At 43.7% G+C, this 128,657-nt stretch overlaps 2 protein-coding genes across 14 annotated transcripts; one reads left to right on the top strand and one right to left on the bottom strand.

The window, feature by feature from the left end:
- Positions 1 to 8,468: 8,468 nt before the first annotated feature.
- On the bottom strand, positions 8,469 to 39,985 carry LOC308124668 (oxysterol-binding protein-related protein 7-like). Of its 12 annotated transcripts, none has more exons than XM_080487841.1 (24): positions 29,055 to 29,214; positions 28,327 to 28,634; positions 26,688 to 26,908; positions 25,945 to 26,085; positions 24,655 to 24,708; positions 24,466 to 24,579; positions 24,196 to 24,363; positions 22,351 to 22,492; positions 21,770 to 21,888; positions 21,593 to 21,682; positions 20,563 to 20,716; positions 18,517 to 18,650; positions 16,595 to 16,687; positions 14,661 to 14,838; positions 14,509 to 14,583; positions 13,464 to 13,678; positions 13,240 to 13,377; positions 13,095 to 13,158; positions 12,945 to 13,023; positions 11,368 to 11,512; positions 11,134 to 11,284; positions 10,039 to 10,165; positions 9,840 to 9,962; positions 8,469 to 9,586 (listed from the first exon to the last, which is right to left on the bottom strand). In XM_080487841.1, exons 3-24 carry the CDS (start codon positions 26,853 to 26,855, stop codon positions 9,478 to 9,480), a joined length of 2,781 nt encoding a protein of 926 aa, XP_080343967.1. In that variant the 5' UTR covers positions 26,856 to 26,908; positions 28,327 to 28,634; positions 29,055 to 29,214; the 3' UTR covers positions 8,469 to 9,477. The 12 variants fall into 12 exon arrangements, with proteins under 12 accessions (XP_080343967.1, XP_080343968.1, XP_080343966.1 ...); XM_080487842.1 differs by lacking the exon at positions 28,327 to 28,634 and having other exon boundaries at positions 8,469 to 9,411; positions 9,478 to 9,586; XM_080487840.1 differs by having other exon boundaries at positions 28,327 to 28,409; positions 29,055 to 29,211.
- Positions 39,986 to 43,533: 3,548 nt separating this feature from the next.
- Positions 43,534 to 77,899, top strand: nbr1b (NBR1 autophagy cargo receptor b). 2 transcript variants are annotated; one of them, XM_080488300.1, is made up of 23 exons: positions 43,534 to 43,772; positions 48,136 to 48,198; positions 52,366 to 52,384; positions 52,488 to 52,510; positions 52,954 to 53,142; positions 53,738 to 53,815; positions 54,638 to 54,882; positions 55,557 to 55,682; positions 56,212 to 56,418; positions 56,504 to 56,663; positions 59,037 to 59,120; positions 59,970 to 60,155; positions 62,766 to 62,882; positions 63,316 to 63,391; positions 64,310 to 64,420; positions 64,973 to 65,137; positions 65,220 to 65,534; positions 65,960 to 66,137; positions 67,882 to 68,121; positions 68,264 to 68,334; positions 68,413 to 68,485; positions 73,688 to 73,781; positions 74,821 to 77,899. In XM_080488300.1, the coding sequence occupies exons 1-23, from the start codon at positions 43,671 to 43,673 to the stop codon at positions 74,992 to 74,994; spliced, it is 3,096 nt and encodes a 1,031-aa protein (XP_080344426.1). In that variant the 5' UTR covers positions 43,534 to 43,670; the 3' UTR covers positions 74,995 to 77,899. The 2 variants fall into 2 exon arrangements, with proteins under 2 accessions (XP_080344426.1, XP_080344427.1); XM_080488301.1 differs by lacking the exon at positions 73,688 to 73,781.
- The last annotated feature ends 50,758 nt before the right edge of the window (positions 77,900 to 128,657 follow it).

Genomic DNA, 128,657 nt, shown 5'->3' with positions numbered 1-128,657 from the left:
GTCATGACTTTAATGAACACAACCACATTCACACTGTCACTGGGAAAAATGAACCCTGGTTTAAATAACAGCTTCAAACTCCTGCAGCAATAACCTGAACCAGGCTTGGTCGGTCAGTTGGTGGGTGGGTGACTTAGTTTGGGATTGGTTGCCTTTGTTGATTGTTCAGTTGGTTGGTTGGTTGGTTTGTTGGTTGGAAGCTGAAATACTGTAGGTGGGTCTACTTGGCTGTAACTTGATTGTAGGTTGGTTGGTTGGTTGGTTGGCTGTTTGGCTGTTTGGCTGGTTGGTTGGCTGGTTGGTTGGCTGTTTGGCTGGTTGGTTGGCTGGTTGGTTGGCTGGTTGGTTGGCTGTTTGGCTGGTTGGTTGGTTGGTTGGTTGGCTGGTTGGCTGGTTGGTTGGTTGGTTGGCTAGTTGGCTGGTTGGCTGGTTGGTTGGCGGGTTGGTTGGCTGGTTGGTTGGTTGGTTGGTTGGTTGGTTGGTGAGGGTAACCTTGAAAAGGGTTTGTAAAAAGTGTTCATTTGGTTTTTGGATGTTCTATGAAAGATTTCTTTGTTGATTTGCTGCTAGAAATTAGGAATGTAGAATTTACAGACATGATAAATTTTTGGTTTTCTAGACTCATAAACACTGTTTGGTAGATTCAAGTTAACCTGTGCCAATAGTTTTTCTGAGGAAGGTTTGTTCTACAATAGTTTGGTCGTTATCTAACATCTTTAAAATCAACTCTTGTTGATGGAAGCTGTTTACAACAGATACTTCTTATGAATGCCAAACTCTAAAAGTTTAGTTCTCTCTATGTCCCACCCGACTTCTTTTGATTTCACCAGTTTTAACTCAGGTTCTTTAACTCTTGACACCAGCGAACTGTTCAGGGAATCATTGGCCTGAAGGTTTATTTCCTGTGTCGTTGTGGATTATTAAATCCTGTGTTCAAAAACATCATGAAATGTAAGAATAGTTGGTGTGATATTAGCTGACTTCCTTTGTTTTGGTTTGTAAATGAGACTGAGATGCAGATCAGGTCACACTTTTGATTGATTCACAAAAATCTCAAATTGTCAAACACTCTTCTACCATCCTCTTGTGTGGTCATTAAAGTGCCTTCCTCAAACCACGTCATTAATTTTAAAAACATAGTTATCTATAGATTCCCATTTGTACTATTCAAAAGACACAGTATTTTATTGAGGATTAAATATTTAGCATCTCATAACTATAAGCACATTGTGAATAATTCAAGGAAATTTTGCTAATTCTAATAGTGTTTCCAATTATCCATCTTTCTTTGTTCTCTTTCTTTTCTAATATAGTAGGATCTTCTCTATTACATCATTGATGATTATTTGTGTGATAATATCTTATAAAGATTTTGTATTTTTCAGGCACTTTTTCTTCCAATTATCTCAATATTTAATTAGCTCTTGTACAATTTAGCATCTTTCTTTTATATCTTCAGGATATTTCATAGTTAACCCTCACTTGAAGCGTTCTACAGAAATATAAGTGATAAAAGCAACTCTCAATCAGTCAGAATTGATCTTTGCTCTTCTTAGAGAACAAAAAAGAAGCGTCTCACGATTTGAAGGTGAAATGTATGAATATGGGTCAGCATGCAGTAATGAGCGGAGCTCTGATATTTGTAGAATATCTGATGTGCCACAGCTTGTTATATATCATAATGAGATTGTCCGAGGATTTTAAATAATAGCTTTTAAAGGTTGAATGATTTTAATGTAAAAACATATTCTGACTCAGGCCGTTCTGCACTAACAGGTTAGTTTATTAAAAAAAAATTGAGGATTTTGAAATAAAAAGAAGTTTGTTTCATCATTTAAAACTAACATTGGTTTGATTTAGTTACAAAAACTACATTTAAATGTGTAATTTGGAGAGACACATGTTTTCTTTGAGCTAAGTCGGTTAGCTTCTAGTTAGCGAGTTGGCGAGTTAATTCTAATTGGTCATGAAATCAGATTTGATCAGTGGCTGTTGGTGAGTTTGAAAGCAGCAGAAAAACCTTTTATTATGGCTTTTGTAGATTCTTCTATGAAATCTTACATTTATGTTAGCTAGCTAGTTAGCAAGTCTGCGCAATTTTTTAATCTGGTGTTATTGGTGGCTACAAAAGAGAATAAAAAACTTAGCTAGCTAGCATTCAGGCCCTGTCCACTTGAGAACCCCATTTCATGTAACTATTGTTTGTGTCTGATCGTCCGCACGGCGTTTTAGGAGCCCGAAAACAAGTTTTCTTCAAAACGGGTTCCAGAGTGGAAACATTTTTAAAATGCCTCGACTTTCACGTGTGGACGAACGTTTACTGAAAATGATGATGTCATCACCCCCATGACCCTATCTGTGACGTCATTTAGCTTTCATAATGGTGCAGCAGATAACCGCAAAAAAAAACTTGGCGATGTAAGCATGAAATTTGGCACAAATGCCCTTTGAGGTCCACTTTTTCAAAAAAAAAAATAAGGTGCTGGCCACACAGATGGCGACCATTTTTCAAGATGGCCGTCATATGCGCAGAAAATTCCTCTTCCGCAGCTAAATATTTGAAATTAAGCTCAACATCAAAAATGTAAACCAAAGTCTTTTGTGTCTAAGACTTTAGCATGATTATTCTTTATAATAAAACACTTCACAGTATGGTTTGTACCAAAGCTGAAATCCAAGATGTCTACCACAAAACAAAACAAAAATGCTAATATTTCAATAAATAATAGACATAGACTCATCGTCTATACATCTATACCTAGATTTTTGGATTCAAATAATTTGATGCACATGGTTTTAGATTCCTAGCTCCAAGGATGGCTGCCACATTAGCGATGTAACATGAACTCTACTTTGGGGGCCGAGGGTAGGGTGCAGGCACTCATGCTACGACTGTGTTCTGGCAAAAGTACAAGAATTCTAAGTGTTCCTGGCAACCCGAGAACACACAGGCTCGGAAGAAGGGAACTTGACTGAGCAGAACAAGGGACAAGAGGGATCTGTGGTCTTTGTGGAGACTGCTAGGGTCTCTTTAGCATCCCAACTGGTGTCCAGCGCCAAAGGGACTTAAGCTGTTGTCATGTGCAGCTATCCACTGAAACAGGTGGAAAGCTGTTATACCTCACACCTGCAACTACATAGAGTTGTGCAGAGCCAGTCTGTAGCACTTGCACCTCTCATGACAGCCTGATTTACAGCCACATTTGGTCAGTTAATGGCAACTTTGAGCAATGGGAGAGTTGGTTGTCCAGAAGACCTGCCATTGCTCATCAAACCCCTGCCATCGACACTGGTTTGCCTGGGCCCACACACAACCAGCCTGGTAGGCAGCACGTCTGGCATGTCGAAGCAGAGCTGTTCTGGTTGGTGGAATGACCTCGTAAGGTCTCTGCTTTCTGGCAAACATGTCAAGCCTCGCCTTGTCCACAGTAGCAGCAGTGCTAGACCAGTCCAGCAGAATCTTCCCTGAAAAAGTCAAATTTGTTCTTCCTGATTGGCTCATAGAAAGAGGGGGGGGGTTCTTTTCCAAAGCCGGTGAAAACTCTGAAAATTTTGTTTGACCTCGCTCCAAATGTGACTACAGAAGTTCTGCTGAGTTGGGATGAGCAACGACTTTTATGTCAAGTGAGTACAGGTCTTGACTCTCTTCCTGGAAAGGATTGCCCAGGTCTTGTAGGGCTTGTGGCAGCTTATTCATCCTCTCAAGGAAAGTCTTCTGTGCTTGTGGTGTTTGCTCATGGTGAACTGTGCGCTCTCTTGCCTCATAGGTTTGTGCCATGATTTCATAGAAGGACACCAAATGGCTTATCTCTGGACCCGCTACCATTCGTCTTCGGAGAGCTGATGGGTCCTCAGCCCAATGGCTCCATTGTCAGCCTTGATAATGGCATTGGCCTGCTCATGGGCTTGGTCAAGGGCAAGAGCAGAAAAATCCTGATTGGTTTTGTGGACAAGAAAGTTGCCAACCTTGAACTCTTGTGCTCGCTCTGGGTGTGTACTCTCCAGAGTGAGCATGTCCCTGAGGTGGATTGGAAGCCATCTGGCATAGTTTGTGCTGTTGTTGGCAGAAAAGTAAGGTACCAGCTCACATAATGCCTGGCAATACTGAAATATTTGGATTTATAGATTTCATGGCAGCCATTCTGGACGCCATCTTTGCTATGGCCATTTGATTAAGTGCTAGAGCCCAAACAACATTCTCATTAGATTCTTTGACTCATAAAACCTAGGTATATGCTCAAAATATTGTCTTTAATTCAAATACTTTGAGAATTAGACTTTACAATTTGGATGGTGGCCATCTTGGAAAATGGTCACCATCTTGATATTTCTCATGGCCAGCGCCATTTATTAAGACAGCAGACCAAAGAGTACTTGTGCCAAATTTCATGTTTGTGTCACAAAACAAAGTATTCTTGGGGTCTTTTCCAATTATCTGCTGCACTATAAGGCCAGGTGCTGGATTTCTCGAATATGAGGACTTTTTCATGGTCTGTCTTTGGTGTGTTTTTTGTGGAGTTACAGCGCTACCTGTAGGTCTGGCATATATATACACTACATCGCTTTGAGTCATTTTTATGGTGCCTTGTGGACGTGGAAAAGAGGACGACAGGGTTAAAAAAGATTGTTTTGGGCTCAAGTGGACCGGGCCTCAGTTCGCTAGCTGGCTGGTTACTTGGCAAAATAGTTCTAATTTGTAATTAATTCTGATTGTATTGATGGATATTAGTGAGTAGATTCTTTGGCTGACCTCTTGGTACTAGCAAGACCAACGTTTGTTTCTATTTATTTGTTGTTATCTAGTGAAAACCTACCTATCGAAGTACAGTATAAGGTTAAAATTACTCCTGGGATTGAAGTGGTGGCAAAACAAAATGAACTAAAAAACTAAAACACTACAATTTTGTAAGGTTTTTTTTCATTTAATCCTTGTTGGTGCATCGCAGCCTCAGTGTTTTAAATTACAAGTTTTATTGAGAAACTTATACCAGCATGCAAAGCAGCAACTGTGTGTTTCATGTTTGAGATCAGCTTTTCAGTCAGACGTAAGAATTGATAGTTGGTACGCTTCCGCAAGCTCACATATTTTGCCCAAGAATGTTTTTCTTTTTTAATATGTGGAGAGTTTCACTCCTGTGGCCTCACCTGGAAACATATCCACGCACTTTGTGTCCATGGAAACACGTCAGCATGTCAACCTCCTACCAAACGTTTCCATTGTGTCGGAGCTTCAGCGCTGGAAAGACGGACTCCTGCTGAAGAGTCATTTCAGCTCGTAGCTGTTACACTGTTTTATGGATAAAAGCCAAACTTCTCAAGCAAAAAAAAAAAAAAAGGACAGTGGAGCAGCACTTGTCGGTTTGTTGCCTTGCTCAAGGATCAGATGGTGTTGCCTGCAGCTGGAGGCATGCTGACTGAAAGTGTGACGTTGATTGTGTCATTGCAGTGCTTCAGGAACACTGGAGAGCCAAGCTCACATCGGATCAGTCGCCTGTGTGCGTCTATAATGTCGTTTGTGTACTCACCTGTGGTTAGATAATAACTAGCTTAGCATTGTCTGAGAGACACACACACACACACACACACACACACACACACACACACACACACACACACACACACACACACACACACACACACACACACACACACACACACACACACACACACACACACACACACACACACACACACACACACACACACACACACACACACACACTTCAGGTTGTTCTGTGGCTCCACATCAGTTCTCTGGGTGTTTAAGTCAGTGGAATTCAGCCGAGTGATGAAGACTTTGTGACCACGGTCAAAACTGCAGATGAAGATAGTTTGCTTTAATTGAGACTATACTTTGAATTTTTGTAAACAAACGACAATCTCTGAGGTAAACCCTTATTTTGAAGATCAGCGTGTCCCTTCGTGACACAAAACAGTAAATTAATGTTCACATTTTGTTCTTTTCCTTTTCATCGAGTACGGTGGAGATATTTGGTGGAATTACTCGGAGGAAAACTTCATCGGGTTGTGATTTCAGCTTTTGAGCTTCAGAATAAAAGTCTGGGTGAGATATTGTCTTCTGTTAACTTTACCTTCAGTAAAGTGCCTGTTTACACTTAATGACTTCAAGAGAAAATGCTAAACATTTGGTACGATTTGGGAGTCCATTTAAACAACAGAGCTCGGAGCCACTGAAAACGTAACCGTTTGAAAATGCCGAGTAGACGGCAGAAACACAGCTGTAGTAATTAGTAGTTCTGCACATGCTCAGTAGATGGACAATCAGAACAATGTTTCCTCCAGACTGTCATGACCGGGGTTGCCAACATTCCTAAGAGCCAATAAGGGACAGAAGTTGTTGCCCGGTGGTCGGTGCCATCACAACGGTGAACTAGCGTTATCATGAAGGAGTGGAGTCGGCTTTCTTTATTGCCTCCAGCAACATGACAGTTCACCTGTCAAACATTTTCTCCCCTCCATCGCCGCACTTCCTCCTTTAACACTTCCCCGTCACCAAGAGCCCCCTACACGTCACCAACACACCCACTACATTCTGCTTGGGAGAACCTCCCTCCAGCTGCACACCACAACACTGACATTTCTTTCATTTACTGGTATACATGACCCAGCTGGTTTATCCATAGTGGAGCACCCCAGTACCACCAACCTGCATCACATCCATCAAAGTGTCTATTTACAGGAAATGCATCTAGTTTAGCAAATGGGAAATGGGTGCCATCTAGTGGTTGGAGTACACTAGCAGTCAATATACGGGACACAGTGCATCCCGTATGGGACTGACTTATTTAGGCCAGAAAACAGGATGTCCTGGCTATTATGGGACAGTTGGCAACCCTCATGACACCCAGTCCATATTCTCCTCGGACGTGGTACTTTTATTTTGACAGTCACCATAATAACAATCCAACTTGGTCGGCTGTCAACTAGATCGTTCGTGTACTCTTATTGTTAATGTTTTTAGCACATTGTTCTCTGCTGGATGTTTGTGGCTTCATTACAAAAAACCACCAACAGCACCAACTAGTGGCCCAACATGAAACTACATCACTTTTAGTGTTTCTACCATTTTCATGTAAACGGACATGGTTTTCAAAACGTTGCCATGTGAACACAAAACTTTTATGAAACAAAAATGTAAAAACCATTAGTTTTCTCTCGAAACGTCACGTAACCAGATCCTCAATTAATCTTTTAAAAGCACACAAAAACATTTAAGGTGGATCATCACTAATGCTGGCCATGTTAACATGGAGACAAACCAAGAGGAGGATTTCACAAAAAAAAGAAATTTTCCATTTACCGGCAATGTTAGTTCTGCCCACTAGTGGTTATAACAACAGCATGGAGAAAAACTAGTCCAGACCCTCCTGTCCATCAACGCCCCCCACAGGCCTTCCTGTGTGACGCTGAGTGTTTCAGTGGTGAATTTTGACTGGAATCACTTCATCATGTTGCCTCATTTACAAGAATAACGCGAAAGACCTGGCACTTATGGACCACATTGAGAAACTGACCACTTTAAAATCAATCAATACAGACTAAATCGATGACATGTGTCAGCAGCAGAAACTAAATTCATGGTTGTCAAACATGCAGCCCGTGGTCCAAAACCCGACCGCTGGACAATCCATGCCAGTCCACAGGATGACCAGTTAGTCTGGAAATTGCAGAAAAATCTCATTATTGGATGGTTGTAGTCAGTCACAGATAACTCAACACCCCATATCAGTGAAATCTACCAGACTGACTGCAAAGTTGCATCAAAGCTACATCGAAACCATTACGGCCATTTAGTTCTTACAAGGACAACACAATTTCGCAAGTTCTCACTTTTCACGAGCAAACTTAAGCATGAATTCAAGTTATTTGTTACATTTTATAAACAAATTGAGTTTTTCTTACACTGGAGACTTTGCTGGTGGTTGAATGTTAAATAATCTGGTGAACAGTGTCCACCTGGTGGAGGGATCAAGAACTGAAAACGGCTTCATGAAGGACTTGCACCATGATCTCTTCATTTTGGTCTCCAACACCTCCAGAAAGGTTTAACTACAATAAATCCTAAAACGAGACAATCCTCGGAGGAAAAACTTTCTTTCAGTATGGTGGAAATCGTTCAATTTTACTGCCAATGCTTCTGGTTTAACCATTTCATTCACCCGTTAAAGAGGCCGAAACAGTAAAAACAAAGTAATACTGCTAAAATGTTGGGAAAGGGAAACAGCTAATATGACTTGATTCCATAAAAATGGCAAAAAAAAAAAAAAGCTGGGAAAAAGACTATAGTGGTTAAAACAGCTTGAAATTAGTGGAAACAGCTAAAAACAGCTGAAGATAGTAAAACTGCTAAAGTGGTAAAAATGTCTCAAACAGCTGAAAACAGACACTTGATATAGGTAAAACTTCTTAAACAGAAAATTATTTTGGTAAAAAAAACGTTACAAAAATCTTGATTAGGGAACCTTTTATTTGAAACTAAACCACAAAGAAAAAAAACATCTCATAGGGATTCAACAGAAGTCTCTTTTCCACATAAAAAAATCTATCGTTGAAACATCAATTTAAAAAAGTATTTCATTGCATCAACTGGGGGTGTAATTGTCAGAGACGTGCTCTTTCTCCATCAGTTCATGTTTGACCAATCACACAGGCGAGGAAGGACGCCTAATCCTGCAGACACCCATGTACCCAAAGAGAGGTAATCAAACAAGCTGATACCAAAAGACCCACTGAAGAAGAGAGCAGGACAACACCCGTTCACCTGTAAAATATCAAAGTTCCCTCCATTTCTCATCTCATCCCCGCCGTCAGAAGATCGTCAACAGCAACACTGGTTGAAAATATTCCCACTGATGCTGAACTATCAAAAGAGTGGCATCACATGACATTCATCCCACAATTAAGACTTGAGACACTTTACATAACACAGGTCTCAGATATCAAACCTGATTTATACCCAGCATTTTCTAAAGGGCCACAGAAAAAAAAAATATGTTTTAAAAAGTAGAATTCAAGTGTCAACTTTCTGATTAAATACAGTTTTTACATGCAGAGGTAGGCGAGTGACAGGAGAGACACCAGGCTTCATCCAAATCAGTCTTCATGAGTTCCATAGAGGCACCTCACCTCTACACGGCACCCGAAAACACCAAGAAGAGGTTCATGTATGCTTTGAGAGTCCTCGCTGCTCCACGCCTCTGGGTCTTTGCTCTGCGGTTGCCACGGCATGCCAAAGTCCAATCCAACCATTCGCTGTGTTTGGTAAGAGAGGCGCTTGCGAGTCCTCAGGACCCGGCTGCTTTCAATTCAGCTGGTCAGTGCAGTCTACCGGTGGTCCGCCAACGGTCTACCGGTGGTCCGCCAACGGTCTACCGGTGGTCCGCCAACGGTCTACCGATGGTCCGCCAACGGTCTACCGGTGATCCGCCAACGGTCTACCGGTGGTCCGCCAACGGCCTACCACAGGTCTAGATTTTCAGTCTTGGAGAAGCCGGGGTCTTTGCGGAGCTTCCAGTAGGTCCCATTGTTCAGCCACACCTCTCTTCCAGCCTCGTCCACAGATTTTCTGTCAAACCATACAAACAGCACCCTCAGTGACCTGCAATCATCTTCGTAACACTTCCCTTCATCACATTTTACTAGACCTTCATCGTGCAAGGTGTTAAAGCATTGTGAAAACGTCATTTGGAATAAATAGAAATGCCTCTGCAGAGGACTATTTCCAGAACAATGATCTGGACACAGGCTGACTAAATGTTTTTCACTGCAAATTTTCCAGCTGTACAAAAGAAGCTTTTTTCCAAAGCAGAGAGTCTCACCTGAAGAACCTGGGTTTGTGCTCCTCCCCTCTCTTTGCCATCTCCTTCCTCCTCTCTCGCTGCTTCTCCTCCACCTCGTCCTTCTTCTTGTCTGCCTCCAGGACTTTGCCCTCCTCCAGGAGCCTGGCGGGGAGCAGAGGTGTGGTGAGCACAGAGCAGACGTTTGAACAATCAGGTGAAGACAGAAAGAAGTTTGCACCTCTGGTCTGGTCTGTAGCGCGTGTCTGTGGGAGGGAGGACGGCCTTCAGCTCTGTCGTCAGCTCGTTCAGTTCCCGGGCGTAACGGGAGAAACCGTAGAACTCGAAGTGGTCATCAGGCTGCACGTCTGGAAGGAGAGTTAAATATGTCTTATACATCTTCCAGATGAGCGGCAAGTGAAATGGCAGCGAAAGTCAAGGTTTCTGCTTCACCTGAAGGAAACCAAACACCTTAAATGATACTGGAGCAGACTTAAAGATAAACTAAACAAGGAATGAGAGACTGTTAATGTTTTGAGGTTATTGTTGGTCATGTTCTCAGTGTCCGTGAAAATGAGGAGGGAAACCTAAAGAAAGGACTCGATGCTTCATAACCAACTTAAAGTGTCTTTCAAAGTGAATTGGATGAATAATCCAATGAAAAGACGGACGGTCATGGCAAAATTAAAAAAGGAAAAGGGAGATTATTTACAAGAAAGAATTTATCAGATCAGGAGCATGAACATTTGAAAGAATTGGGACTTAGAAATGCATTCTATAGTTCATACATGGAGGGGAGTATTCACTTTGCTTCCAAATGCAACACAATTTGACACCGTAAATGAGATAAAAGACAAAGTGAGACGGTACATTATAGTCAAGGGGAACATTGAAAACCAACTTATTAATATTTAAGCACCTCAGGAAAGTGACAAGGGCTTTGTCAGAAAAGTATTGGAGATCATGTTACAAGAAACAGAAGGGATTTAACATGGCATTGAACCAGAAATTCAATACTACTACTAAAAATGACAACGACATGAAAATCTGAATGAGCCGTGCATACTTTAACAGATTGAAGAAGTGAAGACAAAAATAAAAAAAGATTCAAGTCAAAGAAAAATTAGAAACAGAAAACAAAATCATTATGAATCAGGCCCCAAAGCAAGACGAATAAGGAACAGCAACACATGAATACAAACCATAACCATAGTCAGAGATCTATTACCAATAGTCTAGAATTGAAGATTACAGGCCGACATCAATTCATTCAGGTTTCTTCAGCTCGGCTTCAGTTTTAGGTTCAGACTCTTGGGTTTGATGAAATGTGACTTACTGGGCTTCCAGATGCATTTCGGTGTGGGCAGAGTGTCACAGAAGATGCCTTCATGCCACAGGCCTCCGAAGCGATGGACCACCTGTCCGGCCCGGTCCAGGACGACGCCCTGCACCTCGTTCTTACTGTTGTCTGAGCTCCAGTAGCGAGACTGATGAGGGACGAGGACGGTGGTTAGACAGAGCCGACAGAGGGGCTGGTCTCACTGACGTTGAGCCACGAGCCTGTTCTGACCTTGACGAACGTGATCTTGCAGGTACAAGCGTCGCTCTTCTTGTTGGTGATGACCACCTCGCCGTAGTGCTCCAGCCAGCGCTGCTGACTCAGCACGTTGTGGATACACGTCACGACCTTGTTCCACTCATAGTGATCACCATATCTGCACAAAGAGACAGAATTACTCCGACGACGGCTCACTTCACTTCACGTCTATCAGTGTCGCTACACGACTGCAGTCATACCGAGATTGTTCAGAGCTTCAAAAGGCACTTTAATGGGAACACAAATACAGATTTGAAGTGATCAATCATAGCGTTAAGACCTATTATCTAATCTGCACTTATCAAATGAATCCTCCCCCCAAAAAAAACATTTTGCATAAACACAAAACATTTGAGGATAATTACAATTATAAAAGAAAACACTGTAAAAACACTGTAATCCTCAGACCAAAACAAAGAAACGGGTTACAGTGGATGACTCAGTCTAACAGACGGTTCTCTCCTCTTTCCTTTTGCGCTCGTAAGTAAAAGTCAGAATCTCAATTCCAGGAATCCAGTTTCTGAAGCTTTGAAGCAGCTTCATGGCGGGTGGGTCCCGCCACTGCAGCGTCTGGTTATTACTTTTTTTTACTTGGTACAAGGCACGAGTCTCTCTTGCACAGACTCGAAGTTTTCACAAGAACATTGACAAGAACGACAAACTCCAGCACTTTGTCGAAGGTTTCTGAAATCAACTCTTACACCTCCTTCCAGTCTTTTTCAAAATTTGAGCGAGACCAAAATATATGAAACCATCCCACACTCCATCCAGCAGGACACCTGGGAGCCATTTTGATTTCTAGTTTGGGGGAATGAAATACTTTTTTTTCAGCAAAACCCGCCATAGTAAGGAACTCCTTACCAGAGTTGTTGCCATATGTTTTCTGGAATTACTATATAGGCTTCTTTCTCCCAGAGTAGTCTAATATATACATATAAACATAAACCTTTTGTATAATTTCTCAATGATGACTTTTGAGTTTTTAGTCCACAAGTCTTAAATTCTGTTATAAAAAAAAATACAGATCTATAAATATTGATGTCTTCTTTACCTAAATCATTTGACACAAATCCTCGAAACAAACCGAAGCCCCATTTTGTGTGATCCTTCAGACGGACGGGACTCCTCGTTTGGTCCATTGCTAATATTAACGATCCATGAAAGCTGGGAGGAAGAGTGGACGGAACGCAGGACAGCTCAACAGTTGGATTTCACTCTGGAGCTGATATTTTCAAACCACATTGGAGATAAACTAACGCGAATCCGTTTTAATAATGACCAACGCAGGCTGGGAAAAACCCACAAAGCAGTAGTGTTGGAGACACTGAACTAGTTGTGCTGCCGTCACAATGTGATCCTTGTCAAACGAATTGATGTTTCCTTCAAACACCAAGTCTGCGGGGAAAAACTGCCCTTGAGTCCTAAAGTCCCACCGGCTCCTGGGCCCCATGAAGGAGTCAGAATGTTATGGCTGATCTGTGGCGGTGCGATCCAGATGTTTTCTCAGCCTTTCACCTGACAGGTTGTAATGAAGAGCAGCAGAGACTCACTTGGGGAGGGAAACGTTGACCTGTGCGCTGGAGATGATCTCCATCGACTTCCCCCAGAACTTGTTCTTCCATCGCTGATCTGAGGAGAGAGGAGAGAAGAGGTTTGACTCCACCCTCAGCCTGATTCAGCTCTCCTCACTGAACCCTTACCTTGCCAAAAGGTGAAGTTTTCTGATTGTGCATGGCAGGCGGAGACGGGCGGATGATGGCTGACCTGAATGTGCAGACCGCAGGTTTACAGTGTGTCGGGAGCTGGACGTCGAGGCCGAGTTAACAGTGCTTTTCAGACGGTTACCTGCTCACTGATGTAGTGGAAACCTCGGTCCTCTCGGTGACTCTCGTACGTCTCTCCCAGCACGGGGTTGAAGGGTTTGTAGCGATTCCTCCAGGAGGCCCAGGCGTAGCCGGAGATGGAGAACACAGCCACGTAAACCTGAAGACGGACGCGTCAGCTCAGAACTGTTGCACGTTGCCAAGACCTCAGTGTTAGCTTAGCGCAGCGGAGTAGACGTAACCCACCATCCTCTCGAAGGGGTTGTCGATCTGGTTGGCGGCGTCCAGCAGCGCCGAGTACTCCAGCTCCTCACTCAGTCTCTGCAGCAGAGACAGCGGCTCGTTGAGGGCGACCGGCATGGACACTCTGGACAGGTCTTTGCCGATGTTGTTGTACAGGATGGTCATGATGCCGATGTGGCTGTTGTCTGCTCCGGGAGCCGGCAGGACAGTGCGACGTCCTGAAACACGAGGAAATCAAACACTGAAGAGGCCTCGATGACGTCTAATGACCCACACAACATTCACTTCGTCACTGAGATTCTGGTGTTGGGGAAATTCCTGCTGCTGTTGAGTTCTGGCTCTCGTTTAGGGATGGGAATCCAAAACCGGTTCTTGTGGAGAACCCGTTCCCAGTGTTTCAATTCCTTGGAATCGTTTGCCAAGTTTGCAAACAAGTGGGCATTTCATCAAAGGGAGGAAATACGAGCAATGTGCAGAAACATTTGCCCACAGCAGCAGCAACTTTGAATGAATGTCGTGTTTTTGATCTGCTCTGGAGTGAATCTCAATCCAGGAGCAACGTTAGCATGTCTGCCGCTGTTCATACTGCAGGTTTCTAATGAGAATCAATAAAGAAACGAATCATTAAGCAGAATCAAAAATGGAATTGGAATAGTTAAAATCTCAACGATTACCATTGACAGTCTCATTTGCTTCTTCTACTCTCACTGAAATGAATTAGAAAAAGGAACTTCTTTCACTAAAACTTTAGCTCTGAATGCCATTTTTACACTTTGTTTAAGGTCATCCAGAGAGCCAGATTAGAGCCAGATTAGAGCCAGATTAGAGCCTCTGCTGGAGCGGTTTTATTAGTAACATCTCTTGATGCTATGCATCTTTAGTTTGCAGTTTTACCCATCAGCTGCTATTGCTTCTCTCAAATGAGTCACTTTTTCCAGGAGGACCATCGTTCTACACCTGCACAGGTTTAAAGCTTCAGCCTTAATTAGAGCTGCTGTCGGGACATGGAAGCCCGTCGTGCCGACCCCAGCCGGGGTGTTGCTGTTACCTGTGTCGGTGGGCGCCGGGCTGGGCTTCTCAGCCTCGTTATTCACGCTGGCTCGGTAGTTGAGGGTGGCAGTGGCTGAAGAGAAGACAGGAAACACTGTTAGTGTTCACTCATGTAGGCCAAGTGTTGCTGCGTTGGTGAGTTAAACTCACAGTGACCCTCCTCAGGCTCGGAGTTGCTGGTGGTGGTGATGTCACTCAGGCCCGACTCGTCCGACGCCTCGGCCTCTGAGGAAGTCTCGCACATGATCACCTCGCTGGCGTCAAAGTACTCCGCCATGGAGTCAGCCACCGAAGGCGCGCGGTGACTGCGGATCGAGGACGGCGTCCGCTGTGACGGACGCAAAATATTTAACAGCCTCTCTTAGCAATCGGGTGAATTGTTCCTCTACAGGGAATCAGAAGGCTCAGACCGTCGGCCAAACGGTGAATCGAATGAAACGCAAGCTGGAAGCTTGAAAGAAAAATGGCACCAGAAACCGCTCACACACACACACGATGATTCCAACATTCCTGTGAGCACACTCTCAGCCACAAATCCAACGGCATCGAAATAAATCATTCCTCTAAAACACCACTGATGGGACTATTTTTGACAAAGTTACATTGGTATAAAATCATGTCTGAAGCTTTTAAAATTTCAAAATTGTTCATATTGATTGGTTGTGAAAAGTTGCATTAGAGTAAAAAGAGACCAACATGATGTGCTCAGCTTGAAATGTTACAACTTTGGCCAAATCCAACAAACGCTGACAGTGCTGCTGGATAAAGGGGTTTAACTTTCAGACGACTGACATCTGGAGTTTGCGGAGCTGGAATAAATTCAGCCATGTTTAGAACTGCTCTGACTTATACAATAACTCGGACTTACTGAGTGAGCTTTACATCCTGAATCTACCAACTAAAAGAGCCCTAAAGAGTTTCCATCAATACAGTAGAATCTCATCAGCATAGAAAAGCTTCCAAAGTCATTCAAGTTACACAAATGGAGATGATTTAGTACTGTGGTCACATCTCATAGAGGTCAACCTGTTTCAATGGTTCTATCAAATATTGTTGTCATTATTGGACAAACAGGAGCCCATGGGGGAAGTTACCACCTTCAAAAAACTGCTTTTTTCCCCCCAAAGAGTAAAACTTTCAAAAATGAGAGATCGATAAAACAAAATCTACATTTATGACATTTTGGGAAGTAACTGCATTGCCCATCGTTTCTTTGGTAAAACATGATGGAAAGGGTGTCATGGTTTGGACCTTTCACCAACATGGAGGGGAGTGTGTCCTGCAGGGTGTTGACCATCTGAACCTCAGCAGAAGTGAACTAATAAAAATGAGTCTGAACATGAAAGTAAACCTACTCCAGGAAGCACGTGACTCAACTACAATTTCTTAAATATGGATCAACTTGTCCTGGATGATTCTGAATTATTCTTTACTACATGAAAATTGAAAATCAAGCAATTGCATCGTCATCACATCTGATGACAGCACGTTGTGGATTATTCACACATTCCTTGAAAATGGCAAAAATTAGGGATTTGACTCTAAACAAGTCTGAAAATATGAAGACTGAACAATGTTGCCATGTAAATTCAAGTATCTCTAAATGTTTGAGTTCTATCAAAATGCTGGTTTATTCTAAAGATTCACACTGAAAAACTACTTTAAAAGAAATCAAATCTAATTTTGAGTGACTCGGTCAGAATCCAGGCCGGAATCCAAAAGTTCTGATCAGCAGCTACTTGACAACTTAATGTTGTTATAGTTGTAAACAAGACTCAAACCATGAATAAATCCAGGTCCACTCCCCTTTTCCAGCACCACCGTGACTTCTCACCATCAGTGTTCAAACACATGAATTATTGGAATGGTTTGTGTGTTATTAGACCCAAGTCATCGTGTGTCTGCATTTGTGACTTTGAAGCAGATCAGACTCGAGAGGAAACTGCTTCAAATTCTTTACCACTGGAGTTCTAACCATCAGATTTCAGATTCATTTGGAAAGATTACCATGAATATACCCCACTTACCACAAGAAACACACACAAACTCCCGAAAACTCACAGGCTTGCAGAAGCAGTACACACCTGGTCCGGCCGGACGGTGCAGAAGGATTCTTCAGTAGAGTCAGAGGACAGGGAAAGCGAGTGGACTTTGGTCAGATGAGACTGTATGTCAAGCTACGCACACACAGCCAGGCAGGAGAGACGCAGAGGAAACACACAAGGTCAAACATAAGAAAGACATGCAGACGGCAAAACACACTTCTTAATGCAACCAACTGAGGCCACCACTGCATGGACAGCAGAGACAGAACCCACACCTTCAGCTTCAGGAGTTTGGAAAAAGTGGAAGAGACGATTCTCAGGCAAGAGCAACTCAAGATTTTACTTAAAGGCTTTTTTCCACCAGCTGATTTAACTTTTGGAAGACATTTCCCTACTTTCCTCAAATCATCACATAAAATAATCAAAGGTTACACTTGTCATCTGCAGGAAGCTGGAAATAAAGTGTCTGTTTTGAGCTCTCAGACATTAGAGATGAGCAGGAGTCAAACTCATCAGCGGAAACAAACATTCTAAATATAACACGACCTTTTGTTTCAGTGGGAATTTTTTAAAATGCATTAAGAAAAAGTCCAAATCCCTTTTAAATGTCTTGTACAAAACCTTAAAAGTTCAAATTGCTGTTTTTAAGTTCTACTTCCTGGTGCAGTCACATTGAACACTTGTGTTCTCCATGTGCAGTTGGTGGGGTTTTTTTAGAATTTCAAAATCAGATCTGCAAACAGGTTTTTAGTTTTCAGACCATTAAATCCTTTTGCTTCTCATGACACACGAGTCCTACAGATCTCAGCACCTTAACAAATTCACCATCAGTTTGTCTGCTGAAGTCACAAACTGAACTGGAGCTTTAAACTGCACAGCAGGTCCAGTTCACTGCTTCAAGTTCACTGCTTCAAGTTCACTGCTTCAAGTTCACTGCTTCAAGTTCACTGCTTCAAGTTCACTGCTTCAAGTAAGTGACACAAATCAGACTGGAGGAGGAATTTGAGCAGCGCTAATTTGCAATTGGCTTCATGCTGCATCTCAACCAATCAGAGCATTTGGGGGCGGGGCTAAGACTGCTGTACAACTCACAAACTGCCACGCTAAACAGGTCACTTATTCTGCTTTAACAGACGAGATTAATCATTACTGCTCTGGCAGAGATGCAACTTTGATTTCATTTCTAAGATTAGTAAGAAATATGAAATATTCAGTTAAAAACTTTTAAATTGTTGCTCAGGTTCCTCCATCCTCCTGGAAGCAACAAAGAAATCCAGGCTGCAACAAACAAATGGACAATTAGAATTCACTTATTTGTTACAATTGCTGCTGAAAAACCAAATGTTATTGCGTTTGATTATATTTTATAATAAAAATGCACAGTGGACTACTTTTGAACTTGAATTCTGCGTGTGACAACCAATATTGTCTGAACTATACTGTATTATACTGTAGTATACTTTACTGGCTGCCGAGCAACATTTCTTCTCTCCGACATAGTGAACGTACGGGGAGTTTCCTCTTGAGCCGGTAATTTGTGAGGAATTTAACAGCAGTCATCAGTGACTTGCATGTTTTGTCATTTTCGTACATCGTGAAGTTAGTGACAGTTTGTTGCCAAGCAACCATGGCGAAAACAAAAGACATGAAGTGACAGGCAGCAGACGGGATGGAAGCGAGCAGCTCCGAACAAAGCTCATGCAAGTGGGAAACCTTCAGAAGCCCGAGCCAACGGCTCAGATTGAGAGATTCTGTGTTTGAGAGCAGAGTGACGAGGCGTGTTCCTTCAGCGGTGACGTGTGATAACATGAACAGCCCAAACCTGCTCAACAGTTTCAACACAAGAGGCTCCAACAGGCTGCAGGGCGGGGCCGCTTTGTTCCCCGCAGGTCGATACTGAAGGTAGGTGTGTGTAGGTGTGTGTGTGTGTGTGTGTGTGTGTGTGTGGGTGTGGGTGTTACCTCGGTCAGCGTGCTGCAGAGCGTGGCGAGCTGCTGCGAGGTGTTCTGCCTCATGTCCGGCCCGGTCCAGGCCTGACGCAGTCGCTCTCTTTCCAGGGTCAGCACCTCGTGCACAGACTTCAGGGAGGCGTGCACTGCAACACACACACACACACACACACACTTACATTTGTGGATGATGTAAAGTGCAGAAAAACCTGATTTTGCTCGGTTAGTCAACAGGTGAAGTCGAAACCTTGAGGACTTTGATAACGAACAGATACGAGTAAGAAGTGATGAGATTTTTGAGGTCGGATCTTCTCAGATTCTTCTTTCAGCTGTGGTTGATTTTAAATTAAGTCACATAAGTGAGATTTAAGTGCTTTTTAGAATTTGTCTTGTAGCATGAAAGAACCAAGTCTAGTTAGTATAACTAAATAACAGTATAATACAGTATGGGATAACGTCAAGTATCATGAATACATAAACATTTATGTCGATGTTACATTTTGTCCTTCAAAATAAGTGCTCCTGGGCAGCCGTCCTTGTGATTAAACCGTTTATCTTTGTGACAAATAACAGTGCTGTTTCTCTTGCCTCCAAGTTACACCAGCAGTGACTGGACCCACATCACAACACTTTGGTGATTTTTCTATTTTTAAATAATTATTCCTCCAGTTTGATGCTTTGCACTGCTGCGAAGAGCTGCAGTAATGAAGTGAAATACAAATGTAGACTTTTAATTTGGATTTGTTGAGGTAACTTCCTATCTGACTACATCGACTTCCATCAAGCTCAACGCTTTTGGAAACAAAAACATTTTCGTGAATGACAGCAAAACATTCTCCGTGACTCATAACTGCACCCGATGCCACGTTGTTGAAGAAGTGCTGTTAAACTCTGGAATCCTTCACCGTTATCGTCGCCTGTCTACCCTACGCACCAGCAGAACAATCGTGACTTTAAAGGATGTCATGGTCAAGAAAGAGTTCGATTCTGAAGTATTGCATTCTGGGAATTGTTTTAGGCAGAAAATGATGTACAAGTGCCATTTTCAGGGGCGTCATTTTTCTGTAAATGAGCAACCAAACTGCAGGAAGGTTAAGTGTGAAGATGACTTTCGGGGACATGTCTTTGTCTCCGTCTCTTCTAGTATCACAATGCTCACTAAAGTCTCGTTCACACTCCAGGGAATTGAGACCCAGTCCTGATTTTCTGCTCACAAGTGACCCAAATCCCAGGCCTGGATTACATCTGGTACCAAATCAGACACGTCTCTGATGTCTTTCAATGTGACCGCTGTCTGAATGGTCAGATCACAGGTATATGACGTCCACGCCAGTGATGCGAGACGAGAATCTGCGCCGGAGGCAGCGGCTCTGCCAAAACATTAAAAGCTCTGCTCTTTTTTTCCCCTTTCCCTTGTCGTGGGCTTCTATTGTGCAACCACTTGAAAATGGATCTCCTGGCGCTAATCTGTGTTGCCAGATTGAGAAGGTCTCCTCCAATTGGGGAGCCAAAATCTCTTACCTTTTTTACTTGTTTATTTAGTGCAGTTGTGTGCTTATGACGCGTTTTAACATGATTTCTACAGAGGTTGAGATTTGGGATAGTTTCCATTGAGGTGGGAGGTTTTATGTTGTGTTTGGGCTGGAAATGGTGAGTCCAATCTGGCAACCCTGTCGCTGACGAGGGTGACATTCATATTTACTTCTGTAAACCGTGCGCTCAACGTGACGCACGCCTCCGTCTGCCGATGCGCTCGATCTGGGGTCGAATAACGTTCACACGGTCTGATGTGAACGATCACCAGAACAAATCGGAGCGTCAAGACCTGCAGTGTGAAGGAAGCCTCTTCCAAGCATTTAGTGCAGCAGAACTCCATCCGATTGGCCACAGTGCATGGGAACTAGAAGTATCAGTCAGTCTTTTGCGATGTGTATATTGAGGCTGTTGATACCGAGAGGACGATAAATGACGTTTCACAGCCCTGGAGTCTGGTTTGGAAACGAGCAGCTCTCATGGACTCAGACATGATGGATTCTGGAAGGTGCTGGGTGTTCGTACCCCTCTGAGACACGGTGCAGATGTCCTGGTGGAGCTTCTTGGCTTCCGGTGACGTGACCTGAGGGTTGGACAGCTGAGAGTAGACGAAGTCCGGGATGGACTGGACTGACGAACCCACTCCGGAGCTGCTGGTGCTCAGATGGCTGGAAGTGAACTGGAGAGACAATCAGACGTCAGACCCAGGAGATTAAAGACCGCTCAGCAACGAGGCCTGGAAGCGTTCACCTTTCTGTCACTCAAGATTTAAATTCCCCAAACATCAAATATCAGAAATTCTGTGTGAAAATGTTGATGAATTATGTCAAACATTAAGTTTGTGGTTTATTTTGCCGCCTCACTTTGAGAAAACCTGTTTTTGGTCACTTTTCACCGCATTTCTTCCAAACTAACAGTATTTTGTTAAACAACTGAAGACATGATGCATGAAACAGCTTTTCATTGAGTCAAGAGGGTAGAGGCAGAGGCTTGAGAGTTTAGGACAAATTGTACTTTAAACTTCTCATGAAACATATACTACTGCGTTTGCTTTAAAATATGGAATTATTCAACGGAACTATTATAATGGTGATAATTCATAATCATTTGTCTTTAGTAGCCTCATGCTCTGAAATATAAAATAAGTCTTTGTGGTTCGGTTTGACCCTTTAACACAGATTTTCTTTATAATAATGTCATGAAATACTTTATTTTCTAATAAAAAAACAAACTATTATGCTCCATAAAATTGCCCTAACAGGAGTTAACATGAAGATAGTTAATCATGGAAAATAGTGCACGAGAACAAACAATGGTGCACAAAAAAAAAGCCCACAGATTTAAGGAAGTTATATTTACTGCAGGTCATTCGTCAAAGGTTAGAAAAGCAGAGCTAGAAAGCAGGCAGCTGATCTTTTTCTGATAATCTGATATGAACACTGTTTTTTAACTGGTGGAATTATCAGTTTCTCCTCCTTGTCTTCAGTCATAATACATATATATGTTTTAAATGAATATAGAGAAATCGGGGCTTGGATGACACGGCGGTTCTCACCATTCCTCCCATAGCTTCAACACGGGACATCGTCCTGGCATGACCCAACGTTCTGCCCGTCTTCCTCTTGGGTTTTTCCAAAGACAGATTCTAGGAAACAGTTTTCAACCGTGAGGAGAAATCAAAACTGAAACTATCGAGAGAATAAAAGCCTTTAAGTCACGACGGAGGACTCACTTGCATGCTGATGCGCATTTCCAGGTCGGTGTTGGTGATGGGCAGGCCGCCCTCCAGCCAGTGGAGCCGCTGGATGAGCTGAGCCAGTTCAGTCAGCTCCGCCTGGCAGCGAGTCAGGTCTGACACACAGGGGTCAAAGGTCAGCCAGGAGTGTACTGGGTGGGTTTACTGTGTGTGTGTGTGTGTGTGTGTGTGTGTGTGTGTGTGTGTGTGTGTGTGTGTGTGTGTGTGTGTACACAGACAACTCGTCCACAAAACTGCAACCGTGGACAACTTGTCTGTGTGACTCTGGACAACTCGTCCACGACTATTCTTTTCAGCATTATTGATTTGAAGGATTGGATTTCAAAGTATATTTGACTCATTTGGAAAGATTATTAAGTGTATTTGACACAAAAACATAAGATATTAAGTATATTTGACACAAACACAAAAACACTGGCAGCTGCCCAGAGCGCACACTCAACAGGGGCCTCGTGCGCCGGCTCAGAAATACGGTCTTCAGAAATGTATTTCTGAAAGCAAATAAGCCATAAATGGTACAATACTATCTATCTATCTATATCTATATAGGTTCTCACCGTTGGAGGTGGAGTCGATGTCGTGGGTCTGCTGCAGCCAGGCAGAAACCTTGTTGGTCACCGCCGGGTTGGAGGCCACGGCCGGGGCGGGGCTCGCCACCTCCGGGACGTACACCGACGCCGAGCTGGCGTAGTGAGGGGGCTGCAGGAGCAAACACAGATCGGGTCGTCATCCACCAGTTTCAAACAAATAAAAATAAAAAAAATCACATACAGATGCAATTTTCAAAAAGTAAATTTCATGAAGTTGGTTTCGCATTGGAGGTCGCACTACCTCCACTTTACGACCCTCAAACACATGCTCACTCTATCCTCACGCCACAGAACAGTTGGATGTTAAAGTCACACTGGTGTGGCTTGTAAAGAACTTGTTGACTAAAATGAAAGATAAAGTCGTGTGCTTTTGTTTAAGGGAACAGAGCCCCTGAAATATTATCAAATATAAATATATAACTTTGCTGAAATTCTGCTTAAGTAAATGTCCCCATCTGAAAATCTACTTGAGTAAAAGCAAAAAAAACTAGTTGATTCAAAATGTACTTTGAGTAAAAGTTACTTGAGTAAAACTTGCACCTTGATGGAGGCCAGTCCTCCTTATTGTCTCACACTATAGTTAATTTAATCAACTTTTAGTTCCCATAATATTTCGGAGCTTTCAGGAGGTAGAAGGTGCAAACAGGTTTCAGACCAGCTCATAAAATGTTTTAGTACACAAGTTGTGAATTCTATGATTTATCTTTTTCCTTCACTGAGTAAAAGCCACGTAACTTAAATCAACCAACTTAAAGTGTCGGGATTCTCACAATGTTCTAGAAACAATTGAGCTCCTCAGCGACACTCTGCTCTAACTTCCTTTTATAGAAAATATACTGAACTGCATCACGCACAAGCTTATGGGAGGGTTAAACTGCAAACTTTGTTCAGTCAATAAAAGATTTTCACAATAAGAGGCACAAATTCTAAACTCAATTGTTTTTCTTCACCTGAAACACACTGCGGCTCAACTGGGAAGAAAAGAAATGAAGGAAAAAAACAAAGAAACCACGAATCCACAACACGCAAAACGCTCAGCAAAATGACAAACTCATCTTTTTCCTTTCTATAGAAACTTAAAACATGTAAACGATCTTAATTGAAGAATGAGCACATTGTCTGCTGATATAATAAGAGATAAAATGTCCTGCTCCACCAAATACCATATTAAACTGTAAATCTAATTCAACTTGAGCAGACGTTGATCTTCTGAGTTCGTAGCGTCACTAACTAACCAAACTTTATCCGTACATACTTCAGTTCGTACTCACTTTACTGTGAACAACAAACCGGGCGAGCTGAACAGACAACAAAATACTTGGGGTCAAAATGTACGAGTAAAAGTGAAATTACCCATTTCGAAAACTACTTAAAAAAAACTTAAATGATTAAAAAAAAATGGGGGTTACATTCCTCCTCTGCTGGTTTTTATTACCAAACTACCTCCGTCTCTGTCCTTGACCGAGAGACATGGACGTCGCCTCAGACGGACGGTGGAGTCTTTACGTGGCCTCCGCCACCGTCAGCGAGTAACAGAGTTATCTTATTACAAAGAGCGTTCCGTACTCTGAGGACTGCTGAGAAAGCGCAACATAAGTGTATTTAACAAGAATTGTTATCCAACAAAACAAGCAATGAAATGAGTGTTAACTGGAAGAGAACCTGCTTGTTAAAAGAGACTCATTCATATTGAGCAGAACGAAATTTAGAAGGACACAAAAGACGTTTGGAGTTTCACTGAATAAACAAAGATGGCGTCAGCGCCGTCCTGGGGAGAAAGACAAAACGATAGCTGGACGAACGCGGACTGACCGTGGCTCTGCTCGGCTGGGCGAGAGACGACATGGCGGGTAGGTTGCCCTGGCCCAAGGAGAGAGCGTGAAGGACGCCGCGATGGACGCTCATGGCCTCGTTCTTCCTGTACACGCGGTGGGCGCACAGTTTGGTGAGCCAGATGTAGAAGATGTCGTGGCTCTTCGCCTGGCGTGTCGGAGGGAAACACCAAGAGGAAAAGAGAAAGAAGTTTGGTTTAAAGGTCATGCGACGGCGTTGGGGACACGTGGTCTGGTCTCAGTGCGCCACCTTCAGGTGGTAGAGGTTGTCCCCAGTGTCCAGATCGATGCCTTTGGTCTTCTTGTTCACGGACATGACGGCCAGGCTGACGTCCAGAGAGCCGTGAAGCTTCCCTCTCTGAATCTACAACACAAAGGCAGAGCCGGGTTAACGTCTTTCTTCAGAGTCCCAGAACAGCTTCCCAGTGAAGGTACGTACGTCTTGCTGCATCTTGGAGTACTTCAGGATCCCTTTCTCCAGCAGGAAGTATCTCTGGAAGGACGTACGACACAGTCAGGACACATCTTATCTCCATCTTACAAGAAGAGTCAAATCCTCCGTTTTTAAAAGGTTTGAGGCTTAAAAATGTAAAGAGCTTTTAAAAGCAGGTACAGTGGTGTAGTGGTTAGTGCTGTGGTCTCACAATGAAGGGACCCTGGTTAAAGTGTTGGGATTCAACAATGTCTCAAGTGAAATGGCCTTGATTTACCGGCAACATTTTGAAAACAATACAATTTTCCACGGCAACGGTAGGAAAACTTAAAACGTGTGAACTAGATAGGAAAAGTTAGATTTCTGAGGGATTCTTGGGAAATTTGACCAAAAAAGCAAAAACTTCTTATAATGTTGATACAGTAAAGTCAACCACAAAACCAAACATCCTAAGAGGACTTTTAGGCAAAGTAGATAATACTTTAACTCATATTCTCATTTATGCATTAAATCCTCTTAGTGAACAGGTCCAGGTAGATTAAAGCTGAACCGCATGTTGTCATCCACATCATAAAATTATAAAACTACATTTACAAACAAACCTCATGAATGATCCTATTAGTTTCATACCTTATTCTATTAGATTCAAGAACTGTGATGTACTTATTCTGTGTAGCTGCTGTACTATTATACTTTATAATTGTTAACTGAAGGTCAGAGTTTGACCTTTCAGGAGACATTATTGTCCTCCTACTTACTTATTTGCGTCTTTAGCGGCACGTTTGAAATTAACCACTAAATCCCGCCAAACTTTGATAGTAATACTGTTCACACCAAACGTTTGAAATTATGTATTAATCCCTCTGGATTGTGAAAGTATCCATCAATCTATCTATAATGAACATTTTATTAGACTTTTAATCATTAAAATGAACATTATACCACTAATAATGACACTGGTAGAAAAAGAAAAGTGAACAGACTCATTCAAATCAGAGACGTACAGAAGAGACCAAGCAAACTACTAACATTTGGTAGGTCAGTAAAAATAGGCTAATGTGTCACTAAACAGGAATAAATTACACTTATTTTAACAAATGAAAAAATATAAGACACTTCACATTTTATTTTATAAAAACTACAGTGGGCCACAAACTCCTCAGGCAACCTGGAGCTGTGAGGAGAGCTAAAGAGTCTGAGGAGGTTTAAGAGGTCTGAGGAGGACTGAGGAGGACTGAGGAGGACTGAGGAGGTCTGAGGAGGTCTGAGGAGGTGTGTGGCTGGAGCTCTGCCCACCTTGTGCCAGCCTTTGAGTGGGTACTTCCTCTTCTTCATCAGGTAGCCTTCACAGATTCCAGGGATGCTGAGGTCCAGAGATGATCCAGGAACCAACATCTCAGCGGTCTGCAGGTCGTCCATCACCTCCCAGTGCCCGGACTGACAGAAAGAAACAGGAACATCTGAACAGTCACTCATTTTCATTTCATATATGTTTGACTCATTTGGTTTGCAGTGGAGGAATTCACCTCTTCTGACAGTTAAAACCCCTCAAGGTTTTCACTGAGGTCACAAAGGTCAACTTTCACCACCGTGAACATTTTCCCAGTAGAAGAAAGGAATGTGGACGATTTTTTAAAAATTCTGTCTATTTGAAGCATTCCTGGGAGCCTCACCAGGAATCTGCTGCAAATACGTTTGGAACAAGTCTGCTTTGGAAATGTGCTCCAGTGGTTCATCAGAAGTGGATAAACAAACAAGTTCTTCATGTCTCAACCAGCCCTATATAACCACATTAACCCTTTATCAAGCAAGTCAACATTTTCAGCAGAGCATGCATTTTGGTTTTCTTCTCATCCAACAGTGAGACCCACAGAGAGTTCTTGAAATAGATAAAAAAATTATCCTTCAAAACAAAGTTATTTTTGCCCTAATTTAAAACAGATTTCAGTGATTTCCCTATGAAGATGTAAACAATGTTAGTTATTTGAACAAAAATAGACCCTGCGATGCGTGTGGACGTCCTGCTGCTGCTGCTTCACCTGTTTCAGGTGTTTGGTCGAGCCCGAGCTGCTGTTCCGCGAGTGGCCCGGTTTGAAGCTGCTGACCGGGGACTTGTCCAGGAAGCTGCTCAGCGATTGGCTGCTGTTCAGAGGGGGCGGGCACACCTGAGGGTCCATGGGGGCGATGAAGTGCTGATGGCGTTGCATGGACAGACGGGGGGCTTCACAGGGGGGCGTGTCTCATGGCAAAGCACACAACACTGCGGAGGGAAACAAAGCAACTGTGAAGCAAAAATACAAACGAAACTCACTAATTTTAACAATCGTAAGCAAGAAAACTCCATTTTTACTACAGAAACAATACTTACCACGGACCTTTATAACCTTAAATCTCATACATAATGTTCCTATATGTCAGTTTACTGCCTAATCCCACCATATAAAGTGTGTGGTGAAGAGTTTGAACAGTTAATAGTGGTTTATGATTCCTGAAAGAGAGATCATAATATTCCTCAGTGCATTTCAATAATGGAAAAAATTCTACTATAAAAGTCAATTTTTCTTGAAAATATTTAAACAAAATATATTGATAAGACTGAAAGGAATCACGTTTCAATGCTGTGCAAATTCAAAATGATTTTGACGAATGAAAACAAAGTGAAAATAAATACCATTAATTCACAAAAAACACTATCTAAAAAAATGTACTTGCTGCAACCTAAAACTGGTATTTGTAACAAATGAGTATGTCCACTCATTCAGGCTGATTTCTTTTTAAATAACCATCATACTGTGAATCTTTAATAATGCTCAGACTAACAACACTAAAGAAATCCTGTAACAGAGAGATATACACCATTAAATAAACATTTTCATCTCTAAATGGTGATATTTGTATGATTTTGGTCTATTTAGCTATATACTAACTATAAAGACCAAATTCTTCATACAGAGTCCTTTTCATCAGACCGACTCATGTGCACACCAACATATCTGAACTTCTAATTCTTTCCTTAATAAGAAAGATTGTTATATTCTAATGAGACCATTTTTCAGCCTTAAATTCATTAAGATTTATAACTTTAAGTCTTTTTATATCCTGTTCAACACAATCCCCTAATGCTAATATAAATGATCTGGAAATTAAGACTGAGGTGAAACGTAGGCAGAAATCCTGACACTTTTTCCACTCAAACAGCTGAATAAACATGAAACTTATTTTATGTTTCAAGCTTATGTTATCAATGAGAGAGTATCTGCCAAAAATATCTCAACTGTAAATAAAATAAAGCCAATAATGAAACAACTTGCCAGTAAAATGCTTCAGTGGTACATAATGTATATCCTCAATGTAATAATGTCACAACATGAAGTATTTTGTTCAGAAAACTGCATAAAAAGAGCAACAAAACAAAAAAAATTCAAGAACTGCAGTTTTATTTCAGTTTCATCCCGTCCTTGGCTGCAATTATCACATTTTGTTTAAAACATACAACTTCATCTGTCTATGTGAATAAAACCTACAATTAACTGATTCCAACCACTGGAAAAGTCTTGTTTTCCAGTGGAGCATCAAGGTTTCGTAGTTCAAAGTCATAATGGCGTCAGATTAACATTGTTTATTGTTGAAAAAGTAGCCGGTATTTCAACCCGTTGGGCGGAGACTAAACCGTCTCACCTGCCATTTATCTTCCATTTTCAAGGCTCCTGAAAGACGTTCACACTGAATGTCACAACAAGTTTTTCTCTGCTTGATCTTATCTACGGGACAGAAACAAAGTGCACGTCGAAGAAAACTAAGTGGTAAACATCAGCAGCTGGTTTGTCCAGCAGACGACCAGAAGCATGAAGTCAGATCGTCCATCACTCGCTGGCTCTTCCTGCTCGTCCCCCTCCTCAGCGCAGGAGGAAGACTTCATTGCTGAGATTTCAGCTCCGAGTCACAAGAAGCTCGACCAGATTCCCCGAGACGCTCATTGCTGCGGGCTGGCAGCCATTATCGCGTCAGCATGTTTTCACAAAACCAAGATAATAGCGATGACTTCCTGTTTGTGTTGCAGCTCGAAGTCCTGCACATCACCTGAAGACCCTCAGCAGTGAAACGCTGCTTAGAAAACGAGTGGAAAACTCTTCAGATCCATCAAATATTAACGTCTCAAAGACATGATCATTTAAAAAGACAGATCAATGAGATGTAAGGTTGTGTTTCATGCTACCTGAGGAAAACAACATATTCCATATTTTTAACTCGCTTCAAAAGGGGAATTGCAGGAAATATAAAAGATTAGATTCTCTCTGCGGTACGAGAATAGAAAACAGTGCACCACTTTCACCCACATAACATGGATTACAGCTGCAAGTCTATGAAACAGACCATAAATAGCAACGATAATAAAGGTCGTTCACCTGTGTGGCGTGACGTCCGAGACGCTGTTTCCAACACAGACCTGCAGACGTCAATGTTCCCTGAGCAGTGAGCGTAGAGACTAACTTTCAAAGATGATAAAGATAGAGCAGAGCCGTCGACTCTCTGCACCAGTTTTCTGCTGCTCCACAGCTGAGTGATGGCGTGCTCGGCAGGCCAGTGCATATCAAACCAGCAGGTATCTGGGTGGGGCGAAAGTCAAAAGCCTCCCGTCGCAGCTCACCAAACAGGCCGGCCCACTCTGTCATCGCACGGCGGGCTCACAAACGCCGAGCATTCACAAACACCGAGTCCTCGTCCTTAATCAGCTCTGTCCGAGGACAGCAGGCAATTATCACAATGACTGCGAGGTGTGGAACTTGGAGATCGAAGGGCAAAGTGAAGGTTGAATCACTTTCCTCATCTGTGAGGAATTTGGTTTTGCAACCGAGCCATTTTAAGAAACTTTACAGAGCAGGAGCATCACAGAACATTTCAATCACATAGCGCTAACGCAGGAGCTCTTCATTCAGCCGTCACACTGCATCCAACCAGAACAACAGTTATTGACAGGATCAGATTGCAGGTAACAGTGAATCCCAGACAGAACGGAATGTATGAAGAGTCAAAGCAGCACCAGCAGCCGGTAGACGAGGTTTGATCTGTAAACGAGTGAATTTCTGCTGGACGGCTCGGTTCTACCAATCATGGACCAATGGGACGAGAACGCAGAATAAATCAAGGACCCCGTTTACACAACAACGTTTCAAGTCACACCACCATTTTAAAAAAGGGTTGCTTTCACACGACAGCCACGACAGCCATGCTAGGCCACGAGGAGGCGCTGTTTCTTGCTTTTGTAATGAAACCATGCATGGTAATGAAACCATGCATACATGTGTGCAGAGAACAATACTCTAGACCAGGGGTCAGCAACCTGCTGCTCTTTCGTCCCTCTGCTGCGGCTCCTTGAGTTGTGAGCCCCCTGCAGGACATCCCTGAGCAGGGCGGGCCGGGACGGTATGGTAAGGCAAAGCGAACCCAGACCCAACTGTGTTGAACGGTCCCACCACAGAGAGTGCAGTAAAATGTAGGTCGCGAACGACGCTGGGATGTAACGTCATTACGTAACAATAGTGGCATGAAAACATGGAAGTTGCAGCAGCTCCGCGGCCGTCCGAAGCCGTGAGCTTCCTTTATCTGTGACACCGCAAAAAACATTCTCAATCCGAACTGCAGCATCCAGATCCCGGATCTCCTCCTCTCCTGTTACTGAGAGGAGCGTCTGAACCTCGTCGAAAGACGGCGGGGCTGTGGAACGCCGACATTTCAATAAACCCTGTCAACAAAACAACCAGAGTGCGCAAAGCGGCGTATGTGAACATTAACAGGAGGGTTTACACCAGATGAGACAGTCTAATATATAGGATATATTAATATTGCAGACTTGTTGAGAGTGACGATCGTCACTATGTGTGGAGGAACGATGCTTCATGCTCACTGCCACAGAGACAGCTGCTCAATAATGCAGAAATACACAACGACTGAATGACATTGAAATCTACAGCAGTCCCTCATGGTTCAAAGCTCATGTCCTGCATATATAGAGGCGATTTAATAATACAGTAGAACCTCTAATGAATTGACCCGGCAAGAGCGACACCCTGTACTGGGCGGACACGTCACTGTGCACGGACACATATTTAACTGTTAACACACCTTAATGAGGACAACCTGCCAAAAGTGGACAACAGACAGGTTCTGCTGGCGAATTTCAAACTGAGCGACACTAAAACGGCCAAAACACTTGGGCTGGACCCGATTATTAGAATATTCAGACGTTGTGGTGTCAGGAGATTTTGAGATGTGAATAATCGCAGCTTCCCTTCAGCAGCCCTCCATGAGTTCCGCATTACGTGTCCTCAGACTGCCGGGCCGCGGGTGCTACAAGATTGCATCCATACCACATTCTGGGTTCACTTCCATAACAGAACGATCCTGAAACTATCTCCACTTCTGCTGCCCGGCGTTCTCCACCTTTCCTAAAGTAGTTTATGCTTCACTTCAAGAGTTCTGAGCCTCTGGATCTTTATTTGCTTTTAAATTGTGATTGTTCAGACGAGGAGACGGAGGATCTCCTCACACAAGCGTCCAGTCTGACTTTGTTGAGATCGTATGCATTTTCAGTTACAACTGTTTGATCTTCTAAAAATAACAATTTCATCACGTACACTGACCACAACAAAGAAAACTTATTGGTGTAAATTTAAAAGTTATTATAGTAATATTTTACCAGTCTGGCCCACTCAGGATGAAACTGGACTGTATGTGGTCCTGTGTTGCGGCTCCCAGTGTGTTCTGTACCGTGGGAAACGAGTCCAAATGGCTCTGAGTGTTTAAGGTTGCCGAGCCCTGGTGTAGGTTAACACGATGGAGAGAACCCGACATCCGTATGGACTGATGAGGGATCTGATGCTATTAGAGGAGAATCTCAACTATAAAGCTACCAACATGGATGACAAAACTAGAATCTGGACTGGGAGTCATGCCACTATGGAGGCCGCCATGTTTGTTACTCACACATGAGCAGAAGAACTATTTACCACAGCGGAGTTGCACATGTGCAGTAACGTCACTCTGTCGCCCCCAGCTGTCTCTGCAGCGCGGAGTTGCGAGCATGAAAGAAAAGTTCCACGTTGGGAGCCGTTATGAAAAAGTGACGGTTGCAGGGATTCCGAGCACCACTGTCGTGTAAACGGACACCTCGAATGTGACAATTTTGTGGTGACACTCGTTTTCGTTGTTGTGTAAGTGGGGCCTTAGTGATACTGGGTGACTGAGGGATGGAGGGGGCTGGCAAGCGGACCACTGGACGAGGGTGGGTGGGTGACAATTGCTGGGTTACTGGATGAGTGTGGGTCGGTAAGTGGGCAGATTGAACAGGATGGGAGGGGTCAGTATTGTGACAGTGTGTAAATGTTTTAACATTTATAAGTCAAGTCCATATAGATGCACCAATGTATTTGCAGTGAACCATTCCTCGATGTGAATCACCAAATTTCATTTATGAAAAAGCATAAAATCTTCACTAAAATCACTCAATAAATAAAACACTGTTGCCTCTCGGTACACAATGTAACCCAGTCCACGAAGCTCACACTTGCTTCCTTTTTCCTCGAAGTAAAACATCCTTTCCTCGCATATTGGTTAGTTATTTAAGGTGAATTAGTCTTGTGAAGAACAGCTCACAGCTCTCACTTTCTACTGTTATAAAGTGTGAGAATATGTGCAGGAACCGTTCAGCACGTCGGGACAGGCAGCGCCGCACCACCAGGCTGACAAGTAGCTACTGGTTCTAGTCCTCCCAGAACAGATTCCCCAGAATGCTGAGAAACAGGCTGAAACGCCCCGAACCGGAGTGCAGAGCTGCATAGATCAGCAAAGCAAAGCCAACGACTAAACTCTGATCAAACTTCCTTCAGCTCAACCAGGACAAAACAGAGGTTTTAGTTTTAGATCCTGAATGCCAGAGAGAGAAACTTCAACCAAAACTGTTAGATTTTAACCCATCTTCATCCATAACAAATTTTATCTCACAAAGACTGGATTTCATCACCTGAAGAACAAAGCTAGAGTCCGCCCACTTCTCTCTCAGGCGCTAATGCTTTTACCTCCTGTAGGCTGGACTATTGTAACACCCTGCTCTCTGGTCGCCCCAAAAACACTTTATCAACACTCCAACTACTACAGAACTCTGCTGCACGAGTGCACGAGGACCAGAGGGCGGGCCCACATGACGCCTGTTTTAAAATGGCTGCATTGGCTCCCCGTTCGCTTCAGAATCGATTTTAAGGTTCTTTTATGAGTTTTTAAGTGTCTTAACGGTTTTGCACCCTCCTATTTATCTGGCCTACTTTTACCATATCGACTCTCATGGGCTCTGAGGTCCTTCAGCGACGGCCTTTTAATTGTGCCTCAAACCAGGACCAAGACCCCCGGGGGGCTGCATTCAGCTCCTACGGCCCCCGTCTGTGGACCAGCCTGCCGGGGAGCCTTGGGGCTACAGAGACCGTTGAGGTTTTTTTAAAAAAAAGTTAAAAACTCACCTTTCTAATCAGGCTTTTTAACAGATTTTTGTATATGTATATATGCAGATATGTGTATTACCTATTTATTTATCTATTTATCTACTTTTATTAGGTTTTTAACTGAATGATGATTCAGAAAGGTGATTCCTCCCAGGGGTCGCTACACTGGTGGCGGCCACGTTCCTCACTGGTGGGGTGGTCCCTTGGGTTCCCCCGTCCCGGGCACCTGGTTGGTCCCCTACCTATGTTATGGGACTCGCCGGTCTGCCTGGGCTGGGGGGATCTGTGGGGCAGCGCCCCCTGTGGTTAGAGGCTGTGCCACTCCCAGTGTGGACGGCCCCCAAATGCAGCCCTTTTGTCACCTTAAGTCCTAGTGCCCTGCCATGTCTCCATACCACTGTGAGTGTGTGTGTGTTCACTTGTTTCTTAAATTTCTATTGTATCGTTGCACTGTTTTTAAATCATGTTAAGCACTTTGTATTACATTAATTGTATAAAAAAGTGCTATACAAATCAAGATGATTGATCTGCACCTGTGGCGCATTTACGACAGCTTCCTGTACTGAAACAGTCGATCAAACGTATTGGACAGTCTTTCTGGAGAAGGAGCTTCAATATTGTTATGGATAATCAATATAATCCAAAGTTTAAGACAGATCACGTCACATCAGTTGTTACAATGCAAATCTTTCTTCAGCAGGAGGCCCTTCAGTCAGTTAGCTGAATGATGCATTTAAGTTGACCATTAAGCTGCTGTAAGTTTCCATTTAGATTATTAGTACTTAACAGGATGCAGCCAATCTGTTTCAGAAAACCAGCAACATTTTTATCCCATTTAGGTTCTTTTTAAAGCTCAGAATGGTCATCCATCCTCACATATGTATCATGTATGACCAAAAGGCAGATTAGAGTGTTTAATCACACACTTGTGAATATGAAACAGCTCTACAGTGAGGTAATTTATTATAGTTCCTATATAGTCCAAAGGGAAGTGTTAAACCAGGAGTCACATGACCCATTAGTGTGGCGGTCCTCCAGCTGACATGAATTCCATTGGACCTCTGAAGGTGTGCAGTGGTATCTGGCAACAAGATGTCAGCAGGTCCTTAAGGTCATGCAGATCAGTGCGGCTGGGGGGATTTCTACTATCCAAACATTGAGACTGTGGGTACGTCCGAATTGTCCTTAACTCCTTAACTATCGACTTCTCCTTCACCCCGGAAGTGTTGTGTGGCGGCCATGATGAGGACTGTCTGAATTCTCAACAAGCAAAGGAAAGGAGGCTCATGGCTTCCTTTAGAACCTCCTTTAGCCTAGGAACCACTGATGCTTCCTTTAGAACCTCCTTTAGCCTAGGAACCACTGATGCTTCCTTTAGAACCTGCTTTAGCTTAGGAACCACTGATGCTTCCTTTAGAACCTCCTTTAGCCAAGGAACCACTGATGCTTCCTTTAGAACCTCCTTTAGCCTAGGAACCACTGATGCTTCCTTTAGAACCTCCTTTAGCCTAGGAACCACTGATGCTTCTTTTAGAACCTCCTTCAGCCTAGGAACCACTGATGCTTCCTTTAGAACCTCCTTTAGCCTAGGAACCACTGAGCTCGCCTCCTTTGCGAAAGGAGGCGAGCTCATGCTGTCCCACAATTCCTTGCAGCGACAACATTTAACTCCTTTCCTTAACCCTGTGATGTCCTCCAGGGGGTTAAGGTACAGTCGATAGATAAGGAGTGAGGAGGGACAATTCGGACGTACCCAATCTCTTTACATGATTTTAAATCACAAACATTCATTCATGATTAAAGCCATATTCATTAGGAAATATTAACTGAAAAAAAAAAAAAGCTATCTACCTCCTTGTCATCAAACAGCCTCAAAGCCATGCTGTCAGAGTGAGTTTGTACAAACACCCATAATGCAACAGCTACAGGAGCAGTTTATTGTACACGTCACTGTATTCTGCAACAGAAGGTTTCATTAAAATTGGCTTCAAGTTGAGAGTGTCGTCATTTTATGTAGAAGTTCTTTTTGTGAAAAAACATTTTCATCAGGTACACTGCATCACAACAAAGAAAAACTTTAATCTTAAAGGTTATTATGACAATATTTTACTGGTCCAGCCCGCTCAAGATGAAGCTGAACTGTATGTGGCCCCTGAACGTCCGTTCTTGAAGGAACGTGGCCTAAAATTATACAAGTGTGTGATAAGAGGCCCTTTGTATTAATTCAGGGCCTTGCTCTAACTCTCAAAAAAGTTGCTTTGTTGAAGTCTTTGTGGCACGTATTACTGCACACTTATATCAGACAAAATATAAAACATCATGATATCAGAGAGTTGGATTGTGGCGGGTTGATGACTTTACTCAAGCTGAACCTCAAAGAACAACTGCTCCACTCAGTAGTACCAGTCGCTGAAAAGCTGGACCACCAGTTTCTTTCCCACTGCAATACGTCTCCTGAATGCACTAAAATAGCCACTACACCTCACATACACCATCTTTAAACTACTCACAATCACTGGAAATCTGCTCAAAATCAAGAATTCAAGTCAAACAGATTAAAAGTAGAGGAGTAGACAAAGAATAATTGCGTTCTCATACATCATGACACAGTGATCTACTTTTTGAAACCAGGGATCAGAGGACACAAGTGAAGCCCTTAGCAGTTATTAAGTCATATCATTAGAATGAGCAAGGTAAGAATATTAACATATTCTGACATGGGGTATGATCGCTGGACTGTGCCGAGCTGAGAGAGGTATTCTTTTGAAAAATGTAATAATGTATTTGTCCTCCAGCTTTCCCCAGACGACGTCTGCATCGCACACAAAGAATTCCTGTGTGCTGAAGTCATAAAACCTGGAACGACATTCTTCTGCTCAGAAAGCAGGACAGAGGAAGTTGCTCTAGAGCAGCCATCACAGGTATGTGGTTGAACCAGTAACCCGGAGAGGAGGCAGAGGGAGATAAAGCTCAGAGCTCCAAGCAAAACTACAGAAATACACGAGAAAACTCAACGACTGCGACCGAGTCTGGAGCCAAGACCGAGTGTTTCAACGAGGTCAACGCTGACAGCAACATGTTTACTGGAACCAGCTTCACACGTGCTCACAGACACGCACTCGGCCTCAGATTGATCCGTCTGACCGGGACATTCCTGTCCCAGACAACTGGTTACCATGGTTACTGATCGCTAATCACATCTACAAGATGAAGGCTCACCTGAAGACATTGGCTGATTTAGTGTTTGAACAGATGAGAAGCCAGTGACACACTACCAAGGTTCTCTCTTTTTTTTGTTTTGCCTCCACCACAATAGTCAAATACATTTGTTCTAGAAACCATCACTCGTGTAAACAGAACCAAGGTGGAACCACAACAAAAGACACCAAGCCCTTCACTAGTCCAGGATACTCCCTTAATTCACTCCTTCCTGCCAATGATAGGAGTCATCAAAGATGCAGACCGAGTGGAGAGCAGCGGTGAACCGTTCATTTAGTGCTGTACAATACCACCTTGGCTGCGTTCGACCAGTCAAACTAAACCATATCAACGTCTAAGAGACCAAAACTGCAAAGAAGTACAGGTCTACATTTCATCTGTGCAAGTTGATTCTGGAAATAAGTTGTCAATATTGTGCAATTTAACAAACCACAATGTAGGGTTGTTCGGTATACCGGTACTGGATTGGTATCGCGGTACTGACGCCTTTAAAAAGATACTATACTGGGACCGGCCGGTACCTTTGTTGTTTTTTTTTTTTTTTGTTTGTTTTTTAAAAACGTCGTCGCGGAGCATCACTGTGTTGTCATTTTCACCGAGGAGAGTCAGTCTCTCTGTGGGGGAAGCGTCGGCCGGCTGCTCGGCTTTGTAGACGTGGGAGCGTGGCGAGTGACCGGGGATCCCTCGAGGAGAGTCATCGTTGACAGAGGGTGTGTGCGAGATATTGACAGCTCGTTACGCGATCGTGTGTGTGTGTGTGTGTGTGTGTGTGTGTGTGTGTGTGTGTGTGTGTGTGTGTGTGTGTGTCGGGGGGGGGGGGGTTACGGGATGTTTTGGACAATGGAAAGGCTACCCAACAGACCTAAATTACAATATCCAATAATGCTTAAAGTGATTCAAGGACCTGGTGGCCTCCAACAGTTTTTAATCACTTTTTAGCCAATCTGCTGTATATAACAAATCATTTTCTTCAATTAGCAAGTAAAGCCAATGATTCTTAATAAATGCACCATAATTATAGTAACAACCTAGAAACTTTACAGAAAACTCATTAAAATAAGAGCCAGAATTGAAATACAGCCTTAGAGTTCAGGTTTTCGTTCACAATGTGGCGCTCCAATGATGAGCATGAAACTGTAGTGGCCCTCACAATGAACCAGGTAGCACACCGCTGGAGTAGATTACTGCTTTCAAGCTTTCTCTATATTGTTTTTCAATGTTATAACATATTGTCTTTATTATTCCTATTATATTCATTAGTCTATGAAAATATGAAGGAAAATGGCCTATATTTGATTTGTTTTTACAGTTTTTCTCCACCAAGGTCTCAATGGAGGAGTTTTTGCATGTTCAGTCCACCAGGAGGCAAACAAACCAGACAGGTCTTCAGTTAATCACTTTTTCAGGCATAATAATAATATGAAACATCTCAAATGCCAAGTTTAATGAATATAGTATTTAACTTTATTCAAACAGGAGATTCAGGACGACAAACCAAAGTCGCTGATCAGACTCATTGTAATTGTCAAGATGTGAAGAATAATTGTTCCACTTGATTAGTTTCTATTTTTCTTAATATTCAAAATTATAATTGAATTGGTTCCCAAATCACTGGAGCTGACTGTAGAGTTCAAGGTTTAATAATATTTCTATTCTATAGTGAAAGTGAACAACAGGTTGTCGGAGTTCAGTTAAAGAAAGAACATCAGGTACAGAACTAAACTATCACACCTTCACATCCATCTGATTACATTCAAGAGGCACTGATTGGAACCAGGAGGAACCAGTCTGAAACTTCTGAAACTTTTTCTTCATGAACAATCTGATACAGCTTTTCTGGGCAAACGAATCCAAGTAGAAAAGAACAGAAGGAAGATTTCTCAGAAATGGCTCGGATTCAGACACGTTTGGGGAAAAGAATCTTGGGCTGAAAGCCTGAAAATAATTGATATGGGAAGATTTGGTTCAAGGTTTTCTCCGAGAAGACGATTGTCCTGTAAGATGGTGATTTGTCTCCAGCACCAATAAACTACCGAGACATGGACGAATCCTCCCATCTTATTGTGTTAAACTGAAGTTTATTTCAGTTACATTTTCAAACCCTGAGTTGAAGTACCTTAAAAGAAGGAAAAAAAAAAAAAACACACCTCAGGAATCATAGAACATTTGTGTCCATTTTGGATTCATGTTTCTCATCATTTATCAAGAATGTTTGTACTTTTAGTACATATGATAACAGTTTATGGGGGGGGGGGGGGGGGGGGGGGGGGGGGGGGGATGATTTACCTTGACTTCCACAAAATTCCATTTAAAAAGTACAAATGTGTATTTGTCACTTTTTCTGCACATCGCAATAAAAACTAAATCTGAATTATTCGTGGTTCTTTTGTTGAATTTTTAACTTTTCATACAAGTAGGATTACTACATGTCACTGTTAAATTATGACTTGAGAGGGAAATAACTTAAATCCTATAATGAAAAATTTAATATAGAATTTAAAATCATCAATCATTTAAGCTTCCAATTTTTACAATTTCATCGCCACTTTGCTGTATAGAACCCTCGAGTAGAGTCCAGTTGACAGAGACAGAAAAAAGAAGTTCATTGTCAGGGAGATCTGGTTATGAGAGGATAGAAATTAAATGTGGAAGGTGGGTTCAGAGGAAATCTTTACATTTTGAGAGCAAGCCAGAGAACTTCCTGGATTATAGACGCAAAAGAAAGTTGATGTGATCAAATATCCAAGTGCACAAATTGAGAAAAACAAATATCCAGTGAGATCTCTTGTCATTTTATTGCTTTTTTTCTCAATAGAAAGAAAAGGTAGAGGATCAGTCATAACGTTGATTGCTCTTAAGGTTATGAAATCAAAAAGAAAGATTGACATGTATAAGTTTTATATTTGACAGAAACAAAGATGACTGATATGCAAAAATCATTGAAGCTTAGAAATGAAGAAATGAGTTTAGAAAGTTAAATGCAAAACAAAGAAGTAACTTTTATCTCTAATCAACTCAGTTTAATTAATACTTGTATAATTAATATTATCTACAGTGGCTACTGCCAACTCTTTCACTTTGACTGTTATACTGTGTTTATTTCTTGAAGATCTTCAAGAAATAAAATGTCTACGGTTGATGCTTCTAGGAAACTTCCCACTTTCCAAGTGAATAACTGGGAATTCACTCCTTAAGGCAGCTTCGGCAGCTTGAGCAGCAGGGTTCCATCGGCTGATTTCAAAGTTATTTTGATGGAAGAAAACAGTATTGAAAATGTATAATCTGACATAGAAGGAAGAAAGCAAACTGATAAGTAAAGGAAGAATAAAAACCATTAACCCAATAAAGGTTGTGAACTGGCTTTGTCTGAAGCTCGTGCAGACTTTAATTAGGACGATCAGCGGCGCACGAGACACTAAAGCAGGACTCCCCCTCCATTTCCTCACCAGATGTACTGATCCACACGATCCAAGTGTTTCCACGAATTCAAATGGGGAAAAAGGTGAAGACAAACACGGTTTTAAAACTCACCTGGGGACGTTTGTCATATAAAGCTTGTTTCGTCTGGCTGCAGAGCGCCGCTCCTGTGTGAGTGTGTGTGTGATCACACACCTCCAGCTGCAGCTGCACGAGGCTCAGGTGGTTCAGCACCTGCAGGACAGATGCATCATGGGAATCACAGGACGCGGCTTTATTATTCCTTTCCTATCATTTAGGGCTGAACTCTATTAAATGAAAATAACATGTTGATTGAATTGAATCCATTAAAATATTGTGAATCTTTACAAATGTTTTGTTTGTTAAATTTTATAGAAAAACTGATAAAAGATTTTTTTGCAAATTCTCATTGTAGTCAAAATTTGTTTGAATAATCTTTCAACACTTATTGTTCTTTGTGCCGTGGTGCTGGATTCTCCATGCAGATCCATAAAGTTGAATCTGATGTTAAAATGAATCCTCTCATCCACTTCAACAGTCAAACATAAGGTCAAACATAAGGTCAAACATAAGGTCAAACATAAGGTCAAACATAAGGTCAAACATAAGGTCAAACATAAGGTCAAACATAAGGTCAAACATAAGGTCTGTGGGCCAAACCAGTTCACTGCAGGGTCAGAACCAGAGGGTTTTTCAATCTAGATTAATTGTGTTTCATTTTGCATGTGCAAATAGACTCAAGAAAGAAGAGAATATGCAGTAAAACCTCTGATGTAGGGACACAATAAAATCCAAGAGCCAGTGTCCGCTGAAGACAGACGTCCACTCTTCAGAGGTCAAGAGGACAAATTGTAGGACCAGTGCATATTGAATGAACCAAACACCAAATGTTGTTATGAAAGAAGCAATACAAAGAAATATATACTAAAATATACAAAATTGAATATGTACATAATAAAGGTAAAATAATGATTAAAAAAGTAAATATTTAGAGAATATCTACAAAATCATGCAACAGTGAATCTGGAACAGAAAAGATTCATTCAAACAGTCTAGTTGATTGACAGCATTGATCAGACATAGAAAGATGGTTTCCTACTGTAAGTTAATGGCCAGTGATCTTGAATGTAAACACCCCGTCACCCCGTTTACGATTCATTTGCACATAAACAAAGTTATCAGGGTATGAAGTCATACTAGCCCCAGTATGCAGGATTTAATAAGAGTCGTTGGTCAGTTAGTTTGGGAGAATCTGCAGTCGTCTCCTCAATATTGTATTTTGCTGCCAAAATGAAAATTGTTAACAACAATGTTCTGTAATGGGATTCAGCGCTTTTCATATGGGTCCAGAAAAAGAAAAAAAGTCCCATGACTGCCTGCATGCACCAGGCAGAGAAAACCAAGATGGCGGAAATCAGGAAGAAAGAGATTGAACCTTTTAGTATTTTGGCCGTTTTAGTATCTGCTCTGCGTGAAATCAGCCTGGAATACCTGTCCACGTTCGGCAGGTTGCCCGCTCACTGAGGTGTGTTAACGGTTAAAACCCAGTCTGTCCACGACGATTCATCTTATGGGTCTTATGGGTTCCCCTCGCCAGAGGCTCGACTGTTTCTGCACTTAACCTGTTTATCAGATTAATCATAACAGTAGATTAATGCATTCATTTTGACAGCCCTAATATAATCTAATTCAATGTCAATGGCTGCCCAAAAAACCTAAAATAGTAAACATATGGTCGACTGGCTCCAAACTATTGAAATGGTTATTTTTTTGGTTTATTTCCCTTGTGGTGACGAGCAGAAAGCTGTCGGAGAGGCTCAGATGTAACATGATCTGCAAAGACCTCCGGTACAGCAAACATAACTTTTGACAATGGAAGGTGGGGTAAAGGTTATGTTTTTATCCACATGTATTTATATTTGACCATTTTTTCGCAAAGACTATTAATCCAAATCCCATGAAGGGTTCAGGGATGATTTGTCATCATCTGAGGAACGATCCATTAGATTTTGGGATCTGACAGGTCCTGAGGAGGTAAGATATTATTTAGTAGACACACTTCAGCTCGGCGCCGTTCGTCATTGCTGACGCTGCCGTTAGCCATCTGCTCGCACGCCGCCTACTCCTGTCCCCGCCCCCTTCTCCACTCTCAGCCAATCACATGCCAACTCACTCTAACGGTGAGTTTAAGTCACACAAAATAATGGGAACCAACAGAACATGATTTAAACTTAACATTGCAACAACCTGATGAAATTCAAACGACCAAGACAAATGATGGAGTGACGTGGTGGATCAAGTAACCTTGAATTCTGCTGGTCTCCATGGTGACAAACCCGGCGTTGGCTGTGGTATGCACTCTACCGGGTGCCTGTTCTGGTTAACAAAGGAATCAGCAACAAAAAAAGACTTTAAGACTGAACCAAGCCAATGTGGAGTGTAGATCGAACACTGAACCAAACAGTAAGCTTCTCTTTGTTGTGCTGCAGAGTTTTTGCGATAGAAACAAACAATTAGTACAGGAAATGAGTTTAATCTCAACATCAAGCCAATTTTAATTAAATTTGCTGAGGCAAAATACAATGGAAGGCCAGAAAACTTCTCCCTCTCGCTGATGCATTATGACAGCGTGGCTTTGAGGCCAGTTTGATAACAACGAGGGCGTTATCTGCCATGGCAGCACCACTTACATCTCAGCTCAGGTCTCAGTTTTGTTGGGTCACTAATCTTAGGAGATTTGGGATTTTAAAAAAATGTGTGTTTTCTTAAATTTTTTTACAATTGTCTTGGTGGTTTGGTGACGTGGATTGAAAGCTCTTGTGAGCCAGTTTTAGCTCACAGGCCTGATGATGGACACCCTGGATTTAGAATGAGGTCCAAGCGGACAGAAGCCCTGAAAGGAAGCGACAGAGATTCACTGCTGTCTTTCTGGGATCATTTTCTGTGAACACATATGTATTCGTTTGTTTAAAACGGTGAACAAAACCCAGAAAGAAAAGTCCAGCCTTAATACTGTAAAGCATGTTGGAGGAACCATCATGCTTTTGGGCTGCTTTGCTGCTTCTGGTGCTGGAGATTTTAAATGCATCAATGGCATCAAGAATTGTGAATATTACTCCATCTTTTCAGCACACTTTAACAGATGGACGAGGGAAGATTGAGCCTACCACCTGAGCAACATCACAGAGACTGACTGTCACGCTGACGTTTATTTCATACATGTGGTAAACATGGACACAGTTAGAGAGAACATGCAAACTGCCATTTGAAATCCAAATTTAACACAGACGTTATGACAACCTGCTCTTCATGTCTGCGTGGCTGTCATGAATACATGAATGTGGTTGTAGTGATATTGAGGAAGCTTGAAACATCATTTCTTGCTTTTTTGTATTTTATGTATAATTTCCAATCTTCATGAAATATAAAGGAAAAATACACAAGACACAAACGTTCCACATAAACATATTGAAGTTACATGTGATGTGACACAGAGAAAGAAAAATGTAGAAATCTACAAAGGAAAGAGGAGAGAGACGATTTTGACCAGGGTTGTGTTGCAGGTAGTTTAAGAGGTCGTTCCATCAGAGGAAGATTTTAAATGGCGTTAATATTAAATTATTTCCAAATGAGATGGAATTCAATATTATACAGTACAGGTTGCTGTACCGCTGGCGGCCGCTGGATGGCAGTGCCTGACTCAATGGGCTGAATGCGGAAACACGTGGTCTAAAGTGGGCGTGTCCTCAGCGCTGATGTAAACACAGAATCCGCCTCATCCTGTCGGATTAAAGTCACGGAATCGGTCAGATTAACCCGAATATCCGTCGTGTTTAATATGCACTGAAGCGCCGGGGAGACAAGGGCGACGCCATGGACTTCTACATCAACCTGAAGGTGAATTTCAGGGGAAATTCCAAGAATTTCCTCCTGTCGGGATCCGAGACGAAGAGCTGGGAGTCGATGGAGGCCATGGTAAGACCGAGGAGCGCCGGGCCCGACCGCACCGGGGACCGGGGACTGGGGACCGGGGACCGGGGGGACAGGCGACCGGGCAGCGGTGGGGACAGGCGACCGGGCAGCGGTGGGGACAAGCACCGGGGGGGACCGGGGACAGAGGAGTGGGGTGACACCGGAGACGTGGTTCCATGTTAGCCGCTGGAGGATGACTGTGTGAGGGAGAAACACTCGGTTCCGATCCGGTCCATCCAGTCATCCGCTCACGCGCTGTGAACGTGAGAGAGACCCAATCTCAGGATGTGAGCATCGTCTCCTCCAGCTCCTCTCATGTCGCCTCAGCTGCTTCAGAAACACATTTCTCACCTTCTGACTAATATTGTCATCATCTGTATAAGAAACGTCAGGTTGTAGTTTGAACCTGTTAATTAAAACCTGAAATGTTTCCAGGACACCAGAACAGAACAATAATCACACAGATGTTCTCACGTTTTTTCATCCAGACATCAAACAAAAGGAAGTGAAGCTGTAAGAAAACGACTCCTAAAGAACCTCGTTTCAGATTTGGTAAACCTGAACTCAATGTATTTATTAGAGCAATCTTAACTTTAAGGACTCACACTTACTGTGTTTCTCAACACTCACTGTTGATATGAATCGTTCCTCGACCTAAACGTCTCTCAGACTGTACAGGGACATCTCAAAATGTTTTAATATCATTTGTCACTCATTTCAGAAAGTCAAACCCATATATGATCATGGCTCATGACACAGAGTGAAAACATTTTTATGATATTCAAATGTTATAAGACGTATCTGTACGGGATTTCATGACACATTAATCTCACAGATCCAGACCAGTATCATACTGGGACTGCTCTACATAATAGGACGTCCAAAAACTGACTCTAAAGTTCCCTCAGTGAGATAATAAAGGATGGTAAGTAGGGCTGCAACTAACAATTATTTTGATAATTGATTAATCTGTCGATTATTTTTTTCGATGAACAAACATCAAATGTGTTGTGGTTATTTAAAAGCACATAACTGAACCAATACAAAGATGTATGCCATATATATATACACACACGCACCCAGATGTATTTAAGATGTATACAAAATAACTTCAGGGACCACATACAGTCCAGTTTCATCCTGAGTGGACCAGACTGGTAAAATATTACTATAATAACCTTTAAATTTACACTTGAGAGTTTTTCTTTGTTGTAGTTACAGTGTACATAATGAAATTGTCTATATTTTTGTATGATCAAACAGTTTGTACTGAAAATTATTACAATCTCAACATAAAGTCAATTTAATGAAACATTCTGGTGCAAAATACAAAGAAATGTCAAAAAAAAAACCTTGTATAAATCCTCTATAACCTCCTTGCTTGGTGGGACCAGACTGGAGCCTCTTGGTGGGTTTTGGCCCACGGGCCTTATGTTCTCTGCTGTTAAGGAAAAGTCCAACTAACGGAGAGGAGCTTCACTGCAGCTCTGTGCTGCGGGGAAGCAGCATGATTCAGATCTCAAACTAACCTCCTGACACCACGACGTCTGAATATTCTAATGATCGGGTCAGTTTCAGCGTCGCTCAGCTTGAAATTTGCCAGGAGAACCAGTCCGTTGTCCTCGTCAGCAGGTCGTCCTCATTTAGGTGTGTTAACAGTTAAATATGTGTTTGGTGCACAGTGACGTGTCCAGTACAGGGTGTCGCTGTTACCAGGTCCGCTCCTCACAGGTTCTACTGTACCGCCTCCGCCTCGCTCCGTTCAACTGGCTCTGCAGGTTGAGGTTCTGTTTTTAAACTTAATTTCAGTCGGCCAGCGTTGATGAAGCTCCGAAGGTGAAGGAAACGGCTCTGCAACATGGCGAGTGGCGCATAAATTGCGTGACACAGCGAATCGATAATGAAATCCGTTGCCAACACTTTTGATAATCGAATTTTATGGATTTTATCGATTCGTTGTTGCTGCCCTAATGGTAAAGGTTAAAAATGTGTTCAAGACTCTAATGAAGCTTCAGTCCTGCAGCTGGCTCCTCCCACCAGGTTCAGGCCCTTTAAAAGTCTCATCTCTGGGTTGTCTTTACCCTCAGTTGGAGCTGATGGCTCACTTTTGTCGGTCCAGTTCCTGTGTGAGACGAGGGCTGGTTGTGGATGAGGTCATACCCAAACAGTGGTCTTGTGACGGCCCCGTTGTGCCTCCAACCGAGGGAGCAGCGCTGCTCAAAATACCAAAAAGCTTCTTGTTCGACGAACTGACGAATGAAAACCCAGATTGAACCACTGTTCACATCACAGTGCATCATCTTTACCTTTTCATCTCTGAAAAGTTTTGTGTTTCCATGGCAACGTTCCTAAACCGTGGTCCGACCACACTGCGTGAGCATGCAGGGCCATAAGGTGGCGCTGCTGTTTGCTTTGAGGCTTCGTGTGCCGAACAGGAACAGACGAGCCTAAAGAGAAAATGATCTCACACTGACATAGAAAAACCAGAAAAGAAATGAAAGACAGAAGGATTAATAGTTTTAGTTGGTTAAACCAGTGTCTTTATAAGGCCGCTGCTTTATTTTACTTTAGGGGGAAAAAAACTCTCTGGTATTTGAAGCTTTCATAATTTTCTCCATATTTACGAGTCAAAGATCCAGAAGCTGAAGCCATAATGTTGACTCAGCCTTTCTTTTCTGTGGGAGACGTTTAGAGGTCAAAATGTTTGCTCTTGTTTTGTTTTTATCAGAATTTTCTTTCTTTGTGCTTCAGTTAGAATCAGTTCATGGAAATGTGAAGGATCAGGACGGAGTCGGGTTTCATTCTTGGTCTTTCTCCTGTGAAGCAGCCTGGAAATCTCGTCTTCTTTTAGGTGCAAATTGAATTAAAAACACAATTTCATTGTCAGTTTTGTCCTTAAACTTATAAAGATCTTCAATTCCCCCCAAAGATCACTGTTCAGTCGGTGGTCATTTTGTCCTTTAACTCTATTGTCGAATGTTTTGCTCATTGGTCACATTTGTGTACTGGACTTCTTGTTCTTAAGAAATATTTAGTTATTAGTTTGGTTTTGCTGGCTTTTTCTATGGAAGATTTACATGAGAATAAATTACAACGCTGCCCTCTATTGACTGAAGGTGGAAGCATTTATATTTTTCTTTGCTAAAACCAGCCGGTGATTTTAGTCAACTGAAGGGAACGGAAGTTGTTATTGGTTCGATATTATAATATTATGTTTTTGGTTTTCATTTCTGGGGTTTTCCTGAAAGTACCATGAAAGAAATGTGGTGAGATGACTTTATAAATGCACGTCTCTCCACAACACACAAGAATATTGGTGTTGTTCAGTAAATGTCCCAGGAGGGGGAATGTTAATTCGCTCTGTATGTCCACATGAAGTCTGACCTGTTACCATGTGATCCTAACGCTTCACGTGTCCTTATTTTCAGCATAAATGGAAACGAGACGCTCCATCATGTTGAGTTCTGGTTCCCAAACATTTTCAGATTTAGGAAAAATGTGAACGAGAAAAAGGTCCCAAACATTCACTGCATTCGCAACAATCCATGAATCTGACATTAGTTGGAGTAGGTTCAATTCAATTAAAATTCGTTTATATCCGGCTGAAAACAACACCGTCATCTCAAGGTGCTTTGACAGAGAAGAAACGACAAATCCCATGATATGGTTTTATTAAACATCTTCTAAATATCTAGAAACAAACCTGTTAACTGCCTAACCCGTGAGACAGTAGGTGGCAGAGATGTATGCAGCCCAAAAACTCAATGAGTTTTACAGTTTGGTGCCATGGAGGTGAAACTGAACTGAAAGTTGACTCTGTTTTTCTACTGAGACTGAATGTGAGAGCTTCAAGAGCCGTCTGAAGGAGAAATCAACTGTCATCTGTAAGTCAGGCCTTTCTGTCAGCGAAGACCAAAGGAAGATGCTCTAAGTAACAGATATACGACGGCAGACTGTCGGCGCTCTGTATTTCAAAGAAACAGATTTTCCACACGCTGATGGGAAATAATGTCAGTCTGGCAGAGGTCGTACTTCGTAAACATAAGATTTGTAGTCTGGGACTCTGGGGCCGTTGGATTTATAGTTCACCTCTTCGTCCGCAGGATCCTGGAGGAGTTCATTTGCCTGAGTGCTGCTGATTCACAGTTTTACCACAGATGAGTTTGGTGTTGGAGCTTGAGTGCAGTCTGTTTCCATCTGATTGGCCGGCTGAATAATACAGAGAAGGGAGGAAGAACAACAGACACTTTAAGCCTGCTTTGTCTCTGTGAGGCGGGTTTAATCACAGGTCACCTTCCTCGCTGCCTCAGGACTCCGCCCATTGATCCTTGATAACTAACCCATCTCCTATGGCTTCTCTTCACAGGTGAAGCGTGCCTTCGGCCTCTGCAGCCTTCAGCTGACATATTTTGACGAGGAGAACGAGGAGGTGAGAGAATTCCCCCTTTCTGTTTGTCTTCCGCAGACATTCACAGACGGGTCTGATCAGAATCACCGGGACTGTTTTCATCAGAACCCAAAGGTCCAAAGTTCCTCTTGCTTCCCTCTGAGGCTTGGCAGACATAGTGTGAGTCAGTTAGACTTTGGTTCAGGTTGAAAAGAGATGAGAAACCCAAGAGGCAGCAGATACATGGAGAACAAGAAAGGTCCAAGACCAGAACCCTGAGGAACGCCACCAGATAGGATTTACCAGCAGTGACATTATCAGGGAGCTGGATCCTGATTGGTTCTGTGAAATCTTGCAATAGAAGACTCGTGTTTGAGTTAGTCAGTTATGACTGAAGTAGGTAACGGCTTCGAGAAGGGGGATACCATTTCAACACCCATGCAGAACTTCTCATAACACCCTGCAAGTTCTTTTCCCCAAATATGTTTATTAGTTTTTTAATATATTTTCCTTTTGTAATATATGTTAGTCTTTCTAGTCCGATGCATTCTGAAAGTTTTTTGATCCATTGTTATTTTGAAGGAGCTTTCATCTTCTTCCAGTTTAGTGCAATAGCTGTCCTGGCATGTAATCGCCCAAAGTCCAGTCATTTCTTTTGAATTCTATTTATATTTCCTATAGTTTCCAATATATCTTTTGTTGTTAGTGGGTTATCAGGAGTCTCTTTATCTTCCTCAGATGATGTTTGGGACGGTAGTTTATCAAGAAATTAATTTTGAACCTCTTCATTTACATGACACTCCGATTCATATAGTTTTTTATAGAATTATCTAAAATGTTTATTTATCTCTAACGGATCGGTAGTCAGTTTATCAACATCTGATTTGATACTAATGATAGTACTATCTGCTTGCATCTTTATAATTCTCCAGGCTAACAATTTGCCGGCCTTCTCTCCTTGATCATAAAATGTTTGTTTAGTCCACAACAAGCCTTTTGCCACTTTGTCGGTATCAGTTCTCATAATAATTAGATTGTTAATTTATTTCTGAATTGTTACTTCTGTAAATGTCATTTTCCAATGTCTTAATTTGTTGTTCCATGAATAGACTTTCTTGGTTCTATTTTTTATTTTGGGTACTCGTGTAGCTGGTAATTTCTCATCTTAAATAAGCTTTAAAAGCTTCCCATCCGATACTAGCAGAAGCTTAATCTTTATTAAGTTCACAATAATTGTCTATGCATTTTTCACCAAATTTGATAAAAACATTGTCTTTTAACAAAAGGTCTGTAGTCTCCATCTGTTGGGACTCTACTCAACTTTATCCAATTGAACTTTAACGGAGACTGGAGCATGGTCACTCATTACGATGCTCCTGGAACAACATTCTTTCACTTGTAATTCTATGGATGTTAGAAAGTAATCTATTGGTGAGGGGCTTTCATGGCTACTTGAGAGGCATGAATACTGTTTGTTAGTTGGATTTTTAACCTGCCATATGTCTTGCAGCCTAAGATGTTTTATACAATTATGCAGTATTTTCCTAGTTTTTATATGTGTATTGTCAGTTTGAGAAGACCTATCAAGTGTTGGATCAAGGGTGCAATTGAAGTCGCCTCCCATAATATATACTGTATGCCATCTAGGGCAGATAGAGTTAAAAAGAGTTTTTAAAAAAAAGAAGAAGAATCATCATTGGGGCCATATAGATTAATAGATTTTTTGTGACATAATAATACCTTGTATGATAATATATCTCCCGCCTGGGTCCAAGATGAGTTTGTTTTTTTCAAATGGTAAAGATTAGTGAATCAAAGTTACAACCCCTCTGGCATGACCAGTGAAAGGAGCATGAAATATCTGACCTGACCACCTTTTAGTTAGGATTTCAATATCTGGTGTAGTCATGTGTGATTCTTGTATAAAAACTACCTTTGACTTTAGATATTTAATTCTATTCAATACTTTTTTTACTTTTAACAATTTTCTCATTCCCCTGACATAATGTTAAAATGACTTCCCTGTTTTGTCCTTTCTATGTCTTCTGATTATGAACTTAAGAAGCATTGGGACCAATGAAAATAAAAATAGTTAGCCATTAATAGATAAAGTGCAATCTTACACAGGCACACAAACACGTTCATACCAACACACATATAAACAATCCTGAACTGTTGAACCTTCCCTTGAACCCCTGTACTTCACCCAGTGAAATGCACTGCCCACCTTCCCAGAACACAGTAGGGTTAGTAGGGACGCTGATCCACAAATCTGAGGAGCAGCCAGACAACATGACCCCAACTCTTCTCAAATCATGTTGATTTCACAGTTGTATTTACTTTTTATTAAATAGAACAAAATATTTCAAAATGTAACTGCCAACATTAGAATCTTAGAACAAATGATCATTAAGTTAGATCAATATAAGAAAGCTGTTTTCACGTGAGAAAGTTCTTTAAAGTGCTTTTACCACCGGTCTTGTATTACAGCACACAAGACAGCATGCTCATCATGAGGAGCGAGTGTCCCCCCGCTGTGGACGGGAGCTGCTTGTAGAAATCCTCAGCTTCTTTCGGTGTGGAAAACAGGTGCATCTTGCCTCCATGCAGGATCCTGAGCTTACATAGATTGTACTGCAATCCATGGAAAGCGTTAATGTCAATGAAGCCCTGTAGGACAGGATGAAATCCTCTCCTCACGCCAACGGTTTCAGCTGAAAGGTCCTGCGCCAACGTGATTCTTTGCCCATCGTGAAGAATCTGTTGTTTTTTTTCTTCCCGGAAAACCAACTCTTTGTCCTGAAATTTCAGGAACCGGGCCAGAACTGCTCTATTTTGTCCGGGTCTTCCTGTTGCCAGCAGACGATGGACACGCTCGCAGATAAACACTTTTTGTGGTGGAAGACCTCGTCATGTTGGTAGCATCTCGGTAACGTAGTCAATGAGCGGCCGTCTCCCCTCTATTCCCTCGCGTATCCCAACGATGCTCAGATTCTTTCTCCTGCCCCGGTTCTGGAGATCCTCTGTTTTTGCCTCTAGGAAAGCGATTCGCTTTAAAGCCGATTGTGGGTCTTCATCTGCCTCCTGCTGTGTCGCCTCGGTTGCAGCAATGCGGGCCTCAGCCTGCTGGATTCGGTCAGTGTCAGCCGTAACCTCCTGGTTTGTGGCAGTTCATTTAACCTCTCGGGTTGTGAGAGTAGTTAGGGGTGTAACCATACATCGATCCACATCGATTCATTTATTATTGATACAATTACATCGACGCACAATGACAATATCGCTTTAACTCGTCATCTTTAAGATCCGCCTTTATTTTGAAGTTCACGTAGCACGTCTGTACGTCGGTGTCACCATTTCCTGCGCACTCTTGCCGCCTTCACACAACGTGCACGGTGGCGTCATGGCTAGCACAAGCGGCCCAGAAAAAGACGATACACGCTCACCTCTTGGAAGTAAATCGGCGGTATGGAAATATTTTCGGATTCCGACGGAAAGACGGCTCAATAGATAAAACTCACTCCATAAGCAAGCAGTGTCAGTGCGAGTTAAAATACTCTGGAAACACAACATACTTGGCCGGGCACCTAAAGAAGACGCACGGGCTCGACCCGCATGCTAGCTCCATCGTAACCGATGTCACGGCAGCTTTGACCAGGTTCTTTACAAAAACACTGAGCGACGACTCTAAAAGAGCCATGAGGATCCCAGGAGCCATTTCATATTTCATTTGTAAAGATATGAGACCGTACAGTGTTTTATTGTTACACCCCTACTGCTTACACTGTTTATTTAATGCCTGATACCTGAAAGACCTGAGAAATAAAATAGTCAAATCATATTTGATGGCGTCTCTGTGAATGTAAAATCGTATGATTGAAGAAGAGCTATCATACATACCCCCCCCCCATCTCCCCGGTGAGGGCCGAGGGGACTCGCAGTGTATGTTTTGTATGGAGCAAATCAATGCACACATGGGGAGAACATGCAGACTCCACACAGAAAGGCCCCAGGCAGCATTTTGAACCACGACCTTCTCACGGCGAGGCGAGAGCGCTGAGCGCTAACCACTGCACCTCGCAGTGGTTAGCGCGAGATGCTAACCACTGCTTTTTATACAAGAATCACACATGACTAACCCTACTAACTATCAGTAGTTCAGTCCTAAAAGAAAACTCCACATAGTAACATCTTGTCATTTATTTTCCGCAGGTCTCGATAAACAGTCAAGGTAATGAAACAACAACTAGTTTAAGATGCAATGTTAAAATCCAGCATTTATTTTTTGATTATCAACATGCTGAAACTAATTGCTGTTCCTGCTTTTCTTCCAGTGGAATACGAGGAGGCGTTAAAGGTGAGCGCCGTCAAACCTCACCTGGATGAATTTAGCTCCGTTTTTACTTCCTTTACTTTTTGAACGTGTGACTGCGACTCATGCACAATGGAAATTCTGCTCTTTTCAGATGTTATTGTGCAGAACTATATTGGATTGAAAAAAATTGATTGATGTCTGACTCATTTTGCAATCCCCCTCAAAAAAGTTGGGACATAAATGAAAACACGAAGCACTGATTTGTTCACACTGAGACATCTGACCAAATTCTTTGGAAGTTAGCAGCTTATTTTGACGTTTGTGGCTCAAACTTCTCCAAATTGTTTGGGACAAGATGATCTTCTCCTCTGTAAATATGGGTATATTTTGGGAATCTATTTGCCCTATACGTCTTGAGTCCACACTGAGGAGCAGATGCTCATTTACCAATATGATATCAAGGTGTGATTGGACTTGTTTCCCAGAGTGCCACTCGGCAGGGCAACCGACTGCACATGAACGTGTATGAGACCCGAGGACAGCCGGCGAGGGTCAACACCACCAAGGCCAGCGGCGCCGAGCCCAAGAGGGGCTTCAGACCACCGCAGCACTGCCCCGCTCTGGCCCAGGTGGTCAGCCGCAAGGTGCAGGCGGCGGTGCCGGAGCAGGGCATGGTGAGAACGCCCACGCTACACTTTGGCTGTCTGCTGACACGTTGGGGTGGGAGGCAGATTGCAATAGGAGAAGCATAAAAGATTCAATGGAGAGGTTCAGAGGTTCCCTGCTTACAGTCAATTTAAAAGCAAAAAGCAGTTTACTGTAGAAAGGAGTCCATGTTCCTGCAGAAAACTGGTGCAGGCTCAAGGAGAACATGCTGAGTCGGCATTGACGAAAATAATTAGTTTTTTGATTTTCTGCAAGACATTAGCACCATGTGATGATGATGATGATGAGCTTTGTAAAGACATGCGAGAATTTCGAGACTTTCCTAACTCTTAACTATGTTCTTAAAGTGATGCATTTTGATCAGTTTTATTTTTCCAATCGATTTTTATTACATATAAATAACATTTAGTTGTGTTTCCTAAGAATCAGAATAATAATATCCTTTGTTCCCATTGAGAGTTGGTTTGGTTTTCCACAGACTAAACACTGAAAACACAGAATAAAGGTGTCATTTAAAAGCCACACAGCCTGATGGCTCCTGGATGAAAAGGCTGTGATCCAGGTTTCACTTGTGAATTGATGTTGTGGTCTTTTGTTGATCAGGTGATAATGAAGGAAGTGAAAGGGACCAAAGAAGAAGACAAGACTCCTCCAGCCTGGTTCACGTCCTACATGGAGAAGGTGAGAGGAACCACTCCTCTCAGCTGCTCTCATCTTCTCTCAGCTTCTCTCAGCTTCTCTCAGCTGCTCTCACCTTCTCTCACCTTCTCTCAGCTGCTCTCAGCTGCTCTCAGCTGCTCTCATCTTCTCTCAGCTGCTCTCACCTTCTCTCACCTTCTCTCAGTTTCTCTCACCTTCTCTCAGCTGCTCTCAGCTGCTCTCATCTTCTCTCAGCTTCTCTCACCTTCTCTCAGCTTCTCTCAGCTGCTCTCATCCACTCTCAGCTTCTCTCACCTTCTCTCACCTTCTCTCACCTTCTCTCATCTTCTCTCAGCTGCTCTCATCTTCTCTCATCTTCTCTCACCTTCTCCCATCTTCTCTCAGCTCCTCTCAGCTCCTCTCATCTTCTCTCATCTTCTCTCAGCTCCTCTCATCTTCTCCCAGCTGCTCTCAGCTGCTCTCATCTTCTCTCAGCTTCTCTCACCTTCTCTCAGTTTCTCTCACCTTCTCTCAGCTTCTCTCAGCTGCTCTCATCTTCTCTCAGCTTCTCTCACCTTCTCTCAGCTTCTCTCAGCTGCTCTCATCCACTCTCAGCTTCTCTCACCTTCTCTCAGTTTCTCTCAGCTGCTCTCACCTTCTCTCACCTTCTCTCACCTTCTCTCATCTTCTCTCAGCTGCTCTCATCTTCTCTCATCTTCTCTCACCTTCTCCCATCTTCTCTCAGCTCCTCTCAGCTCCTCTCATCTTCTCTCATCTTCTCTCAGCTCCTCTCATCTTCTCCCAGCTGCTCTCAGCTGCTCTGGGAGAAGTTCCTGACGTGTCCGTTTGCTCGCTGTGTCTCAGTTTAAGGACCAGGTGGTCCGCGAGGCCGTGGAGAAGATCTGCAGGGAGTTCTCGGGACAGTGCTGCATCCACAAGCCGGTGGGGGCGGGGGGGGCGGGGGCAGGTAGAGGGGAGGCGGTGGGAGGAGCCGAGACCCAGCAGGTGCCCGAGGTGTCCTCCTCCACACTGCCTGGAGCTCCATCCTCCTCCACCCCGCCCTGCTCCTCCTGCAGGGGCCAGACCACCGGGGGGGGCTACCAGTGCAGGTGAGCACAGTCCCACAGTCAGGGGCCAAAGGTCAAAGATCTAAAGGTCACAGGTCCAAAGGTGGTTTGGGTACAGGAGACTCACATTTATTCTTGTGAAACTTTCATTTACACAACCATTTATTCTCGAGTGAGAAGTAAAAATCAACAATTGAAATTTCTCCCCGAATAATCCAACGATCATAAATTTAAATTACTTCAATAAATTACTACTTTACACTGCTTTTTCTAATTCACTTTATTTTTGTAATTATATAATACATACCATCATTATAATCATATCAGAATGTATTATTTGATGAATTGTATTGTATATTTAATTGTTATTTATTTAAACATATTGATATCAACGACTAATTATTTAAATATCTTTGATATATATATATATATATCTTTTAGTTTTATTTTATATTTATTAACACGGTCATAATTTGAATAGCTAATTATTACATGGGATAATTCATACACATTTTTAATTATCAAAACATATTTAATAGTAATAACTAATTGTTATATTCTATACTAATTTCTTCATTTCTAAATTAAATTATATTTAATTATATATTCAGAGACTCTCCCTCATAGCTGAATCTGCTTCATGTAACTCATTAAAACCTGTATCTCTCTCTCTCTCTCCCTCTCTCTCTCTCTCCCTCTCTCCCTCTCTCTCTCAGTGTGTGTACATCCTGCACGCTGTGTGAGCCCTGCAGCTTCTCTCATGACCCCAGTCACAACCTGGTGAGAGCCAGAACCCCTTTATCCATCCCGGAGCACGGATCACCTGCTCCAGACCACAGCAGGTACGAACGCCATGGACACATATCCAGAAAATTCTCCAAACATCTGCCTTTTACATGTTAACTGCCGCAGGGCTGTGTAAAGTATTGTCCTCAGAGTTTCTATCTGCACTGGAACACTTTACTTCATATCATTATCGTTAAATTGTACATTTTATTAACTACTTCATGTTTTTAAGTGGAATAAATCAGAAGTCAGCGATTTTGATGATCAATGACGTTCTTGAAAGATTTGTCACTAAATATTAAAGCATCTCCCAACATAAAACCCCGAAGAAAACGGCTCATATTAGTTGTGTATGGAAGGTTTTGAGACACATAAATGTTAAACTGTTAATAAACAAAATCCTGGTTATTTTACCAAGAGTTTCCATGTAGCTGCTGGTTGCAGAGTTGAATTTGATATTGATGTTGACCATTTTAATTTGATTGAATCATAATATTTAATGACGTGTTCACATTCTTCAACTCAAAACTGTAGAACAAGACTTTAAACTACGTGAGGTTTGTGTGAACCGCCGTGTCCCGTCAGGTTCTACCGGCGGGGCGACAGAAGCTTCCGGAAGGCGGAAAAGCAGCGTCTGAAAGCGGAGAAGCGCCTCCTGAAAGCCGAGGTCAAAGAGATCCGCAAGCAGCTGAGGATGGAGAGGCGTGGCATCCAGTGGAGCTCCTCCCACCGAGACGGAAGCTCCTCCCCCGTCCTGCTGCAGCCCCGCGCCACGCAGCACAGCAGCCCCGAGTACGGTACACACCACAGCACTCGCCACCAGGTAGGGGGCGCTCATATGACCAGTCTGAGGGAACATTGGCTTTCCTCCGTCCAGGCGTCCCAAGCGTCCCTGTCCGCTGGTCGTCCCGGCCATGACAGCCGTGTTTCTGGACGAGAACCTTCCCGACGGCACCCGACTGCGACCCGGGACCAAGTTCATCAAGTACTGGAAGATGAGGAACACTGGAACCATCAGCTGGAGCGCAGAAACCAAGGTGAAGGGAAAATGATCATCATCACTTTCCACCGCATAGAAAGTGCAGGGAAGGAACGGAGCGGTTCGGAGCGGTACAGCAAAGCAGACCCCGACCGAAATTTGGGTCTCGTTTCCACCGCCGCTGGTTAGAATGAGGGCGGGGTTTAGAGCCCTGCAGATAAGTGACTTTGCTACAGTAATCTCAGCTGTGGCGACAGATCTGGACCTTATGAATCCTCTGTTGTTGTTTACATCCTCCGCTTTGCACTAGTTGTTTAGTTATTATATTTTTATTTGTTGCAGCCACAGAGCTGCAGCTGCAACTTCCATGTTTGTTCAGAGATAGCGAACGTCGCCCCGGCTGTGTGACCCCGGAGCCACTCCAGGGTCACACAGCCGGTGTCGCGCCGCTGGTTGTGACGGCTGCCACTTCCGCGTGGAGGCAGAGATTGTGGACGCGATGCCAGGACAGACACCGGGGCTCGGGCCAGCTCCGGCATCCCGGCGCACCGGCAGATTCCAGCGTCAGGGAACCAGAGCTCCGGGGCGGCACGCGGCAGTTCATGCAATGGAACACCGGCCAGTGACGCGACGTGACGAGCGGACTCGGTAGAGCATCGATTACAGCTGTAGCGTCTGCTCCAGAGTCCCGGTCTCCGTCCTGCCTCACGTCTGCTCTTTAGGGACCAACATGAAAGTTGAGCAGCAAAAAACGAAACAAAAAAACCACCAGTGCAAAGCTTATGTGAACAACAGAGGATTCATACAGCCGACATATTAAAATATTGAGGGCGTGTAGTAACTCACTGACCAATCAGCTCCTCAAAACTGGACCTGTTCCATGGTCCTGGGTACCCCGATGGAGGGGTAGAGGAACAGCCTCCACCTTTGGAGAGGTAATTTTCGGAAAATCCCAAATTCTTGCAGTGGAAACCCGAACCGTCCCGGACCATACCGGTCCATTCCCACACTTTTTGTGTGGTGGAAACACGCCTAAAGAGTAGAGCGGATTGTCTTTCATTATTCCAGCGTCATTAAAGTTCATAGAACAGTTCAGTATTCATCCACACTATGCTTCAGATTCATTGCTAAAATCTAGTACAGCGAGAAAAGTAGAATTTATCTTCTAATACAGTGCAGGATAGCACAACATCATGTATTGTAATATCTTCTAGTTATGGCATTTAAAATGTATTCTAGCAGAAAGGTCTGAAATCCACGGCTCTTCGGCCACTCTGTAGTTCCTCCCTGACATTTAAATTACTGTTCAAAAGATGGTGGCTTCGTCCCGAGCCCCCCACGATGTCGGAGTGGATAGACATAGTGAATGAGATTTATGTAATGGAATCTGTAACATTTTCAATCCGCCTTAAAAAGTCTACTTTTGTTAAATTAGGGACCAAATGGGTCAGTTACATCCAGTCCTTACGACCAGATTTTATTGAGGTTACTTGTATTTAGAAAGTAACATTTGTCACTCCCTTTGGTTTTGGTGTTGGATTGGCATCTGTTTTTTATTTTTATTCTTTCTACGATCAACTGTGCACACTGTTTCTCTCCCTACTTGTTCTGAGTTTGTTGTTGTTGTTTTTTTTTGTTTGTTTTTTTTGTTTTTGTTTCTGTTTTTTTTTTTTTTGTTTTGTTTTGTTTTCTCTTTCTTATGTAAAAAAAAAAAAAAGGAAAAAAAAAAGACTGTTCAGTAGTTTGTCAGCTAAAATTTTCTTCACGAGAAATGCCTTAGAAGAATTAACTTATTTTTATTGCTGGGTTAATGCGAGTTTACCTTTAGTTGACATGTGGAGAGAAAGCGAGCAGTCTTTATAGTAGCTTTTTTGTTTTTAAAGAGTAAAAGCAGCTAAAACAACTAGCTGATAGAGCTTGTAAAATGTCTAATAAATTAGATTCTCAACAAAGCTTTACAGTGTAGAAAAGTTAGAATTGTGCAAATTGTTCATAGCTTAAATGAGGCAAAGCAGCTCAGAATGCTAAAAATGACTCAAACAACACAAACAAACATCTGATACTGGTAAAACTGTTTTAACAAACATTTAAAACTGTGAAGAGTTCAAACAAACAGTTACAACAGGCAATTAAAATGGCTAAAACAGTTCAAATCAACATTTAAAACTGAAAAATGACATTTAACGCTGCTAAAACAGTTCACAAAAGACCCCAAACTACGAAAATAGTTTGAAGGAACTTTTCAAAGAGGTAAAATGATACATGTGAAGGAGTTCAAATGAACATTTAAAACTGGTTATTTTATAGAATCTGAGATGGTCTGCGCATGGCCGCGCCATATTTTGGTGTAGTTTCTTGCAATAGTTTGGATTATAGTACGTTACTATAGTCGTGGCTACGCAGGAATGTGACGTTTGGTTCCGTCCCGCAGCTGAAGTTCATGTGGGGGAACCTCGCCGTGGGCTCCGGGGATCGCTGGAGAGAAGTGTCTGTTCCCTTCCTGCAGCCCGGCCAGGTGAGCGGTGGGAAGCTGTTGATCTCTCATGATGGTACCGTCTTTATCTTTAACCTGGCGTTCCAACAACATGATCGCTCCTTCACCTCATTTGATGCAGCCTGACGTCAAGCTGCATAACATTCTTCTCACCATGCAAGTTTCTATCAGCTGTTTTTATCACAGGTAGATCTGTGATATGTTGCCATTTATTGTATCTTTATTTCTGTGTCTGAATACAGGGATGGGGATACAGATGTGAATATGTGAATATATCAGGACATGCATCATCGTCTTTGTGTCACATTAACAATACAGGAAGCGCCAAACAATGTAACGGGACGTGTTTCACGGTCTGTGTATTGGGATATATATCCTAATCCTTTGTCAGAATAAGTATCATGTCCAGGTACGTATCCTGACGATACATAACCCAATATAGGACCGACAACTCAATACATTGAGTTGTCTCTGGACATGTCTCGCCTTCCCTGTATAGGAATCAGTATCGTTTCCAAATGCGGATCCTAAAATAAGTATGACCATATTACCGGTATATCCTGTGATATCTACGGACATGTGACACAATTTGTACTGTGATATATCTTGCGTCATGATACATGTATATCCCCATACAACAATAACAATGCAACATATTGCAGCATCATCTCTGTATGGAGATATATTTTGTATCCTGATACAGTGTGGACAATCGACTACATTGTGACATGAGGCATAATCTGCATTAGGATCTGTATCGTATCCTGATGCAGACTTGATGATCTAGTTTGTTTTGCACATCGTGCTCATGCACACCACTGCCCGAGCCCCATGATCAAACTGCCTGCTGTGTCCCTGTGTGCCCTCTAGGTGGGGATAGTGAGCGTGGCCCTGTGCGCTCCCTCAGTGGAGGGCTCGTACACCTCCCACTGGCGCCTGGCCCACGCCGGCGAGCAGTTCGGACCCAGAGTGTGGTGCAGCATCGTGGTGGACCCCCTGGCTCCAGCCCCCATGATGGCCGACGGGATCCTGGTGTCGCCCTGCGTCACGCCGCAGGTACCACACACCACGGCACACCAGAAAACAGAAAACTGAAGTGGTTCAACCTTTCAGATAGTTTTTCATTGTTTACATCATACACACAACAATGAACTTTCCTGGAGATTATTTTCATTCTGGATGTGTTTGATCGATTGGTAAACAAGACATTTCAGAACATGTCAGAACCTTTTGTCACTGGATGGAGCATCAACAGTCCTCCGGCTAGCTCAGTTGGTAGAGCATGAGACTCACAATCTCAGGGTAGTGGGTTTGTGTCCCACGCCGGGCGCCACCTTCCCGTGGGCTCACCACCTGCAGGAAGGTTCTTAAATGGTGCATTGTGATCTGGGTGACAGTGCTCAGACTGTCACCCCCGCGACCCGGAAACGGATTAGCGGAAGAAAATGAATGAATGAATGGAGCATCAACCCCTCATTAACTTCCAATAACATGTAGTACATGGCAATAGGGAATATTTCAATGAATATGAATTGTCTAGGGTACACAGTGTCTCTCACATCTACAGTTACAGTGAAGTACTAGGAAAATCTTCACTCTCCAGACTATTAAAACACTAATAACCACTTAAGTGTGAACCGGCACCATTAAATAATACGCAGACACAGCATCAGGCACATTTTGAATCTGTATTAAGAACATATAACTGAACAGCACAAGAAAAAAAAAGGGCGTGTGTAAAAGTACGTTTTATAGTCTTTATTTGGGTTAGAACAGTGCACAGTTTTTCTAAGTTATTTTAAGCAAGCTTGCTTTCACTATACAGTGGCTTGCAAAAGTATTCATCCCCCTTGAACTTTTCCACATTTTGTCACATTACACGCCACAAACATAAATATATTTTATTGGAATTTTATGTGAAAGACCAACACAAAGTGTCACACAATGGTGAAGTACAAAGAAAATTATATATGAGTTAAAAGATTTTTCACAAATAAAAATGGCAACCTTCAACACTCACAAAGCCATTTGCACCTGTTTCCCACTGAACAGTGTAGCAGCCCCTCGGATGTAGTTACTGGAAGACGCAAACAATTTCAAAACGGATGTTGTGTCGATTTATTTTTCAATCAATCATCGAAACACTGTGAAAACTACAGAAGCAAAACAAAACGCCTTTCTGGAGTTCCACAAACAATACACTAGTAATTGATACACATATAACATGTAAAGTTCCACTTATAAATAACTAAAGAATGATATTCTTCAATCAAATGAATAAATCATTTGACAACAATACATTTCATAGCATCCTAGCCACATTTTCATACCTCGATCTGCTTTCCAAAGGGCGCTAGTTCACGGTTTCAGCCATTGGGGCCGTCAATATACATGTCTTTGGTTTGGAGCTCGTAAATTGAAAAGAATTAAAAGTAATGAAGTAAATAACAATATAAACTTTCCTGACAGAGTCCCGCAGATAAACAAACGGATAATTAAGTTTTGTAAATTGAATTTATTGGTCCGCTTGCTGATGGAGACGGAGCAGTACGTAGGACGTTCAACACACACAAAAAAAACATTGGAGGAAGTGACTGCTGCTCCATAAAACGATGACATAGCTGACCACAAGGTGGCACTGTTGGACCACAATATCCTAATGATACGTGAATTTCCAATGCAGAGCAGAGCTTCTCTGAAATTCTATCAGGCATTTACACTTCCACCAAATCCTAGTACATAGTACAATGAATGAACAAATATACGGAAGTAATTAATTGTACAGGATTTTTGACTCGAAATTAATTATGACAAGTTAAGCGATCAGCGGTGTAACTGTAGCATCATACAATAAATCAACAAATGTAGTGTTATCAATCTCGTTCTTCTAATCACTTCTTAAGAAGGAGTACCAATTTCTGGATTGGTCTCAATATCTCAGGGTTTGGAGGGAGGGTCTAGTTTTTCATGAGGTCTTCGCTCCCCAACTTGCACTTTAACTCGACGAACTCGGCAATCACTACTTTGAAAAGTCTCTATCACTCGTCCATGTTGACACTGATTTCTTGGGAGGTTGTCGTTGGTCTGGATGTGAACTGGTTGCCACTCACGGTCTTGGACATTACTGGGGCCGCTGGTTTGCAGTTCCATCTCCTTCTCGCTCCGTCTGTGTGTGGAAGAGTTCTGAACCTCCTCTTTGTGTGTGGGATTCAAACGTGTGAACGTGACGGATCATTGAAAGCAGAGCTTCCCACCCACCGAACCACGGAACGCTACTGGTCTGAAGATCATCAGGTGCGATGCCGCAAAGAGAGAATAAAAGTTTTTATTTTGAAAATGTCCATTTAAATGTCCGTTAGTCTGCATTGAGTTTTATTTTGGAAAATGCTTAAACGATAGATAAAATACAGGGAAGATTTTTTTTTTACCTGGCTGACATGACAGAGCATCATCTGACATGTGATGACATGTCGGTCTTTATCACGCCCACCGCCGGAATCGAACCTGCAACATTGCTATTGAGAGACGACTGTTCTACCGACCGAGCTATGCCCCCCCAACCATTTGAGTTTGTTTTCTTCCGATGTGATGACCCTTCCCTCATTCCAGTTCAACATGATGTGATTGTGTTGTGCTCCGTCTGAAACGATCTGTGATTATCTGCAGGGTAAGAATCCCGTAGGAAAGGATAGAAAAGCCTGCACGGATTCTCACGAACAGCCTTCAATGTCAGTGGACCAAGAAGAGTACTACATTCCCTCAGTGGACCTGCTCACGGCACAGGTAACCACACCTGTAACTGTACCTGTTGTCGCAACTGTACCTGCACCTGTAGCTGCACCTGTACCTGTTGTCGCAACTGTACCTGCACCTGTAGCTGCACCTGTACCTGCACCTGTAACCACACCTGTAACTGCACCTGTAGCTGCACCTGAACTGCACCTGGAACCACACCTGTAGCCACACCTGTAACTGCACCTGTAGCCACACCTGTAACTGCACCTGTAGCCACACCTGTAACTGCACCTGTACCTGCACCTATAACTGCGCCTGCAGCCACACCTGTAACTGCACCTGTCGCCGCAACTGCATCTGTAACCACACCTGCAGCCACATCTGTAACCCCACCTGTAACTGCACCTGCAGCCGAGCCTGCAACAGCATCTGTAACTACACCTGTAGAGTCCGGCTATAACTGTGTTTGTTGTCTCTTCAGGATCTTCTGTCCTTCGAGCTGCTGGACATCAACATCGTCCAGGAGTTGGAGAGCGTCCCGAACAACACTCCTGCTGGTAAGAAGAGTTTCACTGCAGCTTTCTGCTGAATCAACAACACATTTCACTCTCACCCTGCAGGTCAAATCTTTAAGAAGTGCTACAGCCAGAACACAGATCCAGAATGTTCATCCATTTTAATAATCTGTCAGAATATCAATTCAGTTCAATTCAACTTTATTTATATAGCACCACATACAACAAAGTCATTTCTTGGTGCTTTTAACAGGGAGAAACCCAACAAATATCAGAGGAAAATCAGTTGAATTCAAACCATTTATCACACACTTGGAGCCATTTTCCACATTTTGTTAATTTCAAAGATCCTCTACCTAATGTTATCTTTTCATTTACTTTTTTTTACAATAATATCTTTCTTTCTTATTTGTGTCTGTGTGTTTCAGTCATATATTGTGAAATCTTAATTTTACAAACCTATGTTCTGTTTTGCTTCCATTTACATTTTTATCTTTTGAAGTTTTATTTCTTTCTTCTCTCACTTTGAAAAAGAATTCATAGTTGAAATGCCTTTTTTCTTGCTTTGTCATTACAATATTGAATTGAACATAAAATGTTTCACCATGACCTTGGTTGTCCTTAGAGACCCATGGAATTAATATTAATTCGGGTTATTATTACTATTAATGTTGTTGTCATTGATAATATTATGCTAATTATCTGAATCTAGATCCACCATTTTGGTAAAAATAAGGTTTTGTTAGATTTGATTGATTTTCTGTTCATTTGCATTGAACTGAAAGGTTTAAACTGCAGAAATAAGAAGCTACTGAAACATTATGTGACGTATTTCAATATTTCAAGGTTGTGATGATGAATAAAATAATAAAAAGCACAATTGTTTACATGAAATGAGTGTGTAAAACACACAGCTTCACTTGAGATGTGTTGACGTCAGTCAGCGTCCTTCCTCCTCAGACATGACTCCCTGCATGTCTCCTCTGCCTCAAGACGGCCACGTGCAGGACAAGAGCAGCCCGTCGCTCGGTCTGATCCAGGAAGAGACGGAAGTCATCAACAGCATCATGAGTAACCAGCTTTTACCTTTTAACAATCTTTAACCAACTCGTTTTTAAATTTCAGAATGAATCTTGTATTGTATTCAATTATGCTTTATGAACCAAAACTTTAGCTTATGTTATCTTTATCAAATAAAAACTACAGTTAAAGAATGTTTACGTTATTATATTCAACGGTCGAAACCGTTTTACCTATTTTGTTTTGGCCACTTTATTGTGTCGTTTAGCTGTTGACCCATTTAAGCTGTTTAAGGTGTTTTAGCTATTTTATCTCTTTTAGCCATTCAAGCTCTATCACCTTAACCTCATGCATATTTTAGTTGACAAACTCCTGATCCTTTGTTTTATTCAGATGTGACATTTGTCCCATCAATGTACAAAAATGAGAAAAAACCTGAAATATCTGATTTAGTAAAAGCTCCAGCAGCGGGGCTGTGGACCGCTGACTGGACCATGCGTCCAGATCTCTCATGCTTCACGTCACATCCAGCAGTAAAGAAATAAGTAAACTATTGCTGGTTTCTCAGAAGCATCCTGCTGAAGTCTTCTTTCTGGTCCTCAGATGTCCCCCAAGGGGCGAGGCCTGCTGCTGAAGGGGGCGGAGTCCCGGCTCAGGAAGAAGGCGAGGATGACATTAACGGCTCTCAGTTTGTGTGTGAGACGGTGATCCGCTCGATGACCCTGGAGGAAGCACCAGACCACGCCACCCTGAGGGGGTCCTGCCCAGGTAAACCGGAACCAACTGTGAACTGGAGTTCAGATCGTGTGGCTAAACTTCTCTGTAAAATCCTTCTTGTCAATGTTTTCAGTGGTGCGTCCGGCTGCACGGGGCGGCTCCACCTCCTCGTCCTCTTCGTCGTCCTCCTCCTCCTCATGTGTGAAGAGCAAAGCGGTAAAAGCAGACGAGAGCGCCGCCAGCTCGCTGAAGCCCCCGGCCGCTCTCAAAGCGTCGCTCCCGACCCCCTTGAAGGCCTCCCTGACTGCCCCCCTCTCCGTGGCCCTGACCCTGGGGCCCGGCCCCAGCTCTGCCCCCACCCTGCTGCCCTCCAGGCCCGCCACGCTGCAGGAGCATGGCGCCACGCTGCAGGAGCATGGCGCCACGCTGCAGGAGAACGGCGCTACAGGTAACTACAACCAAGATTTATAGATGTCGAGCTCAGAGCCGAGAAAGACTAGTGGAAGACTCCATACGAAATGATTTCATCTCCCACCTGCATGAGAGTTTCTCCCATGTACCAGAGGACGTTGGGGACATGGAGTCAGAGTGGGCTCTGTTCAAGACTTCCACTGAGGAAGTGGCTCTGTCCAGCTGTGGCCAGGAGCTCATTGTCATGGCGGCAACCCAAGGACATGCTGGAGGACCCCAGCGGTCTGAGAGGCTGTCAAGCTGGAGGCCTTTAGGGGGACTTTCTAAGTTCACACCCTCCAATTCTAATTCCATTTAAAATGCAGCGTACTTTTCATTTAGTGGCAGAGTGCAGCAGTGAGCGGGATCTATCGAGGGTCGATTTGCAGGTTTAAACCTGCAATGTTTGCCATCTCCTCACAGGTGAAGTGGAGAAAGCCCACATGAAGAGCATCTGTGTGGAGTCCAGGCTGAAGGAGCCGGGTGAGAGGAAGAGAGAGGGCGTGAGGAGTCGCTCCTCCTCCACCTCCTCGGAGGACTACATCATCATCCTCCCCGACTGCTTCGACACCAGCCGCCCGCTGGGAGACTCCATGTACAGGTGAGAGCGTCGACTGTCTCAGATTAGCAGCTCCTGCTCCATATCCTCATTTAACTAGCTTCAGTAAATGTGTCAGTCACAATAAGGAAGTGCGTTTTTATAGGACTCTATTGTAAAATCTAAATGTTTTCAGTGAGTTCAGGCTCCTCTGACATGACATTTCAAGTGAAAACGCATCGTTTTTGCCTCTTCGATTTGGAAAAGTTTAGCATATACACAGCAACATTCTGAAAACAATGTCTGTCTACATGGCAATGGAAAAAGCTGAAAACAATGTAGTTAGCCTGTTGGGCCCCTAGTGGGCACTGTTGTTTGTTTTTTAGTAATGAATCCACTCACACATGCAGCAGAGAACAATGGGCTCTAAACATTACCAATGGGAGAACACGGACATTCTAGTGGACAGACCACCAAGTTGGATTGTTATTACAGTGACTGTCAAAATAAAAGTACAAAGCCCCAGGAGAATATGGACTGAGAGTCATGACACTCTGGAGGAAACTTTGTTCTTATTGTCCATCTACCGAGCATGTGCAGAACAAGTATTTACTACGACCGTGGTCCGCATGCAGCGCGGCAGTGTTTCCCTTGTTTCCATGGAGATTTGGTGAAAGATACATCTACTAGATGCACTGGGACACATCATCACTGATGTAACCTGGGGTCATCGGGTGTTCTGGGTCTTTCAACTTCAGACACCTTCGCCCAGGCGACCTGTCCGAGGTTGATCACACCCCAGCCTGTGTCTCAGGAGCGTTTGTCCACAGCTCTGCCCTCTTGCTCCAAGCCACCTTGTTTCTTTCTCTGCGGCGGATTTGATGGCTTTTTGCTTTGCCTCTCCAGTGAGGCCCAGCACCATGAGCACTTTACTGAGTCACCGCCCCGCAAATCCAAGGCATCCCACCTCCAGGGGTTCACACCAGGTTCTCCAGCTTTGCCTCCTACTCTCATCCACCAGCTCCTGGTACTTGGCACGTTTCCTCTCATTGGCCTCATCCATGCGCTCCTCTCAAGGCTCTGTGAGCTCCAGAATGATCAGCTGCTTGATGAACGCTGACAGAATGATCATATTTGGTTGCAGCCGTGAGGACGTTATGCTGGCAGGGAACCTCAGCTGTTGTCCAAGGTCCACTTCCAGTTGCCAGCCGGTGGCGGAAGTGAGGAGGCCCATTTTCCCTCTGGCCTTATCCTCTCTGGGAAATAGCCAACGCCTGCCCGCCCGCCCGGTGGCTATGGACCCCACCAGTGCCTTCTGTCACAGTCTTGACTCAGCCACCTCCAGAGCTTTGTCCACCCTCCATTTCCTGCCCATTCACAGCTGAATGCCAGCTGATGCCACCTTTGGATCCCTTGACTCCCTGTACTGCAACAGCTCCCTGGTTCTGGACACCATGAACTCCTTGGCAATGCTGTTGAAGGGAAGCTGCAGGATGTTGCTGGTGCCACACAAGGCGGCACTGCTCAGACTGCGCGGTAGTCCAAGCCATCTACGCAAGAAGCTGCTGATCTCCTTCTCCACTTCCCCCGTTTCGATGGAGAGTTTGACGTTTTTCAGAAAGTTAAACCTGGTAGTTGTTTTCGTAAAGTTATGTTGTGGCTCCGAGCAACGCTGTTGTGTGAACATATCCCAAAATGCAACACAGATTTTCTGTTTTCACACAAAATAGTCGTCATGTAAACGTGGTCAAAGACTCATGGGGACAAAAAGAGTGTTTTCAAATTCTACTTTTAAACTCTGTTGCAGCTCTGCTCTGTCCCAGCCCGGAGACATTGTAGCCAAGGCCCCCACAGACTCCGAGCCCCCCTCTTCGGCCCCTCCAGGGTCGGCCTTCACTGCAGAGGGCGAGCCGGTCGAGGCGGGGCCGGCCCCTGAGCTGTCAGAAACCAGCAGCGCCAACGACATGCTGTGCACGTCTCAGACGCTGGACGACGAGCCGCTGACCCCTGAAGTGGTGGCTCCGCCCCAAACTGTCCTCACCAACAGGTCAGAAAGTGGTTCTGTTGACCAGATTTATTCCTGAGCTAAGGACCTGCTGTTTACATTTCAAGGGTTTCAGTGCTGTGAAACTAAGGGGAATTATGGGAGTGGTCTTTATTTGTAGTGTCACATTATGTTGTTGTTCCAGTCCAGAAAGCAGCACAGTAACAGCCGAAGCTGAAGGAGCAGAGAGCTCTGAACTCTACCAGACCCAGGAGGGTAAGAGTGTGTGTGCGTGCGTGTGCATGTGTGTGTGGGCACATGTGTGTGTTTCTAATTTAATGTTGTGTCTTGTAGAATCTGGATCTGAACAGACTGACGAGGCCGAAGCAACCAAGGATACAGAGGAGGAGAACCCCGACGACCCCAGGTCTCTCACACACACACACACACACACACACACACACACACACACACACACACACACACACACACACACACACACACACACACACACACACAGTACACAGGAGAGCCAGGGAAAGAGAGAATGAGGAGAAATTAATATTTTACCAGTATTTCCTCCAGTTTTAGCAGTTTGGTGGCTCATGGTCAGCCAACATGGCAACCTGCTGTTTGGCTGCAAAATTACTTCTGTGGTCGTTAAATTCAGCTTTTCAAAGTAAAGCTAATGACTCTCACTTTCTCAATCAGCCGTCAGGAAACTTTTTAAAATGAAACTTTCTGCCTTAATATGATTCCACTCGGTGTTGTGCTGCTCTGTTGTCACGGTGCTGCAAGGGAGTTAAAAAAACAAAAACAGAAGTAAACAAAACTGTGTTAATTACATACAATTTTTTTAACAAATTAAACATTTCAAATCAATTTACTAAATGAATACATTATTTTTGACAGCACTAATATATATATATATATTTATATATATATATATATATAGTGGAAGCCGTGGAACAGACAGAGTTGTCGAGTCGTTTTTTTTTTTTTATTCTTCACACAGAATGACAGCAGACCTGTCAAACATTTCACCGCCATGACATCACCGCACATCCTCCCTTAACACCTCCCGCATCACCAACACACCCTACATGTCACCGACACACCCCTTCCACTCTGAATGAGAGAACCTCCCTCAAGGTGAACCCCCCCCCCCCGCCGCCGCCCGAACATTTGGAATGGTACTACCAAGTCATTAAAAGAAGTTTCTTAAGTCCTGTTCAGAGCTCGACCATAACGGCAGTGTTGCACCACCACTGGAGTAGGTGCAGGTACCGGTCCCGGGGTTAAGGCAGGTGCAGGGGACATTGCGGCCGTTTATGACTTGGGGCGGCGCCCACGTCTCGGGGGTTGTGCCACCTCCACTGGCTCCTCTGTCAAGACATGGGCAGCTTTCAGCCGGTCCACTGAAACCCGGACCTGTTTACCCCCCTTGTCCACGACTAAGTTCTTCGGCCCCGCCTCCAGGATGTGAAACGGGCCATCATACGGCAGCTGAAGTGGGGAACGGCGAGCATCATGGCGAATGAACGCATATTCAGCTGCCATCAGGTTCTTCGGGACATGGGACCGGGGCAGCCAGTGATGAGCTGGAACCAGGTAGAACATGCGGGCCGGCTCCTTGAAGACTGGCTTCCTGGCTGTAACCAACCAGGGTTCTGATGGTTCTGGCAGGAACTCTCCGGAGCTCTGCAGACGACGACTGCAGATCTTCATTTGGGGCCGAATGCAGGCCCAACATGACCCACGCCAGCCAATCGATCCAGTTGTTGATGGAAACACTCGCACAGTCCATTCGCTTGTGGGTTGAAAGCTGTGGTTCGGTGTAGCTGCACTCCCAGGCCTTTAGCCACCTCTGTCCAAAGCTCGAAGGTGAACTGGGAGCCTCTATCCAATGTGATGTCCAATGGCGTGCCGAATCGGGCCACCCAGATGGAAATAAAGACGTGTGCAATCTCAGCTGACCACCTAGTTGTCCTGTCCACCATGGTGAGGAGGTGAGTAAAGCCTTGGGAGGAAGGGAGCAGACCCACCAAGTCCAGATGCACAAAGTCAAACCTTCTCTCGTGAATCAAAAATGGCGTGGTGTGGCAATGTACTTGGCCTGCTGACGTGCCACACAGGAGGCTGCCCAGCTCCTGACATCCTTTCTAAGCCCTGGCCAGACGAACATTGCCCCCACCAGCTTCACTGATGCCCTCACACCTGGATGTGAAAGAGTGTGTATTGCATCAAAAACCTGGTGTTGCCAGCCGGCAGGCACCATGGGGCGGGGCTGTCCAGTAGGGACGTCACAGAGGAGCGTAATCCTGCTGTCATAGAAGACCACATCCTCTAGCCAAAACCCCGTAGCGGCTGTCCTGAATGACTGGATTTTGGGATCTGCCTGCTGATCAGTGGCCATTGCGGGGTATTCCACACCCAGCTGCACAGAGTTTACTCGTGCCCAGGAGAGGCAATCATCCACTGCGTTGTTTTTCCCAGCCACATGCCGAATGTCTGTGGTAAACTCTGAAATGGCAGAGAGGTGGCGCTGCCGCCTCGCAGACCAGGGCTCCGAGGCCTTGGACATAGTGAAGGTGAGGGGTTTGTGGTCTACGAAAACTTTGAACTCCCGGCCCTCCAGCAAAAACCTAAAGTGACGTGTGGCGAGGAAAAGAGCCAAGAGTTCTCTGTCAGATGTGTTGTACTTCCTTTCACTGTCACGCACAGTATGCCAGAGGCTGCCAGGCTCCACCCACTGTTCGCATACTACCCCAACTGTGTAGTCCGAGTCATCGGTGGTGAGCGCGACCGGTGCCGTTGATGGGTGCGCGAGCATGGCGGTGTCAGAGAGTGCTACCTTGGCCTTCTCGAATGCCAGGATTCTTTCTGCTGATCCGTCCACATCCTGCTTGGCCTTTCTGCCCCTCAGCCCTTCATACATGGGACGCATCAGGTGAGCTGTGTGCACGATAAAGCGATTGTAAAAGTTCACCATGCCGAGAAATTGCAGCGACTTGATGGTTTGAGGATGTGGAAAGACAGCAATTGCTTCCAACTTAACCAGTCCACTTGAAGAGACATGGTGGCCCAGGAAGTCAATCTCTGACAGCCCAAACCGACATTTACCCGGGTTCACGATCAACACATTCTCATTAAGTCTCTCGAAAAGCTGTTGCAGATGTAGCAGGTGGTCCTGTGGTGAGGCGCTGGCCACCCGGATGTCATCCAGATAGACAAACAGGAAAGACAGTCACCTTAAGACAGAGTCCATCAACCGCTGGAACGTTTGTGCTGCACCTTTAAGTTCAAATGGTGCCCTGAGGACCTCAAAGTCCAAATTGTGTGATGACAGCAGTCTTGGGCACGTGCTGAGGATGGACAGGTACCTGGTGATAGCCTCTCACCAAATCCACCTTTGAAAAAAATTACTTTCCCTGCCAGGTGGATTGAAAAGTCTTGGATGTGTGGGATTGGAAACCGGTCATGCGTTCTAATATTATTGAGGCGCTGAAACTCCCCCACAAGGCCTCCAACTACTCCAAGGGCTGTCAGAGCGCCGCACAATCCCAAGCCGTTCCATAGTGGCAAATTCCTCCTTAGCAATCACCGGCTTAGCAGCATCCAGCCGGCGAGGACGCGCAAGATAGTCGTGGAGATATAATGTTCCACTCCATGTTTAACGATAGAGGCTGAGAAGGTAGGGACTGTCAGTTCAGAGAATTCAGCCAGAAGCCGCTGGTACCCATCCCCCGTGGCCAAGATATTGGTGAGGAATAACACCCTCCCCCCTTCCCCAACGTGCAGGAGTAAGAGGAAAAAGAGACGGCGTCTTTTTGTCGGTGGTTTGCAATGTACACTAATAGACAGAGCGCACAGGAAATCATCTCCTAGGATGAGCGGGGACACAGCAGCCATTACAAAATCTCATCCAAATTGACGGCCATCAAAACACACAGACACAAACCTGGTGCCAAAGGTGCGGATGGGAGTCCCGTTAGCTGCATTTAGCCCCTTTCTGCCACTCGCGATGTTGGTAGAGGAGACGGAAATGATGCTCCTCTGTGTGCCGGTATCCACGAGGAAACGCCTCCTGAATATAGTGTCTTTAATAAACAGCAGCTTATCCGTGTTGCCAGCGCCCACAGCTGCTATGGCACACCGGGTGTTGCATTTCCCGGCACAATGTAAGAGCAGGGCGGCGTGCAGCGCTTGGCTCTGTTCCCGAAACGCCGGTTGAAGAAACACAGCTGGCTGTCATCTTTGTGCTGGTCCCTCGCAGTCACGATGGCCTCCGGTGTGTCCTCCTGTGGCTGGTGTTGAGGCTCCGCTGGCCACACGGCATGTACTCCGTACGGGCTTGCTGCGAGCAGAATCCGATCAGCTTCCTCCGCCAAACCACGATAGTCCTTAGCCTGCACCAGAGGCGAAGTGGCCAGAGCTGTGCGCACCTGTGGCGGGGGCTGATGCAGAAACAGCTGGGTGAAGAGGACCGAGGAGTCACCTGATCCCAGCAGCGCCAATATATTTTCCATCCGCTCCGTGGGTTTACTGTCCCCTGAACCGTTGAGTGACAGCAGGCGCTCCGCTCGTTCCGCGTTGGACAGCTGGAACAGACGGAGGAGCTGATTCTTGAGAGCGGTGAATCTGCTTTGCGCCGGCGGGTCTCGCAGCAGCCCCATCACTCGCCGGGTGGTGGATGAATCCAATTCTGCCACGGCGTGGTTGTATTTCGTGTCGTCCTCCGTGATGCGTCGGAGCTGGAACTGGGCTTCAACATGCTGAAACCACGGCTCCGGGTCATGTTGCCAAAACTCAGGTAACTTGACGGTAGCGGCAAACATCGCGACCTCGCCGGCTTTTGCCTTCTCGATTGACATGTTCAAATGTCAGGGTCACCAATGTGAAAGCCGTGAAAGAGGAGATGGACAGAGTTGTCGAGTCGGTTTTCTTTATTCCTTCCCACAGAATGATAGTCGTCCAGTCAAACATTTCACCCGTGACATCACCGCACTTCTTCCTTTAACATCTACCGCATCACCAACACACCCCCTCACATGTCACCGACACACCCACTCCACTCTGAATGAGAGAACCTCCCTCAAGGTGCATAATAATATATATATATGTGTATAAAAACATGATGTGTTCAAATGAAGCAGGGTTTGGTTTAGATCTGTTTGACTGACTGTAAATTATGTTCTGACAAAATGTCAAGACGAGGAGGAGAAAGAGTTCGTACAACACCAGCCACTTCATCACCAGAGATGTTTGTAGCAGCAGAATTAGCTCGACGTCGCTCAGTAATTTAACTAACTTTTCGTATCGAGCATCTCTACTAATTATGTTCCAATAACTAACTTCAGCATTAGTTTCGGGAAATGTTGATATGTAAAGTATATTATATAGATGAATTAATTCCATTTTCATCACTAAAGACCATGATACTCTTAATAAACAAGGTGACCCTCCAAACGTTGACCTGTCGTTGGTGTTCATGAGGATTTCACTCACGAAAGAAGCAGATGACAGTTGATCACTGACTGGAGTGGCGGTTTCAGACTCTCACCTATTCTATCCTGAAAGGACTGAAAATGTCAGCGATGCTGAGTGTGCTGGTGTTTGCTCTCCTCAGGCACCCGGGGATCACCAGCGGTCTGGTGAAAGGAGCTCTGTCTGTGGCCGCCTCCGCCTACAAAGCTCTGTTCACGGGACAAGGCCCCACACAGGTCAGCCGCTCCCCGAGGTCTGAACGCTTCAGGCTCAGGAGGGAGAGCAGCTCCTCCCTGGGGCTGTTTACACCTCTGTACACATGTGATCGCCCCCTGCTGGGCGTTTTCCTCTCTGAATAGTCCTCAGTAATGTAATGATGGCTTATATATAATGTTTAGTTTTTCTGCCCTAGTTGGATTAATTATCTTGTAAATCTGTTGATGTTGCAGTGAAATATCAAGTTAGGATGGGGGATGTCACATCAGACTGAGAAACAGGATGAGAACATTTTCTTGTTGTTTAACAGCGAAAAATACAGAATCCCAGACATGATATCTGAAATAAAACTTTACATTGTGGCTACAAATTCATATTTTGTGGCTCTAACTTAGTATTTTGTGGCCATGAAATACAAATTTCAAGCATAAAATACCAATTTGGGGCCAAGAAATACTAATTTAGGACATGAAAAAGAGACCAGGAAATATAAAATGTGGCCAGGAAATGTTCATGTGTGGCTACAATTTAAAGTTTTATTCCCGATGTCATGTCTGGGGCTGCGTAGAAAAGGCATCTCTGGAAAGATTCCTGTTCGATATTGTTTCTTCATCCTCTTTAAGTCTGAAGTTCCTCACTGTGGATCAAGATAATCCCATCCCATGTGTCTTTATGATCAGATTCTTTGTTTGAGGGATTATTGTTTAAATCCAGTGAATTACTTTGGACGAGTTCATTGATCTCATGTGTTTTCAGTGTCGTTGTAACAGGAGACCCTGGTGCTCCTGGGTTCTCCAGGCATAGACACTCAGAGCCGGGTCACCATTTTATTAAAGAAATCAAAACATCAAAAGGCCCACCTCTGCCGCTGGGTGCTGCCGGAAGCTTAAAGACGTACAGAGGAAACAGGCTTTTAATAAAACGAATTAATTTGACATTAAAAACATTGTACTTTGCAGAAGGACAAAGAAAAGGCTCTTCTCAGTGTTGCATCTTTCTTTCACTGTCAGTCCGAGCTGAGTTGACGTTCTTGACGAGCTGTCCCCCCCCATCCCGCAGCCTCCGGTGGACGCCTCCACCCAGGACACAATGATGGCCGTGCTGGTGGAGATGGGCTTCGGGGACCGGCCGCTGAACCAGCGTCTCCTGAAGAAACACAACTACAACCTGCTGGACGTGGTCAACGAGCTGGTCCAGATGACCGACAACGACTGGTACTCCACACGCTACTGAGCGGCACCGGAGAACCACCACCCCCACCCCCACCCCACCCCCCACGCCATCTTCCATCGTCCTCCCACCGCTACATCTGAATAGAGGACGGCGGCTCCTCGCCGCTGAGCGGGCGCTCTCGATGTGGCAGAGTTCTTCACACACCAGCCTGAACGAGACGCAGCGACTTTTACACCCTGAACAGGAAGAACTATCATATTGAGTTAGCTTTCTAATTCTGTGCACATAGATTGAAGTAAATCAGATGAGAGCTCGTCTGCTAATAGCTCAAGTTTTCTAACCGGACGGCCACAGTATCTCCACCAAGGTATTCATCTACACCTGTAAGTTACTGAGTTCAGGTGGAGGAAATCAAGTGTGTGGAAACGGTTCTAGATCATCTGTTTGCTGATGTCTTGTTGAAAGCAGTCCAGCGATACCTGGAGATGTGGGTCCTGAATGATCTGCATCTCGCCGCTAAAGCTCACATCAAGAGATTATCCACCATTTATTTTCTCAGAACTCGAGGTCATTTGTGAACAACACCAATGTTAGGTCGTTTTGTTTCCAGTCAGAAAGTTATAGCAGCTCCCAAATGGTCCAGAAGACTGACTCCATGGACATGAAATAGATATTTTGAGAAACCATTCTACAAAATCAGACGATCCTAAGCTTTGCAGCCTGCCAGCCAAAAGTGATGAAATGATTGTTTTCACAGATAATGTCATTTTAAACACATCGGAACAAGGAGATTGTTTCTTTGTTGAACGTCACATCAGATGACGCTCTGAGGGAAACGACAGACGCAGAGGAAACGACAAAATGAACCTAATTAAAATTACAATGGAACAAGATGTCAAGATAGATAGATAGATAGATTATTCAGTTTTAGCAGCTTCAGCACACAATAATGAATCAAATGCTTTCATTTCTTAAAAGTAGACATCAGACTAGTTTTAATAAATCTTTTTGTTTTTAAGTTTATGAATTCTGATTTCCCGGAGTGAAAGTTCCTCCACGACCAGCGGAGCTCGTCAGGCTGGTTTGTGAAATCTGCTGCTCTTCTGCTTCTTCACGTTGCTGCTGCTGCAGAGCCGAGAGCGTGGAGCTCGCTGCAACGCCACCATCTCTACTTGTGTTTCATTCTTCTTTCTCTGTCCCAGTTTGAGTCGACCGCAGACACACTGGAGGAACATTCCCGTCTGCAGCTTTATTTGAGTATTGTTGGACTTTGGGACCATTTATTGGACGTGAATTCTTCCTGCTGCTGATTGTCTTGTTAGCCTGTTAGCTCGTTAGCTCCTCCTTAGAGTTTGAAATTGTTATTGTTCTCTCCACGATAAGCTCCTCATCACATTTAATCCACATCGTCCGCTACGTTACGTTGGAAACAGTCAGTTGGGCTGAAGCCATCAACGATTTGGGTCCTAATTTAAGAGTTTTGCTGTTGTGGCAGATAACCTGGCGTCTGATTCCCTTTAAGAACTTCCTCTGCTTCGGCCGTGGTGCATGTTCACGCAGCAGCACGACAGCGGGGGGCTTGGAGCCGAGTCCGGGTGAACTTTAGGATTCCAGACGGGCGAGGTGTGGCAGTAAAACCTGGAAAACAAAGATCAAAACTCATAGAGGACGCACAACGATCAACCAGTTTACAACTATTGAGTTGAAACAGAAGAGTTGTGATGTGTGACCATACAAAGTTAAACTATGAAGAAAGAGAATGACGGAGGAGAGATTGAATAAAACATCTCCTGAACGTCTAGTCAGCATTAAAACTCCTCAGTTGCCAATAAACCCACGTTTGCTCGTTGGCTTTTATACATATATCATCATCATCATCATCATCATCATCATGGCGCTCCGAGCAGTTGATTCTGTAACAAACCTCCCATGTGACGGCTCAGGACGCTATGCTAACACGGTCACACGCTGAACCTGAGGTCGTATTCCTGCGTACAAGAGTTTTGAGTGAAGTGCAATACGTTAGCCCGACAACTGATTTTAGCTCGTTAGCGTTTCGCCGCTTCAAACTGAAATATTTTCCTCAAACGACATCAGGAGACCAAAATGCACGGATGTGCTCCAACACATTTACGACTCAAACGAGGTCGGGGTGAAACTACCAAAGACGCCGTGGCACGATTAGCGATTTGACACGACAAAAAACAATGTTTGGAAGCATATGACCACACTTGGGTTTCACTTGCACTTTGCACCAGAGATGAAGATGTTCGGGTTCAATCAGAAGGAGCAAGAGGTGGATGGGTGGGGGATGGGGTGGGTGGGGTGGGGGCGGGGTTAAAACTAGTTGTTCATAATCATGTGTAAAATTAGTGACGACACGATGAGAGAATGTGATGTGAAGCCGCTGCGTTTCTTTTTGTTTATGTTGATATTTATTGTGAAGAGTTTATCGACCGTACCGACGGCGCCTGGAAAAAGAACCTTGATTACAAGGTGATTAAATGATGGGAATCATCTCGATGGACCAAACACACGTGTGAGAAGACGTTAGACGAACCAACTGCTGTTGTAATTGTACAGAAGACTTCAGAGCTGTACAATGAATGAAAACTCTTCATCCAAGACCACCAGTTGTTTTTATTTCTTCCTCTTCCTCCTCTTCCTCCCGCATCAGAGCACATTAGAAGTGTGAACAGTGTGAAATGTGTCTTTTCCCTTCACACGCGTATGAATAGACGTCGTCGTCTGTTGAGCACTCGGATCGTTTGAAGGATGTTCAGAAATGTAAAAAAAACTCTGTGGATGTTCTTGTATTCTTTGGCTTCTCGTGTGGTGCTTTAACTCGCTCTGCTCTGTTCGTGTCGGTGTTTTCCTTCAACAGAAACGCTCCGGGTTGATCTGTGATCGGACTTTTGGTTTGAACTCTGAAGTGAAGAAATGATTTAATAAAACAGCACTTGTTGTTGGTTTGTCATTTAATTCTGAAATATTGTATCTGATCTTCGTAGCTCTTCAGCATGAGTCAGAGAAGTACCGCCCAGCACCGCTCTCATCTTCTCTCAGCTTCTCTCATCTTCTCTCAGCTGCTCCCAGCTTCTCTCATCTTCTCTCATCTTCTCTCATCTTCTCTCAGCTGCTCTCAGCTTCTCTCATCTTCTCTCAGCTTCTCTCATCTTCTCTCAGCTTCTCTCATCTTCTCTCAGCTTCTCTCATCTTCTCTCAGCTGCTCTCATCTTCTCTCATCTTCTCTCAGCTGCTCTCAGCTTCTCTCAGCTGCTCTCAGCTTCTCTCATCTTCTCTCAGCTCCTCTCATCTTCTCTCATCTTCTCCCAGCTGCTCTCAGCTTCTCTCAGCTTCTCTCAGCTCCTCTCATCTTCTCTCAGCTGCTCTCATCTTCTCTCAGCTTCTCTCAGCTCCTCTCATCTTCTCTCAGCTTCTCTCATCTTCTCTCACCTTCTCTCAGCTCCTCTCATCTTCTCTCATCTTCTCTCAGCTCCTCTCATCTTCTCCCAGCTGCTCCCAGCTGCTCTGGGAGAAGTTCCTGACGTGTCCGTTTGCTCGCTGTGTCTCAGTTTAAGGACCAGGTGGTCCGCGAGGCCGTGGAGAAGATCTGCAGGGAGTTCTCGGGACAGTGCTGCATCCACAAGCCGGTGGGGGCGGGGGGGGCGGGGGCAGGTAGAGGGGAGGCGGTGGGAGGAGCCGAGACCCAGCAGGTGCCCGAGGTGTCCTCCTCCACACTGCCTGGAGCTCCATCCTCCTCCACCCCGCCCTGCTCCTCCTGCAGGGGCCAGACCACCGGGGGGGGCTACCAGTGCAGGTGAGCACAGTCCCACAGTCAGGGGCCAAAGGTCAAAGATCTAAAGGTCACAGGTCCAAAGGTGGTTTGGGTACAGGAGACTCACATTTATTCTTGTGAAACTTTCATTTACATAACCATTTATTCTCGAGTGAGAAGTAAAAATCAACAATTGAAATTTCTCCCCGAATAATCCAACGATCATAAATTTAAATTACTTCAATAAATTACTACTTTACACTGCTTTTTCTAATTCACTTTATTTTTGTAATTATATAATACATACCATCATTATAATCATATCAGAATGTATTATTTGATCAAATGTATTATTCATTTAAACATTGATATGAATGACTAATTATTTAAATATCTTATGTAGGGGAGACCGGGGATGGTTGTAACATGGGGAGAGTTGTAACACCACCACTTCCACCAATCAGGGATGAGATAAGAGTCTTATGATGATATCAGTGTTTACTCACTTCCTCCCTGATCCCACATGCTGATTATCAAGGCTGGGAACGGGTTTATGCAGATTCTACAGAGAAAAAAAGAATTTTGAGGTATGAAAGTAATTTCTTTGACCAAGACTATATTTTGTTTAGTACTTATATTATCGTATATGAATCTCTATGACTTACATTAGATTAAATTATAGTTTCTCAGGCCAAATGTGATGCATGTTTCCCCTGCTAATTTCAAACCACTATGCTGATGGTTTTAAAAAAGCATCTGATGAGGTCACAGCGAAGGGCAAGTCGGGCAGATCAGTGGTGAAGGCACATGAGATCTGCCATGGAACACTGAGCAGGTACTGCAAAACACTGCAGAACCTGAGAGACCAGGGCTCCAGTGGTCTTCCACTGTAGGTTACTGGAGCAGCAATAAAGTTTTCTGAGGAGCAGGAGGAAATGTTGGCTGACTATTTGACTCAGGCAGCAGACCTTTATCATGGACTTATGGATTGTGGACTAAGCATATGCCAGGCTTGTCAGTAATATGACAGGTTAGACCAGAGAAGAATTGAATACTAGGGTAGGAGCAAGATCAATTGAAAAACAGTTTGTGTCTTTGTACTCAGGTTTTCTATTCCACTTTATTTTAGGTCAGAAGGTTTGCATTTTGATATATAACATAAAAGAGCCACAAACATGAGATGAGAAGCAGATGGCCGGGCCTGACTGGTTCAGTACGGTTCTAGATTGTTCTTGTATTTCAAAAAACCTCTTTTTGAAGCATATTACATGGCCTGACTTCTGTTTTTTGTTTCTTTTGTCTAATTGTTACAACTTACCCCAGCATGTGTTACAACTTACCCCAGCATGTGTTACAACCTACCCCGGTAGTGGGGTAGGTTGTAACAAAGGAACACCATGCATTTGACATCAACTCACGCTGTCTGTGACATTCTTGAAGAGGTTTGAATTGATGCCATTTGTAGTAAACAAATGTGAGTACTTTGTATGAAAGTTTGAGAACTCTAGCTCAACAATTCAGTGAGTTACAAGTGCTGAAGCAAAAAGTGTTACAACCATCCCGATCTCCCCTACATGACGTTTTAGTGTGAAAACGCAAGACTTTCACTGCGTTTTGGGCGTCCGTTTGAAACAGTCGGACTTTGTCTCCGTGGTAAATATTTCTTCTGCACATGCTCAGTAGATGGACAATAACAACGTTTCCCTCCAGATTGTCACCCAGTCCATGTTCTCCTGGGACTCGGTAGGTTTATAGTTGACAGTCACCGTAATGACAATCAAACTTTGTCGTCTGTCCAATAAGACTGTCTGCACTCGCTACTGTCAAGGTTTAAAGCACCCCTGTAGTTTCATTACATAAATGAGTGGCCCCCATATACCCATATATAATATTGTCCTGCCAAATCAAACCATATAATTGCAGATACAAAGGTGATACAATAGATGCCAAAGGGACAAGCGACACACAAACCTATCCAATGTGTTCATGAATACAATTTGTAGAATGTTCTTCAGGCAATCAGGCTCTCAGGAAAACCAAGAGAATTTGTTTCTTTCAGATATTTTTATTTATATTTTTGGAATACAAATACAAACGTCATACGACAGAACATAAAGCATTTCCCCAAAAGACGTCTCTCATTTCAGAAAGTCAAACCCATATATGATACAGGCTCATGACACATAGACTGAAACATTTCAAGCCTTTATTTCTTGAAATGTTGTATGATTATGGCTTACAGATGATGAAAACTCAAAAGTCTCAGAAAATGAGAATCTTGTGGAAAAGTTCAGTTTTTGAAAGTCCTGGTGTCTCACCCTAATCAGCTCATTAACTCAAAACCCCTGCAAAGGTTCCCTGAGCCTTTAAATGGTCTCAGTCTGGGTCAGTAGGCGACACAATCATGGGGAAGACTGCTGACTGGACAGATGTCCAGAAGACAGTCATTGACACCCTCCTCTAAAGGTCCTTGCTGAAGAAGCTGGTTGTTCACAGAATGCTGGGTCCAAGCATGTCCAGAGAAGGTGGAGTGGAAGGAAAAAGTGTGGGAGGAAAAGGAGCAGCAGCAAAAGGGAGGAGTGCAGCCTGGAGAGGATTGTCAAACAAAATGCATTCAAAAATTTGGGGAAGCTTCACAAGGAAGGACTGAGGCTGGAGTCAGCGCATCAAGAGCCACTAGGCACTGACCAATCCTAGACATGGGATCCTAATGGGGCTTCCTGGTGTCAAGACACTCCTGAACAAGAGACCAGGTCAGAAGCGTCTCACCTGGACTGTGGAGGAAAAGAACTGGACTGTTGCTCAGTGGTCCAAAGTCCTTTTTTTCAGATGAAAGTAAATTTTGCATCTCATTTGGAAATCAAGGTCCCAGAGTGTGGAGGAAGAGTGGAGAGGCTCAGAATCCACCTTGCTTGAGGTCCCGTGTGAAGTTTCTGCAGATGATGGCCGCTACGCTGCAGGAGGAGAGAAATAAACCTCAGGAATAAACCAGGTCTCCTAACTACGGTTTGGAGTTATAAACCGGCGGAGGTAACACTGTGCAAAGTTGACAAACGAATAACAATACCATCAACAATACTTAAACACAGGAGTACCTCCCAACTAAATAGAAATAAAGCTGGATTAAACTTGAGAGCTGGGGCATGCATGTTTCCTACAACGGTCTAGCAGAGCTTCTGCTTGGAATAACACACCACTGTCCCATTAATGCAGAACAACAGAGACAATTTTTTATTGTTTCAGAAAACATTATCTCATAATTTCAGAAAAACAGAGCCAATTTTTTATAATGTATTTTATCTCATCATTCTGAGATAATTATCTGAGAATTATGAGATAATTATGTCATTAACTCAGAAAAACAGAGTCGATTTTTATTTTTTCAAGTGAATGCAATACGCTTCCGTAAATATATATTATCGGCTAATCCTGTAAAAAAAGAAATCCACATTAAAGTAAAGGTCAAATAACTAGTTTATATGACCACATCTCGCCACACTGTCAATGTGTCGCTAAAGTCCAAAGACATCCTTTGACATTCCACAGAACTGACTTCACCATGTGGCGTATTCATCTTGGACAAATTCACTTCAAATGCATTTTTTGACTTTTGAGTGTTTTTTGTTTCACTTCATATCAACTTTTCCCCAGAATACTAGTCACTCAACGTTTTAAAAGATTCTGAAAGTAAACAAAAAAAAATCAGCTGTTCTACGGCTGTTCTACGGCTGGCGGTACCCGAGGACCGTTGGTCCGTAGCGCCGAGGCCAATTACGTTCACAGAATCATCTTATCAAAGCTAATCACGACGCCCGCTCTTGTCTTTCGACTTCGAATCAAATGTCCTCCATCATGTTTCACGAGCCAATCACGCCACCACGTCAAAGATTGTCCCCGCGAGCAAATCGCCGGTCCCGGATCATCTTTCGTTCAACCAATCAGGGGACGGCGTCTTCAACGACTTATCGTGGACCGGAGCGGCGGGACGTCATCGGAACCAATCGCAGTGTCGGCTCTATCTCTGCGGGTCTAATCAAAAGCCTCAGATCATGTTTGTCAATCCAACCGGGCTGCAGCAGGATGGTCTCTTCCAGCGAATCACAGGTCTCGGATCATCATTGCCTTCAACCAATCAAGGGACGAGCTGACAACGAGCAACCAATTATGGCGCGGAGCGTCTTTTGCCGCTCCCTCCCACCTGCCGTTAGTTTTTCTGTGGATATCAACAGAGAAGTTAACAGTTTTACAGTTCTTACTGTAAATCAAATGAAATGGCTCCAGCAACTTGTTGTTAACTAGTTAACCAGTGGGGGGCGGTGCAGCTCGTTAGAACCCAGATCGTTTGTCCCGGTGTCTGAAGAACCCTGAAACTTTAGGATTAGGTCCCAAATATGTAGATCATGCATAGGACTGTGTAGGGATGTGACCAAGTTTTACTGAAGTACATTTACTCATTTCTGGTACAGTGTGCAAAACCTTTTTCATTTTTGTGAGTCCACCATAACCCAACATTACTATTCTTTAATATCAGTATTTAATGTGTAAATGTGTGTTTCCAGAGCTCAGCTGTGAAAAGTGTCACGTTTTACATGTAAATGTGTGACAGTGTTTTACTGAACATCCAATGTGTGAATCTGATTCCTCTGCAGTCTGTGATCTCTATTTATATCTGAATATTCAGCAGGACATGACCATTGTCAACTACAGGAGGAGGCCAGGAACTGATATGATGCTCATGATACCTCTGAACAAACAACCTTTTAAATATCAACTCCTGATCCCATTGAAAGTCCAACACAAAATCACGGTAGCTTGAATTGTCCGTGCTCGCAGGTGTGTGATGGATTGTCCAATCAGAGAGCAGCACTGTGCAAATATATAAACATGTAATAATATATTCAATACACTTTGTGATATATTTGGATGAATATATTGACATATATATTGAAATACTGTATATATTATGATATACTTAATACACTTCAGAATAGAGATATTCACATATGAGCATATACAAATAAATATATCCAACATTTTGATTGTAACATAAATATGTACGCAGATAGGAAATCAAAAAGAACAATGGGTATTCAATAAAACATCTTTACTTCTGATTTGAAAATATAATATGATGTCCATCAATGTTAAACATTAGTACACATGAATACTTAAATTTTGCAACATGAAAAATCTTTCCTGTCATCCCATTCATCAACATGGGCCTTTCTTCATTTTGCTTCAACTTTCAGCAAACTCTACTCATGTATACGTCCAAGAGCCAGTGTGGACGACTGAAATGAAAAGAGCAAAAGTTACTCTGATTTATCAATGTCACATTCAAGTTCCTTCCATGTACAGATAAACTGTAAAATGTTTTTTGTTTTGGTCAAAATGTTTGCAAATTAAAATACAGATTTCAATCTACATGTACGTCTTCACTTGCCTCAATGTGTCATCTATCTATCTATCTATCTATCTATCTATCTATCTATCTATCTATCTATCTATCTATCTATCTATCCATCTATCTATCTATCTATCTATCTATCTATCGCTCTACTTTTTCATAAGAATTCTATCTTTGTCGCTATCTCCAATATATTGTGTATGTATTTGGTAATATAATGAAAACAGTGACACCTCTCCACATAATATCTGTACATTCCTTCTCATTCATGTGGCCATAATATTTATCTTCAGTCTTGGAAAACACTCAATTTATTGTTTCACCTGCTTGAGATATGAGAAACAGACTAAATGTCACTGTCACCCATCACAGATCTTTACAGTATTAAAGCGGCGATACTTCATAAAATCAGACGAAGCTCCACCAGACAAGATCAGCCTCTAAACTCTCCTGAAGTTAAACCAGACTGATCACTGCTGCTTCGGGACATTCAGAGACATAAAACCACTCGTAGCGTCCTGTTCACCTCACACAGCCTTGTTAGCTTTTCACAGAGCTACGAAGCTAACTGTGAAAGCTAACGTTAGCTTCATACTGTGGCGGAAGAAACTTGCAGCCAGTCAAAATGCGAAACGACAAAACAGTCTCACAAGAGGATCTCATTTTTCTGGACAAACTCAAGGAAGGAATAAAGAAAAATGAACAAGGACACTGAGATGCCTCTCCCATTCAAAGAAAGGTGCCACTTACCAGACAATAAAAGGCTTGCAGAAATCAGACTCGAACACTTAAAGCAGAAGTTCAACAAGGATGAAAATTACAAAGGGACTATGTTGCATACATGAATGACATCATTGAAAGAGGAGACATTGAAGAAATACACAATGAAGGAATACAAGGGGAACAGTGGTACATACCCCACCATGGGATTTATCACCCCAAAAAGCAAATAAAACTGCGTGTCGTATTCGACTGTTCAGCCAAACACAACGGAACAAGTCTCAATGATCATCTCCTCCAAGGTCCGGAGTTAATAAACAATTTGTCAGGCATTCTCTTAAGGTTCAGGCAACATCCTATTGACCCAATGTATGACATAGAAAAGATGTTCCATCAGTTTCATGTCAATGAAAGGGACAGGAACTATCTGAGGTTCCTCTGGTGGAAAAATGGCAATACAAGCACACAACCTCACAACAACCTGGAGAAAGACTTTTATGTTGATGACGGTGTTACAAGCACAAACACAGTGAGGTGGCTCTGGGCTACATAAACAATGATGCACGCCGTTTCCACACTCATGTATCCAACAGGGTCCAAAGGATCAGACAGAGTACAAGCCCTCAGCATTGGTTCTATGTGCCATCAGAAGTGAACCCGGCTGACAGTGGGTCAGCAGGTGAAACGTCAATGAGCTAATCAAGTGGAGCTGGTTCACTGGCCCTGCCTTTTTGTGGAAAAATGAACTGCACACATTTCAAACTGTCGAGTCATTGGACACCCAGAAGTCAGAAAAGCACAGACAATGTTAACCAAAGTCACAAACACTGTGAGTCTTGCTGAACGTCTCAGTAAGTTCTCGTCATGGTCCAAAGCAATCAAAGCTGTAGCACAGGGGTCCTCAATTATTTCCCCCCGAGGGCCAAAATCCGACCAGCATGCCAAACCAAGGGCCGGAACCGTCGTGGGTTTCTTGCACCATGTCAGTAAAAGTTGTTTTAATTGCAAATGTTAGCTACTGTTACCATTATTTCTATTATTATTGTTGTTATCATCATTATTATTATAAGTAGTAGTAGTCAAGGTGGTTGTAGTAATAATTTAAGCCTGGGATTTTCAAAGTTTGTGTTGAGGGTCACATAAAAAAGCACTCTTGAAAAAAGTGAGTGTAAAACCAGAAAAGGACTCGTAAAACCAACAATCTAATTATTTACACACTGAGAGACAGAGACAGAAATACAGGGAGAGATTTACAGTTTGTTTCTTTTTAAATTCCATAATTGTTGTTTCAGTGCTGCATTCGTTTCGGTTCTCATTTCATCTATTTATTCTTTTTAATTGTGGTCTGTTGCATTTGAAGTATAAAAACTGCTATATGAATGAACTTGTTATTACTATTGTTGTAATGTTGTTATAATACACCAGTTAGATGTAAAATAAACAAAACGAATGAATTCACTCGGGATGAGGAAATTCCTCTGATGTATGTTGCATCAGAAAGTCTGTTTCTGGATTCTGTTTCTTTAAGTCACTGATCAGAGGTGAAGAACACTCCTCCGTTAAATCCTCCACTCTTCTTGTCGCAGTATTATCAGACAGTATTCAGTATCATTTTCCATCATTCCTGCCACATTCCTGACATTCTTAATGTGACCTAATGGATCTGAAGATGGTTCTGAAATGGGCCTGACGTTCCTGATATTCCTGGAACATCTTTTTGGCTCTAATAAATCTTCAAGAATATCAAGAACCACCTGTATTGGTGAAGTTAGTAACTGAGCGTGTGGATTAGTGGTGATGTGTGTTGATGTGTTCTACAGAGTGACAGCATTCGTTCCCTGCAGCATCCTCCTCTCTGATCAACTCCATGGAGTTTCTCTGAATGCTGAGCGATCTGGAGTGTGTGAACTGTTCAGTAGCTGTTGGTAGAATAACTGGGGGAGTGGAGTCATATGTTTTTAAACTCAGTTGCTGATCTGACCTGTTCTACACCCTGGGTGAACACCCGCCTCCACCAGACGCCCCTGAGACGGTGATTCTCATGTCCTCTGGTTCACGGTGCGTCCTGGCAGCTGGACACGTCTCTCATAGCAAAATCCACAACTGAATATAACAAATTCTCCTGATTCGCCACATTCCTGACAGATTAATGATAGAAACGTACATTATGACACGGCGCCCAGCAGCCCGCTGCAGCGCACAGCTCCGGTCTGCTGCAGATCAAACATGAGCCGGTAATATTAACTAGCCTGTTCAGTCCAGTCAGAGTTCAACTGAAGCTTTTCCTGATCGACTTTGCACTTTTTCATGCTGCAGCTCGTGTTGTTTCTTTGTTTAATCTTGACTTACTTCGCGGGTCATGAAATTGAAATCCGTGGACGTCCGAGGAGAGCGTGCATTGACGTAATTACGTCAGACACGCACAGACTCCGGCTCCGACTGCGGTGTGGGATGAGGTCCAAACAAGTTAGAGCTGCGCATTTTCCCCCACAAATCTCACTTTATTTCACGTTGATGTGCAGCTTATGGGCCGGCACAGGCCAGACAGTTGGCTCCCGCGGGCATGCGGCCTATTGAGGACCCCGAGCACATCTCATAAGAAGGGCTAAGCAGATCAAGTCAAGTGCTCCAGCTACACTAAGTGAACAAGAAAACGCTGAGCGTGTGATCATTCGTGATGTGCAGAGTCAAACATATGGACAAGAAATAAAACTGTTAAGCAAAGGAAAGGAGCTCCCACGTCACAACAAACTGTTTAAACTGGATGTTTTCATGGACACAGATGGTCTCCTCAAGGTGGGAGGGAGACTCCGACATACCTGCAATGAGGTCAACGCTCTAGTAAGCCATCAGTTGTAGAGCGTCCATTACAAAAACCCATCTTGCTGTTGGAAAGTTCCTAATGTAACCATTTTACGTTGGGTTGTTTTGTTTGAGAAAATTATTTGTTGTTCTTATGTAAACCAACAGTCATAATTTTGGTGGGGGTGTAAAAAACCCCGAGTTCATTTTTCTACCTGCTAAAGTCAACTTCCTGTTTTGTGTGTTGGTGCTTTTATTTTGAAAGCGCAACTTCCTGTTCTCGAGCTCAAGAAGCCAATTTAACAGCAAGGAAAGGACACGGAGAAGGTAAAAGTTTTCACGGAGCATAATTGCTTCATTTAAATGGTATTACCCCCTGGCAGCCCCCTTGATAAAGGCACAAGGTTTGTTTGCTTTGTAAAGAAATTATATTTGACTGTTTTGTGCTTCTGGAAGTTGTAAATGTTTTGATTTTATTGCCAAGCTAAGATGAATTGTTAAAACTGTTATGTTTAAGCTAGGTTAACGGATGTAAGAGTATGGCTGTAAGTTCATATGCTATTTTTTGTGTGTATTCCCAGCTCTTACGGTGAGATTGATGGTTTACTGCCATTAAACCTGACAATCCATCAGTAAAGTGTCATCCTTCATTCGGGGGTGTATGCTACACTTTGTCTGTTGGTTCCTCAGAAAGCAGATCCAGCAGCACCAAGCAGGTCGGACTGATCTCAGGATAGATCAGATTATTATATTCAATATAATGAAGAGTAGGATGGAGACCTGCTCCATATGAGAAATGTCCTGAGATGCTAGATGATTCAGCTCTACATTAATGAAACTGAGCTGAACTTTGTAAAAAGGGAGATTTGTGCTGAGAATTGAGATCATTTTTAAAAAGTGATTTAGTGTGAGAAGCAGAGCCAGTGGTGATGAGGGGATTGATCCCGTCACTATGGAAGGAACAGCTGAGCTGTTGGAACAGTGTGTGAACAATCAAGCAGTACTTCCAATATATGAGAAGTTTCTCAACAGTACATTTCATTAAAAACAGACTCAGGATCACTTTGACCCAGATGGAACTTGAGGCATTTATGCTCATGAGCACTGAGGAAGAAATCCTCATGTCTGTGGAAAATGATATTGTCATAAACAACAGACCAGTGCACTGCTGAGGGTTTATTCTTGTTTTAGGGTCGGTCATGTTTCTTTGAAAAGCATATTATAGTGTTATAAGAAAGTATTTTTTTAATTCTACGTTATGAATCTAATATTTTATGTTTTTGTTTCATTTTTAACGTTTGAATATCTGTTAACACTTTTTTGAAATATAGATTCTGAAATTATAAATTAAAAAAAAGATGTATAATGGTGCACTTGTGTTGAACTAAATCTTCATTATGAAGCAACCCTTACTTGGACTGAATTACAAGGCTTTACAGAATAGCACTATGAACACATTTTTAAGATTATAATGACTTGATTTTAATAGGTGGTGATCTAAAGTGGGCCGGTCTGAGGTATGAAACTCCAGGGACTGAAAATGAGTCAAACTCCGGCCCTGTTAGGAGCCGTGATAATAACTTTGCGGATACAGTGAAGAAAGTTTTGTGAATACACTCATATTCGTTGTCATTTAAACGGGGCGTTAGTTTTCTTGGTGAAGTCTGCAAAACTTTCACAAACTAATTAAATCACTTCACGTCAGGCTTTACCACCTGAATGAATGATGGCCCGACTGAAAGCTACTGAGCTCATGTGAAGGATAATCAGCTGAGGTTAAAACTAGCTACTAAATAATCCTGACAGCTGGAAAATAATAACAATAATGGATGAAGATTGACTCAATAGATAATAAGGTGCACAACAATAGATGGCATTAAAGCAGTAAGTGGTTTGAAATCACAAGATAAAAATAGTGGATTGTAAAACCAGTTAAATGTTGAAAACTGTTCCCTAAAATACCCTTTCCCTCCTTATGTCAGACAAAAAGAATTTCTGAAGGTAAATAATGAAATTGATTCAAAACATATTTGCACAGTGAAGCTAATGGAGAAAGCTGAAATCACTAATATGCTGATATAATTGTGGAAAAACATTGGATTGTCGATGGGTATTGGTGGATTAGGTGGTGTGAGATTACAATTGACATTTTTGACCAATTTTTAACATAGAAAAAAAACAACTTCCAATTTATGATCAAAAGCTCCATTGAAAATAATGGAAAAGTGTATAGAAATATAAGAGAAGAAAGAATCAAAGGTTTTGAAGAAGAGCTTGTTCAAGACCATTGCATTAAATGGACGGTACTCATGTTTGTCTTGCCGGACACAGCGACTGTGGCTCGGCTGGAGAAGCGGGTGACGGAAGGGCGGCTGCTGGATGCCGGGCTTGTCACCATGGAGGAAACTCTGGAGCCAGCAGGAGGACTGCTGGAGGTGGGGCAAGAGGAGAAGGGAGCAGGTGGGGATGGAGGGCTGGACTGAGGATGTGGAGATGAGCCTGGCTGTGAGTGTGGGCCTGACCCTTTCCATAGGAGACCTCCTTGATCTCCTGATGGTTCTCCTGAATGTCATCGATGTGGTTCTTGTGGTTCTGACTGCCGCTGTGTTTCTTGTTCAACAAGGTTCTCCTGTTACACGAGAGCCCGCTGAGGAGCTCCGCCTGTCGGGTGAGAGTCTCCAGCCGACTCCTGAGCTGTGCTGATTCTCCTGCTGGAGCTGAACCACGGCTCGCCCGAGGGGTCCGCTGAGGTTGGCCGTCTCCTCCAGGAGACGTTTCCGCTGAGGACAGAGGTCAGAAAGACAATCCTGAATCCAGACATGGAACAAAATTACCATCAACACAGAGATGCAGGTCTGTTTCACTCAGAGCTGATATAGACGTACCTGTGTGTGTGTGTGTGTGTGTGTGTGTGTGTGTGTGTGTGTGTGTGTGTGTGTGTGTGTGTGTGTGTGTGTGTGTGTGTGTGTGTGTGTGTGTGTGCGTGTGTGTGTGTGTCTGAGTGAGTGTGTGTGTCTGAGTGAGTGTGTGTGTGTGTGTGTGTGTGTGTGTGTGTGTGTGTGTGTGTGTGTGTGTGTGTGTGTGTGTGTCTGAGTGTGTGTCTGAGTGTGTGTGTGTGTGTGTGTGTGTGTGTGTGTGTGTGTGTGTGTGTGTGTGTGTGTGTGTGTGTGTGTGTGTGTATTGCGAGCTCTGCCTTGTGTTGCTGGCACTCTGGATTGTTTAAACTCTCAGGTGGATCACTCCTCCACCCTGGCCCGGAGGAGGGAGGAGAAAAGGGAGGGTTAAGGGAGGGAGGAAGATGGACTTGGTAACGCTATGTAAACTCTTACTGCACTCTTTCCTCCTCCTTTATATCATAGGCGTGTCTTTCACTTGGTGTCTTAAAATTTAAGGAAGATGAGACAAAGACAAAAACGTATTTGTAAGTCTATTTTCAAAGCAGATCATTCCAAAAGTCACAATTTGACTACTAATAAAACTCACTGGAATAAAAAAACTAAAGATTGCTGTTCATTCTCACAATGCTGAATTTAGCTTTCAAGTCGCATCCTCCAATTTACCAGAAGGGACTTTTCACTGTCATGAAGAGATGAAAATGATGTATTCAGTGCACAAGACAACAAAAAAATCCTGAAGCAAAGACTTGAAAAGAGTTTTTAATTGCCCAGACGAAGTTGATGACTGTGCAGTTTCAATGGGTTTGTGTCACTTTTGCCACAGGCAGTGATATTTAGACCCTATGTACACAACAACATTAGAAGTGAAAACGCATCGTTTTTGCATTTTCGTTTTAGAAAATGTTCTCTTCATAAAAGTAATTGCTAGTGTTTGTTCCATAATGTGAAAGGGGTTCAACGTTAAGAGTTTCAGAATGGCCGTTTCTTTTCATGGCTGCCTTCTGTTACACAACCTACTGGGCCCTGTTTGAATTATACTGTATCTCATGTCCAAGTCCAGTTTTGTTCTTTCAACAGCAGAAAGTCAGTGCATAAAGTCTGATTGGTGGTTGAAAGGGGATGTGTTTTCATGTGAAATCTAATAAATCAGTCACATTATCATCTCTCACCCTCTGAGATTTGAATTGCACTGTGTCATAATCCCAACAAGTCAATATTGTGCAGCAGGTGTAATCCTGACACTGCAATTTGTGGTCAAGCCATAGTGACAGTGACAGCAGGAGCTCAGGATGATTAGAGCATCTCTGTGGGAAACTCACTTTTCTTTGGTGTGTGACAGTTCTTTTGATTTATAATACAGGGTGTCCGCGCGCTCTTAAAAAGTATTTACAGTTGATAAGTCAATTGTGGGAAAATTAAGGCCCTTAAAAGTATTAAAAAAGTCTTAATCGCGATTCTATCAGGTATTAAATTTTAAACGCTTTGACTCGATTGCATTCTCGGAGCGAGATAAGAATATTCCGGCGCAAAAACAGATGAGAAGAAATTTCCGATCCAACGTGCGGAGATTTCTGATCCATGAAGCCTCGTCTGCTTCACTGTTGCTGAAATGACTCCACAGTGTTTCCCTGCTGCTGCTCTGCTCGCTGGCTGCAAACTGTGGACTGGATTTCCTAAAGGGAGGCGGGGCTCAATGAGACCAGGAGGAATGAGTCAGGAAATCTATTCCACAGTTTGCAGCCAGCGAGCAGGCTAGGGAAGTAGCACTGTGCTATCCAACTTTTCATGACAACACGTTGCTGTTTGGAAGGATTTTACACTCAAAGCATCGACGTGGATGTTTGCAAAGCCGCTGTACAGCGAGGCGGTCGCTCTGCAGCTGAACAGCAGCTCCTCCGCCATAGCAGGCGATTCACACCTCCGTGAAACTGCGTCCTACTCCGGCAGTCTGCTGTGTCTCCACCAAAATGTCTCCTTCCCTCTCCGACACTCTGACACACACCCTGGCCGTCACAACCATGGGGGCTGTTTTGTGGTCCAGCAGTGAGCTCGGGTGGATCCCATGATGTTGCTCTCCTCTGGCCTCCACCTTCAGGTCAGATCTCTTCTTCTCCACCTCTGCAGTCACAGATCTCTCTGTGGCTGTCACACTATTTACAGCAGATCACTAGATTTTTCTTTTAGTGAAGCCACGACCGTTACCCACACATAAGATCATTTTCCTGACCTCCACCTCCCCCATGACTGTTTCGCTCTCTGTTAAATTCCTTTTCCTCGTCTCTTCAGTCAGGATTTAGCATCAAATGCTGTGCGATCAATAGGCTGATTGAGATGCAAAAATATTGACGAAGCACTTTGTGTTGACCGTTTATGGTAGAAAGTGGGCGTGTTGAGGGTGGGATCTGAACTGCACAACCTTCCAAGTGGACTGGGATCTATAGAAGGAAAGTGCGTGCAGATGTTCGTACGCACAGTTTTACTGATCCCAATTTTTTGGGACGCGCGCCGTTTTCAGCTTTGTCCGCATTGTTAGTACATTTTTAGTAGGAATCCTACGCAACGTTTAATAGATGAGGCCCCTGCTCTTCAGTGTCAGGTGCCATCTCTGGCAACTGACACAGCTGCACCGAATCTGCCTGGAAACACACACTGGTCCTTCAATAATTCTCTATTAAGGCGTGACGTGCGGAATTTAGACGCACGGAATCAGCATGAGAATGTGTGCAATTTATACTACACGTGGTTCCCGCTCCCAAACTGCAGGGGGCAGTGCAACGCAAACACACTTCAATCACAGTGTTAAATTAGAGCAGAAAAAGTAGATTTCTCTTCGACACCAGCAGGTGATCCCATAGACATCGGCTGTTTTCTAATTCTTAGAGCGCCAGTGTGTACTCGCCTACGTCATGAGTAACTACGTACCTGCAAGGCGTCCTCAGAAGTGTGGAAATGCAAATTTACGAGGACGCATCGGCGTTAAAGGAGAATTGGAACACGAGTACTTGATGATGTGGTGGCTGTCATGGCTGGATGATGGACCCTGAAGCTGGGGAGGAGGAGGAGGAGGAGGAGGAGGAGGAAGAGGAGGAGGAGGAGGAGGAGGAACCTGTTTCCTCTCTGGTTCAGCAGGAAGGTGATTTGTACATGATATTTTATATGATGATCTAAACTTTAGAACTTTATTGTAAAATAGTACCTTTTCTGTCACATACATGCTGTGTATATTACAGTGTATTGTACCGTGTATAGTACAATGTACAGTACTGTGTTTAGTACCATGTACAGTACTGTATAAAGTACAGTGTATAGTTCCGTGTATAGTACAGTGTTACTATTACTTCTACCTCCTATAAGCCTTTATTTTACTCTTCATCTCCTTGAAGTTCAGTAACAATAAAAGCAGCTGATCAGAAATGTTCTACTAATACAAACTATTATTTTACTGTTTTACTGAAGATCCCTGATGTTTATTAAATAATTAACCAGCTTTTCACATTCCTGCTGCTTGTTGTCATCCTTCTGGTCATGTCATTAATATGTACTCTATTACATTTGTCTAATATACATCCTACAGTTAAGCTCTCCAATCATTAGCTGTAATTTCTCTTTAGAATAAATACATAAATAACTTATACTGTGTGAGAGTAAATACATAAATACACACATCGCTTACACTGTCGAGCAAAGAAAGATATCAAGCAGAAGATAAAGAAAACTTTAATTAATTAACTTCAGTAGAACCTACAACAGTAAAAACACAAGTTAGAAACATTATGTACACAGAAATACTACATTGTTTTTAAAAATTCTAAAGTTCTTTCTTTTATTTCCCAGGAACCCCTGCAGTGATACACAGGTCAATAATGTTCCTACCCTGGAACCTTTCTCTCCTGGAGGTGTCGTGACTCCAGCTTCAGGGTTTCCTGGAGCATCGTTATGTTGATACTGATGCTCCTGCTGGTCATCAGGTATTCTGCTGTACTGCTGATTGATGGTGTCACCTTCTAATTCTTCCTCCTGCTGGTCATCAGGCATTCTGCTGTACTGCTGATTGATGGTGTCACCTTCTAATTCTTCCTCCTGCTGGGGCAGTTGATGGTGTCACCTTCTAATTATTCCTCCTGCTGGGGCTGTTGATGGTGTCACCTTCTAATTCTTCCTCCTGCTGGGGCAGTTGATGGTGTCACCTTCTAATTCTTCCTCCTGCTGGTCATCAGGCATTCTGCTGTACTGCTGATTGATGGTGTCACTTTCTAATTCTTCCTCCTGCTGGGGCAGTTGATGGTGTCACCTTCTAATTCTTCCTCCTGCTGGGGCTGTTGATGGTGTCACCTTCTAATTCTTCCTCCTGCTGGTCATCAGGCATTCTGCTGTACTGCTGATTGATGGTGTCACCTTCTAATTCTTCCTCCTGCTGGGGCAGTTGATGGTGTCACCTTCTAATTCTTCCTCCTGCTGGTCATCAGGCATTCTGCTGTACTGTTGATTGATGGTGTCACCTTCTAATTCTTCCTCCTGCTGGTCATCAGGCATTCTGCTGTACTGCTGGTTGATGGTGTCACTTTCTAATTCTTCCTCCTGCAGAGCCATGGGCATGGAAAACGGCCTCAATAAAGAGTAGACGCCTCATCGACTGCTGCCGCCCACGAGAGCGGTGCGTTTACAGGGCGGCCATCTTGGACCGGTGGCAATCACTCCTGCAGTGCATTACATCTATAGAGGAATGATGTGAGTATACTATTAAAGTTAAATAAATCACACAATTCTCAAGCACTTTTCACTGAGTTTGTTTATAACAAGAGTGACACATGATTATAGATAGATTGATAGATAGATAGATAGATAGATAGATAGATAGATAGATAGATAGATAGATAGATAGATAGATAGATAGATAGACAGACAGACAGACAGACAGATAGATAGATAGATAGATAGATAGATAGATAGATAGATAGATAGATAGATAGACCCAGTAAACATTCAATTCAGTTTCAATTCACAATATTGCTTCGGGCTATGGCTATACATTGCATTTGACAATTGTTATTGTATAATTGTACTACTACAGTATTATTGTTATTGCTATTCTTACAATTATTATATTTTCATATTCTTATTTTATTTTATATTTACTGGTATTCTCATTGTACTATTATTATTGCTATATTATATTATATTACCTTATTATAATTATCTAATGCTGTTTATTATTATTATAGTTTTTATTATTGTATTATAGTTACTGGATTCTTATATTATTTTTGATATTATTATTATAACCATTACTACGGCTGAGTATAGCAAGTAACGTATTTGCCCACGGTAAGAGTATTATCACAATATAGGGATTCTCCGAGGTATATGGCTGGAAATTTCATCCACGATACGTTAGAAGAAATTCACAATTTATTGACTGTAACCACTTCACATGAATTACAAAACACTGTCAATCAATTTCACATGAATGACAGCAAAGTAAAACACATTAACACACACTAAACAAAGTGTGTACTGCACATTAACACACACTAAACAAAGTGTGTACTGCACATTAACACACACTAAACAAAGTGTGTACTGCACATTAACACACTAAACAAAGTGTGTACTGCACATTAACACACACACTAAACAAAGTGTGTACTGCACATTAAGACACACACACTAAACAAAGTGTGTACTGCACATTAACACACACACTAAACAAAGTGTGTACTGCACATTAAGACACACACACTAAACAAAGTGTGTACTGCACATTAACACACACTAAACAAAGTGTATACTGCACATTAACACACACTAAACAAAGTGTGTACTGCACATTAACACACTAAACAAAGTGTGTACTGCACATTAACACACACACTAAACAAAGTGTGTACTGCACATTAAGACACACACACACTAAACAAAGTGTGTACTGCACATTAACACACATTAACACACTTCTTAATATGGGGGACCAAACGTGCCAAAATTTAATTAATACCCCATTAAATTATTATTTCAATGCATTAGTAATTAATTAAAATTAGAATCAAATATACAGACGTGTCATTAATCCATTAAAATAGTAACTTATTGTGGCCACCAGAGGGAGCCAGAGTTACAAAACAAGATTAATTAGGCAGGTCGAGAGAGAGAGAGAGAGAGAGAGAGAGCAGGAGAGAAGTTTATTACCTTTCTACAACTGCTCAAAGGCACAAACGGTAAATAGTTTCTATGTTTGTAACCTTTTGTTTGTTAAAAGAAGTGGTTTGTTGTGTGAAACGTGAATTATCATGAAATATTCAGATTGAGATTTTCTTCTCCTGTTTCTTGTTTTCATGATGTTAAATGATGAGATCAACGTGAACGTTTATGATTTACACGTGATGAGAGGGTTCGTACATATTTTGTCATGCTCGACCATCCTTGTTGGAGCTCCGGAGTGGAGTCTGCTCCGGCCTGCTGGTCGTCACGCTGTCGTTTTCTGCACGCAGAAGAAAACAAATGTAAGAGCACACATTAAGGAAGATTTAAAAAATAAATCAACACTGAATGCAATCCACACTCAGGCCTGGCTGTGACTAAATAAACTGAGGTTTTAATGAATTACAGCTCTGATGAATAAACTAAATGTAATGATATTAAAAAAAAAACCTCACAATCAAAAGATTATTTAGAACCAAAACTGGACAAGTTAACTCACAGTGGCTTGGAGGTGTTGATGGTAGGAGCAGCAGGGATAAAAGAATCTGCCACTCGTCTGCTCCTGCACTGGGAAAGATGCATACAAACACATTGAACTAGTGACAAGTGGGTGAGGACAGAGAAACTAAAGAGATTATTTAGTTTTACTTACAGATTTTTTGCCCCCCTGGCTCCAACCTGTGTTAATACACGCTAATACTGTAGGTACCCCCTGCCTCTCACGTCTCCCCCTCCCCACCCCAGCGAGACAGACTGTTGTGATGCAGCCAGACGGACTTATTGATTGATTGAAAGATTTATTTAGCTAGAAGGGGAACAAAATTGTTGTTGTGGTATGAATACAAACATGTGAATAAAAACAATAAGTAAATAAAAGTCATGAAAAGACATGACATAAAACTACCAGACAGTATATTATATGAAGACAAATTGAGCAGAATTAGAAAGAACTTCATTTATAACCGAGGATCAATCATGTGGTCAATACTGGAGTGAGAGATAAAACAAACAATAGAAACCAAACTAGAAAAGGGCTGGTGGGCAAAAGCAACAGATTATGTCCAGATCACATAGAATATTTAAACAGAGTTTTAGTCCTTATTCAATGCAGAGAAGCGTTACTGTGGTCAGATTCAACTACTTTTAAGATCTGGAAAAAATGAGTTTAAAAAACCCTCCGTAGGCCGTGACACTCAACTTCCTTCCAGTTTGGTGTCTATAGAGTCCATAGCAACGCCCGCCGTAGCAACAAGAACATCGGAAGAGTGTAACAGCTTTGTTGATCAAGATAGAAGAATGTACGTGGAAATGAATAAACTCGGGATCGTATACATAAACACAATATGAGAATAAAGTGTATATTTGTCATTAAAAAGTGATCAAAACGAAGCGAAAGCCACAAACTATCTTACAATCCGTCATTTTCCACCGAAAATAGAAAGGAGATCCGCCATGATTTTCTTTCCAGCCCAGAGGAAATCCTGCAGTCACATGACCTGACGTTGTGCCCATAGAAAAGACTGAGCAGATGAAAGGAAACCTTCTCACTACTTCAGAGGGCTTTTTGGGAAATGACGACTGTGTGCAGTGGACCAATGTAGGTTTTACACCATTTGGAGTGAGACTGGGTTGCTTCATCTCCTGTTCCTCTCCTCTCATCTTCAGGCCAAATAAACTCTTCTTATGTATTTAAGGCTGCTGCTGCTGCTGCTGCTGCTGCTGCTGCTGCTGCTGCTGCTGCTGCTGCTGCTGCTGCTGCTGCTGCTGCTGCTGCTGCTGCTGCTGCTGCTGCTGCTGCTGCTGCTGGGATGTTCAGATGGAACTTCAAATGTCGTGAGCTGAAGTTTTTTCATCCCATGTGTAGGATCTGGTGCAGTAGAGTTTTCCTTTACTTCACATTAAAAGAGCATCACGGTTTACTGAGATGAGATAATCGACTCTACGTCAGGATGCTGAAGGCTTATCCTCCAATGGATTCTTGCAACCCAATGGTCAATTTGCAGCGCTGCTCCAACGTGTTGCTGCCAGGAATTCACCGTGTTCTGATGGTTTTGTTTTTTCCTAGGATTACTATTCAATCATTAGCAGCCCGATGGATCTGGGCACCATCATGCAGCGTCTTCAAAACAAATTCTATTGGAGAGGACGTGACTGCGTCCAGGACTACGAGCTTATGTTCTCCAACTTTTACATTTATAATCGAGTAAGAAGACGTATTGTTCAATAACCAATGTTGGCATTAACACAGTAGTGCAAGGTTAGAAAAACTGAAAAATCCGGGGTCATCAGGATGCCTTTTCCCAATAAATGTCGGCTATAATATATTAAAGTAAATGTATAACTGATTTTGTGGGTATAATTGATCAAATTTGTTAAAATTCAGATTGTGAATGAAGAACTGCCAGATCTCAAACTTGTACTTTTTGTTGCCTCTTGACCTCAACAATTCTTCTGAAATGTAAAAACAGAAAGTCTGACATTCAAACAGAAATTACAAGTTCGAGGCAAGACGTGCACTCTTAGCATTAGCGTAGACGTCTTAATTAACTATTTCACTAAACTTACTTGCTTAGAATGTTACTGTAAGATGTTTCAGTGTCATCTGTCCACTTCAATGCCATCACTAACCACAGACTCTGAAACAAACTTGGAGTAGGATAGAAACCTTTCTGATGGTCTCACCCAAATCTGAGCATTATTACTTTTTATACATTTAAAATGTACCATGAAGCTTGTTGTATTGGATTACATCCGATTATAGAACTTGACCTGATAAAGTTGTACCGTTTTATTTTTCCCCTCTCAGTGTGAGGAGGACGTCCACGTCATGGCGACGGTGCTGGAGAAGCTGGTCAATATGCCAAAAGGAGAATGGGTTTCAGAGAATGGAGGTGAGAACCCAGTGAAGCAGAAAAATACCAACAGTGGTATGTTCTACAACAAAGTGTCACGCCTGACTGTTGTACAAGTTGTCTTGTAATTTCAAAATGAGCTGTAAAAAGCACTGACAGACAAATGTTGCTATGTTAAACATTTCTTTGGAAATGTCTTTTATATTTAAGTGCAGCACGAATAAGTTTTTGTTTAAGTGAAAATAATCTGATTTGAGAATCACAACACAATGGAAAATCAGCATTTGGGTTGAGGACTATACGTTGTTTTATCTCTAGTCTTCAGCCGTTATCATAGATCATACAGCTAATTAAATTCAATCGGTCCCATTTTTTAACTGATTTTATACTGGACCCAGTTATTGTGTTTGTAATGTCTTGAACTTGTGTTCTAGGTGCAGTAAAGCAGCAGAAGAAGGACTCTCCTTATCACCCTCAATCCGTCCAAGCAGCCCTCGGCACAAACAAATACAACAGTAAGTATTGACCATTTCAACTTTGCTTATCAAGTCAGACCCCGTTTCCATGGCAACTTTTCCGGTGAAAACGCATCATTTGGGCTTTTTTGTTTCAGAGAAGTTTGGCATTTACACAACAGCTTTTTGAAAACAATGTCTCCTCAGGAAGAGGAGGAGGTATGGGTACCGAGTGCGGCGTGGCCGATCTCGGCTCCGCGGAGAAGGACGGCGCGCTGAAGCGGCGCACGTCGTCGACGGTCAGAATGGAAGCGGCGGCGTGTCGGCAGGCCTTCTCTGGGAGCAGCAGAGCAGAGCAGGTCCGGTCCCGGCTCCGGTCCCGGCTCCGCGGAGGAAGGCGGGGCCTCGACGGGACAGTGCGGACGCGGTCCCCGCCCACACCGGCAGCATCAGCAGCGACCAGCCCAGGAACGGGGAGGCGCAGTCCAAGAGGGCAGAGGTACACCAGAGGGCAGAGTCGGCCCAGGCCAGGTGAGCGGAGACGGCGGCCGAGTCCACGAGGGCAGAGACGGCCCAGATCAAGTGGGCGGAAGCGGCGGTAGGCCTGTCACGATAACAAATTTTGCTGAACGATAAATTGTCCCAGAAATTATTGCGATAAACAATAATTTCGCCGTTTTGATACAATTTTTCCACTAATATATTAATAATGGTATAATAATGCAAGTTTACCCTTTTAAAGATAAATAAACTTTGATTTCTTACGAATATTTAAAATTGTAATTGTATTATGAAAAAAGAGATTGTAAATATCCAAAATAAAGAATCAAAACAACCTCATCTCTCCCTCTCCTCCTCACGGGGTCTCATGCTGCTCTCAGGTGTGCCAGGTGCCCCCCCCCCCCCCCCCTCCCCACACAAGAGTGATTGACAGGCAGTGTTGGGAAAGTTCACTTTCTACATGAACCAGTTCAAAGTTCAGTTCATAAATTTTAATATGAACGAGTTCAGTTCATAGTTCTAAATTCATAGTTTCAAAAAAAAAACTTTCAATATGTTGCTGAGAGATTTGGAGTTACGTGATGCACCTGAACGCATCACCCAGTATCAGCAGCATGAAGTTGTTAACCCTTAAAAAGCCGAGTCGTCCTCCGCAGGGTTCAAAGCTTGTAAAGAAAAAAAAGTAGCGGCTTGTCGTCCGTAAAGTACGGTAACCATACAAAGATGAAGTATTAATGGTGGAGACAGAGGCCGTTTTCCAATACCCATACTCGTCCATACTTGTGCTCTCGTGTACCCGTGAAACGTCATAGAATAGAATAGAATAGAATAGAATAGAATGCCTTTTATTGTCACATGTACAGGTACAGTGAGATTAAAAACAACTCCAGTGACAGTGCAGCAGTTAAAAAGGGCAGAATATAGTGCAAGGAGGAGGGTGGGGGGTGTAGGGGGTAAGGTGCACGGTCCAGTCCTGTGAACGGTACAGAGGGTACAGAGTGTATTTACAGGAGTACAGAGTGTATTTACAGGATAATAAGAACTATAAAAATTATATTGGACATTATGAGGTAGTCTGTAAGTAAAGTAAAGTGAAGTCAGTGCATACAAGAGTTCACAGTGGTTATGGCTCTGGGGAAAAAACTGTTTTTGAATCTGTTGGTTTTAGATCTCATGACCCTGTAGCGCCTTCCCGAGGGCAGCAGGTCAAACAGGTCAGAGCCAGGGTGGGAGCTGTCCTTGATAATGTTCGTAGCTCTGCTGAGGCAGCGGGAGGTGTAAATGTCCATCAGGGAGGGGAGAGAGCAGCTGATGATCCTCTGTGCTGCCTTTACCACTCTCTGGAGCCTCTCCCTGTCTGCAGCGGTGCAGCTGCCGTACCATACTGTAATACAGTAAGTCAGCAGGCTCTCCATAGATGAGCGGTAGAAGGTCAGCAGCAGGTTGGAGTCCAGGTTGTACTTTTTGAGAACTCTCAGGAAGTGCAGCCGCTGCTGAGCCTTCTTGGTGATTGCAGTGATGTCATCAGTGGGAGACCAAGTACTAATCCAATTCTTAGGCCGCTTCTCACCGAGTACTCATGGAATACCCGGATGTATCCTGGCTCCGCCCACTTTTTCGAGGATGCATCGAAACGGACCTGTGCAGGCTTGGGAAGATAATTTACCCATAATGCATTTGGCAAGAGAAGCTGGAGGAGATGCCGGAGGAGGAAACACACAACAGTGCGTAAAAAAATCTGAAATATTAGCGTCATTGTTTAACAGAGTATAGTTTTAAGAGTGTTTTAGGCCAGAATATCGTTGTTTAAAATGTTGTTATGAGGTTGATATTTCAAGATCACGTTTACTTAAACATTTGTTCTGAGGTTTTCTGAGATTGTGGATCAAGACTGAGACGAGGCTGGTTGTGGTTCTCTACTGTGGTTAAACATGAGATCTAAATGTTCTAGTGTAAATCTAACAGTGTTCATGTACATTTATATTTGTTGCTGAGGGGAAAGATCCTGTTTAAAACTATATAACTTGACTGAGAGGTGAAGGTACTACTGGCCATAGTGTTTTGTCTCAATTGCACTGAAGTGTTCTACCCATTATACTGGAGGTTCTACTGGAGGTTCTACTGGAGGTTCTACTGGTTCTACTTGAGGATCTACTGGTTCTAGTGGAGGATGCTGTGGATTCAAACTAACACCATGCACTATTTGAATCCAGGACTACTGAGGAACCTGAAGCCTGATCCAGTTCTCCACTGGATGACCCTGTAGCGCCTTCCCGAGGGCAGCAGGTCAAACAGGTCAGAGCCAGAGGAACTCCTCTAGATGAGGAGTGAGGATTGTTTTGAAATACTTGAATTATTGCATGTATATATTTTATTCATACATGAGTTAATAACTTACTGAGTTGGTAGTGTGTCATTCTTTTTGTTCTATGTTCTCCTCATAGACCTCATAATTGTTGAAATTCCTCCGAGACAATTTCTTCTTTAAAGCAACATTACATTGTTTATCAAATAAAACAGAGAAATGTTCAGTTCTACATTTTACAGTCATATACAATCATTTACAGTCTGTTGATCTCTCTGTCTTTATCCATCTATGTACATATATCTACACATGAGTAGAGAACATGACCACATGAGGAGAGCTTCCTGTCTAGATGGAGTTCTGCTCTCTGAGAACGTTCTTCTGGTCGTTCTTCAGCAGCAGGTAGCTGGACAGTGAGTCTCGCTCACACATCACTTCCTGCCAGGTCCCTCTGGGCGTCCTCAGTGTCACCTGGTCGTCTCCATCATCATCATCCCTGGACCTTCCTCCTCCTCCTCCTCCCTGGACCTTCCTCCTTCCTGGACCTTCCTCCTCCTCCTCCTCCTCCTCCCTGGACCTTCATCCTCCACCTCCATGATGTCTCCCGCTGCCACACAGACAGGCAGCAACCAGAGGACGTCTCTCCAGGCTCTCAGAAAGACGGAGCACCAGCAGGTTTGGCCTGGTGTTGGGTTTCATCCTGCCTGTCAGTTAGAATTCACATGAAAACATTTGATATATTTTGATGTAATCATGAATCAGAATTTATTATTTCCTTAGTGTTCATGATTGTGATTATTGAGATAAAGCAGGTTGCCAGTACAGTGATATAATAACAACTGTGTGCTGCAGGCATGGATATAGTGCTTCCTCCATCACCCAGCAGAAAGTACCCAGCTGGTACCAGTACTTGCTGGTACATGGAGGATCTGCGCAGGACAAGAGCATCCTGCACAGATCCCCAGTTGCCAATGTACACGTCAATAAGCCTCATATATTATAGAGTATTTTTTAACGACAGGTAGATGCAGGGAAGATTCTACCTTGCTGACATGTTTCAACTTCATCTGTAGTCTTCCTCAGAGCGTCATCTGGCCGGTCACCTGATAAATACCGACATGTCATCACACACTAGATGACGCTCTGCGGAAGATGCAGCTGAAACATGGAAGCAAGGTAGAATCTTTCCTGCATCTACCTGTCGTTAAAAAACACTGTATAATATATGAGGTTTAGAAGGACAAAATGAACGCAATTCAACTCTCAATCAACCTCCTTTGGCATCACAAATAACTCCACTATGATAGAGGGGAAAAGTCTTCTCTTTAGGTAACAGATGTGTTGTGGCTCTGCAGGAGGAGGAATTAGAACGTGGCTCTATCAACTGCCCCAGCAGGAGGAAGAATTAGACGGTGACACCATCAATCAGCAGTCCAGCAGAATGCCTGATGACCAGCAGGAGGAAGAATTAGAAGGTGACACCATCAACCAGCAGTACAGCAGAATGCCTGATGACCAGCAGGAGGAAGAATTAGAAGGTGACACCATCAATCAGCAGTACAGCAGAATACCTGATGACCAGCAGGAGCATCAGTACCAACATAACGATGCTCCTGGAAACCCTGAAGCTGGAGTCACGACACCTCCAGGAGAGAAAGGTTCCAGGGTAGGAACATTATTGACCTGTGTATCACTGCAGGGGTTCCTGGGAAATAAAAGAAAGAACTTTAGAATTTTTAAAAACAATGTAATGTTTGTATGTACATAATGTTTCTAACTTGTGTTTTTACTGTTGTAGGTTCTGCTGAAGTTAATTAATTAAAGTTTTCTTTATCTTCTGCTTGATATCTTTCTTTGCTCTACAGTGTAAGCCATGTGTGTATTTATGTATTTACTCTCACACAGAATAAGTTATTTATGTATTTATTCTAAAGAGAAATTACAGCTAATGATTGGAGAGCTTAACATACATATAACTTACAATACACTGTAATATACACAGCATGAATGTGACAGAAAAGGTGCTATTTTACAATAATGTTCTAAAATTGAGATCATCATATAAAATATCATGTACAAATCACCTTCCTGCTGAACCAGAGAGGAAACAGCTTCCTCCTCCTCCTCTTCCTCCTCCTCCTCAGCTTCAGGGTCCATCATCCAGCCATGACAGCCACCGCGTCATCAAGTACTCGTGTTCCAATTCTCCATTAACGCTGTTGCGTCCTCGTAAATTTACATTTCCACAATTCCGAGGACGCCTTGGAAGTAGTTACTCGTGACGTAGGCGAGTACACACTGGTGCGGCCATGGAGTTTATCCAGATCTCCAATTTGTCAATTTGGTATGAATGTCTGCTCTGGGAATAATACAGTGCTGTAATCTATTATGGAATATCATGGATCGTTAGGTTACTTTATGGATCGTTACGTTACGTTACGTTAAAGAACGTTATGGATCATTATGTTCCGTTACGGAACGTTATGGATCGTTACGTTACGTTATGGATCGTTACGTTATGGATCGTTACGTTACATTATGGATCGTTACGTTACGTTATGGATCGTTACGTTACGTTATGGATTGTTACGTTACTTTATGGAACGTTATGGATCGTTACGTTACGTTATGGATTGTTCCGTTACTTTATGGAACGTTATGGATCGTTACGTTACGTTACGTTACGTTAAAGAACGTTAAAGAACGTTATGGATCAATATGTTATGTTATGGATCGTTATGGATCGTTACGTTACGTTAAAGAACGTTGTGGATCGTTACGTTAAAGAACGTTATGGATCGTTACGTTATGGATCGTTATGTTACGTTATGGATCTTTACGTTACGTTAAAGAACGTTATGGATCGTTACGTTACATTAAAGAACGTTATGGATCGTTATGTTACGTTATGGAACGCGCATGGAAGTGAACCAGGGCCCGGTTGTTCAAAACTCGGTTATCATTTAACCAGCCGTTAAATACATTTAACCGATCGTTAACTTTAACAGCACTGTTATCTTGCAGTTCAACTCGGTTAACTTTAACCAGGTGTTATGTTGACGTTAAAGTTAACGCATCTACCGCAAAGTTTTAAACAGTGTGGTTAACTCTCACCATGGCGTTCACTGACAGCGCTGCGTTCATGATGCCAGTTCAACAAAGGAAGGATAGGGTGGACCGTGAATTTAACTTTGATATAAGTCAATACTGTAATGAAGATTTACGCTTCTATGGAGCCCCAGATACACACACACACACACATACAGTGTATATATATATATATATAAAATGCGTGGAAATTAGATAATAAGTAGTAGTCAAATTAATAACTCGAGACACTGAGTTACTATCTCATTCCTTCGTATTATATTTTTTCACCAATGCCGCTTTCATCCCGTCATATTTGCTGTTATGGAGCTTTGAGATGAAATATAAAGGACCACATTAGATATTGGTGTTTTCTAACTAAAGCACGCGAAATAGAGACATGTTAAACTCACCTTGGTCCAAAAAGGATCTAATTCTCAGCAGTTCCGAATCTTGTATCCCCTCTTTACCATAAATAAAGTAGGCTGGGGCTTATTTTTTAACATTTGGGCATTACATAGTGAATTTCTGCTCCTTTCACTTTATTTCTGGACGTGTCTGAATCAAACGCCTTAACATCAGGAGGAATGGAGGTGTAGAATGACGCAGCTCTACAGCCGTTTCCAATAGCAACCTACGTAAACACACGCTGATCAACAATAAAAGTTCTCTATCACATGAAGCCATTAAAAGGCTCATTTTTGTCACGTTTCGCGGGTGTATACTGCTGGGTTTGTTTGTGTGTATGTGGGCGTGTGTGCGTAGGTGGAGCGGACGGAGGAGGATGCTCACCTGAAACCAATGAGTGAGGCCATGTTTAGGAACCGGGTTTCCAGGCTCTCATCGCCAGATCGTCACGTTTACCCCCGCGGTACTTTGACTCGGCACCTCAAGCCTTTTGTACGACCGTTTGTTTTTCGTATTCTAAGGTACTTGGAGTTATCTGTTTGTCTACTCTCCTGTGCAGTCCCTGTGTGCTCCGCTCTGTCCTGCTCGGGAGATCGCGTCCCGGTGACGTCGACCTCCGCCACCACGCCACTCTCCGAGGATTGCCCGTCCGCTGGAGAGATCACCTAAATAAACTCTTTTTCTAAACTTAACTTCCTCGTCCTCTCGGCGCCTGAATCCTCCACACACCTCACATGACACATTTTATGGCTAAAATCCAAGCTTTCATTTACAGTAGTATGTAGTTTGTTTAATAGTTACTGATGAACCAAAAGTATTGCTTCATTATAAAGAAGTACTGTGGAGCGTCTCATAGTGGAGCAACACAGCCTCACACAGACCTCTCCCTTCATGGCCACAAATAAAGAATCTCGCGGCCAGAGATTAAATGGTCTCGTTCCCTCGCTTTATTAATTTGAGGTAACGACTTATTATGTCGTTCCCACGCATTATTTCATTTTTTTCTCTATGGCCACTGCGGAGCTACGTACAGTCCACTTTCTATATCGTTCTCTCGGGTCAAAATTAAAAAAGATGAGGCAACATGATGCCGTCGATCCTCCAGCTCAGTTTTCATGTTCCACTTTATTATCCTGGTAGCAGCGTGGTTTGTCATGTTTTATGGTAGTTTAATAGACCAGATAAAAACACTGTTGTTAATCCTCGCTGTTAACTTTGACGGCGACATTAACTAACGGGATGACGAACCATGTTTTAAACAACGCATATTTAACAGTTGGTTAGCTAACGGCGAGTTAAGGATTTAACCGGCGGTTAACCCGTGGTTAAAAGAACCCAGTTTTGAACAAACGGGCCCAGGAGTGTAGTATGGATGCAATCGTGTAGCACCCGCAGCCTGAATATTCTAATAATCGGGTCTAGCACAAGTATTTTGGCCGTTTCAGTGTCGCTCAGCTTGAAATTTGCCAGGAAAACCTGTCCGTTGTCTGCGTTTGGCAGGTTGTCCCCACATTAGGGTGTGTTAACAGTTAAATATGTGTCAGTGCACGGTGACGTGTCTGCTCTTCTTCCCTGTATAGGAATCAGTATCGTTTCCAAATGCGGATCCTAAAATAAGTATGACCATATTATATCCTGTGATATCTACGTACATGTGACACAATTTGTACTGTGATATATCTTGCGTCATGATACATGTATATCCCCATACAACAATAACAATGCAACATATTGCAGCATCATCTCTGTATGGAGATATATTTTGTATCCTGATACAGTGTGGACAATCGACTACATTGTGACATGAGGCATAATCTGCATTAGGATCTGTATCGTATCCTGATGCAGACTTGATAATCTAGTTTGTTTTGCACATCGTGCTCATGTACACCACTGCCCGAGCCCCATGATCAAACTGCCTCCTGTGTCCCTGTGTGCCCTCTAGGTGGGGATAGTGAGCGTGGCCCTGTGCGCTCCCTCAGTGGAGGGCTCGTACACCTCCCACTGGCGCCTGGCCCACGCCGGCGAGCAGTTCGGACCCAGAGTGTGGTGCAGCATCGTGGTGGACCCCCTGGCTCCAGCCCCCATGATGGCCGACGGGATCCTGGTGTCGCCCTGCGTCACGCCGCAGGTACCACACACCACGGCACACCAGAAAACAGAAAACTGAAGTGGTTCAACCTTTCAGATAGTTTTTCATTGTTTACATCATACACACAACAATGAACTTTCCTGGAGATTATTTTCATTCTGGATGTGTTTGATCGATTGGTAAACAAGACATTTCAGAACATGTCAGAACCTTTTGTCACTGGATGGAGCATCAACCCCTCATTAACTTCCAATAACATGTAGTACATGGCAATAGGGAATATTTCAATGAATATGAATTGTCTAGGGTACACAGTGTCTCTCACATCTACAGTTACAGTGAAGTACTAGGAAAATCTTCACTCTCCAGATTATTAAAACACTAATAACCACTTAAGTGTGAACCGGCACCATTAAATAATACGCAGACACAGCATCAGGCACATTTTGAATCTGTATTAAGAACATATAACTGAACAGCACAAGAAAAGAAAAGAACCTGTGTAAAAGTATGTTTTATAGTCTTTATTTGGGTTAGAACAGTGCACAGTTTTTCTAAGTTATTTTAAGCAAGCTTGCTTTCACTATACAGTGGCTTGCAAAAGTATTCATCCCCCTTGAACTTTTCCACATTTTGTCACATTACACGCCACAAACATAAATATATTTTATTGGAATTTTATGTGAAAGACCAACACAAAGTGTCACACAATGGTGAAGTACAAAGAAAATTATATATGAGTTAAAAGATTTTTCACAAATAAAAAACTGAAAAGTGCAGCGTGCAAAAGTATTCAGCCCCCTTTTCTCTGAGTGCAACCAATTGCCTTCAGAAGTTGCCTGATGACTGCTGAATGATTGAATGTTGACCTAATGACTAAATAGAGTCTACCTGTGTGTAATCTCATCTCAGTACAAATACAGCTGTTCTGTGACGGTTTGTTAAGATAATATTGGGGCGCAAACAGAACCATGAAGTCCAAGGAACACACTAGACAGGTCAGAGATAAAGTTGTGGAGAAGTTTAAAGCAGGTTAGGCTATAAAAAGATTTCCCAAGCTTTGAACATCTCACAGAGCACTGTTCAATCCATTATCTGGAAATGGAACGAGTATGGCACAACTGCAAACCTACCAAGACACGGCCGTCCACCTTAACTTACAGGCCAGACAAGGAGAGCACTGACAAGGAGAGCACTCACAAGGAGAGCACTGACAAGCGATGCGGCCAAGAGGCCCATGGTGACTCTGGACCAACTGCAGAGATCCACAGCTCAGGTGGGGGAATCTGTCCACAGGACAACAATTGGGCGTGCACTCCACAAATCTGGCCTTTATGGAAGAGTGGCAAGAAGAAAGCCGTTGTTAAAAGAAAACCATAAGAAGTCCCGTTTGCAGTTTGCCAGAAACCATGTGGGGGACACAGCAAACATGTGGAAGAAGGTGCTCTGGTCAGATGAGACCAAAATTGAACTTTTTGGCCTAAATGCAAAACGTTATGTGTGTCGGAAACCTACCACTGCACATCACCCTGAACACACCATCCCCACTGTCAAACATGGTGGTGGTAGCATCATGCTCTGGGGTGCTTCTCTTCAGCAGGGACAGGGAAGTTGGTCAGAGTTGATGGGAAGATGGATGGAGCCAAATACAGGGCAATCTTGGAAGACAACCTGTTGGAGTCTGCAAAAGACTTGAGACTGGGGCGGAGGTTCACCTTCCAGCAGGACAACCATCCTAAACATAAAGCCAGGGCTACAATGGAATGGTTTAAAACAAAACGTATTCATGTGTTAGAATGGCCCAGTCAAAGTCCAGACCTAAATCCCATCGAAAATCTGTGGCAAGATCTGAAAACCGCCGTTCACAAACGCTCTCCATCTAATGTGACTGAGCTGGAGCTGTTTTGCAAAGAAGAATGGGCAAAAATCTCAGTCTCTAGATGTACAGCTGGTAGAGACATACCCCAAAAGACTTGCAGCTGGAATTGCAGCAAAAGGCGGTTCCACAAAGTATTGACTCAGGGGGGCGGAATACTTTTGCACGCTGCACTTTTCAGTTTTGTTTTTGTGAAAAAAATTTAAAGTCATGTATAATTTTCTTTGTACTTCCCAATTGTGTGACACTTTGTGTTGGTCTTTCACATAAAATTCCAATAAAATATATTTATGTTTGTGGCGTGTAATGTGACAAAATGTGGAAAAGTTCAAGGGGGATGAATACTTTTGCAAGCCACTCTAGTTGGTACAGTTGTCGTTGGCGCTCATAAGAAAGGGAGCAGAGCCCCCTGGTGGCGAATGTGAAACACTCCTACTCGAGGAAATCCCTCCTTGGGATAATCAGGTTCCTTCACAGGTGTGGATGATCATCATCAGCTCCACTATTTAAGCCGGCTCTCTCCAGGCAGTCGGCACCAGATTATTGTCTTCCCCTCGTGGCTCCTCGGCAAGACTACCCATGCTCTCGTGTCCTGTCGTCTAGTCGTCCACGGTTCCTCTCTCTGGATTCACCTCACGCGTGCTGGAATAGGGTTTTTTGGGATCGTCACCTGGATTGTTGTTTCACCGCTCACGTATGAGCTTGGACTCTCGCTCATCTTTGTCACTAGTATCACCTCCCCTTGTTATATCAAATCATCACTAAGACTACTTGCTCTGTTTCTGTGTCGTGCATTGGTCCAGTTCTGAAAACCGTAACAGAATAATCTGGCCACAATGGACCCAGCCGACCAGGAATCAGATGCTAACGTTAACTCCCTGCGTTATGCTATCTCCTCCCAGGGAATCATGCTCGGGCAGCATGACGAGACCTTCCGCGGTCTAGTCGATTCATTTCAAATGATTTCAGCAAGCCTCAATCGGGTGGAGGCTCAGCTACAACCCGTTCAGCCTGTCTCTACCTTCCCGGCTAACCCTGTTGTCCCCTCCTCTAGTCCAGTCCAACCTCGTGAACCGTTTGTTCCGGCCCCGGAGAGATACAACGGCAAACTAGGTGATTGTAGATCCTTTTCATTCCAATGCTCACTCGTGTTCGAGACACAACCGCTAACGTATGCTAGTGACCGCTCTAAAATTGCTTATGTTTTGGGGTTACTTTCGGGCAGAGCGAGAGCGTGGGGGACAGCTTTTTGGCACAATCCTCTTACCAACCACGTAGAGTACAAATGTTTTTCTGAGGACATGATGTCCGTGTTTGATCACCCCGTGGCCAACAAAGATACAGGCAATCAGCTACTCAGTCTTGGTCAAGGTTCCTGTAGCGTGGCTGAGTACTCCATTGACTTTCGCACACTAGCAGCGGAGCTTGGTTGGGGCGATCAGGTCTTACAAAAGATTTTCGTAAAAGGGTTAAACAGGGCGGTTAAGGATAGCATGGTGGGTCGTCCGAAGACGGTCAATTTACAGGAGCTCATCACGCTTGCTATTAAAATTGACAACCGCATTCGGGAGAGGGGACGTGAAGGACCTCGTGAAACCCCATTAAAACAGGTTGGTCCTTTTCCCTCTAGTTTGGTTCGGAAAGACATTCCTCGTTCCGAAGACCAACCTGAAGTCCCCATGCAGTTGGGACGTAGTCGGCTAACACCTGCTGAGAGAAATGGACGTTTTCAGCTATGACTATGTTTCTACTGTGGCGAGGAGGGACATCGCTTGACAAACTGTCCAAATCAGTTAAACTAGCACACTCACCAGTGGCAACAGGGGTTCTGGTGAGTAGAGCCGCCGTACTCGATTCTCCCCGTAGACGTCTCAATTTGGAGGCGAGCATTATGGTAGATGGCAAGCCTTTAACCATGTTAGCTCTTGTCGATTCTGGTGCAGATTCAAATTTCATTGATTGTGAATTGGTTCGACAAGCCGGTATTTCTGTTCTTCCCATCTCCCAAGCTCTTAAGGTCTACGCTTTAAATGGCCAACCATTGGCCCGGATTGAGACGAGACCCCTCCGTTATCACTTCAACTAGCCGGTAATCACCATGAACAATTGGCATTTCATATAATGCCCTCTGCTCATGCCCCCATCGTTCTAGGTCTCCCGTGGCTTCAGCTTCATAATCCCCAAATTGACTGGGCAGCAGGAAAAATTAAGTGCCTCACTTCAGCATCTCCCTCGTGTAAGTCTCTTAATGGTTCTATTTCCTCGGCGCCCCCTGACTTGTCCTCAGTCCCCTCGGTTTATCACCATCTCGGTGAGGTTTTTAGTAAAGAGAAGGCTCTCTCACTCCCCCCTCACAGACCTTATGATTGTGCCATCGACCTGATCCCGGGGGCCCCGTTTCCTACCAGCCGTCTTTACAACCTGTCAGCTCCCGAGAGAGAGGCTATGGAGGGTTACATCACGGAGTCCCTCAATTCAGGTTTTATTCACCCCTCGTCCTCTCCACTCGGTGCAGGGTTCTTTTTCGTCGATAAGAAAGACAAAACCCTCCGGCCGTGCATTGATTACAGAGGCCTCAATAACATCCCAGTTAAGAACAAGTACCCGTTATCTCTTATCAGTTCCGCGTTCGAACCCCTGCAGGGCGCTACCATCTTCACAAAGCTCGACCGTCAACGCCTATCATCTCGTCCGCATCAAGGAGGGGGATGAGTGGAAGACGGCATTTAACTCTCTTTTGGGACACTTCGAGTACCGAGTTATGCCGTTTGGGTTATCCAATGCCCCCGCCATTTTTCAGGCATTAATCAATGACATTCTCAGGGACTTCCTGAATCACTCAGTGTTTGTCTACTTGGATGACATTTAAAATTTTTCTCGCACGCTAGAAGAACATGTTGTGCATGTGCCGAAGGTTCTGCAGAGACTATTGATGAACAGACTTTTTGTGAAAGCTGAAAAGTGTGAATTTCACACATCTTCGGTCTCATTTCTTGGATATAGTCTGGAGAGCGGGCAGGTGAGACCTGATCCTGCAAAAATCAAGGCGGTGATGGAGTGGGACACATCTACATCTCGCAAACAACTACAGAGATTCCTGGGCTTCGCCAACTCCTACCGACGATTCATCCGCAACTACAGTCAGGTTGTAGCACCCGTAACCCAACTCACTTCTCTCACTGTGCCTTTTTTTTGGTCTCCTGCAGCGGAGAGGGCGTTTTTGGACCTCAAGACAAGGTTTTCGTCCGCACCTATTCTTGTGCACCCGGATATTAAAAGACAGTTCGTCGTGGAGGTGGACGCTTCAGACATTGGTGTGGGGGCCATGCTATCACAAAGGTCTTCTGGCGACCAAAAACTTCACCCGTGTGCCTTCTTTTCACGCAAGCTGTCACCCGCGGAGAGGAATTATGACGTCGGCAACTGGGAGCTGTTAGCGGTGAAGCTAGCACTGGAGGAGTGGCGGCATTGGTTAGAAGGGGCAGAGACACCGTTTGTTGTCTGGTCAGACCATAAGAACTTGTCTTACATTCAGACTGCTAAAAGACTTAACTCCCGCCAAGCCCGTTGGGCACTGTTTTTTACGAGGTTTCATTTCACGGTCACTTACAGACCTGGGAGCAAAAACATTAAACCAGATGCTCTCTCTAGACAGTTTTCCGAGGACGGTGGTCCGTAATGCTCAGAGGTCTCACCCCGATCCTGGAGGGGGTCTTAATAACTGCTTGTTTGTTCCTGACCTAGTCCGTTCACAGGTTCTTCAGTGGGGACATTCATCAAAGATCGCCTGTCATCCTGGTGTTTCTCGGACTACTGACCTCATTAGAAGGCACTTCTGGTGGCCGTCCATGAACAAAGACATTAAGGAGTTTGTTTTAGCTTGTTCCGTCTGTGCCCGGAGCAAAGCGTCTCATCGTCCACCGGCGGGTCTCCTTCATCCGATTCCTGTGCCTGGCCGGCCGTGGTCTCACATAGCTTTGGACTTCATCACCGGGTTACCTACCTCCAAAGGTAATACAGTCATTCTTACCATTGTTGATAGTTTTTCTAAGTCGGCACATTTTGTTGCACTCCCTAAGTTGCCCTCTGCTTCCGAGACCGCTGAACTGCTCACAGTTCATGTCTTTAGGTTGCATGGCATCCCGTCTGACATTGTCTCTGATCGAGGGCCGCAGTTCACGTCTCAAGTCTGGAAGGCTTTGTCAGGCACTGGGAGCCACGGTTAGCCTGTCTTCTGGTTGCCATCCGCAATCCAACGGCCAAACAGAGAGGGCCAATCAGGACCTGGAGGCCATGCTCCGTTGTGTTTGCGCCCAGAAGCCTGACAAATGGAGTCAGCACCTGTCATGGGTGGAGTATGCCCATAACTTCCACACGTCCTCGGCCACAGGTATGGCACCCTTTCAGTGCACACTTGGATACTTACCTCCGTTATTCCCTAGCCAGGAACAAGACATTGCCGTTCCCTCCGTCCAAAGCCACCTGCGGTGGATACGCAGGACTTGGAGGGAGACGCGAGCTGTCTTATTGATGACACGGGAGCGTAACCAGAGGTTGGCGGACCGTCACAGGGTTCCGGCACCTACCTATACTCCTGGTCAAAAGGTTTGGCTCAATTCAAAGGACATTCCGCTCAGCGTTTCCTCGAGGAAGTTGGCCCCCCGGTTTATTGGCCCTTACGAAGTGTTAGAAATCGTTAACCCTTCTGCTGTGCGTCTCAGACTTCCCCCTGCTCTAAGGTTCCATCCGACATTCCAAGTTTCTCAACTGAAGCCGGTCAACACCAGTGTTTTGAGCCCCCCTGCCGTCGCCCCCCGACTCATCGATGGCCATCCGGCCTTCACGGTGAACAAGGTGATGGACGTTCGGCGCAGGGGGCGCGGGTTCCAGTTTTTGGTGGACTGGGTGGGGTACGGTCCTTAGGAGCACAGCTGGATTTCTAGGACTCTGATTTTGGATCACTCTGTGATTCGGGACTTTTATCGGGCCAACCCAGGTAAACCGGGTGGACCACCAGGAGGCGGTCGTTGAGGGGGGGGTACTGTCATGATCTGGGGTTTTGGTGCTTTCCATGTGTGTTTTGTTGTCTGTTTTCCCTGTCTGCTCTTCCTGTGTTCCCCCTTCCCCCCCTGAGCTAGATTGGTTGCAAGTGCTTTCACAGTTGTTGATGATCATCATCAGCTCCACTATTTAAGCCGGCTCTCTCCAGGCAGTCGGCACCAGATTATTGTCTTCCCCTCATGGCTCCTCGTCAAGACTACCGGTGCTCCCGTGTCCTGTCGTCTACTCGTCCACGGTTCCTCTCTCTGGATTACCTCACGCGTGCTGGAATAGGGTTTTTTGGGATCGTCACCTGGATTGTTGTTTCACCGCTCACGTATGAGCTTGGACTCTGGCTCATCTTTGTCACTAGTGTCGCCTCCTCTTGTTATATTAAATCATCACTAAGACTACTTGCTCTGTTTCTGTGTCGTGCATTGGTCCAGTTCTGAAAACTGTAACAAGAACAGTGCACCAAGTTATTTTAAGCAAGCTTGCTTTCACTATAGTTGGTACACTTATCGTTGGCGCTCATAAGAAAGGGAGCAGAGCCCCCTGGTGGCGAATGTGAAACACTCCTACTCGAGGAAATCCCCCCTTGGGATAATCAGCAGGAAATCAGTCTCACCCAGCAGCAGGGGAAAAACTCCATCCTTCTCACCCACCACGACTCCAGCAACGTCCGGTAAAATTCTGTGGATCCTCGCCGTCTCCTGACGTCCTCACGGGGAGACAAAGGAAGCCGCCCTCTGGACAACGGCAGCCGATGTCTGACACGCTCAGTCCGCAACTTACCCTCCTGAATGACTCACTCCAATACCAGCACCCTCGCACAACTCGCAGTCCAGCTGAAGATCCAATAACACAGTAAAATCCCAAACTAGTTGTCCTCCCTACCTCTCGTGGTGCATCGCCTCTTCCTCCTTTTCCAAAGTCAACCGGAAATGATACCTTGCAGTTATCTATGAAATTAAAAAAGTTCACTAGTATTGGGAGGATGGGTTCGGTGAACACGTCATCCTCCCGGCCTCTCGGGCCCCGTCAGTACTGGGGGTAATTTCCCCAGCTCGGGCCGGGAGTTTGGCCTGGGTTTGGAGCTTGGTGCGGAGGAGGCTGCTGTGGGGGTTGAAGGGTCGGCTGGGCAGGTGGTGCGGCCTGCGGATACCCTTGTGGGGGTCCCCACTGAGCTTGTGGATTGTTGGAGCAGCTTCGTGAAAAATGGCCAACTTGTCCGCAAGTGTAGCAGGCATTGTTTAGTTGCGGCATGGGGTGGGGTCCGAAACGACCTATCAGGTTATTCCATGAAAATAGTGAAACTTTAAAGATGTTGGCATTGCCTCTTAACACAGGAAGAAGTCAAATTTGATTAACTTTATATGTACAGGTATCCTTCTCTCAGCACAATATATGGGTATAGCCCAGTAGTGGGCGCTATAGTACCAGCAGCTCAATGAAGATGGCCTTGTTTTATTTTTACAAAAGAGGGAAACTTCATGAAAAAAAAAAACTAATATTTTCAGGGTAAAAAATTATATCCTGACATAAAGTAACATATGTCTGAAAAGCATAAGAGTTATACCTTCCAATGATGTGTATAGTTAATTTTTACTTTGAAAACCCTTCTGTATATGTTCCTGAGAAGATTGGTAAAAATTCAGACTGCTCCCAGTAAGAGCCAAAATATGGCATAAATCATTGCAGCTTGTTTCCATGTCAACCAAAATAAATTTTGATGTAAAAGTAGTTGTTTTTGTTTAAATTCATCAAAAGGAACATGAATGCAAAGTTTCATTGAAATTCACTGACCTGGACTTTCCACCCCATGACTGATTTTCTCAGTCAGCAGCTGTTATCTGTTTCTCCGGCCTTCTTCTTCTGAGTTTCCTTTCTTCTGGAAAACAGCCTCCAGAAACCTCTTTTCTTATTTTTCTTGGCCTGGATTTCCTCCTGTAAGACCTTGATGGCCTCCTCTAACCTGATCTTTTCAGCATGGAGAGTCCTGTTCTCATCATTGAGGGTTTCTTTCTCAGTCTTGAGGGTCTTGTTCTCATCATTGAGGGTTTCCTTCTCAGTCATGAGGGTCTTGCTCTGAGCTATGAGGGTCTGCATAGCTTGAAGTTTCTTCGTTTTAGTCTGGACCTTCTGGTTCTCAGCACAGAGAGTATTCTTCTCAGCCAGCAGGGTCTCACCCTGATCCAGCAGGGTCTTATTCTGAACCAGGAGGTTCTCAGTCTCATCGTAGATAGTCTTTTGCTCAGCCAACGGCTTCTCATGCTGGACCAGGAGGTTCTCCTTCTCAGCGTGGAGAGTCTTATTCTTTGCTAACAGGTTCTTCTCAGCGTGGAGAACCTTCTGCTCAGCCAACTTGGTCTCTCGCTTGACCAGGAGGATCTCATTCTCAGCACGGAGAGTCATGTTCTTAGCCAACAGAGTCCCATTCTCAGTGTGGAGAGTCATTTGCTCAGCCAACTGGTTCTCATTCTCAGCGTGGAGAACCTTCTGCTCAGCCAACTGGGTCTCTCGCTGGACCAGGAGAGTCTCATTCTCAGCACGGAGAGTCTTGTTCTTAGCCAGCATGGTGTCATTCTGATCCGTCACGGTCTCAATCTGAACCAGCAGGATGTCAGTCTCAACGTGGAGGCTGTTGTTCTCAGCCAGCAGGGTCTCCCTCTGAACCAGCAGGGTCTTATTCTGAACCAGCAGGGCCTCAGTCTCAATGTGGAGGGTATTGTTCTCAGCCAACAGGGTCTCGTTGCCAGCGTGAAGAGTCTTTTGCTCAGCCAACTGGGTCTCTCGCTGGACCAGGAGGGTCTCCTTCTCAGCACGAAGAGTATTGTTTTTAGCCATCATGGTCTCATTCTGATACAACAGGGTCTCAATCTGAGCCGTCATGGTCTCATTCTTAGCGTGGAGAGTATTTTTCTCAGCCAAAAGGGTCTCGTTGTCAGCGTGGAGAGTCTTGTGCTCAGCCAACAGGGTCTCGCTGTCAGCGTGAAGAGTCTTATGCTCAGCCAACAGGGTCTTTCGCTGGACCAGGAGGGTCTCCTTCTCAGCACTGAGAGTATTGTTTTTAGCCAGCATGGTCTCATTCTGATCCGTCAGGGTCTCAATCTGAACCATCATGGTCTCATTCTTAGCGTGGAGAGTATTTTTCTCAGCCAAAAGGGTCTCGTTGTCAGCGTGAAGAGTCTTGTGCTCAGCCAACAGGGTCTTTCGCTGGACCAGGAGGTTCTCCTTCTCAGCACTGAGAGTATTGTTTTTAGCCAGCATGGTCTCATTCTGATCCGTCAGGGTCTCAATCTGAACCATCATGGTCTCATTCTTATTGTGGAGGGTCTTGTTCTTAGCAAACAGTTTCTCATGCTCAGCGTGGAGAGTCTTCTGCTCAGCCAACAGGGTCTTTCGCTGGACCAGGAGGGTCTCCTTCTCAGCATGAAGAGTCTTGTTCTTAGCCAACTGGATCTTTCGTTGGACCAGGAGGTTCCCATTCTCAGCATGGAGAGTATGGTTTTTAGCCATCATGGTCTCATTCTGATCCGACAGGGTCGCAATCTGAGCTGTCATTGTCTCAGTCTGATCCGTCAGGGTCTCAATCTGAGACATCATGGTCTCATTCTGATCCGTCACGGTCTCAATCTGAGCCATCATGGTCTCATTCTGATCCGTCAGGGTCGCAATCTGAGCTGTCATTGTCTCAGTCTGATCCGTCAGGGTCTCAATCTGAGCCATCATGGTCTCATTCTGATCCGTCAGGGTCTTATTATTCGCCTTGAGGGTATTTTGCCTCGCCAACACGGTCTCATTGTCAAAGTGGAGGCTGTTATTCTTAGCCAGCAGGATCTCCTTCTGAGCCTGCATTTTCTCATACTGAGCCTGCAGGGTCTTGTTCTTGTTCGTCTTTTCAGCCATGAAGACCTCAAGGTGAGCCATCAGAACAATCTTCTCGGCCAGCAGGGCCTCCGCCTCATGCTGCCCCCTCTTTCTCTCCATCACCTCCTTCCGGAGCCTCTCTTTAAGAGCTATGCACTTCAGCCTCAAGTCCTCTTCTTTTGGAAGGTCCTGGTTTTTTATGTGAGGTAGCTCTTCAGAGGTGAGCTGGCACCTTGTAGGAAGACTCTCATCTGTCTTCAGGTCAGAAATGGCTGTGTCTCTGCTATCAAGCTTCAGCTCGATTATGTCTCGTTTTAAGACCTTCATCATTCTTTGAGGGTGGTGGCTCTCCGAGGAGACCCCAGTCTTCTGTCTTTCTGCTTCCAACCGTTCAGCCATCATCTGGAGATCCTTTTTCAAAAACTATTGTTATCTCCAGCTACGTTTGAACTCGTTAAAGTTTATCAACACTTCTACTTCTCGTTCTATATCTTTCTATTCTTCCTAGTGGAGATGAATGTTGTATGCTTCTTTTCACGTCAAAGTCACATAAACCAACTGAACTTTGCTCTCATGGCTTGTGACCTAAGCAAAAAGATCAAAGCCATTAGATCAATGCCATAAGATGAAAACCATAAGATGAAAGCAGTGCCCCGTGGTGTCATACTACAACAAAGCCACGCTCAAACTGAGCCACATCCTTTGATGTCATATCACTTTTAAGCCACGCCCCATCCAAAATGGAGACAGAAACAGTTCAATTGTTCTGCTTCAAACCCCTCCTTATCCTACCAACTGGTTAAGACTCACAGGCGCAACTTGTGAGACGCTCACTCGATCCTGCAGACAGCTGAATGCACTCTGCATGATCCTGTGCCTTGGGGACCCCAATAAACTTCTCCTGACAGAAAAACCTTGTTTTAACACTTTATTCCAAACAGCACCGACAACAACAAAATATCCAAGACACTAGCAACATTTTCATACCTCGATCTGCTTTCCAAAGGGCGCTAGTTCACGGTTTCAGCCATTGGAGCTCGGAAATTAAAATGAATTAAAAGTAATGAAGTAAATAATAATATAAACTTCAGCAGATAAACAAACGTATAATTAAGTTTTGTAAAATGATTTTACTGGTCCCCTTTGCTGATGGAGACGGAGCAGTACGTACGATGTTCAACACACACAAAAAAACATTGGAGGAAGTGACTGGTGCTCCATTAAACGATGACATAGCTGACCACAAGGTGGCACTGTTGGACCACAATATCCTAATGATACGTGAATTTCCAATGCGGAGCAGAGCTTCACTGAAATTCTATCAAGCATTTACACTTCCACCAAATCCGAGTACATAGTACAATGAATGAACAAATATACAAAAGTAATTAATTTTACAGGATTTTTGACTCGAAATTAATTATGACAAGTTAAGCGATCAGCGGTGTAACTGTAGCATCATACAATAAATCAACAAATGTAGTGTTATCAATCTCGTTCTTCTAATCACTTCTTAAGAAGGAGTACCAATTTCTGGATTGGTCTCAATATCTCAGGGTTTGGAGGGAGGGTCTTGTTTTTCATGAGGTCTTCGCTCCCCAACTTGCACTTTAACTCAACGAACTCGGCCATCACTACTTTGAAAAGTCTCTATCACTCGTCCATGTTGACACTGATTTCTTGGGAGGTTGTCGTTGGTCTGGATGTGAACTGGTTGCCACTCACGGTCTTGCACATTACTGGGGCCGCTGGTTTGCAGTTCCATCCATTTATGGTTAGAAGTTAATTCCATTTTTAAATGACAGGTAAATACAGGAAACTTTTTTTTTTTACCAGGCTGACATGTTTCGGCTGCAACTGCAGCCTTCCTCAGAGCGTCAACTGACGTGTGATGACGTGTCGGTCTTTATCAGGTGGCCAGCCTGACAGATCTGTCAGCTTCTGTCAGGCTGACCACGCCCCCCGCCATCTGGTGGTCTCTGGAGGATGGAGTCCCAGGTGTGTGAGAGGATGTAGGCCCCCTCGTCCCGGTTTATGGTGTCCGGCTTCCTGATCTCGATGGTACGGAAGAGTATTAGGACCACTGAACAAAAAAAAACTTCAGAGGCTAAAAAAACCAAAAAACCTTCATGCACTTCAGAAAAAGTCAAAAATCAAAGTCGAGAGGGTTGCTTATGAAGGAAATGCAGTCATTAATGTGTTCTTTAAATTGATGAAAGAACAGAAAGATATTGTTCACAATGGGTTTATTGATAATTACCTTCAGGCAGAATACATGGGATACAGCGAGATCTCGGGCTCAACCATCAGACTGTCCGGGAGGACCAGGCATCAGAGTGGAAGAGCCCCCAGCCCCCAAAAACATTGGCTTATAAACATTTCTTTCACCCCTCCCTGCACATATGGTGTGGATGCCACAAGTTGTTTTTACCGAAACTGAACACATCTCTATTGTTCTGTTCCGGGAAGATTTGTGATCTTATAATGGAACCAGGCTTTACCTCTTCCCGGCTTTAAACTAGCGACTTCTTGATTTACTACCTTCTCCTGCTGGTTTTCCTCTAGATAAGATTCCCTAACTCCCCTCTCCAGCATGGCGTTATCAGTTGTCTGCTTATTCCTAAGACTCAATAGTTCATTTGTTCTGCCTCACACACCGGATGGTTCTTACATATATGGTCATGTTATTAACAGTTCTGAGCAGAAGAGATACAAACGGATTATACTGCTATGCAAACTAATGTGTTGATCACTCATAACACTGGTTTCTTCCTTTACTTACTGCTTATGAACATGGGATTTTACACAGGATTTCCTTGATTATTAATAACACATTTTGTAAGCACCCAGGGATCCCTGCCTTTGTCCTTCGTACTCGACGAACTTCCGCGACAAAACAACGCTGCAGGCTGCAACTGTCTCTTATAGTCCTGATACTGCCAATAACTGCACCGTGTTTATGAGATAAATTCTGTCGTTAAGCATCTTTTCACCACTTCATTTGCACCACTGCATTTTGTAGAGGCAGTCACACCTGCTGGCATGTGGATGGACGGACTTTGTAAAAAAAAACCAACTTTGACGTTTAGAGGAGAGCCAGGGAAAGAGAGAATGAGGAGACATCAGTATTTTACCAGTATTTCCTCCAGTTTTAGCAGTTTGGTGGCTCCTGGTCAGCTAAGATGGCAACCTGCTGTTTGGCTGCAGAATTACTTCTGTGGTTGTTAAATCAGCTTTTCAAAGTAAAGCTAATGATTCTCACTTTCTCAATCAGCCGTCAGGAAACTTTTTAAAATTAAACTTCCTGCGTCCCTATATCTAGAGACGCTGCACATAGGCTGCTCCGATAAGGGAGTTCAAAAAAATAAAAACAGAAGTGAACAAAACTGTGTTAATTACATTACATTTTTTAACGAATTAAACGTTTCAAATCAATTAATTAAATTAACGCGTTAGTTTTGACAGCACTAATATATATATATATACATGGCTACAATATATATAGCCATGTATATATATATATATATTAGTGCTGTCAAAAGTAACGCGTTAAACTTAAAATATGTGTATATATTAGGGATGTCCCGATCACATTCTTTTGCCCCCGATATCGATCCGATTTTTCAGAATTGAGTATCGGCCGATCCCGATACTTTCCCGATCCAATACTTGCATTGCTATTGCAAATATACTCAACAGTCTATTTTTGGAGCAACTAAGATGTCTGAAGCTAAAAGCATTATTGGCAGAAGCTTTGTTTAGCTAGAAATGATTGTAAAACTCACTTATTGAATCAAAATTCTTCTCAGAATGACTCAAGCATAAATGCTCTTAGGCAATGTAACTTCTTTGTGTATTAAATTTCAGTTTACCTTAAAGGGGACATATCATGCTAAATCCACTTTTTTAGCCCTTAAATGCATTTTGTTGTATATTTAGAGTGTTTTGAAGTACAGAAAAGTTCAAAGTAGTCTCTTCAGGTGCTCCGTTGATATCTTTATATTCTGTTTTGGTCATATTTTGCAATCTGTTTCGATTTTTCTATTCTCTATTACGTTTTTTGAACAATGACGTCACAGTATTCGCAGCGGAACTGCCAAATTAGGACATCGACTCCGGGCCCAACACTTCGAGCAATCCGCCATTTTTGTTTCTCGCTGCGATTTTGTCGTCCAACCTCAAGGATGCCGAAGTTACGAGAGGATAAGTCGAAATGTTCTGTTGTTGGATGTAGTAACCCACAAGCTTCGTTACACCGTCTCCCAGCATCAGAACCTTTTCGAAGTGCCTGGTTGAGTTTTATTTTTCACAGAAATGTACCCACATCTGTGGGTAAGGTCATTTTTGTGTGCGTGAAGCACTTCAAGGATGACTGCTTCAGCAACCTCCGCCAGTATAAAGAAGGATTTGCCGAAAGACTTGGTCTGATTGAGCGGTCAGTTCCTTCTATCTATGGAGACGATGAACAGAGCACTTCGGTAAGCTGTATATAACGCTAAAAAGTGTGATGATAAGACGTCCCTGTCATTGTTTTGTTAGCATTAGCAGTTGCACCGTCTTCATATGTTAGCGCTGTGTGCTCATTTTAGATCCTATGATCCTATGATATGGCCTACGTGATTTAATTAGTGTAAATATAGTAACACACTATTGCGTTACATCCATATGAAGACGTTGTTCTGCAGGTGCATCATCGTCATTTTCATCTCGCTCCGCCGGGTCCGACTCTGGCTCCAATATGTATGGCTGGATGGACAAATCTTCCGTTGTTGACATTTTGTAAATAATGTGTGAATATAAAGTTTCTGCACCGCTAGATAATTGTATCTGTTCTATCAAACTACAAAGATGGCCAAACAGGGTGGAGTTGAACCGAGTGTCACCTCTGCAACCTGGAGAGGAGGCGGGGTATGAAGTGTCTCATTTGCATTTGAAGAGACCGCCCCAAAACGAGTTGCTCTCAGAAGCACATCAGAAAAGGGGTAGAAAAGGGGCCTGTGGAGCTCTAATAATGAGCAATTCAGACCCAAGCATTGCAGTTCCGCTTTATATAGACCACAACTGTATGATTTATATGTAAAAAGGAAGGATTTAAAAGCATGATATGTCTCCTTTAAAGCAGTATGAGAGGTTTGACCTGAATTGTCACAAAACATTTACATTTCAGTGTGAATTATAAACACTTAATTCCACTTCAAAGTGGTAAAACCTGTTTGACAAAAGTATTCTGAACATAGTTCTCTCAAAAACTTATTCAGAATAAGTCTCCCTTCAAACTAGTGTAACATTCTGGGTTATTTTTTTCACCATATCGCTCTCCTGTGGGTACTTATCCTTTATTTTAAAATCCTTTATTTTAAAGCCGAACCGAGTTTGCTGCTTTGGTGTTGCTTTTTCTTGAGTAGTTGTTGTAAACTGAGGGTACATCCACACGACAAAAAATAACAATCTTTGTTCTCCCTGGCCTTCTCCCAAAAAACTTCCGTCCACACCCCACTATGAACACGGCTCAACACGAGGCTTCAGGGCATGTAATACACACACCAGACCTTTAGGGGCGCTGTGACTCACCAAACACAACAAAAAGGCAGAAGAAGACAGATCACATAGAAATTTAGAAGTAGACTTCTGCCCATAAACACATAAACCACTATGTATAACTCTAGTTTTATAGGTCTATGGCCCTGCTCCGCCTGCTTCTAGCTTCTGCAGCTCGACAGGAGCTTGTAGTCCATGATTGTTGTGGTTATTAGGTGACGTAGCGGACCACGTTTGTTATATTTTTTAGATCGGCGGGGTGATCGGCTGGATTTGCCGATTCCCGATCACTCACAAATCACCAATATCGGCCCCGATCCGATATCTACCGATCTGATCGGGACATCCCTAGTATATATATATACGTATATATACACTGCTCAATTAAAGGAACACTTTGAAAACACATCAGATTTCAATGGTGAAAAAAAAAAGTTGGATATCTATACTGATATAGACAGTTTAATGTCTCAGGAACAAAAGGATGCCACATCTTTTGATGGAAATAAAAGTGTTCAGCCTACAGAGGGCTCAGTATATAGACACCCCAAAAATCAAAGTGAAAAAATGATGTGGCAGGCTCGTCCATTTTGCCTAAATTCAATTTCTGCAACTCAAAATTCTTTTCAATATCTTGTGTGGCCCCTACGTGCTTGTATGCATGCTTGACAACGTCGCGGCATGCTCCTAATGAGACAACGGATGGTGTCTTGTGGGATGTCCTCCCAGATCTGTCTAAGGGCATCAGTGAGCTCCTGTAAAGTCTGAGGAGCAACCTGGCGGCGTCTGATGGACCGAAACATTATGTCCCAGAGGTGTACTATCGGGTTTAGATCAGGTGATCGTGAGGGCCATTCAATTGTGTCAATTCCTTCATCCTCCAGATACTGTCTGCATGCTCTTGCCACATGAGGCCGGGCATTGTCGTGGACCAGGAGGAACCCAGTACCTACTGCACCAACCAGTCTGACCATGGGTGCAAGGATTTCATCCCGATACCTATTGGCAGTCAGACTGCCGTTCTCTAGCCTGTAGAGGTCTGTTCGTCCCTCCATGGAAATGCCTCCCCAGACCATCACTGACCCACCACCGAACGGGTCATGCTGAATGATGTTGCAGGCAGCATAGCGCTCTCCTTGGCTTCTCCAGACCCTTTCACGTCTATCACAGGTGCTCAGGGTAAACCTGCTCTCATCTGTGAAAAGCATAGGGCACCAGTGGCGGACTTGCCAATTCTGGTGTTCTATGGCAAATGCCAATCGAGCACCACGGTGCTGAGCAGTGAGCACAGGGCACACTACAGGACGTTCTGCCCTGAGGCCACCCTCGTGAAGTCTGTTTCTGACTGTTTGGGCAGAGACATTCACACCAGTAGCCTGCTGGAGGTCATTCTGTAGGGCTCGGGCAGTGCTCGACCTGTTCCTCCTTGCACAAAGCAGCAGATATCGGTCCTGCTGATGGGATGAGGACCGTCTACGGCCCTGTCCAGCTCTCCTAGAGTAACTGCCTGTCTCCTGGAATCTCCTCCATGCTCTGGAGATTGTACTGGGAGACACATCAAATCTTCTTGCAACAGCACGCATGGATGTGCCATCCTGGAGGAGTTGGAGAATCTGCGCAACTTCAGGAGGGTTAAGAAATCGCCTCATGCTCCCAGTCGTGATAATGACTCGAGCTAAAGCCAACACTTGTGGAAAAACAGTTGAAAAAGATCAAGAGGGAGGAACTTGAAATGGCCTCCACCTGCAAAACCAGTCCTGTTTTGGGGGCCATCTCGTTGTTGCCCCTCTAGTGCACCTGTTGTTGATTCCATCAACACCAATGCAGCTGAAACTGATTAACAACCCCCTCTGCCACGTACCTGACCAAAACCTTATCAGAAAAGTGCAATTGAATTCATGCCATACCCTGATAAAAAACTATTCCTTTAATTTTTTTTGTGCAGTGTATATATATATATATATATATATATATTGTAGCCGTGTAAGAGGAGACGGACAGAGTTGTCGAGTCGTTTTTTTTTTTTATTCTTCACACAGAATGGCAGCAGACCTGTCAAACATTTCACTGCCAAGACATCACCGCACATCCTCCTTTAACACCTCCCTACATGTCACCGACACACCCCTTCCACTCTGAATGAGAGAACCTCTCTCAAGGTGAACCCCCCCGCCCGCCGCCACCGCCCGAACATTTGGAATGGTACTACCAAGTCATTAAAAGAAGTTTCTTAAGTCCTGTTCAGAGCTCGACCATAACGGCAGTGTTGCACCACCACTGGAGTAGGTGCAGGTACCGGTCCCAGGGTTAAGGCAGGTGCAGGGGACATTGCAGCCGTTTATGACTTGGGGTGGCGCCCACGTCTCGGGGTTGTGCCACCTCCACTGGCTCCTCTGTCATGACACGGGCAGCTTTCAGCCGGTCCACTGAAACCCTGACCTGTTTACCCCCCATGTCCACGACAAAGTTCTTCGGCTCTGCCTCCAGGATGTGAAACGGCCATCATATGGCAGCTGAAGTGGGGAACGGCGAGCATCATGGCGAATGAACACATATTTAGCTGCCATCAGGTTCTTCGGGACATAGGACCGGGGCAGCCAGTGATGAGCTGGAACCAGGTAGAACATGCGGGCCGGCTCCTTGAAGACTGGCTTCCTGGCTGTAACCAACCAGGGTTCTGATGGTTCTGGCAGGAACTCTCCGGGGACCCACAGTGGCTGACCAAACACCAGCTCTGCAGACGACGACTGCAGATCTTCCTTTGGGGCCGAATGCAGGCCCAACATGACCCACGCCAGCCAGTCGATCCAGTTGCTGTCCATGAGGGTGGCTTGGAGAGTGGCTTTCATCGTGCGATGGAAACACTCACACAGTCCATTCGCTTGAGGGTTGAAAGCTGTGGTTCGGTGTAGCTGCACTCCCAGGCCTTTAGCCACCTCTGTCCAAAGCTCGAAGGTGAACTGGGAGCCTCTGTCCAATGTGACGTCAAATGGCGTGCCGAATCGGGCCACCCAGGTGGAAATAAAGACGTGTGCAATCTCAGCTGACTCAGTTGATGAGAGAGGGACAACCTCTGGCCACCTAGTTGTCCTGTCCACCGTGGTGAGGAGGTGAGTAAAGCCTTGGGAGGAAGGGAGCAGACCCAGCAAGTCCACATGCACAAAGTCAAGCCTCTCGTGAATCAAAAATGGCGTGGTGTGGTGTGGCGATGTACTTGGCCCGCTGACGTGCCACACAGGAGGCTGCCCAGCTCCTGACGTCCATTCTAAGCCCTAGCCAGACGAACGTTTTCCCCACTAGTTTGACTGATGCCCTCACACCTGGATGTGAAAGAGTGTGTATTGCATCAAAAACCTGGCGTCGCCAGCCGGCAGGCACCATGGGGTGGGGCTGTCCAGTAGAGACGTCACAGAGGAGCGTGGTCCCGCTGTCATTGAAGACACCAGCTTGTGCGTTCTCGAAAGACATGTTCAGATGTCAGGGTCACCAATGTGGAAGTCGTTAGAAAGGAGATGGACAGAGTTGTTGAGTTGGTTTCTTTATTCTTTCACACAGAATGACAGTCGTCCTGTCAAACATTTCATCCCTGACATCACCGCACTTCTTCTGCATAGAAAAAAACATCTCTGGAAAGATTTCTGTTTGATGTTATTCTGTCATCCTCTGTAAGTCTGATGTTCCTCACAGCTGCTGGTGGACGTCTCCACGCAGGACACCATGTGTATTCGCTGCGTTTCCTTTTGTTTATGTTGATATTTATTGTGAGGAGTTTATCAACCGTACCGACGGCGCCTGGAAGAAGAACGAAAGTGACGTATGTAACTGCGGTTCTATTTCATCCCTCCAGACTTCCAGAGGCGGTGCTTTAAGCACTGGATGATCATCTTGCGAATACGC

The sequence above is a fragment of the Lipophrys pholis genome, assembly GCF_963383615.2.
Source record: "Lipophrys pholis genome assembly, chromosome: 19".
Taxonomy (NCBI): domain Eukaryota; kingdom Metazoa; phylum Chordata; class Actinopteri; order Blenniiformes; family Blenniidae; genus Lipophrys; species Lipophrys pholis.
This window is presented reverse-complemented; position numbering and strand designations above follow the sequence as displayed.

Bases quoted from the DNA above. Each gene is read 5' to 3' on its own strand.
- LOC308124668 (XM_080487839.1), bottom strand. From the start codon at position 26,855: ATGCAACGCCATCAGCACTTCATCGCCCCCATGGACCCTCAGGTGTGC. The intron at 21,889-22,350 runs GTGAGAACCTAT...CCTGTGTGTCAG, and splicing joins CATCGACTCCACCTCCAACG to ACCTGACTCGCTGCCAGGCG. The intron at 20,717-21,592 runs GTGAGAACCGCC...TTGTCTCTCCAG, and splicing joins TTGAAGCTATGGGAGGAATG to TTCACTTCCAGCCATCTGAG.
- nbr1b (XM_080488300.1), top strand. From the start codon at position 43,671: ATGGACTTCTACATCAACCTGAAGGTGAATTTCAGGGGAAATTCCAAG. The intron at 52,511-52,953 runs GTGAGCGCCGTC...CTTGTTTCCCAG, and splicing joins AATACGAGGAGGCGTTAAAG to AGTGCCACTCGGCAGGGCAA. The intron at 53,816-54,637 runs GTGAGAGGAACC...GCTGTGTCTCAG, and splicing joins TCACGTCCTACATGGAGAAG to TTTAAGGACCAGGTGGTCCG.